Below are 126,309 nucleotides of genomic sequence, written 5' to 3' on the forward strand. Positions count from 1 at the left end.
AGACAGATTTTGATATCGATGTATTTGAGATAAGCCCAATCCTAATCGCGTGTGTTCAATGTCTCAATTCTTACTTGGACGAAGTATAGACCATTCTCGAGTTGCGCTTGTTGATTTTGCTATAATTGACATTATCAACCATACAAGGGTTATGACGAACTTAATATTTCCATTGAAGTTAACATAGACAATACTTAATAACTTGAGAAGAGTTCATCGATGTGATTGAGATTGTGGATTTATGACCGTGCACACGTGGTAGAGGTCGAGATTTTATTGTATAACAACTTCGATTTTTATTTTATTTTGTATTCAAGTTATTGGTTTGTATATCTAAATATGATATATTAATTTTCGTTTTCTCTCTCAAAAGTGGTTAATCTTAATAGGTTGGAATTACCCATTGACCTTAAGTTTCTTTTGAGCTGCTTTGAAGTCTGGTTCTCCTCTCAAAAACTGTTTTTGAGTTTTTGAGTTGAAAAAATTGAAAACAAAAATTGAAAACATGTTTGGTTTAAGTTTTTGGAAAAAAATTTCAAAAATTTTTGAAGTTGTTTTGGAAAAAAGTAAAGAAAACTGAAAACAAATAAAATGTGTTTTTGAAAAAAAAAAAAAATTCTCTTCTCTCCTCTTTCTCCTCATCTTCTCTTTTCATTCTTTCAAAAACAAAAATGAAAACTATACCAAACACTTTTTTCAGTTTTTTCACTTTCTCAAAAACAAAAATGAAAACTGTACCAAACAGCTTTTTGAAAACAACTACAAAACAGTTTTTCAGTACACCTATAAAAATTAGAAAACAGAAAACAAAAACTTTTTGAGTTAACTACCAAACACATATATTTTTTTTATGTTGTTAATAGAACCATGTTTTTTATTACATTAAAAAATATATAGCACAAAATATATGGAATTCTTATATCTCTCCCTTTTCCTCTCTATTGAACCCTAAAAAAATTTCTTTTGCCGCCTCTCCCCGTAGAGACCTTTACTTCTCAAACTTTGGGAGAGGGGGGGCTAAAGTTTATTTTTTTTAAATAAGCATTTTTTGGATTTTTTTTCTCTTGTTGCATGAATTTTTTCTTCGGCCTTTTCTTCACCACCATCATTATGGGAGTGCGATTTCGTTCCCAAAATTGCTTTCTTCACTGACCCGAGGCGCCATCGATTACGAAGCTTAGGTCTCACAAGTAGAATATTTATGTTTTTGTTTTTTGATATTTTTTTCTTTAATTTTTTTAGGTCCATTAGGTGTATAGCCATATTTACACTTTCCATTGCTATATAGTCAACCTTTCGTAAATACTAGGTAAATGACCGCGTCCATGTATTTAGATACGTTAATTGATGTAAATACCCCACATTTTTTTATTTCAATGAAACGACAAATCAGGAGTGTCACGTCATGTTTGTGGTTATTTACCTAGTATTTACGAAAGAGTGGCTATATAGCAATATGAAATTGCAAATATAGGTAGTTACTTAATTTTTTTTTATGTTGTTGTTTGGATTTTGATTTTGTATCTTCGCATTTCAATTGTGAGCTAATTTTTTCATAGAAGTATTTGGCGTCTTTCAAATTTTCTACTCGAAATTTGATCGTACAAGTACTCAGACACTCTTTCTCGTGGTGGGTGGTCCTCGGGTGTTTGGATTCATCCATTAACCTTGCAGAATAAACCAGAAATTTTATCTAAATATAGTCTGTTATCTAATAAAAAAAAAGGAAAATATCACATTTATACCCTGTGTTTTAGTGAAATGTCGAGTTTAACCCTCGGTTTTCAAAAATGTCGAGTTCATACCCTCTGTTTAACTAAAATGACGAAATTATACCCTGAAATGAATAACAGCGTCACAGATCTCCCTTTCATTGATATTAACTCTTATATAAGAAAAACCAAATCAAATCTAAATCAGTGCCCTAACTTTCAAATTCTCAATTTTGAAATAAAAATAGCCTTAAATTGAAATTAAATAAAAAAACTCATATCTCCTAAGAAATGACTTCATTCCGTGTTCGAATTGTAACTCTAAATTCTGGATTCTCTGTTCGAATATGCGATTTTGATGACTATCAACTATCGATGTTTACCCCTTTGCCTCTTTCTGTGTTCTTCACGATTAAGACACTGTTGTTTATTTTTTAGTTTTTAAATAAATTACATATATGGCGCGAATGAATAAAGATAATTGGTGTTTATATATACATATTATAGTCAACGTCAATGAAAAATCAATAAAAAGAATATTCGTGACACTGTTGTCTATTTCATGGTATAATTTCATCATTTTAGTTAAACTTGGGGTATAATTTCGTCATTTTAGTTAAACAGAGGGTATGAACTCGACATTTTTGAAAACCGAGGGTTAAACTCGACATTTCACTAAAACACAGGGTATAAATGTGTTATTTTCCCTCAAAAAAATTCTTATTTGTTTTTATAAAAACAATATTTAAAAAAACGTGTTTTACAACCCATATTTAAGTGACTTTTTTAAACGACTCACTCAAGCATCTACATGAGAGTTTATAACTTTTGAAACTGAAGATTATTCGTCAGCTACATCGAATAGTTTGAATTGTCTTTCTTTCTACCATGGATCTCGCCATTATTTTATGTAATTTCTCCTTTGATTTTTTTTTTTAAACTAAAAATATAAACCTTATCATCTAGAGAATAATATAAGAGTTTATTTTTGCTAAATGTCTTTTTTCTCTATATCTATCTGTTATGCGTGCTTCTGAATGTGATAATGTGACAATGTGGACACACCATTAACAAATGCCTTATTAATGTGCATTGCTAAAACATTCACTTTATTTGTGCTATGCCATAAGTCGAGACGTCACAATCCAGTTGTCTTTTTATTTGCGGAAAAAAGAAGAGAAAGGGAATACCCAAAATTATCTGACTTTCATATCCCGTAGACACAATTGCTTTGTAATAGAATTATAAACAGAGAAATTGTATCAATTATTATCCTTAAGTTTTTTTTTTTTTCTATTTTTCATCAAAAACTTAATTTGGCAAAAAAAAATACTACTAACTCACCTGTACAAATACAATTTTACTCTCAACAGTTGATATCAACAATTTATGTCAATTGTTAACATAGATGTCGATTGTTGACATTTATATCAGCAAACATAGAACTCAAAACTTACAGATGTCAACAATAGATGTCAATTATTGACATCATGTTGAGGGTAAAATTGTATTATACAAGTAATTTACTAGTATTTTTGGTCAAATTAATATTTTGGTGAAAAAATTGGAAAAAAGTTATCAAATGATAATAATTGATGCAATTTCTTAAATAAATACTAAATTCGGCTCCAAAGCATAGATTTCAGGAAGTAAAAAAAAAGTTGATTTTCGCAAGTGAACGAATTTACTGGTGTTGGCTATAGTAATGAAATTTTCATTTTTTTTTTAAATATGAAATACTTCATTTTTTTTAAATATGACATTCAAATTCTTTCTTTCTTTTTTTTAGAAACAAAGTGTACATACGAATATAAGGCTTAGTTGGTTAGCGTAGTCCTTTATTTATCATAATGCATTGGATATATGTTTTAAGCTTATTTGCATTCGTGGATTTGGAACTTTGTGAGTTCTGACATTAATTTTTAAAATTTGGATCTTTTTGTCAATTTTTTATAAAATCAATTTTCCTTGCTGTAGCCAAATCAATTTTTAAACGCAATCTCAAGTGAATGACATGCGAATTTTGTTGTTTAAACTTGAATATAGTTTATTTGATGGTGATTTTTCATATAAGCTTACTATATTCTGCTAAAATTAAGTTCATGGAAGTCACACACTTGACGAAGTTAGGGAAACTTAATTTAAAATTTAGGGACAAAAAGAAAAGAAAGTCAGACCCGTCTGCAAAAAATTATAAAATTGACAGCCCACATGCAAATAATCCTTTATTTTTCTTCTAGAATCAAGTATCAGGAAAACGGTTTCTAATTAACAATCCAAAATAGGTTAAGTTACACTTCGTCCCAAACAGTCATACAAATGATGAGTTAAATACTCCATACTTTGCTATGTAGGTATTCCTGCGATGAGGTCTCGTGACTCTCGTCACAGTGAGATTAATTATCATGGCTGCCTAATAAAGGTTATAAATTATATTGGCCCTTTATTAGAGCATCATCAAGAAAGAAACAACCTAACTATTAAGGTTAAATAATATTATTCCCTCAATAGATAAGATAATTCCGTTAAAATTGGTTAAGATTCACCCTAGCTAACCAAAAATTCTATCATTGCAAGTTATATAATCTTTGTTCAAGATAGATACAAAGGAATTAACGACAAGTTTTGCAAGTACCAATTTTTTTATGGTCCTTCAGAATAACGATTTCCAAAAACATCCAAAAATGTCAGCGTGATTTGACTAAATAATCGATTTAAAGTTATAGATTTTCAAAATAGTCAAGGTTTGCCTAAAATTAAAAAAATAGTCAAAATATGTATTAATTAAATTTCAAAAACAAAATTAATCTTAAGATTAATATTTTTGAAAATGATAAATTGCTTATAATAATTGTCAAAAAATTATTTTTTGACGACAACGTAATTTTGATTACTTTGCTGAAATTTTGACTATTTTACTAGTTAATTAGTTTCAAATGGCTATTTTGTACATTTTTTCTTAAATTAAAAGTGTAAACAACTCTTACTATAAATGAAGCTGTAAAAAATAGGAAAAATGGCATGAACTAGCCAATTCAAACTATGGCTTTTGCAAAATAGCCATAGTTTCATTAGGTTAACCAAAATAGCCATTACTCTCATCCCTGGACTAAATTAATCCTGCCTGGATTAAATTTAATCCCGATATTTTGTGTGGATTAAATTTAATCCTGCCTGGATTAATAATCGCAGCTTGGCTATTTTGCTTATACTTGATAAACTTTGGCTATTTTGCAAATCCTTAAGTTCTATTTGGCCATTTAGCCGCTTGACCCTAAAAAATAGAAAGCAAGAAAAAAAAACACTAAATGCAACTGTGAACTAGGGAAAAAAACTAAACATTAAAGAATATTACGGCCTACAGTTTGGAAAAAAAAAACAAAAAAAGGTAGACAATAGATATTTTATGGAATAAAAAACAATTTACTGCTAGATGTGAAATACATTTTTAAAAGACCAGTACAATAAATAATTTATTTGTGAAGCAATATGTTTACAAACTATGAAACGTTAGGTAGAAGAGGACACTAAGATCTTATCTTGCAAAACCATTGACACACATCCACATTATGGCTTTATTTTTAGAAGCTGATTGACAAGTCCAAAGTCTAAACAAAGAGAGAGGTACAAATATTCATTTCCGAATATCACTTGTTTTTAAATGTAATCCACTTTCCATTTGGATACACATATATTGGGCGGTCTTAGTGGTATCTTCGTCATAAATCAATCCCTTGCTTTTTCTTTTTCTTTTCTCATTTTACTTTCTAAGATGACTAATGTATTGCCTTCCTTTCCCAACCTAATTATCTGGAAGGTCAAGAAAATCAACCAAGAAAATTCTGTAAGCAAAGTGAAGGCACTAGTCAATTTCATGATTTCATGGAGAGTCACTTTCCCAACACACAACCATATAATGACAATATAAGAAGAATAGGTGACGAGATGAGCTAGTTCACTGAGAGAACAAATATAATAATATTAAAAAAAAAAAAAAAAAAAAAAAAAAAAAAAAGGACTTTGAAAAAAATATTATTTTTTTAGAAAAAGGGAAGCCCGCTGTTAATAGTAGACCATACCAAAATAATATGCAAGAGTTTTTTTAACGCGAGTTGTGGCTTTTTAGTAAAATTAATTATATGTTCCTTGTAGTAACACTTTTCTTAAATTTAACTCTACGTATAACACTCGACTAGTTTATCTCTGATAATACTCACTCATTTTGGAATGTGCATTTCCTTTTCTTTTCCCTTCTATATTAATTACAGTTTTTGAATTATTTGAAAAAATATATATAATAGGCAAAATATCTATTTAATATTTTTTGCCAAAATTATTTACATCGACTATTTTTTGAGAAAAAGTCTTATGAAAAGTTTTATTCTATGGAGGAACTCTCTTCATCTAACCGAGTTAAAGTCCATGGAGTTATGGAGTTACAGACTATTTGAAATGTATTTTGAGAAATTATACCTTTGATTTTACTATAATTCTTTTTTTTTTTTAACTATAACTGGCAAAGCCCCTGGATCCAAAAGGCAAGGCAGACTCGAAACTCCAAAACAAAAACAGGACTTGACTATAAGTCTATAATAGCTCAAGTAGCATATTCTTACAGAACGTCTCTTTTATTTTCTTTTTTTATCATTGAAGAATGACAGTTTTGATGTTTAATACTCTCATCTAAATTTTTTAGTCGAAAGCTAAAACAGTCATCTAGTCTTTTTTTTAAAAAAAACTAAAAAACTACAATTGCCATCTAGTAGACTTTTTTTTTTACCTATCAAATAAACGTCGTCTATAGTTAAATTTATTTTTTGCTACTATTATGTACCGAACCATAACAAATTCTCTATATTAACTCAGAGAAAAATACAATACTCATACCAGATATAGTCATCAAACGCAATATGTTTTTCCTAATAAAATTAGCATCAGTGATACCAAAAATGTCAAAGCACAATGGTAAATAAGATCAGTAATTCGAGATCTAATCACACCTAATTCCAACTTATGTACGGTTGAAGGAATGTAGCCCAATCACTTCTCACCACATCTATGTCCTCTGCACTGTAGATTTTTGCTCCAAACTACAAGTAGAAAATATATGAGATATCATTAGCTTAAAATGTACAATCACAAACTGAAAACATAAATAAAGTGTTGAATTAAATGAGTCAATGATTTACTTTTGGAGGAATTCCGTCAAACCATTGATTATATATTATGTCCATCATATAGCGCATTACCAAGAATCCACTCCCCACATCTCCAATCTGTGCTATAGGCGCCTAAAAAAACAGTTGGGCTTATAATTTGTAACTTATTATATATACATACATCATAATATATATATATATATATATATATATATATATATATATATATATATATTTAAAAGGGAAGCTACCTTCATTCTTTTCCATCGTAGTGATCCATATTTGCTATTACTCTTCTCACCTTGTTGGCATTTTTTGTAATTATCAAGTGCCCTGAAAACAAAATAATGAGTTCAGGGAAAGCAGAGAGAAGCTAACTGAGAGTAATAACAAACTCACACACATTCATCTACATATACACATGTGTACCCTCACAAGTAGAACAGAATCTTTGTACAAAATGGTACGTATTATTGATAAACTTACAAATTAACTAAGTTTTTGAAATCTGTAGGGGGATTTTGAGCATTAGGGTCAAGCCAATATACCACATCCCTCCATGGATCAATTACACCCAACATCCACTGTTGCCTATAAATATAAAAATTTAACTTTGGTTACAATTACATCACAAAAGAATCCAGCAGTGAAATGTACGGTACGTGATTCTCTATACATGGAATAGTTACCTTGCACTATAAGGAACAAGAACAATTTGCCCCTTTGAAGTTTTATTTATCGCGTCATGTATGCTTTTTGCCCTGCTTCCTAATTGATTCGGATCAGTGTCCACGTGAGAAGGACATCGGAATCTGAACTTAGACTGAACTCCTTCGCTTACACACTTGGAGTACAAGAACCTATCACCAATGATTGACGAGTTTTAAATTTAAAAAATACAAGTAACAATATTAGTAGTATACTAAAATTTGAAAAACACTAAAACAAATTGGAAAATTGATAAATATGACCTCTCAGCTCTGACATAATGCCACGAGCCTCCCATCAGTTTTACACCACATTTGTCGCCTTTCTTACTAAAAACAAAACTGCCTATATGTTCATATTTGTGTAAAATCCTCCAATTATAAATGACTTTTTCGTACTTTTTATGGATTTTTTACAAGCAAAATGGAAAAATAGAGTCTTATGTGGGTATTTTTGCCATTTGTTTTGAGAAAAATTCGATGAAACAATCGTAGAGGAGATAAATCTTACACGAATACGGAAACATAAGGGGTTTTACTAATAAAAAGATAATTCATGGGAGGTTTTGTGGCTTTTAAGGGGATATATAAGCAATTTTCTGGAAAGAAATTGATCTTACTTGTTGTAAAGTGATATACAGGGTGCAGTGATCTCTTCCATGTCTGCAAATTGAAGAATGTCGTCTCGGTAAAGATGGATCGTGTTTTCATATCCCACTATTTCTTTGGGCACCTCAATACTAGCTAACTCTTCAGCATTCAGTTTGCTTTTCGCGTAAAATACAATTGGGCGTAGAGGCATAGGCATGTTACACAATGGTTTGGCATCCTTAGACTTTATCATTGCCTCGCTCGAAACTTCTTGCACTTCATTTCTTTTCTCTCCTTTCTTATTTTGCGGTTGCAAATCTTCGACAGGATTACTTAGCATTGTTCTATCTGGAACGATTCGAGAAGAGGAGTCCTGCAAACGAAATAATAACAATGCATCCGAAACTGTTTGAAGCTCCTCACCCGGGACAGGTAACTCTGCGTTCCCTTCTACCACATTTTCAATTGGAACCCTCGACATATTGTCTCCAAATTCTCTCCAATTCGGGTGCACTTCTCGGTTTAGTAATGACGACTCACAAGGAGTTCCCTGAGCCCAAAACAATAATACTAATTCATCAACAACAGAAGTAGATAATGACCATCAAAGCTTATGATAATTACTTGATACCTGTTGTATACTATCTTCTGTCAGTTTATCGAACTTCTCTGCTGGTGCATTCAAACTTCGGTCAATCCACTTTTGGAAATCAGCTTTTAAGGCATCAATTTCTTTTTTTAGATTATTCAATTGAACGTCTTCGGGTCTAATAGGAACAAAGACATCTTTCCAGCGCGTGAATTGGGATTGTCCCCGAACACGCCCAGGATGTTCCGGGGTCTCCAACGCTTTAGTTAGTTCATCATTTGTTCCTTCAGCTACAAACTCTTTCTGATCGGCTTGCTTGAAATAATGGTCCTTCAAAACATTATTTTTATGTCATTTTAGGAACTATATACTAATAGTAATCAAGATAGTAATGAAATTAATATAAAGCTTACAATCCTCTCTGCTACTTTTTGGGTAGACTTATTCTTGTACAATCCATTTTTATCTTGGCGGGCACGCTTCCACAATAGGGCTCTCTTGACCCTTTCAGATGTCCCCATCTCTAGTCTCTGAACAAACAAACATGAACTCAGAAAAATTATCTCATGTAACGAAATCGATTTACTGTTCACGATAATATTATAAATGCCATTACCATTTCGTTCTCCAGTTTTGCATACCCTTTTCGGGATAAACGGTGGCTGTGTTCATACAACTTTCTTCTCTTTCTTTGTCTATTTGATAGCTCTAAAAACTCAGGTGTGCTACGCATTTCCACAAACTCTTTCCATTGTTCCAGCTGAATATGAGGATACAACCTTCTAACCTTGGGATGTATGACATCACAATTTTCCATCGTTTTGACATACTTTGTATAAAGCTGACATCTGAAATTTCTGAATTTATCTCCAGCACTAATAATCAGTACGTTCTTCATGTTACTATCAATATTGAAGTGTGCCTGTATGATTGAAAACAAAACAAAGATAAATGTGAAGCATAGATCTACTAACAAGCATGAAACGTGAACAAACAAAAGCTACGCTATATATAATATACACTTACTTCAACATCTGCCCAGATTTCATCTTTTACTGCTTTGGGGACAGCTTTCCAACTTTTATATGTAATATTAACCTTTTGCCTCACAAGAGCTCCAATGAAACTATGCAAATTAGATCCTTCTTCTCCTAAAGCCGCTGAAGTGTGTTCGTCGAATTCTACATTGACTTTCAGTCCTTTCTCACATAATTTCACGAGGCTTAGCATTCTTGTTGCGTTTCTAGTATTTCTCGGCACTTTTTCACTTGCAGTAGAAACATTTTCAGAATCACCTGAATCTTCTTTATCAGTCATTGTTCTACAGGAGCCAAATTAAAAATGTGACTACCTATCTATTAAACTTAATTGGCGCGGTAATAGTATTTTATTCACTAAATCTATAGCAGAGCATCAAGATAAACATGATCAGCAATTACTTCATTGCAGAAATAACATTTGACTCAAATAATATATCAGTCATTATAAAGAACGAAATAGACTCCTCTGCATTCAAATTTATTTAATCCAAGTTTTTTTTTTAAATAATAATAAAAAAAAAGAAGAAGTAATATCCAAGGATATCGAATACAGTCGCAAAACAAAGCAAAAAAAGTCATTTTTCCTATGAAAAACCGTTGTCTATACAAGCGCACATCAGTTGAATGTATATTCTAACAACACAGCCAATAATCAATAAAATGTAGGCCGTGAAACATTTTAAATTTCTTCAATAAACCAATTTATCAAGAATAAGAAGAAACCTCCTGACCTTTCGCTACCTTCAAGGTCCGAAACGTTCTCTCCAATCGAAGCCTCTTCGACGGTTCCTTCGGCCTCCCCGACGGCCAAATCTTCCATCTCCGGCGGCGTTTCCACGGCGGGCCTGGGATTCGGCGAGCACGACGGCTTGAGCTCCAGGCATCGGCTCCGGAGTTGGCGGTAGGAGGCGCCGGAGAACGGCGTCGGCGGCGAAAGAGACGGCGGAGAACTTCGGAGACAGCGCTTGTGAGCTAGGGCTTCGGCTCTGGTTCGGATTACGGAGGGGGACTGTGAGACCTCCATCGCGGCCTCGTCGCCTGTGGCATTGGCTTTCCTTTTGTACTTTCCCATTTCATCAATGGAGAGAGAGAGATAGATTAGGGTTTATTGCTTAGTTTAGAAAGGTTAAAAGAAAGAACGGTTTTGACTCTTGTTCGCACTCCGAGGGAGAATTGGGAGAACTCATCGACGGCCAAGTAGCTTGAGGGCTTTCTTTCTCCGTCGTGTAGACAGAGAAAAACTACATTTATTGAACAAGTGATTATTAAACGAGAAAATGAAACTAAACATGATTATTAGACTTTTTGAAAGTGAAAATGAAGATTATAGGCGATAAAACGAGCGGGAAGAAAAAGAAATTGAATCTAAAAATTGAAGTTGAGAATGAGAAAAATGATATTTTAAAGCGTTGGAATTAAGTAAATAAATAATATTTATGTATTCACATGTGGATGGCTGATTTGTGTCAACAATTTGAGCAGTTTCCACTCATCGGATTTAAATAATTCCAAGTGATACGGATTCCTCGTAACGAGAGGTATAAAATGGAATATTTGTTTGCCAAAATCGGACCTAGGATGAATGAGAAATTGATGCTCAAAGTAGGCTAAAGAAACACATTTATGTTGTGTTATGGAAGTGAAATATCAAGAGTCCCACATTGTATAGGGATGTGTGTTGTGGTAGTGTTTAAATACTATCCTCTTTAATTAGTGGATATCCAAGTGCAACAGAGGAGAGTGTGTGTGGGTTAACCATTAACCCCTCACGCGCACACACACGCGCTGCCGCCGAGCCGGGCTTCGGGCCTCGGGAATTGTTTTTGTCTCGGGCTTTCTTTTTATTGCAAAGTTCACTTCCAAAATTGTTTTAATTCCATAAATAACTCTTTGGTTACGTTGGGAATTAAACTTTTACTCACAAGGGGTTAATGTACCACTTTACTCGTGGCCATAAAGGCTGGAAAACGTTGAATGACCGGGTGTAATAGCCTCATTAGGAGCGTTGAATGCCTTTAAGGCTGGGCGGCTGGTTCAAATTCGTAACCTCACTCTTCCTTGGCCGCCTATATACAGGAGGCTTAGCCCTCTCATTCGAACACACCGTATCCAAGAATCTCCCACTGTTCCCGAGCTCCCTTCTTCCCCAGAAATTCTTTTCTTTTGTTTTGTCGTGGTGATACTTTCTCACACGTCCTAGTTCACTGAGAGTCAAGCCTATTGGTGCTAAGTTTGCCTCTGTAGTCGTTGTATCCTGGGAGGCTTTCGCTCACGTTTTCCAGCATCCGTGGGAGGACGATAAAAAGCTTCAAGGAAACCATCCAACGGGTCTCGACTGTTTCTTTCCATCTTCTCCGATTTATTTTTCCGGTTCTAAGGTTTAACCGGTTTTTATTTGTATTTTGTTATTTCCGTTTAATTTCCTTTCATGCAAATTGTCTTGTACTTCCGTCAATATTAATATAATATTGCTAACATAAAGCTCAATCACTACTTCAAATAGGCGCCCGAACCCGTAGCACGAAAATTTTTATATGTCGTGGATAGTCTCGATTTTTGAACTTTCTACAACGAAAATATACTTTCGTCGTGGAAAATAGTCTTTTCACATCGAAATTTATTTATATCATAAATAGTCTCGATTTTTTTACTTTCTACGACGGAAATATAATTCCATCATGGAAAACAGTGTTTTCAGAACGGTTTTGACTTCCATCATAGAAGATTAATACTTTTGCGAGCTCTCGCCATAACGAAGAACCATCTCATCGCGGCGAGAGCTACGTTTTACTACCAAAATTGCTTATATATACACATATATATATTTATAAGATTTACTATAGACCTCGTCGCGAAGATTATATTGCTCGCCACAATGAGAAATGATTCCATTACGCTAAAAGTTTCTATCCCGCAATTCTAGATCTTTCCATAGTGATAGTATTTTGCATCGCAACAAGACGGTGATAAAAACAAGGGATCCCATATGTCGTTGCGACGAGAATATTTTGGATCACGACAAGATGGCGATAAAATTAAGAGATTTCATTTAAAAATCTAGTTTTGTATTTCATATATATTTTTTTCCTTCATCTTCATCTTTCATGCCACGACCCAATTTTCATCGCGTTGCATATCGTTGCTCTCTCTCTCTCTCTCTCTCTCTCTCTCTCTCTCTCTCTCTATATATATATATATATATATATATATATATATATCGCGTGATCTCGTCCTCTCGCCCACCTTTTATGTGCCTTCATCTCTCCTTGCCATGGTTCATATCACTTTGCCTAAAGCTTCAACACTCGGGGTAAGTTTTTTAATGCTAATTTATTTTTTTATGAGATTTATTTTGTGAATTGATTATTTGTGATTTGGTTTGGTAGAAACTTATTTGCCGTGCATATCATTACCTTGGTCGCGCTCTTCCCCGCCTACATCTCTCATCGCCGGGCTCCATCTCTCCTTACTGAAAACTTCAACACTCCGAGCAAGTTTTTTGTTACGCTAATTTGCTTCTTTATGATGTTGATTTTGAGAATCGATGGTACGAGAAAAAAAACCAAGAAACAATTAGACTTTTATTACACAACGAATTGAGTTGTTGTACGATATAATAGAGGCATCAAAGAGGAGACTGTAAAGAGGATATAAAAATGTAATTAATGTAATTTTTATAGAGAATCTACATAACAAGAACATAAAGTCTTTCAGAACTTTAAGCCACAAATCTACGATGGAAAACAAATAACTATAATTATTTACACAATAAATCAAGAAACTGCTTCATCTCCTTCCCTTCTATTCTTTTCTTCTTGTTCCCTAGGTTATTGGGTTCTCAAATTCTAATACAACTTAGAAGTTAGAACTCGTTCAGGTACATTGACACTTCAATTTTGTTCTGTTTGTTGATTTACTTTTTAGCATGAGCGTAGTTTTAGTAAAATAAATGAAATTTTATTTATAATATTGATTTATCTTTTTTATTTTTTTAACTTTAATTCCACGTATACCCACTTAACTCATTTAACCTAAAAAAACTCGTCATTTTCTAATGTGCTTTTTTTTTTTTTTTTTTTTTCTTTTATACTTCTTTTTTATTTACAAGTTTTATTTAATTATTTAAAAAATAAATAAAACAAAATATTTTAAAAATGTGAAAATATCCAAAAAGTAAATGACACTCAATGTAATTATTAGACTTTTGAAAGGAAAAATGGAGATTGTAAGATAGAAATGAGATGGATGATAAAAAATTATATATATTAGATATTGAGAGGTGATAAACGATTGTGCTTTTGCTTGAATAAAAATAAATTATCTAGAAAAATATACCTCAGCTTTATCACTAGGAATTCGTCGGAAAAATCTTGATTCTCGCCTAGAATGAAACTTGTTTTGAATTGTGGGACGGTTGTACGCGATGCCCCAGGCGCAAGACTCATGATTTCCACCATAAATTTGGTATCCCGAATTTGGTTTTGGACAAGATTAAACATCGCTATAATTTGTTTTTGGGTCCATGGAATGACACGATTAAAGGTTCTTTTGTGCACAATTAAAGTTAAAATGACAAGATACAAAAATTATTATTATTATTATTATTATTTTTTTTTAAAAGCTAGTGCAACTAAAACTTGATTTTAGTAAGGCAAATTAAGGAAATGAAATGAAATTCCTCCCATACAAACGTTACAAAATAAAGAAGAATGAAAAAGAAACACGAAGAAATGCAAGAAAAATTAAGAATCAATTCAATTAATACTATCATTTCATTTGTAAATGGAATTAACCATAAACTTACATCATCACATAAAAATTATTTTAAATTTTAAATTTTAAATTTTACAACCGGCTTATCTTTTCTACTATTATAATAAGTACCAAAAAAAAAAAATTGTCGCATGTAAACCCTCTTTCGCCGTCCAATGGTTGGGCAACTCCAACCCTAACACTAAATTTTGTGTTAAAATTGCACTTTTTTTTTGTGTTTTTAGCACCAATTTTTTTTTCAACTTTAATCACAATACTAAATTTCACACTAAAAATACTATTCTTCATTACTATATCATTAAAATCAATAAAATAATATAGTAAGTTGATTTGATAGTGGAATTGGTAATCAACTAAAGCTAAAATAATATAAAACTCTTTTTTTTCTTCACTAAAGTATAGTATTGTATTTGTAGTGTGGTTGGAGAAGATTTTATACTATATTTGATAATATATCGTGGGTAGGAGTTGGCCTCGGACCCAATTTTGACTAGATTTTTGGACATTTCATATACTTGGTGTGATGCTAAGAATGAAATATTCCTTCCAAAAAAAAATAATAATAAGAATGAAATAGTAATAAAATAATGTAAAAAAGTAGTTAAAAAAAAAAGTGAAACCTTGATAGGTTGCAAATAAATTTTTTTGGCATGAATGATTTTTCACGAATGGTATACAAGTTTTCAAATGTTTTTCACGAAATGTGAAACCTTTTTGGCGCGAAACCGTAAAACTTCTCAGATCTCACTCTTCCACTGAACTTTTCATCGTAGACCAAAGCGACCCAATTTTTTTTTTTTTTTCCTTTTTAGGAAAATCGAAACTCTGAAGATATGAAGTCGAAGCAAATCTCTTTCAGAACAGTTGGTCAGAGAACCATCGACTCTTCGTTCCTCAATTCCTCTTCAAATCCGTAAGGGAAAAATATTACCCCTTGTTCTAAATATATTCATTTATTCACGTGTTTTGTGTCGATTTAGTTTCAGGGTTTCGAAGGAAGATTCTGGGAACAAAGACTCGGCGAAGAATTCACGATTGTCGCTCTCGGATTTCCTCAGAGACGAGCTCAAAGATAGCCGTGAATTTCCCGCGACCGTGAAAGTACTTTTCCTTCGTATTTAGGGCTTTATTATCCTTCGTATCTTATGAAACTCAGGAGCTTAATAATCTCTAAGATTTTGAATTGTTCCTTTTTTGGTTGGTACAAAATCCTAGATAGAACATAAGTTGGCTCGAATTCTAGTTTTACTTATTTTTCCTGTAAATGCTTCAATGAATATGATAAGAGTCAAATTGGTGTAGTTTTCAATGCAATTAGACCGAGTTAAGCCGAAAGTGGGTGCTTAATAGTGTGATTGCCTACTATTATTTTAGGGTTTTTATTGGATAATTTCAGGGGAAAACGAAGCCCTTTTCTTCTCTGGTGGGGCCGAGAGAGGCTGAGAAAGGCGGGGAATCGCTGGGCTTGGCTTCTGTTGTCGAGAAAGTTGTTCTTGAGCAGTTTAAGCCCAGTGGCTTTGCAGTGAAAGAAAAAGATTCCGTGGGCGATGAAGCAGGAAGTTCCTCTAATATACCGGTCGCTGAAGGGTCAAGAAAACGAAAAGCCGAAGGTTTTTGTTGTTTTCTTGAATTTTTTATATTTTTATATTTTATATTTTATTGCCATTTTGATTCGGTCTTTTATGTTGAGGAATATAGAAAATAGAGTAAATGTATTAAGGCTTACTAGTTAACAACAGCTATTAGGAGCTAGAAATGGTTTAGTTTAGTGTATTAAATATTGATGACTTGTAATTCTGAGTTGGCAAGGTTGCTATAATCGTTTTTGTTGATTGATTGAGCTCATCTTTGTTACAACGCTGGGTTCGTTTGTGAGCCAAGAAGCAAGGATTACTCTATTATTATTACATTCCCGATTTGGTTACAGGGAAAAGAAGTATTTTGGTCTCTCTATAGATCTCGTTTTTATGTGTAAAACAACGGCGAGCTTATGAAAGTAGTCACTTTGTCTTGAAAAAAAATTACTAAATCTGAATACTCGACTTTGTGCTTAGAAAGGGTCTCAGTGTATATTATTTCGCTTGGTGTAAATCTCTCTGCAGATGATCTTAAAACTAACCAATTAGTAAAGCATGGTAAGACAAGTGAAAATGCATGATCTATGGAATTTGCTCTGTAATTCTGTTAAATTGAAGTCCAAACTATTATAACTCTCTTACCGTTGATATGAATTCATATATAGGTGTACAAATTCCTCGAAAGCATTTTGGGGTCCTCGGCGGTGACCCGAAACGGAGGCGACAACGCAGAAGGAACGAGACTGCCGGGAAAGAAGAACAAGTTCCCACATATAATCACTGTCAGTCATATTATCAAACCCAGCCGAAATTACTCTATAAGATAATTCATTTTTTTTTTTTTTACTATCTTGTGGTTATTTTGATAGATGCGAACGGTGGTGGATTTTGGGACTCGGATATGGAAGGCGTGGACGGTGAGGCAGTTGGGTTCAGCGAGGTATGGGAAGGAGTGGGGTCCACTACTTTCGGAGGCGCTGTTGACTGGCATTGACCGTTGTGTAAAAAAAAAAAAAAAAACTCGTTCAATCTGCAACACCATTTTGTTCATTCCCAACGGCTAGTTTTTTTTTGGGTAAGGTCTAGTGTGTTAAATACTATTAAAAAAAAATGCTTTTGTGAAAATATATATATGTAGTGAGTTCTCAGGTGTTAGCAAGTTGTGGAATCTGGGTGTGTATCGTTTTTTTTATGTAATTATGCAGATTATGTATAAAACAAACAATTTAGGCATTACCTTTTTCTTCTGTGTAATTATTCCCATTACCACTAATTTGAGCAAATTTATGAAAGAAAATCCTCTTAAACATGAGGCTGAAATTATAGTGGTGGACGATGATTCAATAATCTTCAATTAAGCCATAGAAAGATGATTCAATTAAGGAAGAAATACATTATGTGGAGATCACCTAGTTCCATTATCAGAAGATACAAAAATCATAAACTGTAAATGAATATATATGTACATTTATATTTTTACCAAAAGAGACGTGAAAAAAGTACAAAACTTGTGTCGTTGCAATTGATTCCATACAGTGAAAAAAGAACACATTCGTTATGAAGATAATTTTTCTGTGGTTCCTCTGTCAGGATTTACTAACGGTCAATATTTTACTGCTACAATAATACTGTTATGAAACAAGAACACGACAAGAATATCATGACGCCAAAATTATTACGAACTCAAGAACGATTCCGAAAGAAGCAAAAAACGCTATTTACTAATAAACAAAATAAATACTATCAATCTTCCAATAGACCATCCCCGAGTTCGATTTTCACCTCAGTAATCTTCTTCACTCAATCGTCAAGCCACGTCACTCCAAATCCCCGGTCTCTTTGCCATCTTTTTCGTCGATGGCATCGAGAACGTTGGCGAGGGGTTTGAACTTGGGTACGTCTCGGACGAAGTCCCTGACGTACTCCCTCGCCAGCTGGCGGTGGCGGGCCCGGAAGATATCACCGGTGACGATCCGGTGGAGAGACCTCTCGTCGGAGATCTCGCCGTCCACGAACAAGCTCAGGATTTCGAGGAACAAGGAGCGGAGAGATTCGTCATTTTCGAAGCGGCGCTCGACTTTCTCGAGGAAGGCCGTGGATTTCTCGAACGCGGCCTCGATTCGCTCCTCTAGATGATCGTCTCGGGTTTCTTCTCCGGCGTGGTGCGAGAGCGAGCGAGAGAGGAAAGCCGATAGATTATCCATATTTTGAATGTTTTGACGAGACTTGCTAGCTGATGATCTGCTTCTTCTTCTTCTTTTCTTCTTTTGGTAACGAGATCTATAGGTCAAGAAATGGTTTCTTGAAACCCAAGTTACGTACCAAGATTGAACTAAAAAACGCAGTAGAAGAAGGGATACTTGAGACCCAAGACTCATTTGACGGAAGATCTATCACCGTTTTACTGAGTGAAGCGAAGGTTAGGAGGAGTATATATATGTGCATATATATATATGGGCCTAGCCCACTTCAGGATTGAGCTACTTGGTTTTTACTTCATTTGCGTGTTTATTTATTTATTATTTTTTTTTAAGCGAAACTAACAATTAAGTTTCTAACTACAATGCCAAGATTAAAAAAAATACCTTTTGAAATATGATTTTTTTAGTCAATGTGATGTATAATATAGAACGTATGGAATAAATACTAAATTGTGGTAAAATTACGTACCAAGATCGAACTAAAAAGCGCAGTAGAAGAAGGGATACTTGAGACCCAAGACTCATTTGACGGAAGATCTATCACCGTTTTACTGAGCGAAGCGAAGGTTAGGAGTACATATATGTGTATGTATATATATGGGCCCAGCCCACTTCATGATTGAGCTACTTGGTTTTTACTTCATATGCGTGTTTACTTATTTTATTTTTAATTTTTTAAGCGAAACTAACAATTAAGTTTCTAATCTCAATGCCAAGATTAAAAATATACCTTTTGAAATATGATTTTTTTAGTCAATGTGTATGTATAACATAGAACGTATGGAATAAATAATACTAAATTGTGATAAAATTACTAAACTTGATGAATTTTGTATTTTGTGTATGATTTTGTCATTGTCGTAGAGATGGTAGATGGATACGAAAGTCTAAATGGAAATGTTTATTCAGCTTAAAGTATACCGGAAAAAATTATACAAAATAATCATTTGAAACTAGCTGATTAATAAATTATTCAAAAATTTTAAATCTGTGATAAAATAGTTAAAATTATGTAAAAAAAATTTACATCAATTACAAATTTTAGATTTATATAAGCAATTTATAATTTTTAAAAGAATTATACGATCAAAATCATTATTGAAACTTAATACTTGTACATTTTGACTATTGCAATAATTTTAAACAAATTTTTATTGACTAATAAGCTATAATATTATATATATATATATATATATATATATATATATATATATATATATATATATATATTAAGCTTAAAAGCATTCACTACTACAAATATGGGCATCAGGTGCGACAAAAATCGCACCTGATGCCCAAAAAGTCGCACCCGATAGTACTATCGGGTGCGACTTTAGGTGTGACTAAGTCGCACCTAAAAGTCCGCAGCTAATACTATTGGGTGCGACATGTCGCACCCAATAGTATATACTAGTAGGTGCGACACTATTGGGTGCGACTTATCGCACCTGAAGTCGGACCTATTTTTCCGTGAGAACTCAAGAATAAGGCGAGAATTTGACTTTTGGGTGCGACATGTCGCACCCAATAGTCTTCCCACAAAAACACCAAACAGTGGTTTAGACGTCGCTTTTTAAAAAAGCGACGTCAAATCTTTTAAAAGAGCAGTTTTTTGAATGTCAGTTTATTTAAAAGTGACTTCATTTCTTATTTCGTTTTTTTTAAAAAAAATCAGCCAAGATTTAATCAAAACTTTTCCTTATAAATCTAGATTTCAGAAATTGAATTCACAAAAGAAGATAGAGTACATGCAACTTATGATAAATTAAAAAATTCACACGGGTCTATTTACATCTTGCTGTCTGACGGAAATTCTCCAACCTCTCACTCAGAGAAAGCAGTCCACTCATACGGAAATTACATCCCTTAGCGCCTCATAGCATTCCACTATTGCTGTGCACATATATTCAATATTCGTCATTTGCCATGTCTACTGCTATAGGAATCTGTAGTATGAAGAAAAAAAAGGATTCAAGAATTATCGCTGCCAATAAACCATGCAAAGAAATCTCTTTTCCTTTTCATGTTCAAGATAAACAAATACCTTGCTAGCGAGCAGGAAGGGTGGCCACTGGATAACAGAAACGTTATTTGAATAATATGGAACAAGCAACAAGTCTCTATCTCTGAAAATTTACCAATAAGAAGATATACTCAGAAACTAAAAAAAGCTCATTTACAATAGCAAATTTACTTTGAGGAAGAAGAAAACAGAACCTATTGCTGATAAGGTCTTCTAATCTCATAGTGTGTATGACTTTATTCCACACTTGAGAGAAATTGGCAATATTCTTCCGTACTACCTCTGGATCCAGTTATAACCGAGTGTTCTTATCATTGGCACAGATGTACACGCAATAAATTTTATTTCTTTCACGTAGTTCAAAAGTAGTTTTACTTGAAATAATATCCATTAAAATACAAAATGATAAAGACGACTCTATAGAACACTAACTATAAGATGCCATTACCAAATTTTTCTTTCTGGTATAACCATCTGCTACTGGCATGAGATTGACACTGAAAGCATAAGGAACAGCTGCAAATCTAGACCGCAACATCCCAAGCGTTCTTATTATCTAGAAGAAAAAAACAAATTGAGAGATAAGTATTTAACATAGTTTAGTTGTTTTAACCAAATGACTAATAACGAGCCGTTCGAATTTCAAAGTTGAAAGGGAACTTGTATGTTTCCCTGAATAATAATAATAAAGTTCCCCTCTGATGGACATTCCAATTCGATGCTGATTTCTCTACATTTAAACAGCAAACTAGGAGAACTACATAAAAAAATAAAAGGTGGGTTAAAGTGTCACCATGTGGAAAGAATTCGTGCCACTGATAATCATTGATTTTCATTTCCATTATCACTTTTGTTGGCTCCACTAGAGGTAATATCTGTCAATAAACCACATGAAAACCCCTCATAACTCAACATGAAAACCAAACAATCAACAACAAAAAAATTAAAACAGAGAGAGAAGCCTCAAATCCGAATTGGAACCCTAATTTTCGGAATAGAAATTGGGGAAAACATCTCAGATCCTTACCTGACCACGCGAATCAGCAAACACGGACCCTTACTCCTTCTTCCTCCTCGGATTTTGCGGCGTCGGTCTCACAAGAATCGAACGCTCGACAAACATAAACAAGTCAAAAGAATTCCCGACAGCCTGACCCACTAGCGCTTAAGCCATCATAACTCGAGCTACAAAACTTGAAATCGATTGATTCTAGCGGCAAATAAAATTAGACTCATGTAGCTTTCTAACGAGATATTACAAGCATATATACGACAAGAATAGCTATCTCAAAAACAGCCCGTAATTCACTGTTACAATTCTGGAAATCCCGTTTTACTGATGCGAAACACAAACTTTGGAAATTCATAACTAATTCAATACTCAATGGATTTACATGTTCTTGGTCATTTTAGAAAGCTCATACAGTCTACTATCCATGAAAAATATCCAAAAATAAGAACTCAGATCATATCGGTCTGTCCACGTCGATTTACAGAGGCAGTTCAAACAATTTTTCTTTTTCAAAAATTCGGCCAAATTCAAACCACAACCAAGAAATCCGCTACCAATCACCAATTTCAAGTCCTCAACATCAATAATCGGGTCCAAAGATCAACTAAACACAATCAATTGCTTACAAATCATCCCAGAATCAAAATCCCCAAATTATGAGCTATAAACCCTAGCTCGAAAATCCATCCGAGAAAGAGACTTCCTCACCTTATTTTCGTGGAATTAGATTCTCCGGCAACCACTCACTCCTTCCTCGGTGGTCGCTCTTGCTCCGGCGTCCTCGCGACTCCCGGCGACGTCTCTTTTCCTCGGCCTGAAGCGCGCGGTGGAGGATGGGTCACGGCTGGTGATGGCGCGCCGAATCCTCTCTCTTCTCGGGTTCCTGGTTCGTGAGGCTTCTCAGTCGTTCGTGTGTTCCTGGCGGCGGAGGAGAACAGTGGACCACGGCGGCGGAGGAAAAGACCGACGAAGGAGGAGAAGACCGGTCTGAGAAGAGCGGCGCGCGCCGCGCGGACTTGGACGTCGGAGAAGGCGCATGGACTTGGACGTCGGAGAAGACTCGGAGAAGAGAGAGGGAGAGAGGGAGGGAGAGTCGCAGAGGGATGAGGGCTGTTGTGAAGAAGATGAAGAAGACGAAGGTGTTTAAAAACTAACCCTAGTAATCAGGTGCGACTTTGTCGCACCTGATACTCGAATAGGTGCGACTAGTCGCACCTAAAAAAGATAATAGGTGCGACTAGTCGCACCTGAAAGTAAAAAAAATAAAAAATAAATACCACGTCAGACAAATGAAAAAAGTGAGGGGGAGAAGTTGAGCGCTTATTTTTTAAGACTTTCAGGTGCGACTAGTCGCACCTGAAAGTTTTCAAAACTATTGGGTGCGACTAGTCGCACCCAATACCACTTAAAATCAGCGAATTTTTTTTCATTTTTGGAGTTCTTTGGGTGCGACAAGTCGCACCTGATGCCCATTTAGGTGCGATTTTTAGGTGCGACAAGTCGCACTTAATGCCCTTCCGCACCAGAAAGGCTTATTTGTAGTAGTGATTAATATGAGCAAGAGCATAGTCAATAGTTAATTAGTAACTATATTTTTTTAACTTATATTTTTTAGGCTGTCATGCTTGTGACTATGCCAAACGGCAGTGATATTTTTTAATGATGTTTATGATTTTTTTTATAAAGAGAGATTTTGATTTTTTTAATAAAATATTAATTTAATAAAATATTAAATAAATATTTATTTTATTAAAGATATTTTGGATTGTTTAAATTATTTTTTTGTAAAAAATAAATGAAAATAATGATATTTATAATATAATATTTTTTAGGAGACATATATGTCATTTATATTAAACTGAAAGTATATGTCTGATATTTTTGTAAATCGATGGGATAAATATCGCATTTTGATTAAACACGAAAAATACTCTTGATAATTTCCCTAGAAAAATACGCATAATTCAATATCTTCAATAACAAGCAGAATTATTCCTCTCATTCGAGTCTCTCTCTATTATCGTCTCTCTCAATATTCTACTAGAAATTCTGTTGTCTTTTGGTTCATTCTTTTCTCTCTTTTTTCCTAATTTTATTTAATGTGTTTTCCTGCTAGAAACTACCGCATTATAAGCCTTCCGGTCATTCTTGTCTCAACGCTCAGCAATCTTTCAGTGTTCTTCAAACAAACCCCAAAATGCCATTCTGTTATACATACTAGATTTGTTATTTTCCATATCATTTATTTCTAGAATGAATTTACTCTAAAATTATGGTTGACCTCGGACTCTTTGAAGTTTCATTGTAATTTGTAAATACACCACTTTTTTGTTTTGGACCCAAAAAAAAAAGCCCCAAATATGAAGAACAATAACTGTGAAGTTTTTATTTCACATGTACCATAAATCTAACAGATGATACCTTTCGTTAAAAAAAAAAATACCAGATTATAATAATATACACATTGGAAGCACAAATTAATCCTTTTTCTCAAAGAAATCAAGATATTTACACCAAAATTGGGTATCAACTAAAAAAAGCTCAAGAAACTTATCTGAACTTCATATTTTTCCGAAACTTCTGGCAATAGTCTTTCTTTTCCTTCAAAACCGGAATCAAGATCGGCAAAGCCTGCCTCGGATCGGTCCGGACCGCCTCGATCACCGACCCGCCTCGGGTCGGGAACAACTTTCTGATGCAGTTCAGAGAGAAGATCGTGAGATGGTCTTCGACTCGGATCGGGACCTCGAAATTAGGGTTCTCCTCCAACAGTCTCAGAAGCTTCTCGGCGCTCTCGAGGGCCGATTCGGTCCGGTGAAAGTGCATGTCCAATGGGTAACACTTATCCTCGAAAGCGATCATCTTGTTCTCCTCTTTGCTCATAGCCCTCGGAGCCGACCCTTTCTCCGGGATCTTGATCTCGAAGTCGTGATTCAGAACCTCGCTTTTCCGGTCTTTTCTTGACGGGGAATCTTCGGGGATTCGCCGGTAGCTTGGGCCGCAAGTTTCCGTTTCGCTTAAATCGACCCTGGCGCTCCTTGATATTCTCTTCTCGTCCTTGCGATAACTATTATCAGGGCTTTCTTCGGGGATTGGTGGGAAGCTTGGGACGAAAGCAACCTTATTGTTTCTGGAAACCCTAACGCCCTTGTGAGCGATCTGACGATTGTTGTTATTAGGGCTTTCTTCGGGGATCGGTCGGTTGCTTCGCGTGCAAGTAAACCGGGGTTTCTTGATTTTTTTCTCAACTTCTTCTTTTTCTTTTTTGAAGTCGTTCTTCTGATTATTAGTGTTGGGGTCGGCGTAAAAGGCTTCGAATTCTCGGAGCAATTCCGGCGAATCTGCGAAGATTTTCTTGCCCATTCTGAGAACCGTTCGCTTGTCTTTGATCAAGCCTCCTTCATAAGACTCGACGACTTCCCAGAACGACTCGAAGATTTGATAATCGCCGGTGGATATTGAGAAGCGCTTTACTTTCTCTACGAGTTCGGTTGCTTTGTTGTACCTCGCTTTTTCTTTTCTGTCGAGCTCAACGGCTCTTCTTTTCGCAGGGCTTGACATGGCTATTAATTAGAGCAGAGAAGAATCATACGGAGAAAGAAAGAAAAATCTGTGAGGAGGGAAGAGAGAGAGAGAGAGAGATGATAAATATGTGAATGTGATACGAATGTTTCTGTTTTCAATGTATATACGGCTTCTATCGCACTGTCAATTTTTTTTTTTTAAAAAAAGGAAATCAAATAATTATCGTATCACCAACTTCTATCTAAAAAGTAAAACAGAAGCTCTGTTTTCTTTTTCATTTGGGCGTAAACCCTAATTGGGTTTTCAAAAGAGCCGATAACTAAATTTATTAATTTGTAAAATAGTCAAGATTTATCTTAATTTAGTCAAATAGTCAAAATGTGCAGCAATCTAATTTCAATTTTTTTTTACCTCAAGATTAATTTTTTTGAAAGTGATAAAATTGTTTCAAATGACTATTTTGCTAATCAATAAGTTTCAAATAGCTATTTTGTACAATTTTTTTTAAAAAAAATAAACCTAACTAGTTTGTCCAAGAAAAAAAAAACATAACTTTTTTTTTTTATATATAATTTTTTTTGTACATTTATAAGCTTATTTTTAGTATAATTTTTTATTCTCGTATTGACTTGCTAAATTATACTTAAGAAGTTAACATGAGTGTGCACTCTAAATTTCTATTAAATTTGTGCTCTAGGTAATCCAATATTTTTTTTAGCAAACTGTTTTTGCGATGATTTGAATCATTCTTAATTTAAAAGGGTGGGTGCTATACCAACTGAACTAAAATAATTGGTATTTTGTGATGATCCCACATGGTAATCATAGAAAATCGCATGATCGAAATTGGATCTCAAATGTGATTGCACTTTAAAAAACTTCTGTTAGTGTGAGAAAACAAATTTTTGTATTTATACAAGTTTTTGAGAATCATCATACTCGTTAATAATCAGACAGAGAATCCACATAAATACTATTAACAATACAAGGACATTCCATCATATTGAAAATATTCCCCTCACAAGACACTCTGCAGTAAATGGGTAACTCGGGTATCAAAATAGACACAAGATTGAAGAAGGGAAATGTTGTTTTTTCCGAAATTTTCTCACCGTCGGGCAAAAGAACAAAGCGTGGCTGGATGTTTCATAACCACCACAAAAGAAACACAAACTCGCCTTTAAAATTTCGTGTCAATGAAGCCAACAAAAGACGAAAGTGCTCGTATTTTAACAGCGCAGTTTTCATTGAATCTAAGCCAAACCGCAATCATAAACCTATTAATATTCGTACAAGTTAACTCCAATTTCATAACTCACATGGTTTTCTTAACAAGTAAAATATTTCAGTATGATACCTAATTCCATGTTCATTGAAGAACATCTTACCATATTCGTTTCTCAGTTACATTAAATCAACTATTATGTATGGTAAAGAAAATGCTAGTCTATAATTATGAGAAAATTTGAATACTCATAATACATTGCATCTATACCCCGCTTTTATCATTGCAGACATCGCAGATTGTGTATCCGAGGCCTTCACAATATGGACAGGTTGTGCCTTCATCTACCCATTCCATGAACTGCAAAAATTCAACAGAAAATTAAGAGTTCAATACACTGAAAAAACATTCACGGCGACACACAAAGTGAACATAATTTTCACCTGGGGTTCAATGTTCGGCTCTCCTGTGCCATCACATTCTGCCAAATAAACCGTCAGAGCGTAAGAGTTCTGATTCGAAAATAGCATAATCTTCAATTTAATTATTTAATTATTTTTAATATCTCTGCTAAGAAGTTTGCAAAGCAGTACCTGTGCACAATAATCTACCCTCGCCACGGCAAGTAATGCATTTGTTTGCGGATTGCTTTGGTTTATTGTTACCGACACCAAGTCTAGAAGAATCTTCCCATCGATTTTCTCCAAGAAGAAAAACGCGAGGCTGAGTTAGTTTTTGTCCCGATACCTCTTTACCTTCTTTTACCGCGCTCTGTTGAGTTTTGGAAATCAGTCTCGCTGATGATGAAGCTGCAGCTCCATTTGCATCTTCCTATAAGCCACTTAAACGTGAGAACTTTGGTGCTGTAGTTTCGCACTATTTTGCTTAGCATATTAGACCAAGGTTTAAGTTTTGTAACGCAATACTCCAGAGCGTAGAGCCTCAAAAATAGAACGAGATAATGAACACGAAAAAAAAAAGCGAGCATAAAAACATGCTTTCCTAAAAAAGAAGCCCAAGCTTCTTAGTTTGTTTGCTCGTTCATATAATATTTTGGTATGTTTTAACAAGGAAACAAAATAGGGGAATTCCTTTTTTCATTCTACTCAAGCCTGATAAAAGGGCGTTGAAATTAGGCATACTTTGGAAATATTCAGGCCAGCCTCGATTTATAAGGCCCGGCCTCTGCTAAAGAGGCACAGGCCTTAGCAGCCAAAAAAAAAAACGCTCTTTTAGGTGACCCTGTCATATTTAGGGACTTCATTAAACTTTAGATGATAAAAAGAACCAAGAAACCAAAAAATAAGGCCAGATATTAGCCTAATTTATTTTGTGAAATACAGGTCATAGATCAACACAGTACAGGCAGTGTACTTAACTAAAGATATAGACTCGAAATATTGAAACCAAAACCTCTTAACATACCTGATCACTAAAGTACAACATAGGTAGAGCTAACATATTTTTGCGATCAGACCTTTGGTTTAGGAGTTAAATTTGCCTTTTCTTCCATGTCTGTGCTAGAGCCAGAACCATCTGCTTCTCCCGTGAACAATCTCTCAAGAAGCTCTTCCGTCATAATTCCATCTTCACGAGCACCTAAACTCGACTATAACAGAAAATAATGAATCTTTTAATGAATCATTACTATGTAACCACGAAATGACGAGATACGTGAACTTGTAACTTACTTGCCAAGTCTTCACAGCACGCTCAGTCCCAGTTGAAAAGCATGAATACTCAATATCTTCCTCGCCGGAGTAAAATCCCAATTTCTGCAGTGCTTCCTGTAATAGTTACACAGCAAATACACTAAGAAAAGAGTCTTATCACGGGACAATATATTGAATGGCTCTCCAATTCTTGTCAACTCAATCGAGATTGGCAAATTATTTCATCAATTCTACACAAAATCGCAGAAAGAAATTTAGTTTCTTTGGTTCTTTCTGTATTTCTAGAATCCGCTATCAGCAAGTGATTTCTAAACCGTAAAGGGTTCTATTAGCAAGACTCTTACAATGATTCTTGTTACGATTTCTAACAACTTTAATTTCTAAAAAGTTACTAATTTTCACCATTTAACTTTAAACATGATCTGATTATGAACAAAAACAATTTGAAAATAAATCTAGAAAAAAAAAACTCGCCTCTTTTTGGAAAATTGAATCAGATTCGCAAAGAGCAGACCTGCAAAGCTCGAACCTCGTCGCCTTCCGATCCTTGCTTCAGAGAACGCCTCTTTTTCTTCTCCATCTTCTTCGGCCTCGATTCCAAATTTGACTCCGATTTCTTGGCTGCCTCTTCGTCCACCACAACCCTAACCACTCGCTCCACCACAACCTCATCTTCAACTTCTTCGTCTTTCTTCTCTTCCAATAACATAGGGCTCGCGCTCGAACTCGCCTCCGCGATCATACTCTTTTCCTTCAGGACCTCGATCAGACCTGATATCGCATCGGTGACATCAGCGGCGGTATCGACGGAGCTCCGGCGATCCATGGCCTGAATCTGAAGCTCGAGCTCGGCAACACGGCGGAGAAGTGCGTCGCGCTCCCTCGCCCAGCGCTGCTCTTCTCGGAGCCACCGCTGTTCTTCCCGGAGCCATCGCTGCTCTTCCCGGAGCCAGAGAGACTCGTCGCGGTCGAATTGGGCGGCGAAGCAAACAAGGGTTCTGATCCCCGGGGACTTCGAAGACGAAGAGAAAGGGAATGCTGAGGTGAAGAGAGTGGTTCGAGATTTGTGGAGAATCGGGGGGTTTGGGAAGATCGGAAGAGTAGGAGAAGAAGAGAAAGACATTTTTTTTGGGGGGGTTTGAGAGATCGATTAGTAGATGCAAAAGAGTGTGGAAGAAGAAGATTGACTGGTACATGTGGCGGGAATGTAATCTAGTGGTCCAGGGAAATTATGGATTGACAAATTTGATAAAATAGGACAAATTATCTCGAAATTGTAAAAAAAAAAAAAAAAAAAAAAAAAAAAAAAAAAAAAAACAACGGCAGGTCAGCGTTAGACCATAAATACTGGGAGAATTGTGACAATAATAATAATGTTCGGTCAACATACTACTTATATACTTGTAGTTTTTTTCTTTGGTAAAAATACCACATGTTAAGTTCAAACAGAAATTTTAACGACGAAGTATTTACGTGTGATTAAATTTGAACTTTGAGTATTTTTGTCAAAGAAAAAAAGAATGAGTATATAAATAGTGTTTTGTCTAAAAATTGATTATTTTTTTTACCACTTTTTCCACTATTTAGAGCATCTCCAATGCAAGCAACTAAAGTTACTTTATTGCTTATTTGGCAATACCATGTCATTTTCATTTTTGCATATTAATCTTATGAGTTGTAATGATTATGGCAAAATAGCCAATTCTTGCACCAATGCCAACTATTTTTTAATATAAAAAAATAATAAAATATTAAGCACACCAATCTCTTGAATAGAGTGGGACCCACTTTTAGCAACTTTTGGTGCTATCACCATTGGAGTATTTTTATGTAAGATACCACAAATGTTGATGTGAATAAAAATAAATACACAATATTATTTTTTATGATGTGTAAAGCAACTTTAGTTGCTTGCATTAGAGATGCTCTTAGGATGAATGACGCTGATTCCCTTGAATTTTTAGGCTTGTGATGTCATGGTCCTTGATTAAATTTTGTCAAACGTTTGTCTTAAATTAATGACCGTGTTCAAATTTGCTCCGTCCGTTAAATATTTAACAAAATTTGTACACTTGTCATATTTTAATTGCTCGGGAGAATTAAATCACAAAAATACTCCTAAATATAAAAAGGGAAAGTATCAAATTTTATGGGTCATTTTGTCGAGCACCTTATTATGAAAAATGTTGTGCTTAAATTGGGACTACTATTCTTCCCCAATATATCATTAGTCACTTAACATATACTATGTCGAAATATTTCATTTGAGTATTATTTAATTGTTTTGTGTGTTGGAGAAGCACAGAGCAACGAAGAAGAAAGTGAAGAGAAAGGAACGGGTGATGAGGAGGAAGAAAGTGATGAGAGGCCAATAAACATGATAATAGCATACTATTTCACCATAATTGATAGCATAATGGATAAAATACAACATCATACAGAAACTTTTGTTTTCAACATGTTGCTCGTATAATTTGCACAGTCCGAACATGAGTTCGGAGGCACCAAGAACGGAAGGAATTCAACACCGAATCCAAGTCAAATAGGCCCGAGGGCACACTAAGGATAAGAAACGACGAGTTCAAAAGTTAAGAACAAATCCTATCAAGCAAGACTTCGAAAAGAAGAGAAGATGATAGGTCAAAGACTTGTCAAACCAAATATAAACACGTGTAAACAAATTTAAACTTAAGTAAACGCTCACCTCGGCGGTTGAGAGATGAAGAAATAACCACCTACTACGCACGTTAAGAGAGCGGTTACTTGATAACCGCCAGAGACGTGAGACTGATCACCCCACAACTAGACCCCAAGGCCTATAAATACAAGGCCTATAAAACTCTCTAACTTTGTGCTTTCATTGAGCGATGCCTACCTAAGGTCAACTCGTTGAAGACCCAAGCTCGTCAAGAGCTTAAGTTCTTTGGTAGCCGTTTAACAAGCTACTAGAATTTTGGAAATAAAAAAAAAAGTCGTTTGTCTCTTTCTCAACCGTCTCGCTCATTTAGGATAGAGAAAGTACGCATGTCGTGAAATTAATAGATTAGACAAATTCAATGCAATGTCTCCACCACAATACACGGAGCCTAGATGTCAAGATTCAGGTTATTTATCCGCATGACGCTTTCGGTGTTGATCTAAAATCGATATTAACATTTTGACACTATAAAGAGGAGATTCGAAAAATCTCGACAAGTTCCCACATTGAATTTTTACGTGGATATTTGGCGCTCACCTTCGACACGATGCCTTGAAGCCATATTTCCATCGTGTTTGAAAAAGGTGCAAATCCGAGCATTTGAGACCTCAGCCGCAACAACCCAGGGCATCAATAGGAGCATCAGTAGGCATGTAAACCAGCACGGGCCAAAAGGCCACACTGCCGTCTCGCAAAATTCACGCTCTTGCTCAAGAGCGCGAATGGATAAACTCCGTACTTCCTCCCTTGACCGTACATGGGCACGATGAGACCACCACAGATTGTGAGTTTGGTTTGATAATCTAAAAGGGTTGGAGATTTTTGGAAGGAAAACAAGGGGAAAGCGGTAAAATATTTAGAAAAAAATTAAGCTGAGGGTACAAACGTAATTATAAATTTGGTTGATCTCGATAAAATCTAGGCAAATTAGGTTTATGCCCTTAAAAGTTGCAACATTTTGTTCCATACCCTTAAAAGTTTCAATTTTAAGTGAATCTCTTAAACAAATAATATGTCATCTCTCAAATATACCATTCTCTTTTTCATTTATTTAAAAAAAAACAGTCTACCCATCTCACCGTGTTTGGGTTCTCACCATACCAACCATCGAAATGAAGCTTCATTCAGGCGGGAGTTGAGGCTGTACTTGAACGGTATTGACGACATTCCAACGGCGACGATGAGTTCCGGCGTCGGCGAGTTTCAGCGACGGTTAGACTGTACTTGAATGGTATTGACGGTGCAAAAACTCAAGCCCTAAACAAACTAGGGCTTTGTGTTTAGGTAAATCCATCAATTAAATTTTTATATTTCGAGTTTGATACTTATTTTATTGTGTTAGATTGAAAACTTTGTTAGATTTGAACCAGAAGAATATGTATCTAACTCAATGAAACTTTGATTGGAAAATATTTTTGAATGTTGAGGATGATTGTCGAACTCTACTGATACTGGTTAATTTGCAGTAGAGCAGTAGAGTTTGATTTAAGCAGTAGAGTTCCAGGGGTAGATCAGTAGAGTTTGATTTAAGCAGTAGAGTTCCATAGTTAGATCAGTAGAGTGGCATAGTTATATCAGTAGAACAAAGTATATTTATATAGTAAATTTCTATATTAAATTTATCATTAGTAATCTAATTTTTAATTTTCATATTGTATATTAAATTTATCATTAGTATTCTAATTTTTATTTATCATTTTGTAGATAATGATGGAGACTACGATAACAGTTTATTACAATGAATAGATGTTCAAAATGCAATCAATTTGGACATAGCATATCTATTTGCCCTTTGAATGGAGGAGAAGCTCGGTCCACACCAACAAAAAAAAATCCAAGAAGCGATAAAAAAAGATGCTTATATGTATTATTTTGAATTGGCTTATTTATTGTATGTCCATGGATGTTTATTTAGCGTATATTATTGCTTTCATTTTCTTAAATTGTAGTGACATAAAATTGTGTTTTTGTTATCACTACTATCAATTACGCGGCTATATTGACGAGTAGAAAAACTCTAATGATCAGTAGAGTATTCAGCTCTAACGGTCATTAGAGCAAACCTACTCTGCAGTAGGTCATATAAAACTTAAAAAATATTATAGATGAATCTAATTCTAATTAATATTTCACTAATTTACTTAAATATATCATACGACACATAGTATAGATGAAGTTCATTAATTTTAAATTATTCATATGACTTTGTTATTCTACATGAAACTAACTAATTCTAATAAATTTGTCATTAATGTTATAGATGAATCTAATTCTAATTAATTGTTCACTAATTTTTATTACATATATCATAAGACACATATTATAGATGAAACTTATTAATTTTTATTAATTTTAAATTATTCATATGACTTTGTTATAGTACATGAAACTAACTAATTGTAATAAATTTGTCATTAATATTATAGATGAATCTAATTTTAATTAATTGTTCACTAATTTTAATTATTCATATCATACGACACATATTATAGATGAGGCTTATTAATTTTAAATTATTTCTAATAAATTTGTCATTAATGTTATAGATGAATCTAATTCTAATTAATTGTTCGTTAATTTTAATTAAATATATTATACCACTCATATTAATTTTAAATATTGATCTACTGACTAGTAGATTAGCTCTAATGCTCAGTAGAACCACTAGTAATATTGATTTACTGACAAGTAGATTAGCTCTAATGCTCAGTAGAACCACTAGTAATATTGATCTACTGTTCAGTAGATTAGATCTACTGCTCAGTAGAACCTTGCATTTCTATAGAAACGTTAATGCCTTCAAAATTCATTCTCAATGACTTGTTCATCATATTAGTTTCTAATCGGGAAATGATCGTCCTATTTCAAAATTGGCTTCAATGCTTCTATATCCTATTATATGAAAAATGTAACAAACAAGTTATAGTTATTATTTTTTAATAAATATTGTTTACTCTACCTGTTAGTAGAATAGTCTACCAAGCAGTAGATCTGAGCACAATTCTAATCTACTGACCGGTAAATTTTACTCTACTCGCAAGTAGTGAATAAATTAATTTCAAAAAGAACTTTTTTTACCTGAACGATTTGATCAGTTGACGACTCTTCATCGTCGTCACTTTCATGTTCTTCTTCCGATGCATTAAAACCATCATCATTTCCATTCTCTTCTTCGTCTGTGAACTCCACACTCTCTTCGTCCATGGACTCCACACTCTCTTCGTCCGTGGACTCTTCATCATTCTCTTCATTTTGTTCTTGTTGTTTTTCCGCTTCTATAATGGATCGGCGAAAACTCGAACTCATTGGAGTACCTAAAAAAACAACCAAGAGTTAAAGCACTTTACATTCTTGAATATCAAAAATAAAATTGTTTTGCTCTAATAACCGTTACAGCTGAATGGTCTACTGATCATTAGAGTTTCTCTACTCGTCAGTAGGTTTTTTCAAATGACGAGTAGAGAAACTCTAATGATCAGTAGAGTATTCAACTCTAATGGTCATTAGAGCAAATCTACTATGCAGTAGAAAACCACGCATAGAATTTTCAAAAGAGTCAGGACTGCCTCTCTATTGGATGAATTGAAAATGCACAAACAGCCAATTCATAATTTTCATGAATATATAAATAACATGTAGACCATTATAATTACCTAGACTAACCAAACAACCCAATGCTCAAATAAATAATTAATATAAAGAAGAGAATAGAGATCGCGACGTACAGAGGGGGAGAAGAAAACGGAGAGGAAGACGAAACGAGAATTCTGACGCAGCGAGGTCTTTTGGAATCGTCGGAGAGTCGCCCGGAGTCGAATGGAGTGAATTGGACGAAATGAATAGGGCGGGCATGTTCGGAGACTCGCCGTAGTTTAAAATGGAATTGAGTTTGTTTTTGTTTTTGTTTTGTTTTGTTTTTTTTTTTTTTGGCGTGGGGTTCTCCAAAGAGATGGGTTAAATGAGGGTCTCATGGATAATGATGAGTGTAGATAGGTATTTTCCAATTTTTGGGCTAAAAAAATAAATACAAAAAAATGAATAATAGATGAGGGTACAAAGTTAAAAGTAACTTTTTATAAATGCAATCAGCTAAATTTATCGTAAAAATCTTCCCAACTACTAATATTCTTGTCCAAACTCCTAAAATAAAACAAAATATGTGTGAATCATCCACAATTCATTACACGTTTTAGATACTATTTTGAGTAGTTAGATTTCCGGTGATCAAAATAGAAGGTCGAATGATTATAAAAGCAGCATACAAATTAATTGATGCAAACAGGAAAAGAATGAAAAGTACTCGAAACGCGTTTTCCATTATTTAGAACTCAGGGAAATACATAATTATGGAAAATGTAATGAACAAATAATAACAAAAAAAAAAAAAAGCATTAAATCCCCTCAACGGCCATTTATTTCCTGCTTGGGCACACAATTGCTTCCTCCCACCAACGGTGCCTAATTTCACACTTTACATTCGAAATTAAAAAATTGTGGCAACAATTCTGTTTGATCTACCAACCACTGCCAGGGAAGGATCACCTAAAGAGCTACCGGTGTTTAATACCCACAAAAATAATAAGCAGTTTCTGTATAAACAACATGGCATAGAATATAAATAATCCAAAGTCAAACCCGGCCCGTTCGTTGACTGGTCAAACCACTCATCGTGCAGCTTTTCGAACCAAAAAAAAAATTAATCGAGCTTGACATTTGAATACAAAAGAGTGTCCTTTGTGACTTGCATATACATCAGGAAGTATATCTGCCAAAAAGGTGAAGACAATTATAATGAAATTTATCATTTGTGTTGTTTTATGTAAAGGCAAAAATAACAAAAAGTGGCAATTCTTACCCCTAAGAGAGTGGATATAAGAAATATGATTCCTGTTAGCCAAGCGAGGACCCGCCTAACCAACGCCACTCTTATAGCTTCATCGATCGAAGCGGCTTCTGTTTCTGCCAGCCAACGCGCAGATCGCTGAGGAGCGAACGCAACCGACAATTTGATCGATCCCGAAGAGGCTTCACTGAGGCAAACAACCACTCCAACAATTTGACCTGGTATTTCGTGGATCATCATATGTAAGTTCATCATCGATTGTGAATATAAAAATCTATCTAAGGGTCGCGAAAGGAAAGGGTGTGATACTGACCCTTGTAAGCAACTTGCAATTCTTCATACATCTTTGACAGTGTAGCACGAAGAACCTGCTTTCCATGTTGAGTGATGCTATCTGATCCATAGTGCTTTTGCAGAACCTGTTATACGGTAGACTTTCTTGAGACGCTGATTAAGTAAACGTGACATTTTTCATTGATTGGTTATTATATTATTCGTCCACAAAGTCGAACTCTTCAATCTTCGAGAGGAGGCACCTCAATTAGGAATTGAACCCCAGACCTCATACCACGGGTCTTTCCTTAGATTGTTATCATAGTATAATTTAAGTATTCCATCTAATAAATTCATGTGACTTTGCTATAGAAATCCAAAAACTACTCTGGTCGCTCTTTGCCTTGCTTCATAGAGCTTAGAATTTCGCAAGATACGCAAAAAGTCACAACAAAGGACTCGTGATCAGGCTACTGTTCTACAGAACTTCAATATATCATCATGATGCCTCGAGTGTGATTCTAGCAAAGCATTTATAAAACTTCATTGAAATGTAATCCTAGTTAGCCATTCTATCTGTACAGACATGAGTCACATGACAAATCCGCAAACCACATGAAATATTTGGTTTACCATCATAATTCACACCAACAAATGGAGCAACGAGAATAATCGATGTTTACTCACAAAAAACCAGCGGTTATATTTTTTTCATTTAAAAAGGCGTCTCAAATTACAGTCCGAGTTTGAAACTGAAAAGAATGGAATGTAGGAAAAATGATAATTACCTTGATTCCATCGAAAGAACCAGTCAGCAGCTCAGCCGGACTTTGAATTTCATGGGATAAATCTTGGTGCAGCTCTATTGCATTCCTCAAATTGTTGACAAGATTGATAATATTCGATAAAAATTCCCTGTCCGCGGTCTGTCAAAAGAAGAAGACGAGCCTTCTTTCATTAAAACTCTCAAACATCAATGGAAGAAAGACACCACCACTTAACACTATTGCCGTCAAAACACTAAAGAGAGGAAAAATACCTTTGACAGATAAAGCTTCACAGTATCACCGTTGGTCAAGGGGATGGTCAGCTCCCCATTTAGCTCCGCCTCAACCTCAAAGGTATAGGTTCCGCCAATCCAAGATGCCTATGAAAACATTGAGACAAAGACACCAATGCACTGTCATGCATATGAAAACAGGAAAAGGAAAAAGAAAAGGTACAACTGTAATGCGACGAGAGCACTCACAAAGTTGGAAATTGATTTGCTAGTAAAGTCTGACATTTCATCCAAAGAGAGTACAAGCACTTCTTCAGCAGCTGTGATGAACCGAAAAAATGACCGAGAAAAAATATGTTATGCAAGAAATGAAAGCAACTCAAAGAAACTTATTCTTATTTCCATAATTGCTAATCCTCTCAAGTGTATGCCTACAAACAATGAACTACCTGGAAGTTGAATCTCAGCATTCTGCGAACCAAAAACAATGCGACTAGTAAGTGCACTGCTGAAGATATCATTATCTTTTGCCGATATATCATTCTCTGCACGTCCAAGACATTTACATCAATACTAGAACATAAAGTGGGGAAAAATTTCAAGTCACATTAGAATCAAACTAAGAGACCATCAACTCCGCTGACTTTCAGCAAAAAAACTGCACGAGGCCTCTGGAAAGGATTCGGCACAAGAATTTGATTCAACTGTGGAATAAGAAAAGGGAAATTATCACTAACCAAGCCTTAGAAATATAACAAACAGTGTATGGCTAAAATCGTATTTTGCAAAGCATAAAAAACCTTCGATGAGCCATCTGCTGTAAGTGTAGAAGGCGGGGCAAAGCCAAGCAAGACTGAGACAGCAGAAGCAGCTTCTGTGTCTGAAATAGAGTCGGGCTGTAAAAGAAATCGGAACTAAATTATAAATCATGTTGATCCATGGAAGCAAGTTGTATAAGCTTAAAGAACTTAAGCTAACTAAGAAACAACTTCCCACTAGCTAGGCCTGATTTAAATGATCCCTCACTGCTTCTATTCATTCAATTAGGAAAAAAAAAATCATCATGTTGTATAAATCATGTTGATCCATAGAAGCAAGTTGTATAAGCTTAAAGAACTTAAGATTACTAAGAAACAACTTCCCACTAGCTAGGCCTAATTTAAATGATCCCTCGCTACTTCTATTCATTCAATTAGGGGGAAAAAAATCATCAATCAAAGACAGAATCGAGCAAGATGTGTTACTTAAAAGCTGAAACAATGCGCTCAATCAAGTTAAAGCATTGTTTACACATGGAAAAGTAACTACAAAAAATCAAACAACATTGTTATAGTTACTTGCTCTTACTAAAAATTACTACAAATGACTATAGCCTATTCAATAAATCACAATCCTCTTGGTATGAAGCGTACAATCAATCAATTATTTTTCTCGCTCAAACTAAATTATGAATATGAATCATCCACAACAATAACCTCTCACATAAACTTCCCATCTGTTCTGATCAAATTTTACTTCTATCTATCTTCCACTCCAAATATAACTATTTGGAAGAATAAAAAAATTAAAATCGGAACAATTAGATTGTATTCAGCAAGAGTTTCACAGGAAAACGCAATAAATCGTGAAAATCGAAACCCCTAAAATTAATCATCCTCAAAATCTGAATTTTTCATGATCGAAGATAGCAATCAACACGATATTACCTTGGCCGCATGGTCTGAGGACGATTTTCTGAAAAATTGGTTAGACGAGCTGTCGATGAAGAGCACAGATCCAGAGCTCTCAGCCTGAATCAAACCCAAATTGAAACCGAGATAATCAGATCGAATTCACCCATAATCTAAACACACCGAACATGAGAAAGTTTAATAATCTAATACAGAGCGAGAAGGAGAGAACAAACCCTAGAGTGCAAGCAGAGAAGTGACAAGACGAAGAGGAGGTAAGATTTGCGAAACTCCATTACAGAGAGAAATAGGGAGAGAGAGAGAGACTGATCTTTTGGCTCTGTGACTTCGAGGGAGAAAGAGAGAGAAGGGGATTTCTTAAGCCCCCATTCGCAAGAAACGATGCCGTTTAAAGGTAGGCAAAGAAACGACATGACGTTGCTGAGCAAGACGACGTAGATCTTATAGAAAGGAAAGCGACGTCATTTTGTCTCAGGGAACACTTAGTACGTTTTTAATTGGATCCTCTGATACATTTATCCTCAATTGCAAAGGTGTAACGTTTTTTTTTGTTTTTTGTTTTTTTTTTTTTTTTTGTAACTAGATCTCTATTTTTTTAAGAATGATATTCAATTGTAATACTTAATTTTTCTTTTCTACATTACCTTTTTATCTCCAATGGTCAGTTTTTTAAGACTAGATTTTTCATTTAAAAAATGAATATAATATCCACAGATATAGACATTAAATATATATTTACACGAAAATATAGGACTTCGAGTCGTAAGAGATTAAAAACTAAAATCGATTGATAGCACTCAGGTCTAGGCTTCTTAACAACCAAAGACAATTTTGTACACACTATCTTTACAACAATACTCTGTTCAATAATGAATTCACCGTTTGTTGATAGATCTTAAGAAGTGGCTCAATAACCTGTCAGACAAGCTAACTCATCTTATTGATAACAACCATTTTAATTCAAACAACATTGTCTTATAACTCTAACTCATCTTCTAGACCCGGTTCTATATGCGTGTTGCTAATGGCAAGAAATAGCCCTGTACTACGGCTGGCAGATGCAATGCTAGTTTAGTTCTTGTTATCGTTAATACCATACTCCTTATTATCATGAAGCTCGTTTGAAAATCCCTCAAACAATAATAGATAAATTCAAACACCAAGGGGTAACCCACCATGGGAAAAGGTTTCTAAGTGAGTAGTTATACGGCCAACCCTCAAGTAAAAAAACATAAAAGATGTCAAAATTGACACAAAACCACAATTCAAATATGGAATCATAATACCAAAATTCAATCATAACGATGTATAATATATAAGATTGAAGAGATAAAATACAAACAACTTATTTTAAATATAAAAAAAAATTATATTCCCTCCGATACAAACAACTCATTCTCTTTAAGTTTTTGTTATTATTAAATAATGTTTGTTCAGAAACAACTCCCAACATCTGAAGAGTCCAATAGAAATTTGCATAACACTTTTTATCATGGTCGTTTAAAAGTAATAATCACAATCTTAGCAACAAATAGACAATTGATTTCGATGGATGATTATTAGGAAAATTTGTGATGTTTGGTTATGAAATATAGAGAGCTCAAAATTTTTTGTAAATCTTTCAAGATATCTAATGAAGATATTTAATATGAAACGTGTACATTCTAAAACTTAAAGCCCAAACTATTTAATTCTTATAGTCGTAAAATAAATACACTCAAGTTTACCTAAATCTTGAAATGAGACATAATCACTTATTGCTAGTCATCTTCATTTGATGAGCCAATGATCAAGGTTCTTCATTGAGAACTTATGATTAAGGAGTTGAGTCATAAAATGGAATTCAATAACAAGATTGTTGAAATGCAGCGTATATCACACTATGCTTTGTTCCTTGATAGCAGAGCCGGCTCAAAGAAATTGGGGGCCTTGGGCGAGAAGAAAAATGAGGATCTTTTATAATTATATTTAAATTATTTCAAAAATGTAATATATTTTAAATTTATCAGTAAACAAAACATTAAATATGAAATTATAAGACAATTCAATTTAATTAAAAAAAAAAGTCATATGACAAAATAGAAAGCAAGAAAATTACACAAAATCCACTTTTCTTACTTTTTTAGATGCAAATTTAGAAATTAAATTCTTATACTCAAGTTTGTTTAACAACTCCACAAAATCCACTTTTCTTGCTTTTTTAGATGCAAATTCTGAAATTAAATTTTTATACTCAAGTTTGTCCAACAACTCTTTTTCAACTGACAAAATAGCAAGCACACTGAGTCTTTCTTGAAACATAGATGACATCAAATAAGACTTTATCAACTTCAACTTGGAAAAACTTCTCTCTGAGGAAGCAACGGAAACATGAATAGTCAACATTATTCTATAAGCAACATAAGCATTAGGAAAAGAATCAATGTGCATAATATAATTAAGTATTTCCATCGGATTGCTATCATCCTTTTAAAACTTCCCATAAAACATTTAATTCAGAAAGTAAATCCAAACCATCTAAATCAGAATTTCCATCATACCTTAAAAAAACATTCAAGATTCAAACAACATTTTATCAAAGTATCTTCATCTAATAGCTTAAGTTTTTTAAAGTTGAACAAAAAAACCAAATAGATTTTCAAATACTTTAAATTGTTCAAATTTAGTTCTAAGAGAAGTTATTACTTGATCAACCATAAAAAGAAAATACTCAATCCCAAATAACTTCTCGGGACATCATATGTTATCATCAACATCATTTTCTTCAAAATATTTTTTTTCTACGAATAACTCTTTTTTCACGAAATTTAGGATCTATCTTCATCTCATTTGCAATTTCTTTTGCGGAAATCATAGCAGATACAAATCCATTTTCATGGTAATTTTCAAAAAAAGAAACATAGGCTTTTTAGTTGATATATAGCATCGTCGATATGAATATCTTCACTTTGAAAGTTTTTGCTAATCGAATTGACAATAAACAAAATATCATACCAAATAGTCATACCTAGCAAAAATTCAAAATCCTCCAATTCATATATCGCTAGACATTTAGCTTCACTCTTTATTTTGGGATCTTCACTTGTTTCTTCTAACTCGAATAAAGCATCTCGAATTTTAGGAGCTTGAAATTTAATTGCCTTAACACATTCAATACAACTTTCCCAACGAGTTTGTGATAGTGACTTGACTGTAAGATTATATATATTGTTTTTCAAAAATTTTCATCGTTTGAGAGAAGAAAAAAATACTGAATAAATTTGTTGAAGGACTCCAAAAAAAGATACAGCCCTAACACAAGATTTTGCAACATAACAAATTACTAGATTAAGACTATGACAACCACAAGGAATATATAATGCTCTAGGATTTACATATAATAATCTTTTTTGCACACCTTGATTTTTTCCTTTCATGTTAGATCTATAATCATATCTTTGACCTCTTGCATATTGTATATCAAGCCCTAAACATTTAAGTTCTTCCACAAGCTCATCAAAAAGTCTTTTTTCCGGAAGTGTCGCCTGCATTTAGAAATCCTAAAAAATATTCTTGAATCATAATAGGATTTCTAGAAATATCTACGCACTTAAAGATCATAATCATTTGTTCTTGATGGCTTACATCCGGAGTACAATCAAGAACAATAGGGTAGTATTTAGCTTCTTTTATTTTATTTTTCAAAATTGTATTTTTCACCTCTTTTGCTAATATTTGAATCAAATCATTTTGAATATTATGCCCTAAGTAATGATTGTGAATTTCACCATTTTGAATACGATGAATATGCTCTTTCATGATTGGGTCAAATTCACTAATCATTTCAATTAACCTAAAAAAATTCCCATTGTTCTCTTGAAATATTTTATCATTACTTCCACGAAATGCCAAATTATTTTTTGCTAGACTTTTCACAATGGCTATGATTCTTATTAAACCTTTTTTTCAATGTTCCTTCTCTTTATTAATTTCTTTGTCAGTTGTTTTATTCTTAGATAACCCCACTTCAAAATCAAACCAAACACTCATTTTAATCAAATGTTCATTGATTGTCTCGTGACTCTTCAACTTGTTACTGAGATGGTTCCAATCTCCAGTTTCTTCATTTCCTAGTGGACTCGTACATTGTTTAACACCAAATAATTTGCAACAAAAACAATATACTTTGTCGAAATCTTTAGAATGAACCAACCATCTCCTATCATGTTTCTCTCCATTTGATAAATTTCTTACATAATGAGAAATTACAAAGTGTCTAGGATTTTCATCTTTGGGAAAATTTATATCACTTTCTCGTTTGAGACCTTTCTCTGTTACTATATTTTTTTACTTGTTATCTACATTTTTCCATCTTCCCAGATCATAAATACGACTCAAGTCATCATTGGTTTCTTGATTTTCATTATCATCTAGTGCATTCTCTATTTCATGTGTATTCTCTACAATTAAGTCATTGCTATCGCCTAATACTTTTTCATTTATTTCTTCATTCGATTCCTTGCTTGAATTTGCTTGATCTTTTTTATTGCATAAAACAATTTTTTTCAATTGTTCCTTTTTGTGATTTAACAAAGTTTTTTTTTTGAATTTTTTCATATCCCGATTGGTATTTCCTATTAGACATATCTAACACTAATTACAAATATGTTGGAAAAAAAACACAACACACACAAACAAAACTGATAAAATAAAAAAATAACAAAACAAATAGAAAGCAAAATAATATTAAAAATAAAAAGTTAAAGAAAGATAAAACCCGAAAATATCTTCATGGAAATAGCTTGATCTTTTTTTCTCTTAATAAACCTGAAAATATAGTATTAAAATAAGTTAATAACAATACGATATAACAATATTGCAGTTGAAGAATAATAAGCTTAATCACAATTCACAAAAAAATGCACTTACTGAAAAATAAATAGCAACCTATTGTCAGTAATATGTTTCAGCCAGCAACAATTTTGAAGATTTTTTTTTCCTCTCTTGAGATTCTTATTTTTTTCACTTTGATTGAATGTAATTGATTGAAATTTGACCATTTATACAGGAGAAAAAATACACCTTCAAGTCTATAACGGTTAAAAAAATGTTTGGGTTCTCAATAATAATCCATTTTATTTTATTAATGTTAAAAATCAATTTTTAGCCTTGAAAATGCAGTTTTTATTGCCTTCAGCAAGAAAAAAAATCGCATATGGGCTATTAGTTGTTGGTATTTGATTCAGAGCAGCCAAAAAATGGGTTTTATGGCTCAAATGGAGATAACTAATTGAATAAAGTATTGTGACATGTTAACCAAATCTCACTAAGAATGCATGTGCTTCTTCACGAAAAATGAGTTGAATAAAATATGGGTCCATTAGGTATATAGCCATATTTACAGTTTTATATTGCTATATAGCCAACATTTCGTAAATTTTAGGTAAATAGCCATGTCCATGTATTTAAACTCGTAAATTGACGTAAATACCCCACCATTTTATTTCAATGAAAATGCAAACCAGGGATGCCACGTCATGTTTATGACTATTTACCTAAGATTTACGAAACTTTGGCAATCACAAACGTTTTAGTTGGCTAATTACCTAATTTTTTTTTATAAAATATTAATTAGAAGAGTAAAATAGTAATTTTCTGTTTCTCATCTAGTTAATATTATTCATGAATGATAAACCTTGAAATATATTTAATGCATCTCATTTATTAAAGTAGTAGTGCAAAGAGTAGAACATTAGAACATATGAACCGAAAGACTTCCAACGTCAATTCTTTAGCAGAGGAATGAACATTGGAAAAAATTTGCAGACTTTCGAGTCTAATGATTCAATCTTAAGCATTGTTCATATGGGTTTATAAGGTCTCTCCAACTAGAAAAAAAATTTGGATACAATAAATATGCAAATTGGAATAAAATTAAAATGTTGAATATAATTCATTTTATATTTATCCTCTCTCTCCAACTACATTTGTACACCATAAGCAAAGATTCTCCAACACCATTACAGTTCACATCTATCTATCTATCTATCTATCTCCCTCTCTCTCTCTCTCTCTCTCTCTCACTTCTAACTCCCAAAGCATCTCTCACTCTAAAGTGTGAAGGCAACTTGCATGAGCGGCATTCGTAGCGGAGCAAATCCCCGACAAACAGATCTCCAACATTGATCCAAAATGCCCTTCACTCCGGAAACTAAATAGAAAAAACTCATAAAATTATGAAGAATATATATATATATATATATATATAGAGAGAGAGAGAGAGAGAGAGAGAGAGATTTTATATGTAAATGATATTTTTTGTGAATTTGTTGGGTAATACATTCGGAGTTTAGTACATGTGCAAAAATGCTAACATTCTTAATAAATAATAACTTACATAAAGATTATTGTTGAAAAATTGAAGATGATCAAGGATGTTGATGAAAGTTCTAAATAGTTATAGGGTGAGTTATCCACCGTACAGTCATTCGAGGAGCATCTATATAATTTATTCTAAAAAATAAGAATATTATTACAAATTGTGGATTATATAACGGACGTTTTACAACGATATAAATAAGTGCTGTAAAAAGCCTACTTTTTAAATAGTACAAAATAACTGTTGTGAAAAATAACTTTTCACAATGGTTATTTTGTACCTTGTAGAATATTGGACCTTTTGCAATGGTATAGTTGTCCCGTTGTAAAAAATTACACAATCCGGACATTAAGCAATGGTACCGTTGTACAATCTCGCCAAGGTGACATGTACTTCTCGCTTTCGTTGTATAAACTCGCTGCGGCGATGTGTACTTCCAGCTGCACCGAGACAAAATAAACACAGTATGAATAACATTATAAAAAGTGTAAATACAAATAATAATAATAACCACGATCAATGTTGGGACTTCCTCTGCGTTCTCCGCGTTCTCCACGTAATCCGCGTCTTCTAGCTGGTCCATATTTGGGCTCATCAAGGTCGGGGCCACGAAGTCTTCTACTAGCTTGAGCTGATAAAGAGACAGATCCTCGGGTGATCGTCGCTGTGGTGACCAGGGTCGGGGCTGAAGCGTCGAGCTACAAACAGAGAGTGAGAGAGAGAGAGAGAGAGTTAGAGAACGAGAGCGACGGACGGAGAACGGGAGAGCAAAGGACGAGAAATATAGAAAGTGACAGAGATTTTATCGGGACTGAGGCACGAGAGGCGGGGCTTTGACAGGTTTGACATGGGAGACGGGGCTGACGCATGGGAGACGAGGCATCAACAACGACGGGGCTGAGGCAAGGCTTCAATGACGATGGGGCTAAGGCGAGGCTTCGACGACAACAAGGCTTCGACGACGACAGAGCTGAGACGGGGTTGATCGTGGTCGAAGACATGTGGAGAGTCGTGGTCGTGGTAAGAGAGTGAATGAGAGAGAGAGAGAGAGAGACTGAGGTGGTAGTGGTGTGGTCGAGCGGTGGTGATGGTGGTGGTGAGGGTGGCTGAGTTGGTGTTGATGGCTATGGTGAGTACTGCGGCGGTGGTGGTGATGAGGGCGGCGGTGATGGTGGGGAAGAGGCGGCGGGAATATGGTGGTGGTGAGGGTAGTGGATATGAGAAAGAGAGAGAGAGCAGTCGAAGGTGGCGGTGGTGGCGGTGATGGTGAGGGCGGCGGAGGTAGTGGTGGTGTGGTCTAAGAGAAGAGAGAGAGAGAGAGAGGGAGAGAGAGAGAGAAAGAGTAAAAATGAGAGAGAGTGAGAAAAAAGTTGTAGAGGAAGAAGAAGAGAAGAAATCGGTCGAGGAAGAAAAAGAAAAGAAAGTCGCGTTTTATATTGTTTGACCTAGATTAGAAGCGACATTAGAAGCAAGAAGTCACTTCTAATTTTTAGATTAGACAAAACGGCGTCATTTTTTAAAAAACTGACAAAATTGGCAGCGAAAACAAAGAGCCAAAAATTTCAGGAGCTTAGAAGCGACTGTTGTCAATGGTGCCCACAAGAAGAGTAGTAGTCTTTACTTATGTACATTTTATGTAATAAAGTCTCACGAAGACTCTTGCTTGTAACTGCTGAATCATTAATAAAAGTTGAAATGTTCATTCATTCTTCCTTGTCTGTTTGAAGCTTTATGACAAACTATAGTCTTTAGTCCTTGAACAAACCTAACAACATATGAAGAGACAAATGTAGATTTGCATGAACAAACTCTTCATGGTTTGTTTAAATCAATATATTCGTAATCTAATGATCAAAGGACTATTGATCTCAGTACGATTGTTAGGAGAATCTATGATGTGTGGTTATGGGACATTGAGAGTTGGAGACTCTATAGTTCTTCTGGGTATCTTCTGAAAGTAATGAATTGACCAGTGCACTTCTAGAGACAGAATAAGAACAAACCATTTAACATCTTATGTCTCGAAGTCACTACGTATGAGTTGCATCATGCTTACCTCAATCCTGAAATGAGACATGTCATTTCATAGCTTACGTATTCTCATTTGAGAAGGTCAGAGTTCGGACTCACTATGTGATTCTGGACAGGACCTATTGGTGAAGTACTAAGTTATGAAGATGTCATGAGTAACTTTGTGAAGATTTCATAGATATGGAATTCATGTACAAGATTGCTGAAATGCAATGTATATCACCTCATGCTTTGTTCCTTGAAATGTGAATAAATGAACTGGCCAGTGGCCAAATTGAGTAATGACTTTTTTGGATGAATCAATGTGACTTGTTAGCTCCTCGTCAATACATTGTTTCTAACTTATTCACAAGCGACAAAGGAGTTGAGGAAATAATATCTAGAAGGGTAAAATGGTAATTTTGTAATCCCATCTAGCTGATGATATTCATGAAGGGTAAATATGGATAATATTCAGTGGATTCACTGATCATAATTAAGTTGAATTCTTGAGTAGAAAATAAATTCATTTGAACCGAGAGATTCTCAATGTCAACTCTTTAGTGGAGTCAGTTGACATTAACTAAACTTGGAAAAGGTTTGTGAACTTTTGAGTCCAAGAATGTTAGCTCAAGCTTTGTTCATTTGGATCCATGAGGTCACTATCACAAGTCATTTCGAGTAGGATTGGTTAAACTAGAAGCTAAGTCAAAACAAGAACTAGACAAGTTTTACGAAAATTGTCTAAAGGGTATTTTTGTCTTTTTGGACATACGATGAAATGAATGTCAATAAATAAGTTTTTGGCATTGTCATATGATGACAAGGAATTTAAACCACATGCCAAGTTTATGAATTTGGGCATTGAGGATTAATTTCATTTCATGGAATTTTACTTGAAATTCTTAATGGGCTTTTCTCATGTTGTCATGAACAAATGAAGAAACATCTAGAAGGTCCTTCTAGAAGCCTTCTACTCGTCCAACCTAAGCAAGAGAAGAAGAATTATTTTGTGCATTGATGTATGTAGATATTTGCCAAAAGAAAAAGAGGAAACAAATTTCCTATACAAGGAAACATGATGGGCGGCCAACTAAGGAGAAAACAAATCCAAGGACTTGCATGGTATAGCTTGCACATCCAAATGGAAGAAGGGGAGGCGGAATATTTGCTCATGAATATGTTATATTCTATGGAAAAAGAGGAAACTACCTTTTGAAGGTAATCCTTCTCCTTTAAATAGAGCCCTCATTCTCATTGTTTCTCATCCCAAAATTTTAGAGATTGAGAGCTTCTCTCTCTAGAGTTGGTTGCCCACTTCTCTCTTTCACTCTCTTCCCTTTTTGTTTTTGTTTTGGCACCTAGGTCAACATTTGACCTAGCCTTTGTTTTAGCTCTTCAACTCTAAGACTTGTTCTTGATTCGTTGTGTTTAAAAGTACCCACACACTAATTCCTTCTTACCTCGAGTGATTTATGTGATAGAAACTTTCGTGGTTACTCGAAGTCCCGAAGAACGAAGAAAGACGAGCTGCGTGGGGAGACGAGCGATTCAACCTCCACAAGCTTCTCAACGATCAAGCTTCATAAAGGTTAGTAAACGTGTAATCGCTTTTAGATAGTTTTAATTTAAAAATAATATGTGCTTGCTCTTTGTCTAAGTTAGTAAAAATCGTTTTACTTATTGTTTAAAGAAAATTTTTATTTTCCGCCGCTTGCTAGAAGCGTTAAATCTTTTCTTAATCATATATCTATTCCAACAGCGACAGGTCGCTTCTAAATGGCAAGAAAAATTTAGAACTGATTTGTCGCTTCTAATTTCCAAAATTTGACTTTTCCCAGTACATAATACTCGGAATTTTGTTGACTACTCTAGAAGCTAGGGGGTTTATCCCGTGGCCAATGATATTGATAGAAGTGGACACAACGAAAGGGAATCGAGGTATGATAGTCAAACAAGTCCCAAAATTCAGTTATGATAGTGAACCTAGCGTTAGCGCGACGGTAAGAAGATTTCATACAAGTTGATCAATCCAAAGTTTCGATTACTCGTTCAACATGCCAACAAAGCGTTGTTACTGTTAGGAATTCTTGCCCACGAGAAGATTCATTTGTAATTTTCGCTGAAATTATCGATAACATTAAGTTATGACATTTTATCTATATGAATTGAAAACGTTGTTTATGTTTAAAGATTTATGAAACATTCATCAAATCCTTAGTCTCCGTATTAAACTGAATTACACGTTGGGCATCCAAGTTCAGGCAGTGAACTATAAAAATGGTCAATGATTGATTCATGCCTGGATAGGTGAATCTAAAATCATATATGTGGAACACAAGTGAAGGTTGATCACTTGGTGGAAGTATTCTACACTTTTGGTAAGGGTACGATTAGGACAGACTTTGGTTGTTGATGTGTCGTTTAAGTACCATTACGACACACTAACCAGGGTCGCTGTGATGGTCATAGTGACACTTAATCTAAATTCTGAAGTGATCATGGACTTCTAGGTCATATTACCGAATTCTTTTACTCATTCGTTAAAGGTTACTATTATGCTAGAATACTTATGTCTTGGGAGTTCGGGATATGATCTGAGCGAAATATGATTTTCACAAATACGGAATCCAGCCTTCCCGAAAGAATGTCAAAGTTCACTCACTTAAGGGTTGATTCCAAAACCAATAGATTGCATGCACTTTTGTAGTAAGTAAATACGAAAGAATCTTTTGCTGGGGAAGCAACGGTGCTTAGGGAATATATGCATCAAGAAAGGTATAACAGAATAATTGACCTTTCTCGATGCGGGTTGAACCTGGAAGATTTTGATCACGAACTGACTATATCAGTGGACGCTCTAACGATGAGTAAAATATAATTCTTATAATAATAAGAGTTGAGTCTTGGATTATTTTATGGAGTATCTCCAAGATTGACGAATCGATTGAAAAAGAAAAATGACTGTTTCATTTTTTTAATCGGATTTGTATGAGCTTCTGTTACTAAGTTCATAGTCTTCGATTCGGCTCAGATAAAGATGGATAAAACTCTCTAGTAATAATGAAGATTATTTATTATTACAATCTCACAGTTGTAAAAGGTATTAGCAACATTCATTCATAAATTAGTCTATTTGCTGAATTAACTATTTATTGTGGAAATTATTTATTATTGGATCAAGTAAATAATTAATTCAATTTTAAGTTGGGCCTTATGGATACTATACAATTCGAAAATTCATTGGCCCATGACCTTATGATAGGCGCCGATTATGGGTTTAAATACTCAATATTCTCTCTTTAATTAGTTGCTAGATTTATGAGAAATAAATCAGGTAACTAAATAAATAAGAGAGAAAGTAATAATGGTTTAGATATTCACTCTCCATTAAATAAGGAAATAAGATATTGTCATCATTATTCTCAAATATCTAGATTCCTTAAATATATGAGAAAAATAAGGAAATATAATATCCTAGATTCTGATATGATGAATGAGAGAAAAAGTAGGATTTGTAGTCAAGACCAGTGGTTCATGCTTAACTACAAAATATGAAAGAATATAGGAGAATAAGGAAACCTTAATGGCTTCCTAAAATATCTTCATTCTGCCACAATAAATAGGGTTCAAGGAGAACACAATAGACACACAAGAAAAGTGAAAAAATTTGCACATCACATCTCAGTCTGGAGCGCCGAATTGAAGAAGTTGTTATGGGCCAGAGAAAGCAACTCCGAGGAGAGGATACCCACCTCAAGGGTGTTAGAACACCTCCCTCACCATGGTTTTAAGATGTTAAGCATCCCTCTATATGACAGAAAGTCCGATCTGGGAGACTATCTTGACACCTACAAATCCTGGATGGTCCTGCAAGGAGCCAGTTCACAAGTGATATGCCGCATTCTCCATTACTCTGACCGATACTGCTAAGAAGTGTTATAAAAAATTGAGGCCAAATCCAACTGGTTCATGGAAATTGATGTGTGACATCTTCATTGATCAATTTGTGGGATCTCGGGCAGGAAAAACACCGAAGGGAAGATTGCTGGCCATCAAAAAACGTTTAGATGAATCCTTAATTAAAGGATTACATCAATCGCTACTCGAAACAGGCAATTCTTATGGACGATTTAAATGAAGATTTCAGGTTGTCTGGAATTATGTCGAGGCTGCGAACCGACTCCGCTTTTTGGTGGTCTTTACAAAAGACTAGGCCTCGGGACTTCAACGAATTCCCTATATCAATGCCGAAGAGGCAAGACAGGCTGCAGATTCAATTAACAATCCGATGAACAATTCGGATGACGATCGCAGAAGTCATCAATCCGATTGACGGCACGATGATCGGTACCAAGATGATCAGCGCAAGGATGATCGGCGCCCACCGAAAAAAATTCGATCAGATCATGTGCCGAGGCCGAATTATTTTGCTCTACCTCTCCCTCAGAATTTCATGATTCCAATCTCATAACCACGATATGACTTGAATCTCTAAATCAAGTCGTAGTGAGATAACAAGAGAGCCAACACTTTCTTCTTATTCCATCCGGAGATTACGTTTCGGAAGATTATGGTATCATCTCTAGAGATCCAAACGATGATAGTCTTGTCGTCGTTCTCAAAGATTAAAAGCTTGAAGATCGAGTTATTGGAGCTCAGAACGGGGTCTTGAAGAACTAGATTCAAAGAGTCAGTAGCAAATTGTCAAACATGTAAGTAATATGAAAACTCGTCTTTTAATCGGTTGGTTGAATCGCTCTCTAGTTTATTCTATTCAAATCTGCAAATCTAGATCATGTTTTTATAATCGTATTAATAATTAGCATGTTAGCATAATTATTTATTTTTCACACGGTTATAGGGATGTTCAATTCCCAACAATTACCACAAACGGGTGTAATCAATATCAACGTTTGTGCGAATCTCGCCACGATGCCGTTCCAGTGACATTTGAAGATATTTCAGATTTTTTGCAATATGAGCAAATAAGCGCGGGGTGCTTAGAGGTTTACATGGAGTATGTGTTTCTTTCATATGATATTTCTAATATTTTTATTCAATATATAATGTTTTGATCAATTCAATACTTGTTTGTCATAGTACAATCCAAGCTAGAAAAAGGGAGGCGGACTCGAGACATATGTTTTGTAGAACCGAGCATGAGCTATTAGCTCAAAAGCAACAACGACGATGCTCATTTGTCCAAACGAGTAAAGGAAATATGCAAAGTGGTACGACAATGCAAAGTGAGACAATTAGGTTTGATGTCGTACAATTTAAACGAGCATTGAATGCTCGTTGTCCTCGACCTTTGGAAAGATAACGCGATGTTCTTTGTCCCGTTGAAAAAAAAAATGTCCATCCGATCTAAATAAATTGATAAAAGGGTAAACAAATTTTCTTTTAACTACTTTTATTATCATTGTAATGTTTGTTTTCTCATGTGTTGAGTGTTATAGAATTTTTGCGGTCTTCAAGGTTGAGCACCAAGAAGACTGAAGTTATAACGGCCAATCAACTTACATAAAATCTTCCTCAGCTCCTAAACAAATCGGAGACACGGAGTGTGGGTATATTTTATAGCTTACATGCGCGACATTATTAGCATAAGTGTAGAGAAATCACAAGCTAAGAAAACATATACACCAGATGATATAGAGAAAGTAAGAGAAGAGAATATGTAACTTACATACAAACATTTACTATGAATTAGAAAACCCAAAAGGCGAGGGCGTATTTTTTAAAATTAAATACCAATTTCTACAACGTTTTCTGGTACCGTTGTAGAAGCTAAGACCTCGATGCAGCAAGAATGCCAGCTCGCCGCAGCAAAAAAAATTCAGCTCACTGCGGCGAGATTTTTAAAAATTATGTTTTATACATTACACAACGGTACAAGTGCCATTGTGTAATATCTCGTCGTAGCGAGTATTGTACGTCGCATCGGCGAGATCAGACAATAGAGCTCTGCTTGATCTCGCCAGAGCGACATAAATTATCGCTGCGGCAAGATTTAAATTTTTTTTTTTTTTTGCAACTTTACGCAAGGACACGAGTACCCACTACAACATTTACAACATTTACCGACGATTTTTTTCGTCGGTAATAACCCTAAAATCGTCGCTAAATGTATTTAGCGACGATATTAGCGACGATAAAAATCGTCGCTAATTCGCCGTGCCTAAATATATTTAGCGACGATTTAATCGTCGGTAAATATTTAGCGACGATATTAGCGACGATAAAATCGTCCGTAAATGTTGTGACGAGAAGTTTTTTTTCATTTTGAAACAGACAATTAGCGACGAATTTGTCGTCGCTAATTACCGCGGGAAAAAATCCCGCGTCAATTAGCGACGACAAAGTCGTCGCTAAATGTTGTGACGAGAAGTTTTTTTCGTTGTGAAACAGAGTTTTAGCGACGACTTTGTCGTCGCTAATTCACGCGGGAATTTTTCCCGCGCCAATTAGCGACGACAAAGTCGTCGCTAAAACGTTGTGTGAATGATATTTAGCGACGATTTTATCGTCGCTAATTATTATTATTATAATTTTTTTTTCGTCGTTAATTATTTATTTTTTACGGTTTTTTTGTTGTGAAATTCTAAAATGAAAAATCATATAAAAACTAAATTATATTATCCAAATCAACAACTATATAAAATCCGGTTACGTACGTTTTCGGTTATCGAGAAATATGTAAATAATAAATACACAAAACAACTAATAAACCACTAGTCGCGACGTTTGCTTTGTCGTCCCGCCACTCGTTTTCCCCCTCCTCGACGAGAAACGCTCTTCTGCTGGCGCTGAAGTTCTGCAGGCTGCGGCGTCGGAGTAGACTGACTTGGTCCGCCGGGCGTCGTCTGCTGGCTGGCGTCGGGAGTCCTTTGCTAGCCGCCCGTCGGAGTGCGGACGTCGGGCGTCGGAGTGTGGACGTCGGCCGTCGGAGTCTGCTGGCTGTGGGATGACGGAGCCTGCTGCGAACTCTGCGGAAATTGGGACATGAACGAGCTAAGGTTGAGGCCGGGCACCTGACTCTGTATTGTCTCGGCGAACGCGGCGAGGGTCGATGCCAACACCTCCTGCGAGACATATCCTGGTTGCGACGTCCCAGCCTCCGAACCGTAGACTTCGGCGACTTCAGCCGCCATCCGTGCTCCCTGTGGCACCAAACGTCCGACGCCGGTCAAGTGATCAGTCCGCGAACCCATAATATCGTGGATCGCCTGCTGCTCTAGAACGGAAATATCAACGTCCGCTCCTTGGTGCTCAGCCTCCGCTCGTAACGTGTTGAACCTAGCGACCAGTCGATCCTGATATAATTAACTAGTTAGTATATATTAATCGAAAAATAAGAAAAATAAATGTAAACTTACATAACGTGCGGAGGCTTCAGGAGTCAGCCATTCAGACTTGTCGGACTGATGTTGGCGCTTGTAGTTCGCAAACAAGCTCTCGAATGCGCCTGTCTCGACGCTCTTCTGCATGTAAACAAAACTTCAAGTGTTAGATAATTTTAACGATTTGATGTATCATATAAACATAAAACTTACGTTTTTCATGCGGTGGGTCGAGAACCCAATCGTCCCCTGTCGAGTCTTCGTCTTCTTCTTCGCGCGATTCGCCTTATTCTTCGCTTGTATAGCCTATTGTAATATAAGTAAACGTACACGTAAATAACAAATCGTTTAATAAACATTCGAGTAACGTAAATGATTCGATATTACCTTAAATTCATCGCTCGTATATCGTTGTATCAGCGTCTCCCATTCGGTGTCGAGCTTAACGGTCTTCGGTTTCAGCGACCGCGCCACCTGTACGCTGCTCTTGCAGTCGATGTCGAACCACGACCGCAATGTATGCCTCCAATCGCGAAGACGAGTCTTCGCGTCTCGAATGATTGCCGCATCGACAATCGCCTTCTTCTTCCCGGTTGCATCACCATCGACTCGAATGTCGTACTTGTCTCGAATCGCTGCTCGGATCTCGGCCTCCTTCGCCGGCCCCACGTTCGCATTCGTCCACCTTGGGACCGTAGGCGAGATCTTGTCTCGGACGACCAACCCGAGCGTGTTCGCGAACGTCGCGAGATCCGGATCCATCTCGCGCTCTGGCTGCAAGAACGACTGAAAGTCCTCGTTATAAATAACGACTTCCTTCACCCCGGGGCGCCGTGCACGCTCAGATCGAAGCCCGACCGTCGGCCCACGCACGGCCGGTTCGATATCCTCGTCTTCTTCTTCGACGCCATCACGTACGGGCGCCGACTGGCAATAATTCGGGAGACGGGCTAAGAAGTCATCCCCGCCTCCGCTGCCTCCAGCTCCTGTAGCCGCAGCCATCTGAAATTCAAAAAAAAAATTATTTAGTTATGCATTCTTAATGATTTAAATCAGTTAATTTAGTAAGTAAATGAAAAACGTTATATACTATCAATCATCGTCGTCTGACAAATCATCTTCTTTCATCAAATCTTCGTCCTCAGTTTCTTCATCATCGATAAACTCTTCTTCTTCAATATTTTCCAACAAGTTCACTGCGTCGTTGCTCACGGGCTCTGGTATCGCAGACTGATGACGCGTTGACAGTGAATCTAAATCTAACGGTTCTACTGACAACTGAACTGAAGACGAAGATTGACCAAGAATGAGGTCAATATCAGGAAGATCCCACACATTTCGATGATTACACTCTTCGACGATTCGCCAATCAAGACCATTCAAGTTATCTTCCAAGTAGAAAACTTGTTTCGCTTGAGTTGCCAAAATAAATGGCTCGTCTTTGTACCATTCTTTTGCCACATACACGCTTGTCAAGTTATTGTCGTTGCGTGTCCTTTTCCTCGGATCTTGATCACCGAACCAACAACATTGAAATAAGACGACGCGACAATTGTTCTGATACGTCAAGACAATGACGTTTTCTACTTGACCGTAGAAGTCGTGACCTCCTTCACTTGGTACACATACCCCGCTATTCTGAGTCGTTCTTCTGCTATCACGTTGACGAGAGATAAATTTAACCCCGTTCACTACACAACACGGATACGTCTGTGGTGCGAAATGTGGTCCCAATGCCAATGCATATAATTCGGAGGTAACGGATAATCCGTCTTGGCTCATGCGAAATACCTACATACAACCATTAACGAGTCGGTTAGTAATTATCTCATATTCTTTGAGTTTGGTAGTGAAATACCTTTTCCCAAAACCACTTTGGGAACTCAAGTCGATGTGCTTCTTCAACATCTGGCCGACCTTCTAATTCCATGAGATCTATGTGTTCACTGAAATAAAATTCCCCGCGGTAACATTCTTCTTCAAATTCCCCGCAAAACCATCGGGAAATCTGACAGATCTCAAGAACTCAGTAAATCGCTTCTGTTCTGAAGGTGTCAGAGTGTATGACGAAGGCGGTTTCATCCATCTATCTCCTTCTTGGTATAAATGAAGCTCGTGCCTTATGTTCCAGTCCGCCAAAGTCAACCGCGCCTTATCTGTGTCTTTCATCTTCCCCTCGATGTTCAGCAAGGTACCCAGAAGATTGTCGCATACATTCTTTTCTATATGCATTACATCGAGGTTATGCTTCAGCGTAAGACTCGACCAATACGGCAACTCGAAGAAAATACTTTTCTTTGTCCAATTCAGCTCACTCGCATCGCGCTTTCGTTTCTTCCCGCCGAAGTCAGGGTGCTTCCCCGGGGTTGCATCTCCCACTAATCGCAATTGTCGAAGTATATCGCTCGCTGATTTTCTCACTGGTGGTGGTCGTTTCTCATTTCGTACCTTGTACAGTTTGCTCTTCCTCATCGGGTGTAACAACGGCAAGAATCGACGATGATCGCAGTAAACAATCTTGTTTCGAGCCTTGAAAGATGGTGTGTCGTTGTTACACGTCGGACAAGCAAGGTACCCTTGACCACTCCATCCCGACAAACTGCTTCTCGCTGGAAAATCATTCACCGTCCATAGAAGTACGGAAAACAACCTGAATAGCTCACCGGTCGAACCATCTCTCAACACAACACCGGTTTCCCACAATTCCTTCAGCTCATCAATCAGCGGTCGTAAGAAAACATCCATGTCTTTACCCGGCGCACTACGACCTGGTATAAGCAATGTTAACATCAAGTACGATGTTTTCATGCACAACCACGGCGGTAAATTGTACGCAGTCAAGACTACCGGCCACATACTGTACGATAAACTCATGTCACCAAATGGGTTGAAACCATCGGCGGCAAGTCCAAGCCGGACGTTCCTCGGTTCTGCCGCAAACATGGGATATTTTCGGTCGATCTCCTTCCACGTTGCTCCGTCAGCAGGATGTCGCAGTACACCATCCTCTTTAATGCGTTCATTCTCGTGCCACTGCATCTCTAGAGCTGTGTGCCGACTCGCGTACAGTCGCTTAAGTCGATCTTTCACTGGAAAGTAGCGCAACACTTTATGCGCTACTTTTTTTCCACCGTCTTTCATCAGCCACCGACTCTCATTACAAACTGGACACTCGTCTAGATTGGCGTTGTCCTTCCAAAACAACGCGCAATCGTGTTTGCAAACGTGAATCGACTCGTAACCCATACCAAATCGATGCAATTTCGCCTTTGCTTCATAATGTGACTCTGGAATCGTGTTGTCGATCGGATGAGATTTTTTCAGTACTTTCAGAAGCTGATCAAACGACTTATTCGTCCACTTGTTCATCACTTTCAAATGCATCAACGTGACAACAAATGAGAGTGACGAATACTCCGTACAACCCGGCCATAATTCTGTGTTCAGGTCGCTGAAAAGGTCATCGAACTGTCCACTCTGGTATTCTGCATTCGGGTCAATACTGTCATCGTCACCGTCTACGTCGTTGTGATCTAAGATATCGTGTACATCATCAAACATCCCTCCTCCTCTGTACTCCGTCTGATACTGCATTACATCATCTTCTTCCTCCCCGTGAAAGTTCCACCTCGTGTAATTCCTCTTAAATCATCTGATAAAGAGATGATTCTCTATATCAGGAATTTTTTGCATCAACACGTTGTTACACCTCTTGCATGGACACTTAACTCGTCCTTCGACATTTACGTGTTGTCGGGCCATTGCCATGAACTCTGTCATGCCAGCCGCAAACTCAACGCTTAAACGTTGGTCCTTGATTATCCAATTCCTATTTGGATAACTCATTTTACCTATAGATTGAACATTTCAAAATTTAGTAGTTTTCGGATTTTATTTTATAATTTCACGATCGATCCTACCGAAATTTCGACAGAACCTCCCCTATAAACTTAACAACCCGGCATCAAGCGTTTAACTAAAACCTGCATAGAAACATCCTAAAACTAACAATAAATCCAACCTCAGTGGTTCGATTATTAAAATTCATAATCCATCACATTTTTAATCATTTCTAACAACAATTAAATACAATTCCATTTAATTTACATAAACTAACTAATTGTTTTTACATAATTTTACCAAATATAAAATTTATAACAAATATATAATTCATTTATAATTTATAAAATTTATAACAAATATTTATAATTCATTTATAATTTATAAAATTTATATTTGGTATAACAAATATATAATTCTAAAAATATAAATTATAACAAATTTCTAAACTAAAAATATATAATTCATTTATAACTAATTTATACTTATATAATTCATTTATAACTAAAATTATAACTAAAAAATATATAACAAACATTTATAACTAAAATTATATAATTCATTTATAACTAATTTATAACAAATATATAACTAAAGTTTATAACTAATTTATACTTATATAATTCATTTATAACTAAAATTATAACTAAAAAATATATAACAAACATTTATAACTAAAATTATATAATTCATTTATAACTAATTTATAACAAATATATAACTAAAGTTTATAATCCTATAACTAATTAAAATAAATTTATAACTAAAGTTTATAATCCTATATATATTAATCATATACAACTAATATATAACTAATATATACATAAATTTATAACTAATATATATTAATCTTATAACTAACTAACTAATATATATATATATATATATATATATAGTTTTTTAAAAAAAAAACTTACCGATCGGACAAAAAGAAGAAGAGCGCGCGTGGCCAGAGAAGGGGAGCGGCGTCGGCGTCGGTGGTGGAGCGGCGTCGGTGGTGGAGCGGCGTCGGCGTCGGCGGTGGAGCGGCGGAGGAGCGGCGGAGGATGAGCTGTAATGGGAGAGAGAGGGACTTTAGGAGAGAGATGTGAGGAGAGAGAGAGAAGTAGTGAGGAGAGAGACTTACCGGCGAGGCACACGGCGGAGGAGCGTCGGCGACACACGGCGGACGAGGCACACAGCGGAGGAGGGAGAAAGTAGAGAGAGAAATGGAAGTTAGGGTTTCTGAGCGAATGGGGAAGCTGGGTCGCGTTTCTGGTATTTAAAGACATTTACCGACGATTTTTTCGTCGCTAAATGATTTCGGTTCGTCGCTAAATGAACTTACGTTAACCAGACATTTAGCGACGATGAAATCGTCGCTATTAGTAAATTTCATACATTTAGCGACGATTTTATCGTCGCTAAATCATTTCGTTTAATTTAATGGGAGGGATTTTTCCCTCTTTAAAATTCGTCAAAATTGGATGACATTTAGCGACGATTATTTCGTCGCTAATTGTATAGCGACGATAAAACAATCTTTAGCGACGATTTTATCGTCGCTAAATGTTTTCGTCTTAATTAAATTGGAGGGATTTTTCCCTCTTTAAAATTCGAAATTAATTCAACATTTTTAGCGACGAAATTTTCGTCGCTAAATGAATTCAGAAATAATTAGCGACGAATTTATCGTCGCTAATTATTTTCCCGCGAACTTAGCGACGACAAAAAAGAATTAGCGACGATTAAGTCGTCACTAATTATCTTTGCCGCCAAACTTCAATATTTTTCGCACCAAAGAATTAGCAACGATTTTATCGTCGCTAAAAGGGTGATTAGCGACGATTTATTAGCGACGATTAAGTCGTCGCTAATAGGTTCGTCGCTAAATGTGTTATTTCTTGTAGTGACCGTTGTAGAAACTCTCGCTGCGACGAGAATTGTACATTTTCGCGGCAAAAAATACACTTTTTCATTATCTGATCTCACCACAGTGACGTACAATTTTCGTTGCAGTGAGACCTTCTACAATAGTACTCATAACAGTCGTAGAAGATCTCGCCGCGAAAAAATTTGTCGCCGTGGCGAGAATTTTAAATTTTGTGTATTTTTACAATGCCATGCGTACTCGTAATTATATGTGTTTTTACTTAAGAACGTATATCTCAAGGAAAGTTAGATAATATATCACAATACTCGAATGTCGTCAAAAATCTCACTCTCCACCCGCAACACTCCAAAACTCTTGCTATAATTTATTGCAGTGATAGCAAATAGTCACATCAAATATGTTTTTAATGTTGCAAAAATGCATGTATTATATTTTGTTGTGTCGTAGGGTTCTTTTATCTAAATATTTTGTTTATTTACATTCGGTGGAGAGAAAACATTCCAAATAATTATGGAAACAAGTATTTGTAGCCAACTGGATGGGTTAATTAACTAGTTCTTATTTAACATGGCCTTGTCAGCCAAACTTGGATACGCTATTAATCGTTCGTATCGTAAAGTCAATTGGTTAGATATAGTAAGCTGGAGATTTAGAACATCTCCAACTTATATTTTTTAAAATAGTATAATTTTTTACACTCTAAAATATATTTTATTCTAGTTTGCCCTCGTTTATGTATTTTGTTCATTTACATAATAGTGACGTTCGGTGGAGAGATGACATTTCAAATAATTATGGAAACAAATATTTGTAGTCAGCTAGATGGATTGACTCAGTTATTATGTAACATGGCCATGTCAGCCAAACTAGGGTAGGCTATTAATTGTTCGTATCATAAAGTCAATTGGTTAGATATGAAGAAGCAAATACAATCTCAAATGTAAAATTCTAAAAATGCACTTCTTACATTCTAAAATGCACTTTTTTCATCGCAATGTTTCATTTCTAATCTAGCTAGTATTTTATTTTTAACATAAAAAGTATATTATTTTAATGATTTAAACTATATATAACACTATAGTCCATATTTATTTAACTTTTATATATTATATAAAGAAATTTTATATTTAATGTTTTATAAAATAAAATGGAGTACATTTATATACTTCACACAAATTTTTAAATTAGCATCATACAAAATACTAATTAATTATAGGATCAAGCGACTATATAGCCAAATAGAACTTAAACTTTTGCAAAATAGTCATAGTTTGTCAACTATAAACAAACTAGCCCAAGTGAGATTAATCTAGGCTGGATTAAATTTAATCCCAACGAACTATAAACACAAAATATAAGTTTTATGAAGATTGGATTAAAATTAACCGAGACATGATTAAAAGTCATAGTACTCTCAATTGGCTATTTTGCTATACCTAATGAAACTATGGCTATTTTGCAAAAGTCATAATTTGAATTGGCTACTTCGTACCATTTTTCCTTAATTATATTTATATATGCGTGCGTGCGTGTGTTATTTTCTAGTTTGTTTGCAACGAAAATTGATGATATTAACGAATTTTTTTAGTGTACTTATTATCCACACATATCTAAATTAATTATCATATAAAATTAAAATAAACTAAGGGTCCAGTGGTTATCTAGCCATATGAAACGTTAGAAATTTGCAAATAGTCAACGTTTCGTTAATATTTTGTAAATAGTCACGTAAATCTATTTACGCTATCTAAATGATAAAAAAATGCAGAGTAAGTTTCTAGTAAATATGTGTAAATAACGTTGGCTACGTCATATTTTATGCTATTTATGAAACATTTTGGTTATTTACGAAAAATTTACAAAACGTTGGCTAAAACGCAAACGTTTATGTTTATGTGACTTATATCGCTAAATAATTGATAAACTAATATATTTTGGGGTCCAGCGGCTATATAACCCAATAGAACTTAAGTTTTTGCAAAATAGCCATAGTTTGTCAACTATAAGCAAACTAGCACAAGTAAGATTAATTTAGGCTGGATTAAATTTAATCACAACTAACTATAAAAACAGAATGTAAGCTTTATGAAAGCTAGATTAAAATTAATCGAGGCAGGATTAAAAGTCATAATACTCTCAATTGGATATTTTGCTATACGTAATGATACTATGTCTATTTTGCAAAAGTCATAGTTTGAATTGGTTACTTCATACAATTTTTCCATATTTTGATACTTAATTTTGTGATAAATTAATATACATAAATTTATAAATGTAATAAGCAGTTAATTTGTAATTAGATAAATTATTTTTATATTATTAAAATGCGCAGATAATATTAGGTGTCAATTTTTTTGTATATGTAATATGTATATACATTTCTATACATGGTAAATATTAAGATGTCAATATTTTATTGAAAGTGCCGATATATTTATATATATATATTTTTTAAATATTTATAGACAATGATTTTGACTAGTTTCTTAAATATTTAAGCACTTGAACCTTCGTTTATTTTTATTTTTTTTTACCTTTTCGGATTGAGTTCTAAATCAACTTAGAAGAAAAGACTAATAATTAGATACAAATGTTCCAGACCCATCAATTCATTAGCTGAGTTAGGGTTTACACTTTTAAAACATTCATGTCATCTGCAATACATATTTCCCCACATTGCCAGCCCTAAACCAGCAATGTGACACGAGAGAGGAAAAAGTCATCATAAATTAATAAATATTAAAAAGTTCATTTAAAAGGGCCCTAATATTTGTTTCTTGGCTCCTATAGGTAGCCGAGTTTTCACTGTCACTCGTTTATATCTTCGCACGTTGGTTGTTGGATAGCTTTTATTTCTACAATAATTCTACTACAAAAATTTCTCTTTTATATATATTCTGATTAACCCTATATATTAAAGGACAACAGTAATTTCTTTATTGGTGGATGAATCATCAATGCTAGGCTATAATAGTTGTCCTCTCTCCGCATTGGACAGTCAGAACTGCAGGGTTAATTCATTGGACACGAAGTGATAAAAATAAGTGAAGAAAAACGAGTAGCAGCTAATTTTTTTTTTTTTTTAGAAGAAAGATAAATTTTCTTGGAGTGAAGGAAAAGTGATAAAATTACTGATATAATTATATAGTATACATATAACAATCAAATTACATATATCACTTCTTTAATACAGATAATAATAAATAAATTTTCAGTTTGAAGAAGTAGTCTAATCAACTTCTCAAGGCTTCTCAAAGAAGACTAGCGTCAGTGCATCGAGATAACCTTATTTTGAGCATCAAATAAATAACCAAAACTTATTCAATTATGCTCACTCACCACTAGTCAACAGTCACATGTTAATTTGACTATTATTTTTTCTTTAGACAAGTCACATATCTATACACATAAAGAATCACAATATTTGACTATTAAGTGAAAGGATTAATATGTCCCATATCATAATGAAAATTCTCACTATCCAATTCCATCATAATAATAATCATATAAAGACGAAACAAGTCCCCTCACAGATTACTCATAGTCATATATATTATTTGTTACACGTTCCCAATCATAATACTAATTCAATAATTATAAAGACAAAAAAACAAAAAGAAACAAATATATATAAACAAATTGTTCATAATTCCACACACACACACACACACACATAACTTATATAATAATAACTAGGAACTGCATGGAAATACAACACTATATAGTAATTTTATAAAAGGTACACGTCGGTCACTCATGAGAAAATGAATAATAGTAGACGTTATATATATATATTTAGTGGCCACCTCCAAATCCGCCACCACCACCAAACCCTCCGCCGCCGCCGCCTCCGAGCCCTCCTCCGATCCCTCCTCCCTTTCCGAACCCGCCCCCGAAGCCTCCTCCGGACCCGCCTCCCAAACCGCCTCCGCCGCCAAACCCTCCTCCTCCTCCGGCCCCGCCGCCGCCTCCAAGCCCTCCTCCGGACCCACCTCCGAACCCTCCTCCGGCCCCGCTCCCGCCACCTAATCCTCCACCGCCTCCAAGCCCTCCACCTCCTCCGGCCCCACCACCGCCTCCGAGCCCACCGCCTCCTCCGAGCCCATGACCACCCCCAAGTCCACCGCCACCGCCGAGACCACTTCCGCCTCCGAGACCACCGCCACCACCGAGTCCGCCACCGCCGCCGAGTCCGCCACCGCCGCCGAGTCCACTTCCGCCTCCGAGACCACCGCCACCACCGAGGCCATGACCACCACCGAGTCCGCCACCGCCGCCGAGACCACCACCGCCGCCGAGTCCACCACCACCGCCGAGTCCACCGCCGTGCCTGAAACCTTTTTTGTAAATCCCATGACCTAAACCATCCGGTTGGTAAACCGTGGCTTCTTTCAAATGCGGCTTCACAACGTGAGGATGGTCGACCACTTTTTTACTAACCCTAGCCGCAGCCAAACCACACACGAGAAACGCAAACAGAAAATAGTAACTTCCACTCGAAACACCCCTCGTCATTTTTTTTTTTTTTTTTTCTGCTAGTGAGTTATGAGTGAATGGATGATAGAACTAAAGAGAAAGCGAGGTCTTTATAGAGTGACGGACGACCCAACTGTCACGCTTGGGACGTAGTAAATGATCTTCACCTGTCATTTGCAGACAATTTATTCGTTCCCAACTGCCCTTAAGCTTCCATGTTCTGACTGTACGCGTTTAAAGGATTTATGGCTTCTTTTTTTTTTTTCTTTTTTTGTGGCATTAGATTAGGGTTTTGACTTTTAGTGCCCTTTTTTTTTAATAGCTATCGAAGTGGGTCAAGTTGGTCTCCTTTCCCGAGCTGAGATTATTATTATCGCATTTGATAAAAAAAAATTGCGTTGAAAGCTCAGCATTGGTTGAGGAGCAATGTGATATCATTTAATGAACGCTAAATATACGTCCCCATTGCAACGCACCTTTATAAAAAAAAAAGTTGAAATATCGGTGTGTGATAAAACTCGATTCAAGCAATTACAAGATATACATATCTAAGTGTGACCCACTCAACTAAATACGATCAAGCCTAATAGCTTTCATGTGATCTTTATTTAACCAAATATATACATCATAAATTCATAATCATAATTATGTATCCTTCGATTTGTGGAAGCAGGAAGAAATTAAAAGGGCGTAGATGTGGTCATGATTCGATATTATCATGACAACTTGCATATTTATACTATATACATAGATATACTTGTATATGTAGCTACTATAAAGACGCGTAGGCATGTCACGTACCTGAGTAATTATCATGTTTTCATGATTTTATACATTTAAGCATATAGGTTTTCTAATTTCTTTATTAATGCAATTTTTTTATGCTAAAATTAATGCAATTTATAGCGTGTATCAATAATTAGCTTATTAGCTTCGAATTCCGGGTGCGATTGTAGCCAATTGGCATTTATACGGCACTGATTATTTACAGTCGTACCTATACGTTATCTACGTTTTGCCAACAAAGAGAGACACTAGCTTTTGACTAAAAATAATAATACCCTATCGATTTTTTTAACATACTGATAAAATCCCATACAATAAATTCATTTACGTCGCTACTTAATCTACACTGTTATACGCGGCTTTAGTTTCTTTTAGTAAAGAATACGATTGACCACTACTAAATGAAGTCATAAAAACCCAATATGGTTGTTGGGTGAGAGACTCGAGTTTCATGCTTGCAGATCGACTTCGTGCTGTAACTGATGTTCTCTAATTTCCTCGAAATACACTAAAGGGTTCAAGTTTGCTTACTAATATATATATATGCCTCAGTTTATTAACATTCATGTAACTAGAGAGATGGTGTATATATATATATATATATATATATATATATATATATATATATATATATATATATTCATGTATTTATTCTCCGACCATAAAATCCACCGGATTCAACACCGGCCGGTTTTGTCCACCCAATAGTATTGAGATCAAGCTCCATTAGAGAACGAGACCAGAGAATTGAGATGCGTGGGTTTGGATATGAAGATTTTCTTATTAACAAAGATGACTTGATTTATATACAAAGCGATGCAAGCCAGCTAAAACCAAAAAAACAGTTTTCTAACTTCGAAACTGACGTGTAACTGAAGCAACACTTTCTTACTAATTAGAGCCGTCTCAAGGCGATAACAAAAATATGGGCAATTAATAGTACAGATAATTAGCTGCATAGCCATCTTAAACACTAGTAATTTGGTTTAGCCAACCTTTCGTTAATTTCCTGTAAATAGCCATATTGCTTACGTGACAGTTTATTAATTGAATTAGTTTTACATTTTTGCCCTTACGCTATTTTAATTAGGCATTTTTTTTTTTAATTTCGAATTAAATATTGAAACCGAATAGAGAAGTTTTCAAATTTGAAATTTGAATTTTCCAGCAGATTTTGAAAGTTTCTCAGCCCATTTATTGTTATTTATTTGGAAGTTTTCAACGTTGACTTTAGGTAATTAGTTTCTATTTTCGTGGCAATTCATTATGGATAAAATCTGTAAATATATTCTTCATTTATTGATATTATTTTGTCTTCCATATATTCATAATTTCCAGAATTTTTTTCAGTTTATTTTACACGAATATACTGTAAATATGCTTTGTATTTACAGTGAATATACTGTAAATATGCTTTGTATTGACAATGAATATACTGTAAATATGTTTCGTATTTACACGAATATACTGTAAATATGTTTTCTATTTACACGAACATACTATTAATGTGAGCAATAAAAACAAATGTTCTTCGCGGAGTCCATGATTCCGATCGAGACCTTTGGACGTAGATCGCGGAGAGGAGGACGAAGTGAGAGGCGCCGGAGTTTTTCCCGACGACGAGGCTGTTCTTCGTGGCAGATCTGCCTCTCAGCGTGGACGACGGGCGGGCCGATCGATCGAGATCAGTCCCAGGTGGTGGGAATCCAAGGAGATCCGAGAATATCCTGGTCCTCCGATCATCGAAGTACACGAAACCCACATGCAAAACGCACTGAAACGCGTACCCAGAGACCCAAGCCCGAGAGGCGTCGAGGGTTTCTCGTGGAACGTCGAGAAGAGGAAGAAGAACGAGAATATGAATGTTTAAATAAAAACGAAAATGTTGAGCATGCAAGGAAATAGACCATGCATACCTGTTTTTTTGGGTATTTCGCCGTCGGTGTTGATTTCTGTCTTAGATCTTCAAACGCGCGATAGATCCTCTGGTTAATGTCGAATCGCTGCTTAGGGTTTCTGCAAATTTTTTTTTCCTTTTGGATTGTGTTTCGTTCGGTTACTTGTGGTGGTTTTAATTTGGTTTAAATGAATACCTCGAAATCCGCGCGAGTAGTTAATGTCGAAATCTGATTTATTTTTTTAATTAAATGAATATATTTCTTGGGCGGGAAACTGCTGGACATATGCGTCATTTCGTCTGCTGTAAATAAATGACACTGACTATTTACAGCATATTAACGAAAGGAGGGCTAAAAAAAATTGCTTATTTTCGGGAGGTCATTTAACTTAATTACCCTTAATAGTATTTAAAAAAATATAAACTAATAGTATATATATAACATTTAAATTATTTTTCTATACTTTAGAGTTCAAATATAGGAAGTATTAAGCATAATTTATACAGATTATATTGTATAATAGTCATCAAAAGCATATTCATAATTATGATGATACATTTTACTTTTTTTTAAGAAATAATATATTTTACTTTAAGTGTGCGTAATATTCAATACCTTATCAAATATATGTTATATATTAAAACGAAAAAAAATGGGAAATACAATATAGAAATTAATTTACAATAGAAAACCATTCAAATTACTATCTTTTTCCTATAAAGTAATTAAGATTTACATGTATTTATTTTTGAGGAAAATAAACTAACTTTTATATTAGAAAGGGCCTTTTTGGAGTGAGGGCCTTTGCCAATTGCCCCATTTACCTTCCCCTCTAGCCGGGCATGTTACTAAGCTATGCTAACATCCGTATTACACCCCTCAAGATGAGCTTCAAGGAGGTTGAAAAACATTCTTGAAAGCCATCTTGCAAAGGATAGGTAGAAGCTTGGATCCGGCTAAAGGCTTGGTGAATATATCATCAAGCTTTGTTGATTGCTAATAATGGGAAGGAGCTTCAACCGACTGGATTGAAAGTGTTCATGCACAAAATGACCATCGACCTCAATGTGCTTGGTGCGCTTATGGAAAGCGGAATTAGACACAATGTGAATTACAACTTGGTTATCGCAAGACACCTATATGAGTAGTGCATAAGACACTGAAGTCACGAATGAGTTGTTGAAGCCATTAAATTTCGCTTGTGAAAGTTGTGAGAGACCGATATTCAGCTTCAACATAGGATTATTAATCAATAAAAATATCTCTATGAGATGCACGCAAGGAAATCTTTGAATCCGTATGTGTATTGGCAGACTTATGATCTATGAAGTCGTAATCCACAAGCAACTGAAGAGCATATTGTCGTTCAGACACAACAAGTACCAAAGAAGAACGAGAAATTTCAAGACCAAAGAAATAGTACTTTAGCTCACCTGCGCTTATGTTTGTTGATTTTATTTTAAATATTCGATAAAAATCTCATAAAACAATTTAATACGTTTGAACGTAGAAAAGATGAATAAATAAAAAATTAATTCAAAAATATGTTTGCTGGTCCCAGGCCATTGACCTTCTATTTTAGATGAGAAAAAGTGTGGCTTAGTAAACAAAACGACCATAAGACAAATTGGGATTTGAAAATAACTTATATTAAATCACATTATTTGAATTTCCGGCCCATATGTAATATTGTATACGTTACCAGAAATCTCATTAGGCCTTGTGAGCGGATGTAAATGGTCCTTATAAGCTCATTTAAATTAAAGTGATATTTTAATAACTTTTTTTTTTTGTAAAAACTCTTTTTTCGCATGCGAAAGATGTTGCAGTCTAAATGCAATTGTGAGCCTTGTATAGTAAAATTCTCAAATGTACTACAAGAGTATTTTAACTCATTTTACCATAGTCGACTCGGGGAATATATATGGACAAAATAACTCAAAACTAAGACAAACATAAACGAGAACATAGACACTGTTACATCTCTTACTTTCATTTCACTACAATCCCTATACTGAACCTCTCTAAGTTATCAAAATTATATTTAATTGATCCTTAAAATAAAGTGTGAATTAATATAGTCAATACATAATTATTTACCCTCTAGGATCAGCTCATAGCTCGAAGGGTGTGTATAATCGTTATAGTCATCTAGCTACACGAGTTCCACCGATTAATTCCCTTGCAAAAGATATATTTACCACTTATATCGCAAAGGCGTCAAAACCCACCATCGACCAAGGCCATGGCGTCAAAACCCACTCTGGGACTCCAGATGCATGCATCGATGGGGAAGATTTTTTTCTGAGTGTTTGATGAGTATCGGGTTTAGAACGTTTTTTTAGGGTTTGTGGGTCGTTTGGAAGGGGGATTGGACTTAGTCTTCATTTCGTGGATTTCAAAGCGAAGAAGAAATGAGATAGTAGAAGAAGAGAATGGGTCGGCGAAGAAAATGGAAGTTCGACAAAGGAATGTGAGGGTTTTTTTGGGTTTGAAATCGTGAAGGAATTAGAGGTGGAGAGATGAAACGTCAGTAGAGAGAGAGAGAGAGAGAGAGAGAGAGAGAGAGAGAAAGAGAGAGAGAAAGTGACTATGTGAGTGAAAGAGAGAGCGAATCTGAGTGTGTAAGTGGGAAGTTATTAAGAAAGTTAATTATGAAAGTTAATTTGTGTGTATTAGAAAATATTAGGTATTTTTTTTCCAAATCTTGTATTAAAATTAATAGATTTAAATCACGATAAACCGTCATTTTAAGTCTCAAAGTAAAGGTGAAATGGCCAAAAAAAATATTTTCTCTCATGCTTAAGTCATATTTTAGTTTTTTTAGACTTTTTCAACAAAATCGGAAATGCCACTTTTTTTTAATTCATAGAATAGGCGATTTCCCAAATTATGGGATTATTCCTATTCTATGACCTTCGCACTAATTTTGGACCCAAATCAAATAAGCCCAAATTAATCATAAACTATGACTACATGAATTAAGCTATTACATTTATATCATTGATATTTTTTTATTAGATAAATTTTAGCACCTTTTATTTTGTTTTATGTTGCATTTTCTCGGGATTTATTTTGGTTTCTCCAACACCTTTATCGGTTTCTTATTTTGAAACCAAATCAAACAATTCTTCACCGTCTTCTTCGTCTCTCTCTTCTTCTCCATTACTTCGAGTTCTTCCTCTTTGTCTTCTTGTCCATTCCTTCGTCTGCTTCTCTATCTCTCTCTCTCTCTCTCTATCTCTCTCTCTCTTTCTCTCTCTTCTTCTCCATTTCTTCGTCTTCTTCATATCTCTCTTCTTCTCAATTTCTTTGTTTTCTTCCCCTCTCTCTCTCTCTCTATCTCTCTCTCTCTCTCTCGGTTTCTCTGTCGCGCCTTTCTTTTCGTCTTTTTCTTCATTTCTTTGTCTTCTTCCGCTCTCTCTCTCGGTATCGACCGAAGACCCAAAATGATGAAGACCCAAACCCAAAAACCTAACCTAAACCCAAACCCTAAAATGAAATCGGTGACCAATAAATCGAAACCCTCGCCGGAGAAAACCAAAACCCCGGTGCGTAGAAGTCCTCGCGTCGTGAATCCCAGACCCGATGGGTCAAATCCGACCACTGTTGTGAAGAAGAAGAGGAAGACTCCAATATTGAAGTCGCCGAAGTCTGCAGCCAAGCGACCGAAGATAGATACGAATGGCGAATCCGAAAGCGATTCCATGGACGATTTCGTCCCCAATCCTAAAAAGTCCCCGGTAAAAAACAAAAGGTTAGTGATTGATTTTGGTTTTATATCTCGGTTGAAGAATCTGTTGATTTTGGTGTTGAAGATTTTGTTGATGTTGATGTTAGTTTTATATATCGGTTGTTGTTGAAGAATCTGTTGATTTTGGTGTTGAAGAATTTGTTGATGTTGATGTTAGTTTTATATTTAGGTTGTTGTTGAAGAATTTGTTGATTTTGGTGTTGAAGAATTTGTTGATGTTGAAGTTAGTTTTATATCTCAGTGTTGATTTTGTTGTTGAAGAATCTGTTGATTTGTTATTGAAGAATCTGTTGATTTTTATGAGTGAAGTATATGTTGATGCTGATGTTGATTATGGATTTGGTGCTGTTGTCTAACTGGGATTTTTGTAATCACTCGGGGTGATTTAGAATTGTGGGGCTCATTACTAGAATAAAACTGTTGTTTTGCTAGATTATGGGTTTGGTGTTGTTTTGCTAGGCGGGATTTTAAGTTTATTTTTTCTTTTACCTACATTCGATCAAAAATGGAATTGGATTTATGTCTATCTATAAACATATGAATAAATGAGCTACTTTATTGACATTGATGTGAATAAACTAGCAGGTTTGACATTGTTACTTCAACGTTATTGACGTTATAAGGTTTTTTTTTTGTCATGTAGGGATGGACAAAATCTTGAACGAAGACCAAATTGTCGAGACTATATTCAACTTTTTGGGCAGTATTCAGAAGTTTAACGAGAGCATCAAGAAATCAACGTCTAAGGAAGAGGAACATATATTCAGGCAGTCTTATTTTGGGCATTTCCTTGACGTTCTCCAGATGGCCAATTCTTTAGCGATAGTCAACCGCATTATATCGCGGGCTGAACAATACAAGGACTCATCTTCTGACGCGTTGTTTTTTGAAATTGGTGGTGAACCTCGGTTATTCAGTAAGGAAAATTTTGCGGAGATCACCGGGTTGCGGTTTGTTGACGACCACACAAAATGTTCTTATTCGGAAGTTGTTAAGGATGGCCTCTACGAAACTGCTTTCCACAAGGGTGCCTTAAATAAGAGGGATGTCGTGCAGTCCTTGGTCTCCGAGAGCGAAGAATGGCACACTGAGAAGAAGGCAAAGTTTAAAATACTATATTTTTAGTTGAACTTGCTCATCCCCTACAACTCGAATTGTTTGGTAATGTTCGATAGTAATTATGGGTATTGCATGTCGATAAAATTTTGTAACTTTCTGAATTGATTGTGTTTTTTTAGGTACCGAACATGTGTTGGTGATTAATGCACCTTAAATAACCAATTAAATGCGGAAAAGAATAATTACGCTAACAAGAGCTAATTATTAACATGGTTATTAAACAAGTCTAGATTACTTAATTAATTAATCATAAGAAACTTCATCAAGCAACCATATCAGATAAAAGACGAGTTTAAGAAAACTTACAGTTTTTGGCTCACGAACCGAAAGCTTTCACAATCCGTCATCGTCTTGAACGTACAAGCCACCACATGATCAGATCTGGAACTCCTCCTTCAAGGACTCGATATGTGATGACACCAAAGTCTTCCGAAACGTAATCTTCGAGGAAGATAAGACAAAAGAGTGGGCTTCGTTATATCTCACTAGATTTTGAAACGGGCTATTTCCGATCTTTCTATCTTATTTCTAGGAATGGAATTGAAGCAATTCTGAGGGGAAGAAGATGAGGAAGAATTGACCAATTAAAGGTGAGAGAGAGGCCACGAAATTCCTTGGCTAATTAGGTTAAATTTTACTTCACATCAGCCCTCTATTTATAGCAGTTTAAAAGGTATCTTTATAGAATATTCCAGAATATTCTTAAAGATATCATTTCCTTTTATTGTGTTCACACTAGTGGATTAAATCTCAGCCCTTGGATCTCAACAAGTGAATCCTATTTTTTCTCTCATCCGTCAGATCAGTATCTAAGATTTTATTTTATACAACAGTATAAAATATTTTGTTGTTGAGAAAATCCAGGAAAGTATATTCTCCTAGATTTTCTCCTAAATATCCTCCTAATATTTAGCCCTAAATATTATGAGAGAATATAGGAAAATATATCTCCTATTTATTTTCCTATATTTTAGGAACAAAAAAACAAAAAAAATACTGCTTACCACATCAGTGCAAAAAAACGTCCAACACCGTAAGGGGGTAGGCGATTTTTTGTTTGATTTTCAAGACCCAATAGATTTAAGCCCATTAAACACTTATTTACTTGTCCAACAATAAATAATAAGTTTATTTACTTGATCTAGCAATAAATAAACAGCTTTACTATAAATATTTTTATAATTCTCAAAATACCCTTTTTGGAATTTAATGTTGTCAATCACTATTACAGCAAGTGAGATTGTAATGATAATACATACTATTATATTAACGTTCTTATCCGCCTTTATCGAAGTCAAATCGGGGACGATGGACCTAGTAGTAGAAGCTTAACAAATCCGATCAAAAAAGACGAAATAATCATTTCTCTTTTTCGATCGATTTGTCTAATCTTAGTCAATACTCTACCGTGTAAGCTAAGACTGCACTCTCATTTAATATTAGAATTATATTTACTCATCGTGACGAGTGTCCACTGATATAGTCAGTACGTGATCATGACCCTCCACGTGTAAGCTAAGACTGCACTCTCATTTAATATTAGAATTATATTTACTCATCGTGACGAGTGTCCACTGATATAGTCAGTACGTGATCATGACCCTCCACGTTCTGTCCGTATCGAGATAGGTCAATTTGTTCTGTTATACCTTTCTCGTTACATATAAGCCCTAAGCATCGTTGCTTCCCCCAACGAAAGATTCAGTCGAACGTAAGTCAACTTCGGAAGTGTGCACAATCAATCGGTTCTGGAATCAATCCTTAGGTGAGAGAATATTAACCTTCTTCCAGGAAGGCTGGATTCCGTATCTGTAAAACACTTCCCTTCTACGATCATGTCCCGAGTTCCCAAAACATCCATTTATTCAACATTCATTGGCATTTATCGTGATGAATCAAAGAACGCGGTAACATGACCTAGAAGTCCATGATCACTTCAGGATATTAGATCAAGTGTCACTGTGACCATCATAAGCGACCTCGGCTAGTGCATCGTAACGGTCCTTAAACGACGCATCTATCCAAACCAAAGTCTGTCTAGGTCGCACACCTTCTGCAAGTGTATAATGCTCCCACTGAGTGATCAACCCTCACTCATGTTCCATATATATGACTTTAGATAAGGCTTACTAGGCGCATATCAGTCATCGACCAAGGTTTAGTTCACCGCCCGATCTCGGATGCCGGCATGCGATTCGGTTTGATACGAAGACTATGGATGATAGTTGTTATTGTTGGGAATATTGCCCACTTGAAGATAATGAGTAAATGATTACTAAATTCGATAATAAGATTACTTTATTAGCATTATATGATTAGTGGGTTGATTTCTAAACAAGTAGAATCAATAACAACTATCTTCCATAGCCTCCGTATTAAACTGAGTCACGTGCTGGGTACCTGAGTTCGGTCGGTGAGCTAAAATGAGGTCGATGACTGATATACGCCTAGAAAGCTATATCTAAAGTCATATATGTGGAACACATAGGTGAAGGCTGGTCACTATGTGGGAGCACTCTACACTTGTGGTAAGTGTACGACTTGGACAAGTCTTGGTTGTAGATGTGTTGTTTAAGGACCGTTATGACACACTAACCGAGGCCGCTATGATGGTCACAGTGAGACTTGATCTGAATCCTGAAGTGATCTTGGACACTGGGTCATGTTACTGAGCTCTTTGACTCATTCGCTAAAAGGCTATCCATGCTAATCACAGCTTATGTCTTGGGAGTCGCTCAGAGCATGATTCGAGTGGGAAGTGATTTACAAATACGGAATCCAGCCTTCCTGAAAGAAGGTTAATGTTCATCACCTAAGGGTTGATTCCTGAAATCGATAGATTTCTAGCACTTTCGAAGTAAGTAACGTTCGAAAGAATCTTTCGCTTGGGAAACAACAATGCTTAGGGCTGATATGTATCAAGAGAAGTATAACGGAAAAATTGACTTCTCTTGACACGGGTTGAACCTGGAGGATCTTGATCACGAACTGACTATATCAGTGGACACTCGTCACGATGAGTAAATATAATTCTAGTATTAAATGAGAGTTCATTCTTGGATTACAAAGTGGAGTATTTGACCAAGATTAGACGAATCGATGGAAAAAGGGAAATGACTATTTCGTCTTTTTCATCGGATTTGTTAAGCTTCTATTACTAGGTCTATAGTCCCCGATTCGGCTCTGATAAAGGCGGATAAGAACTTTCGTATAATAATGTTTATAATTATTAATCTCACTTGCTGTAATTGTGATTGACAGCATTAATTCTGGAAAAAGGATATTCGCAGAATTAAATAAATATTTATGGTAGAATTATTTATTTATTGTTGGATCAAGTGAATAATCAATTATTAATTATTTGTTTGTTGTTGGACCAAGTAAATAAATAATTGATTGGGTTTTAAGCAATTGGGCCTTGCACAAAATATGAAAATCGGATTTGGGAATTTTGGCATGGGAGTTGCGCAAATTTTCCTTGGCCGTGTGCCTAAAATCCAACTTTTATGATATTGGTATTTACCAATATTTTCTCTTTAGTTGTTTAAATAAAGGAGAGAGAATAATATAAGATATTGTCTTTTATTCTCTCCTTATTTAAAATAAAGTATTTAGGAGAATATATGAGAATATATTTAAAGGGAAATAATATATTCTCATTTATTATCTCACTAAATAAAATATTCTCTATTTAAGTAGAGAATAATATCTCATAGATATTGATATGATGGATGAGAGAAAAAGTAGGATTCACTTGTTGAGATCCAAAGTCCTAGATTAAATTCTCTAGTGTGAACACAATAAATGGAAATAATATATTCTGGAAGGTTCCATGAATATCTCATTTTACTACTATAAATAGGGGTTCATGAGAAGGCAAAAATAAGAAGGATTTTTGACCTAATAATTTCGTGGCTCTCCCTCTTGGCCGTGCAAAATTATCTGCCTCTCCCCCTCGGAAATTCGTTTCCATTCTTAGTAAAATAAGAGCGAGATTTGAAACACCATGTTTCTCATCTAGTGAGATAAAGACCGTGCCCACTCATATTTCTTATTCGTCTCGGAGATTACGTTTCGGAAGACTAATGTGTCATCCTCGAGTCCTTCATCAAGATGACGTAAAGAGTACGCGATTGGTTTAGGAGCGTTCCGTAGCTGAACCGAAAATCAATGTAAGTATTCGTTTTTTTAATCGGTTGCTTGATAAATATGCTCTCGTGAATTAAATTAATTAAACATAACTAGATCTTGTTAATTATAACCATAATTTAATTAGCTTATGATCAGCGTAATTAATTATTTTTCCGCATTAATATGGTTATATGGGAGAATCATCTTCAACGAGTGGTATCAGAGCGATTGTTCCTGTCTGATACGCACTTGATTCCCCAACAGTTATTGATTCTGAATGTTATTAGACCTCAACCCACTAATCATATGATGCTAATAAAGTAACTTTTTATCTTATTTAGTAATCATCATCTTCTAGTGGCAATATTCCAAACAATCTCCCACTTTGACCAGAAAAGATAAGTTACCATGATCCAATTTATTCCTAGCCATCGTAAAGATAGTTTCAGAAGTTTTGACACAGGATTGAGATTCCCATGGATTCTCAATTTTATCATACTCCACAAGTTATGTCGATTCGACTTATATCCTAAATATATATCCACAGTCCATACTAACATGCAAGTATTCTTGACTTACCTCTTAAGGTCAAGTCATTTTGTTCTTAGTAAATCAATTAACTTTAGAACATTCTAACACTTTGCATCTTTCAAACTATACACCAGACTTCATATCTAAAGATACGAAGTTACCCTATTCGTTGGTGTACATCTATTGGTGCATTCAACAATTTGCACCGTTGCATGCTCAGATCTCATCACCACCAACCCCAGTGTGATTAAATATGTCTCAATAAGAACTTTATTGAATTCTTCCATTACTTAGTTATTTATTGTGCATCCTTATTGGTCAATTCATATTCAATATACATGACTTTAAGGATTTACAATTAAATAATTAAGTATCTCACTATTTCCCGAATATTACAATGTTTTAAAACACTCGTTAGTATTCTCGAAAATTTGACATTGTCAAAAGGGTTAATTTAGAGTCCACTTATTGACAATGTCTTTAGCCTCAATTTTGAGCTCATACCTTATCACAATAAGTATGTTTGAGATATTTATGGAACGAGCTTGTCGTTTCTAAACCTCAAGTTTCATAAATTGTTTTAGCTCAGTCAATCGTGTCATCATTAAGTCTATTACTCAACGTTAATAACTTTCTCAATGACACGTATATAATAATAACACATATCGATCATTCCAAGAATATCGATTATAACAAAAAACCAAGAGTCATCATGATTATTTGTTCGTTTTTAAAGATCTACCTTTTAATAAAAGGTTCAGTAGTATCTAACTACTTAGATCCAAAGTCAACAGAACATGTTCCTCAAAGGACAATTCATCTTATTTTAAATAAGATCCCAAATGAACTGGTTCGTGGTATCAGAGAGAAGAGCAACATCGTTGCCAATGTCTATTCTCAAGGGTTCAATCCCTTAAGTACCAATCCGCTTGTTCGAACACATTCATTGTTCAATTTATAGATCTCTAAAATCCTTCAAGCTAATAGCTTGACAGGTTGATCTACTAAATAAGGGTTTATTGACTTAAAAACAAGTTACCTTGATCTTCATTATTAAAGATCAATACTTTCATTTAATGAAAGATTTTGTTGATGATTAAAGACAATGATCCATTAATGGATGCTTTCTACTTAATGGCAAGTAATGCATACTTCCATTTATTGTACGATTTAATAGCTTATTAGATTCATTTAAGAATCTCATCATAAATTATGCATAAAATCATGTGAAGGATTAAGATATTTTAAATTCGTTCAATAGCGATAAGATTCTAATTAAAGATGCTACCACTTATTAATTGATTATTTACGGCAAGTCAATAATTAATTACACTTCCATTCATATTATTGTCATGATAGCAATATTAATCCATATTAAAGGATTCCATCATAAATGATGGTCACAGTTCTGTGAAGAAGGACATTGCTTTCATTATATTGTTTAATAATGGCGAGATTCTTATAAAGATGCTCCCATTAAATTCAATGAACAATCGTGGCTAGAATCCTTTAAAGGATGCTCCCACTCAATAATATGATTCTAGTGACTAGGATCCAATAAAGGATGCTCCCACTTAATCAATTTTAGTGATTAGGTCCCATTCAAGGAAGCTCTCTCTTAGTTATTGAACTAGAGTGTCTAGGTTCTTATAAAGATCCTCCCACTGAATCAATGTATCATCAACACTAACTTTAAAGTTGTGGTATCTCATTATCTCTTAATCACACAAATCATTTGTCGATATGAGATAATTATTTAGACACTACCAGAGTTCTAAATAGTTCTTATTATTTCATAAAACACATTTATAATAACAATTTTAATAAAGCAATAAAAGCTAATTTAAATTCTAACAGAGATTATTAACTCGGATAATATAATATTGTGCACCTATATAGTTAGTGAACGGAAACACGGTCCTTCATATTCTATATTTAATTAAGGCTTAAGCATTTATGCATATTCAAATATCATAAAGGCAATTTAAGGCAATTCATAAATGAGTAGAGAAATATTTAATGACACATTCATATGTTCATAAATAATGTAATAAAACATAAAGAAAGAAAAGATTCATCCTATATGGTCTAGTCATAAAAGACTACAGTCCAGAAAACCTCGGATTATTTGTGACACAACTCTTATGTTCGAAAATAAATCCCAAAACGAAAGTAATAAAACTAGCGGGAAATTTTATCTTGAGCTGGAGCATGAGCTTCTCAATAATTCAGGCTTGAATCCGACATTGCTCAGCAAGCTCACCAACACCATCGTGTTCTTCTAGACCTATTTTGCAACAAGAATTGAAGTATGCTCATGAATGATTATCCTCAAAAATAATTTTAGGATATCATGAATTCTTCGGTACATTACCAGAATTCTTCTTGTTCTTTTCAAGCTCGGCTATGTACAAAGGACAGTTCCTCTTCCAATGGCCTTTAGTGTTACAGTGGTGGCATTTTCCCACCAATCCACGCTTCTTCTCTTTTCCTTTTCCACTTCTCTTGAAGTTTCTCCTTTCTTTGTCAGCGGGAGCTTTCCCCTTCGAAGTAGTAGGACATGCCTTTGATGACCTAGCTCCAGAAGACATGTTCTTCTTGGATTTCGGCAAAGAACTTTTGTCAGCATACAGAGCTGATCCTTTGTTCCTTCCTTGATGAGTGATAGACTTGAAATTCTGTAACTCATTCAATAGCAGAGGCAGTCCATACGTGAATTTATTCATGATATAGTTCGACGTGAACTGTATGAAGTCACTCGAAAGGAAATTCAGGATAATTCCTACCTGAGTGACCTCATCCATCAAAGCCCCGTGGAGTTCAGCTTCTGTGAAGTAATTAGTCATTTTCATGACATGATCCCTCACATGAGTTCCCACAATCATCCTAGTGCTAGTGTACTTACGGGTGAGTTCAATACGGGCTTGCTCGCTCTGCATCCCAAACATTTCTTACAGCGAGTCAAAGATCTCCACAACAGTCTCCTTACCTTCCAACTTTGTTCGCAAAGCATCAGATATGCTTGCGTGCATGTAGGCTATGACTTTGTTGTTAGCCATGTTCCACTTGTCAAAATCATCATTCTGCGAGCGGGATGAATTTGATGTCGGAAAAGGAGGTCTCTCTTCAGTGAGGATAAAGCAAATGCTTTCACTCACTAGCACAATATTCAGGTTAGACTTCCATTTCCGGAAGTTCTCACCAGTCATGACGTCTTTTGACAATAACGCCATAATAGGGTTCGACATGATTACTAAAATATAAAAGCACATATATATTAGCAATATGAAAAAGAAACAAGCTATCAATAAGATTTAGGAAAATAAAAACATAATGCAACCAAGCACGAGATAAAATACTAAAGAAAAGAACCCAGTTTTTATATTCCACGGTAATCCACCAATAGCCACAGTCCATCCCACTATGGTGGCGTAACAGAGTGCACCTAGTGAAAATCGAGAACCATCTCAGATTAGTGAACAATCGTGGTTCATGACACTTCATAACTATGTTCACTAACTACCAATTAATTAGAAATCTTTGACCACGTGAGCAACCACCGGTTGGATTCACGCATGAGTCAACCCAACATTTCAGCAGAAAGAGTACCACCCGAACGCACTGACTTAGCCAGTACACGCCAAATTCAACTCCCCCTCCTATCGATAGAGACACAACCTTGTTATTGGAATCAGAAAAGCCTGTCCTTAGGAACAGATCACCATGTCTAAAAGACCGCCGATCAAGCAGGGATCTTTCATCCTCACGGTGTTGTGACAATGTTGGAGGTCTACGACTCAATATACTTTCAGTATTATTTTTTTTATCTCATAGCATTAACTTTAATCTAGGTGATCCACTCGAATTATCTAATCATATTAGGAGAATCGTGACATCTAGTCTTGATTATCCTAATAGCATTCCTTCACAAAAAAAACTTCCAGCGAGGAGGGAAGACATAGTCTTTTATTAACCCCCAAGCTTAGCCTTTTATCGGCTTAGTGACAAAGCTTCTCTGATCCGTTCAACTCATTAATTAAAAACTATCCTAATCATATTAGATAAGTTACATATAATAAATGAAAGCCCATGATAAACCCACAAAACAATTTTTCAAGATACATCATACAAGGCAAAGCAATTAATTAAACAAGCATGACAAAAACATATATGGTTTTGGTTCGGATTGATCGTATCATAATTGATTCTTATAAATCTAACTTGATGACCTCAATCATATTGGTTCATGGATTCTTGTTGAGCACATTTTATGTCTAAAGTGAAAAATAAATCAATGTCAAAGATTATTTATTTTTCCATAGTTGTCAAAAAATAATTTAATGATTAAGGCCCAATACAATTGGCCTTTTAAAAAATAAATCGATGTCCTTGATCATTTATTTTTCATGTTTTAAATAAAATTTATTAGGGCCCAGCCTATATAATTAATTTAAATAAAACATCAAAAAATTAAATTTTTTTATATAAAAATCGGTTTGGGCCTTTTGGGCCCAACCGGGCTAACGGGCTTTGACCCGGTAGAATCCTTGAGCCCAATTGCCAAGATAGAGCTCAACAAGGTAGCTCGGATCAAGAGCCAAGAGGGCAAAAAATCCGAGAGTCCTATCTAAGGGGTAGGCGGAATTTTGTGACAAGGATGTCACAAAATTCGTCTTCTTAGTCAAAGGTGGATCTCTGTAACTCCGATGGGGCTGTGCTTTGGACCATCATCTCATCTCGCAGTGGGCAGTCAGCCCTTCGAATTTCACGACTATAGGATAACAGCAATTATTTAAAATAAAATTACAAAAATCATATACCCTTTGAATTAATTCGGGTTTAACAACAATTCTAGAAAAGTGAGAATAAAAAATCTACGATCAACCACGAATCACAATTCACATATCATATCATAATGAATTGAATGAATAACATATCATAATATAAATTCATAAAAACCATATTAAAATTAATTACTAGAACGAATCGATTAATTAAGTAATCAACTAGCTCTGATACCACTTGTTGGTGATTAATGCTCCTTAAATAACCAATTAAATACGGAAAAGAATAATTACGCTAACAAGAGCTAATTATTAACATGGTTATTAAACAAGATCTAGATTACTTAATTAATTAATCATAAGAAACTTCATCAAACAACCATATCAGTTAAAAGACGAGTGTAAGAAAACTTACAGTTTTTGGCTCACGAATCGAAAGTTTTCACAATCCGTCTTCGTCTTGAACGTACAAGCCTCCACATGATCAGATTTGGAACTCCTCCTTCAAGGACTTGATATGTGATGACACCAAAGTCTTCCGAAACTTAATCTTCGAGGAAGATAAGAAAAAAGAGTGGGCTTCGTTATATCTCACTAGATCTGGAAACGGGCTGTTTCCGACATATATGGCTTTAGATAAGGCTTTCCAGGCGCATATCACTCATCGACCAAGTTTTAGTTCACCGCCCGATCTCGGATGCCCAGCATGCGATTTAGTTTGATACAAAGACTATGGATGATAGTTGTTATTGATTCTGAATGTTATCAGACCTCATTTCACTAATTATATGAAGATAATAAAGTAACTTTTTTATCTTATTTAGTAATCATCATCTTCTAGTGGGCAATATTCCTAAAAACATGAACCATATCAAGTTGGTGGATAACTTGGACGAGTTCAACCGACACCCTTGGGGAAATGTGGCTTGAAATTTCCTTCATGAAAAGATTACAACCTTCATTGAGAAGTCAAGGTCGAGGGACACGAGTAAGGTGAGACTGCCAGGTTTCTTTTTGCCTCTTCAAAATTGGGCATTCGAGTCGTTTCCCATCCTCTCAGAGCAAAAAATCTGCCACAAAGTCTCCGATACTGTCATTCCTCTCATGCTCCGATGGAAATCTACATTTAAGGTTTATGCGCTAAAGATGCTAGAAATCGATTTCTCAAGCTCGCCGGTAAATTACCAGATTGTTTAGTAATATGTCATTCAATTAATGTACCAGATTGTTTAGCAACATGTCCTTCAATTAATGTATCGGATTGTTTACACTCCACTTGGCTCATCCATTGTGGCGGCGAAAGGAAGAGTTGTTGAAAGTCAGGAAAAAAAGTCAATGAAATCATAAAAGAAGTGTCTAAGATGCCAGTGACGAGTACTGATAAGCATTCCCGGGTAAACTTAAGAAAAAAAAATATTTATGTCAATAAACACATGTATTTATTGACATAAATGTCAATAACTGCATGTGTTTATTGACATGAATGCATGTGTTTATTGACATAAATGTCAATAACTGTATGTATTTATTGACAAAAATGTTAAGAATTGTCTATATTGAAATGTTTTTTTTCATTATATTATGAGCAGTTGCATGCTTTGGAGAATCAGATGGCTACTAGCTGATCTCAAGGACATATATGGCAAAATTCACGAGCTAAGCCAATATGTGAAGGGCCTTGATGAGAAGATCTAATTGATCTTTCCGAAGAATAAAGACCCACGACATAATGAAGAGAAAGAAAGAGAGACACATGATGACGAGAAAGAAGGACAGTCACATGATGACGAGAAAGAAGGATAGATGTTATGAAGAGAAAGAAGGAGAGCAACATGATAAAGATGAAGACACACAAGCCAGCGACGTAGACAATGAGAAAAAAGAGAAGCGAGTATATGGAGAGAACAAAATTTTTACTCAAATCTCAGGTAGTCATTTTTACTCAAACATTCCATACTTATTTATTTATTTTTGTTTATTCAATCACAAGTAGTCGTTTATGGAGAATGAGGTTTTTTGAACCATACGTCACAAGAATTGAGAGATATTGAAGTGGAAGAACAGTCTGGCATTATGGTGACGAGGTAGTCGTTACCTAAGATATTGTAGAAGGGGTCAAAGAGCAAGCTATCATCATTTCGGATTCGCCTGAAAAACATCAGACCAGGAGACCCCCGACAACATATACTCCTACATCGAAGTCGCAACCATATGTTCTTTTCATAACCGGCCCCAAGAAAATACCCTCACCTATCCACTCTCGGATCCAACGGCACTGCCTTCCGTAAATGATGTTAATGTCATGAAAAAGTGGCTGGAAGTTGGTCTCAAACTTGGATACAAAAAGACGAATGTCAAGACCAAATACAATGACTTGAAGAGTTGTTGTCTCCGTCTTGGGACTTTCGGGACATATGCATTAACTCGAAGACCTGGATTTACACCTTGTGGACGCAGACGAATGGCTAATCGATGAGGTACCTAACATAAGTTCATTTATTGGTATTCTTGTCAATAATTCATCTGATTTATTGCTATCCATGTCAATAATTCATCTAATTTATTGCTATCCATGTCAAATTCATGTCAATCATTCATATAATTTATTGCTATCCATGTCAATAAACATGTGTGATGTATTGGTATTCATGTCAATAATGTGAACTACTTGTTTGCAGCACATGAGTGTACTATTCTACTACCTTAGGAAGAAGATGAAGTACACGGAAGTCAGCCATGCATATGCGACCACCAGCACAAATTTCACCCAATATTTCAAAGAACTACACAACGAATGGAAATCTTTTGGGAATCCCGACAAGTTTGACCGGTCCAAACAACCAACTTCTCAGAAGATCGTTTTGGGGATGAAATCATGAGGGAATTGCGTCTGTCCATGGGTAGACGTGGGTAATATTTACGTCATATTTCACTCTAAAGATCATTGGATTCTTTTGGTTATCTCCCTCCCCGCCAAGTCAATCTCTGTTTATGACTCATTGAGCTATCGAAAGGGAACGAGAGAGAGTATAACCAGTTTGGTTGAATTCCTTCCCATCTTGCTAGACTCAATTAGTGTATTTGCAAGCTTGAAGATTGATGATCAGACTTCTGAGCCTTTCAAAATTATATTCGCCGATGATATACCTCAACAGCATAACAGGTATGGATTATAAATGTACACTTTTTCGATAGTTATTATTTTTAAATTTAATATTGATGTTTTTCATTAAGACCGCAGAGTTCTTAATGCACGGGCTTCCATTGACGGAATTGAAGCAAGAACACACAACGATGTATCGCCTGAAGCTAGTCATCGATCTTTGTAGGCACGACACTTTGAAGCAAGAGAACAATAGTTGTCTGTCCGACAATGATGTGTGATGTGTTGTATTAGACACATTGATATGTATTTATGTTATTTTGCTATCCCACGCCTAAGATATTGGATAGGATTTGACTAATTTTCAGGTACGCTAAGATATGGATTTATGTGTGATGTGTTGTATTAGCCACAATGGTGTGTGATGTGTACTACTATGTGATGTTCAGGTTGTTTTGTTATGTTTTGACATGGTTATCTTTTGATTATTGTAATTTATGTCTTGTTCTTTTTCTCTGTTCATGTAATTGATTCATTGTTGTTAATTGTCAATAAAACTAGGATTTTATTGGCATCATTGTCTATAAAACTAATTGGGTTTTATTGACATCATTGTCAATAAAAATGGAGTTTTATTGGCATCATTGTCAATAACATTGGGATTTTATTGACATCATTGTCAATAAAACTGTTGATTTTTAGAATCTATGACAAAGAGAAGTAGACAAATTTCATATTCGCAAAAGTTGACATCCATGATTATAAAGTATTACATCATATTTAGAATTACAAAATTAAAACTTTTTCAACAACTGCTTCTCTGAGACAAAGGAACAGGATCGTCACATGTCTTCCCTTTGTGTCCTTCTTTGCCGCACCTGCTACATTTACGCCCACTAGGTACTTCACCTTGAGATAGTATCCTTCTCTTCTTAGGTCTACCTGCCGGACGACTGTTGAAGTGAGGAGGAAGTAACACCCATGCTTTAGCACTGCCATGCGGGTGGATGACACCTAAATAACACCATTTCCAGTACTCGGTGGTATAATAGGCAGAACAAAAGTCCATAGGTGGAAGGTTACGAATATGACATGCCGCAATCGCATGAGCTCATACAAAACAATTTGTATAAAATTCTAAGCATGATCATGTTTTATGCTGCAAATTCACAACTCATCTCTCTCCATCTTTATCTAAAACCTCAAACTCGAAAATAGAAGAAGGTCTCACCTACAATAAACAAGTATTCACAGTGAGTTCTGGAACAATAATGTGACGTTAATGTTAATAAACACTGGAACTTATTGCTATTAATGTCAATAAAAAGTCACAGTTAGTTCTCGAAAAATAATTAATTCCTGTTATTTTTTTATTCATATTAATGTCAATAAATATTGGAACTTATTGCTATTAATGTCAATAAAAAGTCACAATGAGTTCTTGAAAAATAATTAATTCCTGTTATTTTTTTTATTTATATTAATGTCAATAAACATTGAAACTTATTGTTATTAATGTCAATAAAAAGTCACAGTGAATTCATGAAAAATAATTTATTTATTCATATTAAATTAGTATAGAACTTATCGGCATTAAAGTAGAAAGAGCATGAGAGTCATTCATTTGCTTTTGAAATTTTGGACTAAGAACCTTCGTTGATGTCGTTGCTAATTCTCTTCGGTCGTAGAACCACTTTTGCATTCTCTCTCTCAACCAATCAATCAACTTCGAAATTGGAAAATCTCTAGCTTTGGAGTCCATGGAATTCATAGACTCGGCATTGTTTGAGGTCATGATTGAGTACCTTGTATTGGTAATGTAGCAACGACCCCATTTTTCATGTCCCACTTCATTCGCAAGGTATTGTCGAATTTCAATATTTTCCCGGTCGATCATGCGTATATACTTTTCAAATTCCATACGATTATATGCCTTTGCTGCACCATAAAACTTCCAGTTGAAACTCTTGGGGAGACCCTTGAAATTTTTCTTCATGTTGCCAAGAAGATGATACGCGCAATACCCATGTGCCGAAATTTGGAAAAACCTTTGCCACAACATTACATATTCCATTGTTCATGTTGGATACGTTGACTTGACGTGGCATCTCCCCTATCGTTGGCTTTAACGTGCTCAAAAAATTTAACCATGAGTCATTCGATTCAGAGTCTCCAACACTGAAGGCGAGGGGAAAACATTGTTCATTTGTATCCACCGCTACCGCTGTAAACAAAGTTTCACGATGATAGTTCTTCAAGAACGTAGCGTCGCTAATGATGATAGGCCAACAAAACTTCCATCCTCTTATGAAGGGACTAAGAGACGTAATTTTTTTTTTAATAAATTTGTGTTCATGGTCAGCAGTAAGCTCCAGGACAGACCCTGGATTTTTTTTGTCTCAGTTGTTGTCGCTGTTTTTCGGACAACCATTTAGGAGCCAAAGACGGTTAGACCCAAGGCCGGACCAAGTGGTCTCGTCTTGACTCGAGCGTGTCAGACCCGGTATCCCGAGTCGTCCCTTAGCTGTGGATGTCCCTTGAGTTCGTCAGAGTACCTGAAAAGGAATAGAGAACATGTGAACTACAAAGGGGAAACAGGGGGGGTGCCCCTGTTTACCTCTCCGACGCCCAACATTAGTGTGATTGAGGTGGAGTATAGAGGTTTTAGGGGTGTTTAGAGGCCAAAGCTTGAGAGAAACGAGCGAGGTACGAGTTCGGCAGCGTTTCAGTACTCAAGAATGGATTACCTGGACCAAGGGGGGTGCCTTGGTATTTATAGGCAGCCAAGGGGTGGTTTGAAGACCCCTTGGCCGAGTGAGAGTGCTTGGGTCGGCCTTGGAGGAGGCTGGGTCGGCCAATGGCCGAGTGAACATGGTGGTGAGGTTCACTCGGCCATTGGCCGAGTGAAGGTCTTGGGCCGGCTGAGGTTCACTCGGCCAATGGCCGAGTGAATTGCTGAGGCAGCAGAGAGGTTCACTCGGCCATTGGCCGAGTGAACTGCTGGAAGGTTCACTCGGCCAATGGCCGAGTGAACTGTCTCGGCGGCCGGAAGGTTCACTCGGCCATTGGCCGAGTGAACTGCTGGAAGGTTCACTCGGCCAATGGCCGAGTGAACTGTCTCGGCGGCCGGAAGGTTCACTCGGCCATTGGCCGAGTGAACTGCTGGAAGGTTCACTCGGCCAATGGCCGAGTGAACTGCCTTGGTGGCTGAAGGGTTCACTCGGCCATTGGCCGAGTGAACTGTCCAATGGCCGAGTGAGCCATTTGACCCAGCCAATGGCCGGGTGAGCCATTGACTCGGCCCATGGCTGGGTTTTGACTTGGCCATTGGTTTGGGCCGGCTCCTGGTTGAGTCAGGGTTTCGCCGCCCAAGATCTCGTACCAGCCATGTGGGTCGAAGAGATGACCTTGTTCCCGTTGGCCCTAGACGGGCCAACAACATTAGCCCCCCGAGTTTCCGGTCGAGCGTAGATCGAGTGGAAACTCAAAATCTACGCCTTTATACGGATGCGGGATGAACGCTCTCGGGTCCGTGCCATGAGGAATGGCCTTCGCGCGTCGCGAGGGACGGCCTTTGTGCGTCGCGAGGGACGACTTTTTGTTTCGGGTTGATCGTGCGTGGCTCATTTTCTCGATCTACCAATGAGGGCGTGATCGGTTAGCACGGCTTTATTGTGTTGTGCGCGTCTTGTTTTCTCGACTTGCCAATGAGGGCATAATCGATTTGCACGTCTTTGTTGTATTGTGCGCGTCTTACTTTTCTCGACTTGCCAACAAAGGCATAATCGATTAGCACGTCTTTTTTGTTATGTGCGCGTCTTGTTTTCTCGATTTGCCAACGAAGGCATAATCGATTTGCGCGTCTTTTTTGTATTGTGCGCGTCTTACTTTTCTCGACTTGCCAACGAAGGCATAATCGATTAGCACGTCTTTTTTGTTATGTGCGCGTCTTGTTTTCTCGATTTGCCAACGAAGGCATAATCGATTTGCGCGTCTTTTTTGTATTGTGCGCGTCTTACTTTTCTCGACTTGCCAACGAAGGCATAATCGATTAGCACGTCTTTTTTGTTATGTGCGCGTCTTGTTTTTCTCGACTTGCCAACGAATGCATAATCGATTAGCACGTCTTTTTTGTTATGTGCGCGTCTTGTTTTCTCGATTTGCCAACGAAGGCATAATCGATTTGCGCGTCTTTTTTGTATTGTGCGCGTCTTATGTTCTCGATTTGCCAACGAAGGCATAATCGATTAGCACGTCTTTTTTGTTATGTGCGCGTCTTGTTTTCTCGATTTGCCAACGAAGGCATAATCGATTTGCGCGTCTTTGTCGTTTTGTGCGCGTCTTACTTTTCTCGATTTGCCAACGAAGGCATAATCGATTTGCACGTCTTTTTTGTTTTGTGCGCGTCTTATGTTCTCGATTTGCCAACGAAGGCATAATCGATTAGCACGTCTTTTTTGTTATGTGCGCGTCTTGTTTTCTCGATTTGCCAACGAAGGCATAATCGATTTGCGCGTCTTTGTTGCTTTTTGTTTTTTGTTTTTTTTTTTTTTTAGCATTGTTTCCCATTAGCCCCCCGAGTTTCTCGTGTGCTCGTAGAGGAGACTAGAAATTTTAATGCAGCAAGATAAAGACTTCGAGGTGAAATGTGATGCAATTATCATGCACAAATAGTCAAAAATTACATCCCTGGGCCATTGGCCTTATTGAAATTCGAGATTGTCTTAAAACTGGAAATAAAATGACATAATGAGAAGAGGGGACGGGCTTAGCCCACGACATGCAGCTGTGAGCTCTCCGGTTGTTCAATCGCTGCCTGGTTCATGTCAGTCACCGTCGCCGGACCCTTCCTTCCCCGCCGTGGACGGCCTTCGTGCACCGTGGCCGCCCCGACCGTTCTTAGGACATACTCTTTTAATTTCCCGACTTGAATCAGGGCCTCGATCTGACGCCTAAGATGATAGCACTCGGACGTCAGATGCCCGTGATCCTGGTGGTACTCACAGAACTTGTTCCGATCCCTCTTCGCGGGATCCTTTGCTAGAGGAGCCGGACTTCCTAGCTTGTCGCGGTGCAGAGCCAGGATCCGCTCTTGCGGAGTGTTCAGCGGGGTGTACGTTGATAACGCTTGGAAGTTATCAACGTGCGACGATCTTGGACCGGAGAGGGGGCGACCGTTAGGGGCCCGGCCTCCCTTGCTCCTCTTGCTTTGAGGTTCGGGGCGATCTTCGTCCCGTTCTTCGCGGTGGTGACCACCTTGTCCTCCTGACTTCCGGCCATCGCGGCCATCGAGATAGTCCTTGATTCCCATATGTGTGCGGGCTCTCGTCATCAGCTCCGCCATGTCTCGCGGGACTTGCCCGACAATGGACTTGAGGAAGTCGCTCGTGCGAACTCCCTCGGTAATCGCCGTGATGGCGTCCCTGTCGTCGAAGCCCTCGACTTTGTGAGACTCCTCGGTGAAGCGGGCGAGGTATTGTCTCAACGTCTCATCTCTCCCCTGTCGAATGGAGAGGAGGTGGGTCTTCGATTTCTTTTGTGCCACAAGCGTGGCAAAGCGAGCAAGGAAAGCCTCTCGCAAGGCCCGGAAGGACGGGATGCTTCCAGGCCTCAAACTTTGGAACCACTCAAAGCCCGACCCTGTGAGGGTCAGGCTGAAGGCTTGGCAGAGGGTGGCGTCCGTCTGCCCTTGCATCGTCATCCACGTCTCATAGTGTTGGACGTGGAAGTGGGGGTCCGTACGTCCATCATAGGGGGGAATGGACGGTAACTTAAAGTTTCTCACGCATGGCTGCGCGAGGACTTGTGCGGCGAAGGGAGAGTATGATTCCTCGATCCCTCCGTACGGCCTTTGCCTCCCTGATTCCCTCATCTCGATGATTTGGTTTTGGAGGCTCTGGATCATTGTGACCATATCAAGCCCGTTGGCAGGGCCAATCGTCGGGGCCACGGGGGTCACTGGTTGGCGTTCATTGGACGCTTGGTCCACGACATTGGCCTGAGGCCGGCCAAGAGTTGCGGCGGGGAGCGCGTCCCTCCGAGAATTTAGCCTTTGGCGGAGATCCTCCCCTCGGGAGTTTCTCTGCGCCGTCAAGCGCTCTCTAAGGTCCACGCTTGGTGCGTGACGAGGCGAGGTCGCCCTTGGCCGGGTCGTCCGGCGAGCGCTTCGGCTATCGGCTCCATCGTCGACCAGAGTCGCTCTCTCCTCGGCGAGGGGCCGTGTCCGGCCACCTCTTGAAACCGAGGGGGCGAGTCCCCGGGACTGTGACCGTGCCTGTTGTCGCGCCGGGCACAAAGGATCGGCCAACGCACCGTTGGCCCTCTCGGATCGCGTTTGAGCGAGGCTAGGGGTGGCCTCGTCGGTCCTCGATTCCTCCACGTACTCGGGGTCGGAGTAATCTTGAGCAGATCGATCCTCGACGTCGTAGCCGAGGAGACCGGCGATGAGGGAGCTGTCAACGCCGGGACGGTCAAGGAGCTCCGCGAGCCGCCGGGCCGTGTCCTCTCGGAGCTCGGCCTCGGGGTCGTTCACCGGGTCTTGGGGCTGGCTCTCGCTATCGCGAGGTTGCCCTTCAAGACGGTGCGCGAGGTTTCGGAGAGCGTACCTCGAGCTCGTCGCTCGGGTACCCGCGGAGGTAGTGGGTAGATGACTCATCTCTCGAGAGCCGTGATTACAAAGGGAGAAAACTGGTAGAGGGAAAGCGTCGTCAAGGTCGAGAGATCCCCTCCTTCTAGCGCCAAAATGTTGTCGCTGTTTTTCGGACAACCATTTAGGAGCCAAAGACGGTTAGACCCAAGGCCGGACCAAGTGGTCTCGTCTTGACTCGAGCGTGTCAGACCCGGTATCCCGAGTCGTCCCTTAGCTGTGGATGTCCCTTGAGTTCGTCAGAGTACCTGAAAAGGAATAGAGAACATGTGAACTACAAAGGGGAAACAGGGGGGGTGCCCCTGTTTACCTCTCCGACGCCCAACATTAGTGTGATTGAGGTGGAGTATAGAGGTTTTAGGGGTGTTTAGAGGCCAAAGCTTGAGAGAAACGAGCGAGGTACGAGTTCGGCAGCGTTTCAGTACTCAAGAATGGATTACCTGGACCAAGGGGGGTGCCTTGGTATTTATAGGCAGCCAAGGGGTGGTTTGAAGACCCCTTGGCCGAGTGAGAGTGCTTGGGTCGGCCTTGGAGGAGGCTGGGTCGGCCAATGGCCGAGTGAACATGGTGGTGAGGTTCACTCGGCCATTGGCCGAGTGAAGGTCTTGGGCCGGCTGAGGTTCACTCGGCCAATGGCCGAGTGAATTGCTGAGGCAGCAGGGAGGTTCACTCGGCCATTGGCCGAGTGAACTGCTGGAAGGTTCACTCGGCCAATGGCCGAGTGAACTGTCTCGGCGGCTGGAAGGTTCACTCGGCCATTGGCCGAGTGAACTGCTGGAAGGTTCACTCGGCCAATGGCCGAGTGAACTGTCTCGGCGGCCGGAAGGTTCACTCGGCCATTGGCCGAGTGAACTGCTGGAAGGTTCACTCGGCCAATGGCCGAGTGAACTGTCTCGGCGGCCGGAAGGTTCACTCGGCCATTGGCCGAGTGAACTGCTGGAAGGTTCACTCGGCCAATGGCCGAGTGAACTGCCTTGGTGGCTGAAGGGTTCACTCGGCCATTGGCCGAGTGAACTGTCCAATGGCCGAGTGAGCCATTTGACCCAGCCAATGGCCGGGTGAGCCATTGACTCGGCCCATGGCTGGGTTTTGACTTGGCCATTGGTTTGGGCCGGCTCCTGGTTGAGTCAGGGTTTCGCCGCCCAAGATCTCGTACCAGCCATGTGGGTCGAAGAGATGACCTTGTTCCCGTTGGCCCTAGACGGGCCAACAACATCAGTCATATACTTTAAGGTAGGCAGAAATGCGTAGACACAATGTCAGTTCTGTACAACAACCCAATGGCCTTTTCTTTTGCTCTTCAAGCCTTCTTATACGTCATGCAAACTCTATAATCTGTCTCCATGTAATCGGATTTCTTTCGATTTACAATTCATTTGACGAGGATCCGCAAACTTGTGTTTCACAACATCTCCTGTAAATAACGTCGTGGCTTTTGGATTCTTTCTAGACTCCACGAAACATGTATGCTCAGAATCAAATCTATATTAAGAAGGAATGAATTTCATACAATAAGATTATTAATAGATCACAATGTTTATTGATACCGATGTCAATAAATCATAGTATTTATTGAAATTAAAGTCAATAAATCACAATGTTTATTGAAATTAATGTCAATAAATAGTGTGATTTTAGATTTTTTAATATAACTAAAATATGATGTAAAAAAAAGAAATGTTGGGAGAAACACATACATCCTGATTTGAAAAACTTCGGTCTCCCTTAATCTAACCGCACGAACATCCCACTCACAATTGTCACCCGGACAAACGACGTAGAGATACTTCTTACAAGAACTCTTTGTCATGAATGCCAAGTGTTTACTTATCGCATACATGGTCAAATGCTTCTTCAAGACGTGTTTGGTAGCGTATAGAGGGTCCCTGTGTAGAGGAAGGTGGTTGTGGAGGTTGATGTATCGAGGGAGTTGGCCGTGACGGTCTTTGTGGCGGAGAAGGGGGCTGTGATGCCAATGCACACAGTTGTTCAAATGTGTATTCTTCCAATCCAAGAGTGGAATGAGATGCAAACTCTTCAAATCTAGACTCCCTCTTCATTGGACTTGATTCTAGGCGATACGTGGACGGCTGATTTACTGCGTCATCGGGCGTTAACATAACTTTATCTCAATAACAAGATGAAAAGTTGACATGGAATGGTCTCGGCTCCTCAAATACAAGTAACTTTTGACGTGGCTAGCGTTTCTAATCTTTATTGGCAATGCTGAAAAGGGTGTCTCATATTTGACCACAATAGAATGAGCGGACGGTAAGAGCCCCATATCAGCGTACAATGAGTCCATGAGATGGTGGTGGTCAAAACCATCCGGAAGCACAAGTACAAACAATGCACCCTCCTTGTATACACATGATTTAACCCATATACCACTATTCTTGACATATACTAATATATAACCTATTACTGCATAAAAAGAGTGTAATCGGGATGTTAATTTCCTATTTTAAACGTTTAAAATTCATTTATAAAGATTTAAAATCATAACAATTTTTTTTAAAAAAATATCAAGATTTATTGACATTGTTGCATTTTTATTGACATCAATGTCAATATATCTTCAAAGGATTTTCCCAGAATCGTTCTTTCATTGTTTTTTAACTTCAAAAACAACAGAAATTCAACGACTAAAACGCTAGTAGAACGAAAAAACTTTTTCATGAAATCTTCTAAACCTAAAGTGAAAATGAACTTTCTCCATAATCAAAGTGAACGAAAATGAAGGAAAATGAGAACAAACCTTCTTTCTTTGAGCATGAAGCCACTGAAAAACGAGTTGAAGACGAGATAGAGAGAGAGAGAGAGAGAGACGAGTTGAAGTTGTTAAACACGAGAGAGAAAAAGGAAGAGAGAGAGAGAGAGAAGAATAGGAGAAAACGAAGAGAGAGAGAGAGAGAGAGAGAGAGAGAGAGAGAAGAATATGAGAAAATGAAGAGAGAGAGAGAGAAGAATACGATAAAAGTGTAATACAAAATTAAAATTGAAAAGTAATACAAAATTCCATTTGACTTGGGTTGAAATCAAATACTAAAATAAAAACGGAGAAAAGAAAAATGTTAGTAAAATTGAGGGTATTTTGTACTTATAAAAAGAGGTAGTCATAATTTAGGATTAATTTGGACTTATTTGATTTTGGTTAAAAACTGGTGTGGAGGTCATAAAATATGAATAATCTCAAGGGATTATTCCTATTCTATGACCCCCACAATGATTTTGGACCAAAATCAAATAAGTCTAATTTAATCCTATTCTATGACTACCTATTTTTTTAAGTACAAAAATACCCTTAATTTTATTAACATTTTGTTTTTTTATTTTATTTTAGTATTTGAATTTCCTGGTCTCTCTCTTCTTCTCTCTCTCCCTCTCTCTCGGGTTCATCCCGATTTTTTTTTCTGCTCAACCCATCTCTCTCTCTCTCTCTCTCTCTCTCTCTCTAGTTCTTCTCCATTTCTTCGACAAAAACCACCCAAAATGACAAATACCCCGACCACTATCGATGAACACCCTTTTCTCTTCTTCTTCTTTCCTTCACCTTCGCGCACCATCTTCACCAGCCGGGCTCCTCCATTCACGCGCGCTCCAAGCTGAGGAAAACGAGTCTCGCCGCGAGCCACGGCGGCGCCGGAGCGTGGGAAAACGTCGGGGAAGAAGTGAGAACTCACCAAGGAAGGTTAATTTCGTGGATTGAGGTAAGAATTCCTCTTTCTCGGATTGAATTCCAAATTTAGGGTTTATGCTCAAATTTGGGGATTTTTCAATTCCGTGAGGATTCTGTGAAATTGGCTGGTGATATTTGGTCTTTGGACTCCATTAGTGAGGATTATGTTTAGAATTTGAGGATTGCTTTCGGATTTCTTTCAACTCATCTCTCTCTCTCTCTCTCAAAAAAAAAGTTTATTGTTGTACTAGCGTTTTAGTCGTTGAATTCCTGTGGTCTTTGAAGTTAAAAAACAACGAAAGAACGATTATTTGAAGCATGGAAAACCTGTAAAAATTTCTGAAAATTTCTGGAAATTCGTTGAAGATTTATTGACATTGTTGCATTTTTATTGACATCAATGTCAATAAATCTTCAACGGTTCTGGGAAATCCTTTGAAGATTTATTGACATCAATGTCAATAAAAATGCAATTTTATTGACATCAATGTCAATAAATCTTCACAGTTTTTTAATTTTTTTTGTTATGATTTTAAATGTTTATAAAGGAATTTTAAACGTTTAAAATATGAAATTAACATCCCGATTAGACTCTTTTATGCAGTAATGGGTGATATTTTAGTGTATGTCAAGCATAGTGGTACATGGGTTAAACCTTCATGCTCTTTCTACTTTAATGTTGGTAAGATCTATACTAATGTGATATGTTCTTTCTCACAATTATTTTTCAATAACTCACTGTGACTTTTTATTGACATTAATACTAATAAGTTCCAATGTTTATTGACATTAATATGAATAAAAAAAAAGAACATGAATTAATTATTTTTCTATAACTCACAGTGACTTTTTATTGACATTAATACCAATAAGTTCCAATGTTTATTGACATTAATATGAATAAAAAAAAGAACATGAATTAATTATTTTTCAATAACTCACTATGCCTTTTTATTGACATTAATATCAATAAGTTCCAATGTTTATTGACATTAATATGAATAAAAAAAACATGAACTAATTATTTTTCTATAACTCAGTGACTTTTTAATGACATTAATACCAATAAGTTCCAATGTTTATTGACATTATTATGAATAAAAAAAGAACAAAATTACTTATTGTTCCAGAACTAACTATAAATACTTGTTCATTGTAGGTGAGACCTTTTTCTGTTGAAGTTATTATTAGGTGTCATTCACCCCCATGACAGTGCTAAAGCATGGGACATTCCTGTTGAAGTTGAGCAAAGAAGCACACAATAGAAAGACATGTGACGATCTTGTTCTTTTGTCTCAGAGAAGTAGTCGTTGAATAAGTTTTAATTTTGTAACCATTTTGTAATTCTGAAGATGATGTAATACTTTATAATTATGGATGTTGACTTTTGTGAATATGAAATTCTTCTACTTCTCTTAAAACCAACAGGTTTATTGATAAGAAATGTCAATAACGTTGAAGTAACAATGTCAAACCTCTCGGTTTATTGACATTGATGTCAATAAACTATCAGGTTTATTGACATTGATGTCAATAAACTGTCTGGTTTATTGACATCAATGTAAATAAACCAGACAGTTTATTGACATTGATATCAATAAACTAGCTACTGTCAATACAAAACACATGTTATCAAAATTGGGAAACAACATTCTCTCCAGTTTGCTATTTCATCTGAAATAAGAAAATTACAACATATGAATAAGGAAAAAAACTGAGTAACATTACTCTCCTCTGGGCAGGATCTCGGCACTCTATTCCATAGTTGTGTAACAAACTGTACATCATTCCAACATTCATGATACTACTAATAATTACAAGGTAATAATAATTAGATAACTCGTTGAATTTTTAAAACGGACGTTCTGCGAGTCTCCGAGCCTAAACCGAAACGCCGTTATTCACCCGGTCTCGACTTCGCCTCGTCGATGCTCGAGCGTAGCTCCGTCATTTCCCGGCCTCATCCTCGCCGCCCCGAACAGTCGCTGTGGGCTCTGCGTAGCCCGCCTATATCGAGTCTAGACCCTCGACAAGTAAAACTCACAACAAAGCGACAAAACACGTTAACATGTCACAATTCTAATCATCAATGCGAATCCGTGCTAACAAACCATACTTAATCATTCTCAAATCATTAATCACCCAAACATCATAATTTCAAAACAAACATCACACGGCCAAGAAATACACTCACGGCCAAGTCCAAAAATTCAAATCAAACCGTCCAAAATTCAAGAATAAATTCAAACCATCAATCTCAATCTCTCAAATTCATATGATAATCATCACCAACAGAGTCTAATCATGATCCAAAACCAGCCAATTTCACGAAATCAAACCAAGAAATCAAAATCCCAATTTGAGCTACAAACCCTAGAATCACACAAATCCATTTCGGGTTTGATTCCTTACCTAATTTTCGTGGATTTGGACTCTCCGGGGTGTGTTCTCTCTCTCTCGGCGCTCGCTTCCCGGTCGGCCGGCCACGGCGGCTCGCGGCGATTTCCTTTCCCTCGGTCACGGCGTGCACGCGATGACTCGATGTTGAGACTGGCGGCCGAGCGCAAGGAAGAAGATGACGAGAAGAAGATGGAGAAGAAGAGGAAGGGACGGTGATGGTCGATGATCTTGATTGTTGCTGTTTTTTTTATAGAGAGAGAGAGACGAAGAGAGAGAGAGCGAAATGGAGAGAGAGACGAAGAGAGAGAGAGAGATTTTGATTTTGGACGAAGATGAAGGTTTTAATTATCTAATAAAAAGAAACTAAATAGGAAGGATATAAATGTAATAACTCATTTTAGGTAGTCATATTTTAGGATAAAATTGGACTTATTTGATTTTGGTCCAAAATCATTGTGGAGGTCATAGAATAGGAATAATCCCTAATCTCAATTACAATTATGGATGTGCATGGCTCACTTTTGTCTGGGCCCAGCGCAATCAATATGACCCACTGGTCCACCTTCTGCGAAACTGAATTCTTGGCCCACATATGAAAATGTTAGGTCCAAGCTGGTGAATGTGAGTCACTACTCACTGGGCTTAGCCCAACCAAAATCTCAAAACTATATGTGCTTGAAAAAAAAAAAAAAAAGGTGTGATTCACCTGCAAGACTATATCTACTTGCAACGCCTTGAGGGTCACAAAGTGATCAAGACATGGTCTCCACTAACAAATCGTTTTAAAAACAATTGTAATAAGCATTTGCTATGTGTTTGACTATGACAATAAGTTCGTTCGTACTATATTGCATGCACGTGAAGCAATCAATAAGCCTTGGAACTTTTTTTGAGAAGAAATAAATTCTGGTATATTATTTTTGACAAAAATCCCCAGCCCTTGGTTTCCATTGAGATATTTCTAACGATAGAAAGATGGATATATATTCGTACCAGTATCAATTTGCGTGTAAATGTCACATTGGTCCCGAATAGATTAAAAAAAAGACCTAAAAACTTTAAGAACAATAAAAATATAGTGTGGATATGTTTTGATTTAACGTAGTTGTGAAATAAGATATGTATAGTCATGACAAAAAATGCGTGAAGTATAATTGTTAACCATATTTCATGCATACGAAAGAAAAAAAAAACTAAAAAAAAAACACGTTTAAAATAATGGGAGTGACTTAAAATAAGTGACCACAAAATTCATCTTAAAATCTCACGAAAAAGTATAAGTAAATTGAACAAAATTTATATGAGCATAATTAATCATGGCCGGCTAGGTATCTAGCCCAAATTGACTACCACTTTTAAAATTCTGGCCCAACTATCACAAAATTTAAGTAACTAGCCCAATTCACAACCAAACATTATAATATTCCAATACTACCCTTCGTTCAAATAATACACCGCCAAAATTTCAATCCTTTCACCAAACAATCCAACGAAGCCTGTAGTCATAGAGCAAACTCAAACCTCCTTTGAATTCGCTCCATTGAATTTCTCGTCCAATCAATCTCACCAAACAAGTAACGATTTCACGCAAGCTTCACCACCACCGCCGCCAAAGCGAAATACGGTGCCGATTCTGGTGTGGCCGATCGCGGCGGAGCAGCCGCTGAACGCTCGGAATGTGACAGAGGAGCTGAAGATCGGAGCCAGGGTTGTGGAAGCAGAACAGGGGAGGATCGCGTTAATCCATTACGACCACGACGACGGGGATCGGAGCCTCGATGCCAGCGATCTAGGTCTCGATCAGCCTCGCCGTGGACCACCGCACCACGGCCTCGACCGAGCCTTTCCCCGGGAGGATCGCCTCCCCGAGCCTCCTCTCCGCCGGGCCCCGACCCACTCCACCACCTCCTTCTTCGCCGGCCCAAACATCAAACTCTCCGGGAACTCCACCCGATCGGACTCCCCCGCGCGCCTCTGCAGCTCCGACGCCGCCGCCAGCCTCCGCATCGCCGCCGCGGACCTCGCAGACGGAGAACAGACCGGGGAACTCCTAGACGTCATCTCCGAACGATTTTGGGTTAGATTATTCATAAAAATGATAAGTAAATATTATTTACAAATCGCCGTTCGATAGTAAATAATATTTACAAATCGCCGTTCGATAGTAAATAATATTTACAAATCGTCGTTCGATAGTAAATAATATTTACCATTTGAAAAAACCAACATACCTGTCTCAGATTTGGCCAATTTCATGATTCAAATATAGACACACAGAATTAACTGAACCCTAGACGTCATCTCCGAACGATTTTGGGTTAGATTATTCATAAAAATGATAAGTAAATATTATTTACAAATCGCCGTTCGATAGTAAATAATATTTACCATTTGAAAAAACCAACATACCTGTCTCAGATTTGGCCAATTCCATGATTCAAATATAGACACACAGAATATATATTCCAACGAAGTCGATTCTTAACAATATAAGAAAAATATATGAAAATCTACAAATCGATGATCCTAAAAAATATATTCCAACAAAGCCAAATCGATGATCCTAGTTGTATAATCATGGAATCAATTAAAAAAAAGCTAATTCAAACCTGTAGAAGAAATAGGAAACGCAAATCCGAAGAATCTAGAAATCGCTGTCATGAGATGCAAATCGCCTATTCTCTTCTCGTGCCGTGCTCTGGAAGAAAAAATCGCCGTGAAATTGATCGAAGGAACGAAATGAGGAAGAGAGTCAGTTAAAACAGTTTAAATGAAGGGTAATTTTGGAAGAATGAAAAATATGTGCTATTTGCCTAAATAAATAGATAGTTGAGCTATAATTTAAAAGCCACCTCTATAAGAAGGCTAATTGTTTACAAATCTCATTAATCATCTCATTCTTTATTAATTTTGTGATTAACAAATGTTATTTCATAAGTTGGAGTTGATTTCCGAAATCCAAACACAATACAATTAATAAAGTTAAACTCTAACCCAATGGAGATATAAACAGACATGGACGGAGCTACATTATAGTGATCTTAATAATTTCTGAGATTTATTTTAGAAAAATTATACGAACTAGCCCAAGTGAAACGTTAGAATTTCAAATTAGTCAATATTTCAAATTTTTTGTTTAAATAGTCAATTTTGATGATATGACAATTAAATCAAAATTTTACTATCGATTTTACCTTTTTTTATTTAAATTTTCAAAATAAAAAATTATTAAATGACAAATCAATTACTAATTGATATTGATAGTCGTTAAAACCTTATAAATGTAGAATCGATCAAAATTGGATCAAATCTCTCTCTCTCTCTCTCTCTCTCTCAATATGGTGCTGATAAAAAACCTAACGGCGATTCATCATATCCACCACCGTGATTCACCATTTCCACCGCTCCACCCAAACCCCCATCACCCTCTTTTCTCACCACAACCGCGAGAGAGTTAAAAATCAACACGCGAATCACCACCCAAAATAATCAGAGGGTTGCGAATAATCACCCAAAAACCACCGCGATGTTTGCTTGATTCAGATTCCATTCTCTTTCTCTCTTTCGTTGATTTTCCTATATAATTTTGTCACTCACGAATGCTCTCTTCTCCTCTATCTCTCTCTCTCAATTGGGTGCAGATCAAATCCTAAGGGCAGAGACGGTCGTCGATACAATCCTCCGCCTATGTCATTCTGCACGACTCGTCGACAACGGGGATACCAAGTGCGCGATGGAGATCTACCGAGCAGTGATGGCCTCTAGTTCTCAGGTTGAATTTTTTGGTTAATGTGTATATTTATTTTATTTGTGTTAGTTCGTGTTAATGTTTTAGAATATTTTTGATTGATTGTATATTTTACTCTCTCTCTCTCTCTCTATTTATGTTTATATCAGTTTATTCGTATTAATTTAAAGGTTTATATTGTTAATATCATTATTCATACGTAATTTCGGTTAATTCGGTGTTAAGTCTTGTTAATGCAGTGTTAATTCTTGTTAATTGTGTATTAATTCTTTTAATTCAGTGTTAATTCATTTTTAAACTTAAGTGTTAATCTTTGTTAATTCGGAGGCGGTGAAAGCGAGAGAGACTCTGCGTTTTCGGTCAGAAAATCGGTGGCTCAAGTAAAAAACAATGAGCCTGCGCGTTCTATGGAGACACTTCTTCGGATAGAGTGGGCCGATGTGGAGGCGGTGAAAGTGAGAGAGACTCTGTGACTCCGGTCGGAGAATCGGCGTCTGTGGCAAGTTGACTTGAAGGTTGAGATTGGTGGTGAAGATCGACGTTGAAGATCGAATAATATTTGTAGATAATTTTTTAATCGATTAATGGAAAGATTTATTTATTGTAATGTTCTCTATTTATTTATTTAATTTTTGGTAATTAATTTATACTTAGTAACCCTTGATTTTAATAGAGAGTATTTTTGTCTGATCAAGTTGGCTAATGTGGTTTATTGACTATTTCGCAAAATAAACCAAACATTGACTATTTTAAAAATTTTAATTGGCTAGTCTACTCAAACTCCTTTTATTTTAAAATATTATATAGTTATAGCTTATTTAGTGATCTAGCCTTTTTTTTTATAAAAAAAAACTCATTTAAAATCATGTAACACTTTTTTTTAATAACAAAATTTGTATAATTATAGCTTATTTAGTGATCTTAGTCCTATTTTTTTTTAACTATAGCTAATTTAAAATCATGTAACACTTTTATTTTTATTTTTTAATTACAAAAAATTATTATTTCATATTGCATAGCATCTCAAAAAAATTAATTTAAATCCGTCTCAAATAGATTTCTAGCTTCTGCACATCAATAAAATTTTGGCTACATAGTAGCTCTAATTTGCAAAATAATATTACCAGAAGGTATTTCTCAAAAAAGAAAAAAAAAAGAAATTACCAGAAGGTAACATAATTTTCAATTCGAACATTTGAGTTCTGACACATTTACTTTCTTTTGCTAAAAATTAAAAACATCACATTTACTTTGTTGATACTTTTTATTTTTTTAAATATACTAATAAATTAAATTGGCACTGAAAAAATTACGGTTAAGACAACAATACTACTACTAGTAGTACCAGCACTACTTATAAACAACTCATCGAAGTTGGGGAACCCGAACCAAGATCCAAGCCTGGGCTTCCAGCTTCGGTAATTACTGTTCATTATACAGTTCTCTCACTCCGTTAAACTCAGAAACTCCATAACTTTTCTGGTTCTTTGTCTTCGTGCTCTGATCACAAACCCTAACGGTTTCGAAGAAGACCAGGCCGTTCCGATTTCGCCGATCAATTCGGCTCTTTGCGTAATTGTCAGTGCCTTCGTTTCATTTCTCGCGGCAACGAGTTTTTACGCGCTAACGCCTGTGAATTCTGTCCTTTTTTTTTGCAGAAGATATGCTTTATAATTGACGGGATCGTGATTGATTTTGAGTTTGGATCCGAGTCTTTTCTTTCTCCGAGGTTTTTTTTTTTCCTTTTTTTTTCAATGTATCTTTAATTTGAGTATTCGACTATTCCTGTTTTTTTTTTTCACAATTAATTTTTTTTTCCTGCGTGTTGGTCGATTAATTGTGATTGCGAATTCCAAGTATGATAATTTGCGTATGGTCCTAATTTCATTTGCTGTGCGAGATTGTGATGAGCAATTGAAATTGATGTAGAGATTGACATTTTTTTTTTGGCAGTTTGATTTGGCAGTCTGAGCAATAACGATGGCATTGAGTAATTGGGAAGCAGATAAGATGTATGTACATTGATTCACATCTCATGAGGACTGGATATTTTGTTTTTAGAACCTTTATTAGTATTTTCGATCATATCTCTTATTCTTTGCACAGGCATAATTGTCTTCAATATTTTATTTTTATTTTTACTTTTTTACAGGCTTGATGTGTATATATATGACTATTTGGTGAAGAAGAAATTGCATGCTACTGCAAAGTCGTTCATGACCGAAGGGAAAGTCGCCCCAGATCCAGTAGGTAATGTACTTTATCAGAGTTAGTGCTGGCGTGTGTACTTGTTATATAGAATATAATTTTTATGTTGGATTCAGTTAATTTTGATTGTCAATTTATCGAAGAATATACGCAATTTGTCGAGTTTCTTACTCAAAGGAGTAGAAAATACACGTTTACAATAGGAGTTACCAATGTATGCAATAACCAAGTCATATTTATTTGCATAGCCATTGACGCTCCGGGAGGGTTTCTTTTCGAATGGTGGTCTGTATTCTGGGACATTTTTATCGCTAGGACAAACGATAAGCATTCCGAGGCTGCCGCAGCGTATATAGAGGTGAATTTTTAGTTCCTAGTTTGAGTTTGTGACATTTTTAGCTTCTTTGCGAGTTTCTTTGCGTTTAATTTGGAAATTTCAATAAGGCGCAGCAAATCAAGTCAAAAGAGCAGCAACAGATGCAAATGCAGCAGTTACAGATGATGCGTCAAGCTCAGCTGCAGCGTAGAGATCCTAATCATTCTCCGCTCGGGAGTCCGCTCAATGCGATCAACTCTGAAGGGATGCTCGGGCAGTCAACTGCCACTGCGTTGGCAGCGAAGATGTACGAAGAACGTATGAAGCACCCGAATCCGATGGATTCAGAGTCGTCTCAGCCGCTCCTTGATGCCAGGATGGCCCTTCTCAAATCAGCCACGAACCACCCCGGGTAAATTCATTTGCCCCAATTTTGTTCAGTTTATATCAGTGGATTCTTGATTTACCGAAGCTTCTGTTGTTGATACAGTCAGTTGGTCCAAGGAGGCCCTGGTGGTGTCAATGCTGCGCTGCAGCAAATACAGGCACGATCGCAGCAGAACCCCGTGAGTACTTTAGTGGTGTTAATCTCTCTCTCTCTCTCTCTCTCTCTCTCTCTCTCTCTCTCTCTCTCTCTCTCTCTCCTTCGGTCGATTGTGCTAAGGTTTCAGTAACTGTATAATAGGAAATTAAAAGTGAAGTTAACATGGGAACTGGTCAGAGATCGATGGACCCTGCTTCAATCTATGCACATGGTATGATGCAGTCAAAGCCTGGAATGGGGAATCCAGGTAAGAATATTGTTTTAGCCTCAGCTCCAGCCGAACAAATATATAGATTTTGTAGGCAGTAGATTGTAAGGAGAAAAATTGTATTATGAAGTACAAAAATGAAAATCTTCGAGGAAAATAAGCCTACTTTTTCTATTCCTTTCATTTTTTCAATCTCGAATCACGAGCTTATTCAATACGTTGTTAGGTTTTTACTCCGTAATATACTATTAGTAATGGGACATCATTTATTAGTGTGAGATCAGCGTGTCCAAAAGTAATTCGGTAATGGAAGAGTGTACTATGCGTATGTAATATCACTATCAAGCAAACGAGCCTATTAAATCTTTCTAATAAGCAGTTAACAAGAGAAATAAAAAAGGAAACATCTTTGGTTTCTCTGGAGATAGACATATATTCCACATCATATGTTGTTGAATTGATCAATACATATCGATTGCTTATAAATTTTACATGTTTTTATTTCATGTACAGTTTTAAATATGAAAAAAGCTATATCTGGAGATAATTTTTTGGTGCCATGTAAAGCAACCTGTCACAAGAGAACAAGGAATGGGAGATTAGAAATTTTGCAAATTGTAGTCCCTAATACTATAGTGCTAAGATTTTTTTCCACCCAAGAACGATGACAGGGGCACATCGAATTTGGATAACTATGTTAATAATTTATTCCAGCCTAATGTTTCTTAAATTTTGTTCTTATTTTTTATCATCAGGTTTGAATGCGGGAGTCAGTGGTCTTCCTTTAAAGGGATGGCCTTTAACTGTAAGTTCAATATTGTACAAAATCTTATTGAATATAATACATATATATATATATATATATATATGTATATATATCATCCAACAATGTGGTTACATGCTTTCATTTTTCCAGCCTATAGACCAAATTCGACCAGGTATGGGTGCACAAGTTCAAAAGCCTTTCATGCAAAACAGCAGTCAGTTTCAGCTTCTGCCACAGCAACAACAACAGCAACAGCAACAGCAACAACAACATCAACAGCAACAGCAACAGCATCAGCAACAGCAACAGCAAATCTTATCGCAGGTGGGGCAGAGTAATCTTAGCGGATCAAATATGTATAGTGATATGGATGCTCAAAGATTTAGAGGATTGCCAAGGGGGCCTTTAAATGCAAAAGATGGTCAACCAGCTGTGAATGACGGGTCTATAGGTTCTCCAATGCAATCCAGTTCATCTAAGGTAAGAATTCACAGTTATTTACTTTTCCTTGCTCAAGAGGCCACATACTGCTATAACAATCATCCTATCTAAGGAACACGTACTTGCAAGAAACCATCTCTTGTTGTGTCTCTCAGCCTGCAAATTTTGTTATCTATTCTTTTCACGTTTGAATAGTTAAATCCTCTCTTTTTTGGGATTCTTTTGGTTTAGCTTACACATCAAAAAGGAAGGCATGAATGCACTCTTCCACAGCAGGAAGTTTTCATGTTCTGCTTTATCAGCCTTATATGAGAACATTTTCTATGGTTTATTTTAACTTATTAGATTACTTGACGTAAATGCTGTTTGCTTATTTCCATTAGAAGCCTGTAACGGTTTTCCGTTCTGAAACAGGTTAGCATGCAACAGATGCAACACTCTTCATCTCAACAACAACAGCAACAACAGCAGGAGCCAATGCAGTCTCAACAAGTTCAACAGGTAGTTCTATCTCCGTCAACTTCATTATTTTATTTTTTAGGCCTTAATGTTTCTTTCTCCGATAGTGGTAGAAATAGTTTGTACTCAGGAGGGTGCATATCCAAATTTTGGGGGAATTTCTTTCTTTTTAAAATTTGTAGTTTTTATATATGAAAGGAAAGATGATTATTTTGTCTGTTTTGTTAATAGAATAACAGGAAAAGGAAAGGGCCTACATCTTCTGGACCAGCTAACAGTACTGGTACTGGAACAACAGTCGGTCCTTCTCCCAACTCTCAACCATCCACTCCGTCAACTCATACCCCCGGTGATGGAGTTGCTATGCCAAGTAATTTGCAGAATGTGAATAATATGCCGAAAAATATGCTGCTGTATGGTGCAGAGGGAACAGGCGGTCTTGCATCATCGAGAAATCAGCTTGTAAGAAAACTTTTCCAAATCTTTACACTAGATAGAAGCTCAAATTGCAAATTCCATTGTCCCCTTTTTGGACATCAATATTGTATTAAGCTAATACTCAAATTTATAAAATATTTCAAACTGGAACAAATGTTATCACCCAATTTGATATGGCGACAACTCTGTAAATGAAAAGTTCAGAACAATTTGATCATAATTTTTCTTGTACTAAAGAAATGTATGCCTTGCAAGTTGAAAAGTATGAGTGGGATTTTTGATTTTGGGATGTTGGCACTTGTAGGATGATTTGGATCAGTTTGGGGATGTTGGTTCCTTAGAGGACAATGTAGAGTCTTTTTTATCACAAGATGACGGAGATGGAAGAGATATGTTTGGCACATTGAAACGTAACCCAGAACACGCAGCTGAAGCCACCAAAGGTAATCTACAGTCTACTGATGCGGAACATTATGAAGTAAAAAAAATATCAAAAAAATAATCCTCGAGTTTTATTAGGATTTTGGTTACTTTCACTCTAATAACAAGTCTGTTTGATCTCTTATTTGGAATCCCTGATAGAATCTCGTATAGTTCATTTTCATATAAATCAATTATATGTGTCTTGCAATGATATCTGGAGATTAGTGTAAAAGATATTTTGAGATATCATAGTGAAATATAATTGTAGAATGACATAGTTTCACCCCATCTCAGGTTTTTCCTTCAGTGAAGTTAGCTCAATACGTAAAAGCAACAGTAAAGTTGTGTGCTGCCATTTCTCTTCGGATGGGAAAATATTAGCCAGTGCTGGACATGACAAAAAGGTAAAGTTCTTTGTTTAATCATATAGAGTGTACTTCTGGATTTTCACACGTGTTTTATTGCAAATCCACTTCTACACGTTGGAAAAGGAACTAATATGGTAATTCTACACAAGGATTTTCTTAGTGAACTACTTGCTAAACGTGTATTTCATTAGTGTGTAATTTGACCCATTTTTAGATGCTGCTGGTCAACAAATCTGTTAGAAAAAAATAGGCTACAAAGAGATACCCATTATTGTGTATTTCACCCGTGTTTGGCCATGTATTCAGACTCTCCAAAGTATATGTTTGTTTATCCCTTTGTTGTCCTTTTTTGTAGGTTGTTCTTTGGAACATGGAGACTCTGCAAACTGAGAGCACTCCAGAGGAACACAGTCTTATTATAACTGATGTTCGATTTAGACCAAATTCCACACAGCTCGCTACGTCTTCATTTGATAAATCAGTGCGACTTTGGGACGCTGCTGATGTAATAACTCTTCTTCTGCGTGATGCTTTACATACATAAATATAGAGATATGTATATCTCTACACACATGCATACACATTATAATCTTTTTCATCATTTTGTGTTTCTCTGCTGGTAGTGCAGATTTTGTTATCTATCATCTTATGCATAATTATTTGCCATTGCACAGTTAGTTGTTGCTTTATACTCTTAACTAAACATTTCCTTCATTTGTTTAACACACCTTGTGACCTACCTTTGGCTTTTCAGTGATTTATTTTACCATAATGGACTGCAAGCAGCTATTGATTTCATGCTTGATCATAATTTCATACATGTCAAGCTTTGCTTTAAGGACTCTTAGTATTATTATTATTATTTTAATTTCTAAATTAGTGAACTTCTATTTGTGCAGCCAAACTATTGCCAACGTTCATTTTCAGGGCACAACTCGCACGTCCTGTCACTGGATTTCCACCCAAAGAAGACCGACCTAATGTGCTCTTCTGATGATAATAACGAAATTCGCTATTGGAATATTAACCATTATAACTGCACCCGTGTTTCTAAGGCTAGTATCGAACACCCTCTGCCCCGTATTTTCTTAGACTATTTGATGTTTTATTCTTTATGCTCAACCTTTATTCTAAATCGTTATATTTGATGTCACAGGGAGGTTCAGCACAGGTGAGATTTCAGCCGAGAATCGGTCAAGCTATGGCTGCAGCGGCAGGGAATATTGTTTCCTTGTTCGATGTTGAGACAGACCGGCAAACACATTCGTTACAGGTGTGTGAAATGAGGATTGATAGTATCTATGATTTAAATTAATTATGACGAATTATGGCAATGGTTTTAAGTAGAAACTATTTGAAATAGCTTAATGGCTACCCTCAATTAAAATGATAGCCCAAGTATTCAAATATTAAAAATATAGCCCAAAGTCATACCTAGCACTCTCATGGTATTGTGCATACTTGTTGTCCTAGCTTGAGCCACTATCTTAAGGGCTCTCTAGATGCCTAGCCATATGAAAACTTAGGTTTTGCCATATAGATAACCTTTGGTAAATTTTAAGTAAATAGTCACGATATTTTATTAGCAAAGCCAAAATGACATTAATAGTTGTAAATATTTGTTAATTTAAATAACCATCAGACTCTAAGGGCATAAATGGAATGCTAAAAACGTCCAAAGAATGTCACATCACCGTAATTACTATTTACTTAAAATTTATAAAAGGTTTGCTATTTAGCAAATCTCCAAAAAAAAATTTAGCTTAGTTACTCAATTAATTGTTATCTTAAATATCAGATAGTTAAGCTATAATTTTAACATACAGGAGTCCAAATGGGGACTATATGCCTAGTTCTTTATGGTTTTCCAAATAGAACTTAAAACATATATATCTATAATTTATTTGATTTCACGAGTCCTACACCCCAATAAACCTTGAGGTTTATGCCTTGTCTCGGTTACGGAAATCGTCCCGATTCCAGTTTAAGCATATTTTAAAATCTTGATTTGAACATATGGTACCACGGCGAGGTAGAACTGAATAATCGAATATGACATGAATATTCAGGGTCACTCAACGGAGGTGCATTCCCTGTGTTGGGATACAAACGGTGATCTTTTGGCATCTGTGAGTCAAGACGCGGTCAAAGTCTGGTCATTGGCGTCCGGAGAGTGCATTCACGAACTCTGCTCGAGTGGGAACATGTTTCAGTCTTGTGTTTTCCATCCAGGCTACTCGACCCTTTTGGTCATCGGAGGCTACCAGGTGAACATTTGCTGAAATAATGAGTTTCTTCGTTATATCACTTTTAGAAGCAGTGTCTATTCTCTTTAGCACAACATAAAATTAATCCCGTTTTCCAATCGAGACTCGGGAAAAAAAATAAATTTATTTTGTTTAAACATTTCTGCAAAATTTTCATTTTTCATGTGCATCTTGGTTTGCTTTTTCATTCCACAACACAAAATAATCTCGGTTTCCGAGTTGGAAAAAATGTTTATATATATATATATATTTTTTTAATAATCTCTGCAAATTTTTTCATTTTTAATGTGCATCTTGGTTTGCTGTTTCGTCCCACAACCTGGTAATGCCAAGTTGGTATTAACTTAATTTAGTACCCAATCAGTAATTTCTTATATTTTTTGCAGTCCTTGGAGCTGTGGAACTTGGCGGAGAATAAATGTATGACGATTCAGGCTCACGAAGGCGTGATATCGGCCTTGGCACAATCCCCGGTCACGGGAATGGTGGCCTCGGCCAGTCACGACAAATCGGTCAAAATTTGGAAATAAACCGACCCCTTCCATTCTCAACCTCGAGAGTTCAGAATAAAGGATTTAAGATAGGGAAGATCAATATTTGCTTTATTTTCTTTTACCATATAATATTCGTTTTTTGTTTTAAATTTTATTTTGGTTTGTTTTTTTTTTTTTTCTTTTTTTTTTCACTATTTTGTTTCTCCATATAGGTAATAAGAGGAAGTGTGTCTTAGTTTTTTTTATTTTTTTTGTTTTGTTTTGTTTTTTTTTTAATTTTACTGGTTCAGACTTCAGACTGTGTCGACCTTCGAGAATGATTCGTCTCTGCTATTACAAAGTTATGAAATGTAACATCACATTCATGTGTGTCCCTTTGTTGTTTGTAGCTAATTAAAAATATTAGGGATTTTATACTAACTACCCACTTAATTATTCCATTTATAATTCCGTTGTTAAGTTTATATACAAAAGGATATGTGTTTATACGTGGATAAAACCGACATCAATTGATATTTATTTATTTATTTATGAGAATTCGAGTCTTTTAGTTCTGCACGAATGATAAATTCTTAAATGCCATGGCGATTTCAATTGGAATATAGACTTGAGTATAAAAATCCGTGGTATTTGCATCTTATGTCACAAATTGGCAATCCAATTGCAAATAAGTCACGCAAAAATTTTAGAAAGTTTTAGAGGAAGACGAAGTGATTTTTAATGAGCTATTGTAAAAATTCAAAAGATATGGAGTAACTAATAAAAAGATTAAATGATGAGAGATAATAATTTGAAATTTGCACATGTGACACTAATGTAAATACGTTACACAAATGCAATTTTGACAACTTTGTGACACAAATGCAAAAATCCGACGAATTTGTGACATTGACGCAAATCTCCCTAAAAATCCAGCCATGCAAAAACGTTGTGACCCTTATTTTTCTATTATAACAGCGTTTCTGTAGTGATTGATCTGGCATTCTTTAAATATTCCATTAATTAAATTTACAAAAAATTAGAAAAATAGTCAACTTAAACGTTTGATATTGCTAAATAGCCAAGGTTTGGTAAATATTAGGTAAATAGCCATAAATGATGACGTGGCTTAGTATGACATTGAATATTTACTTAATATTTACATTTGTAAATATATAAAATTGGCTATTTACCTAATATTTACCAAACCTTGGCTATTTAGCAATTGCCAACGTTTAAAAAAATATTTAAATCACATTAAACCAAACCGGACCAGTTTAAAGTAGAATAAACAGTCCGGTCCGGCCTCAAACTTTTCCAAACCGTTTCAAACTGTCTGGTACGGTTTAGAGATAAATTATTGATCAAACTGGACCGAGCACACCTTGAGCTCGGATTTTGTTATGGGATTCTTTCTCTCTTGATGTGAAGCTGGTTATAGTAACTATGAAGAGTTGCTGTGGCTTAAAATTGTAGTCTCTTTAGTATTGGGTTGATTGAGTTTTTGTATCAATCCGTGTCGTTTTGCTGAATATATTTGAGTTGTGTGCTCAAAGTTTATTACACTGTTAAATATTAAACTGAATAAATTTAAAATATTTAGTCACAATAACTTAAACGAACGTTGGTCTAAAATTAGGATATGAACATAAGCTCAATGGCATGACGAGTATAAATATACTTAAACAAAGTTTATAAGGTCTCGTAATTACGTGTATTATTGATTTATTTTCTGTTGTCGTTCGTTTTGGACAACGATTGAGGAACTCGAGTGGTTAGATTCAAGGCAGACCCGGCCTAAAAGGAGGAGGGGCAAAAGCCCAAGGCCCCTCCAAATTAAGGCTCCAGATTTTCAGAAAAACAACGATCTTAGATACCTTTTTTCGTAGCTGTTTTCTGATAATACATGGATAATTATTCTTATTCCAACGATACCTTATTTAATTCTTAAAATACCTTATTTAATATTTTTTCTCTTGTTTAAACAACATGTTTAAATAATGCTGAGGCAATATCTATATTTTCATTCTTTTTCAAATATTTATTATCTTATTTCAAGAATATCTCATTTTAATGTTTTTTTTCTCTTATTTATCCTCATTTCAAATAATTTTACCATATTCAAACTAAAAAAAAAACAGTGAATAGAAACCTATAAGACAAAAAAGGCCAAAAGACATAAAATATACTATCAGGTAGAAAAAAGATGTAAAAAAGATGATTTTTTTTTTTTAATGTATTTTCATTTTTTTATTATTAATTTTGATATAATTATAGGCCCTTTTCTTGCCTCTCGCCCAAGGCTTCGAGTTTTGTCGAGCCGCCTTTGATTCAAGGCCGGACCAAGTAACCGCACTCAATAGTTTGAGTGTGTTCAACTTGAAATCTTGGGTATAGTTTCTTCATCCTAAGATCGTTCTTCGTACGTTGTGGCGATCTGAAAATAAGAAGAATAAAAAACGTTAGAAAGGTACATAGGAATTGAGAGACTCCCGGAATAAAAACGAGGTGTATTTAATATAGAATAAAAATGATTTCATAATAAAATTGAATACTAAAATTATATATAATAAAACTTTAGAAAGTCTGAGTGATTTGATTAAATTGTGAAGTTAAAGTAAGGAAATGAGATTTATTTGATTTAGAAATATTTGAGGATATTATATATATTATTTTTCTCCTTCAACCAGACACGAAGCCATAAAATTTCTTCGGGTCTAAATATAAATTTGTTATAAGTCATCCTGGGCATTCGGACGGGAGAAACACGGAATGATGGAATTCCGTGCCTCCATTGCGCCTCGTGGGAGTACTGCTTTCCGTGAGCTGGCAGACGGAAGTGTTCCTTCCGAACAGGTGACGGAAGTGTTCCTGCCGATAAAGGTTTGTTTGTTTATTTGTTTGTTTGTTTGTTTTTTTTTTTTTTTTTTTAAATCTGGACCGTTGGATGTAAATCCAACGGCCCATATCTCTTCTGACATGAACGATCTTGGTTCAGAGGTTGGAAGCTCGTCCTTCCGATAAGCTCAACCTCGGCTGACGGAAATCCGAGTTCCGTAAGCACGGAAGTACCGTCTTGAAGGCTCGGAAATTTTCCGGCCGTTTTGCCTCGGAAAGGTTTGCTGTCGGACACGGTTGTGCCGATACCATCCGATAGCGAGGATGACTTATAAGAAGTTAGAAAATTTGAGTTATAATATATAATTAATTTTTACAATTAGTTATGGAAGAGAACTATTTTTTAGAACAAGTCAGGGGACTTTAGACCCGTCTATCCGTGGTTCCAACCTCTTCCGATTACTGATGGAACTAGAATTTCTTTTAATCTTTAAGCTTGGAATATATTTCCAGTGGGCATTCAGAATCCGATGGAACAACTTTTTTATTTTATTTTATTTATTTATTGGGTATATTCTTCCGGTGCTAAATGCACAGGTTGGAGAGATGCTAGAAGAAGAAGGCATGAAAGTAAAATAAATAATAAAATGTGAGCAAACTGACAATACAGAGACTAACGTGACGATGGCAGCTATGATTGACTAATTAATATTCAGAACGGTCTCTAGGTGTAGTATTCCCTAATCTGACAGCAAAATTAGTTTGGGATTAGTGCATGGCTAAGAGAGAAACAAATACACGTGCTTGTTCACGTGGGATTATGAGCACTCGAAAATACAACCTTAGCATTGGAAATGCACACGTAATAAGACAAGACAATTCTTTTGCTTTTTACCATAAGTAATAAGACCGATTTGAGCAGCTCTCTTTTCAATATACTAATTTTACGTGTAGCGTTTCTTGCTCGGAAACAATTTCAAACTCTAGGTTTCTTCGGTTTCAAGCAATCCAGAATCGCGATAAAACCAACCAAATCAAACGCGGAAAAATAACACGACACGAAAATTATCCTGATTTGGCAATATGTCTACATCAAACCATGAAGATCAAGATCACTATCGAGTTTTGTTACACACTCTCTCACGCACAATTTCCCTCTTTGTGTTTACCCTTACAAAGATCACTCAATTGTATTTCTCAAGTGTTTTTCCAACTAAGAGCATCTTTAATGGTGCAAAAAGAGAGACTTGGTAACAATTATGAAAAGTTTAAGCTATTAATTTAACCATTGTTGCACATTTTAGCTATTTGCTTGGTAGAACAAATTAGTTCTATAGAGCAAATTGGCTCTAAACTAAGCTAATGGATCTCACTTTTTTTTCAACCAATGAGAATGCAACAAAATATAAAAAAAAAATATGATTAATGTTTAAGCAACAAGATGGAGATTGACTTACCACTAAAGAGCAATGTTACTTAAAAAAAAATTGTAGCTTAAAAAATTGATTTGACAAATTAAGCTAATGTATCATTGAAGATGCTCCAATTGAGGTAGAATGAAGTTACAACAGACCTCTCTTCATTCTCCTCTATATATACAACACGAAAGCAGCTTAAAAACTCGCGATCCAACGGCTCTGCTGCTCCAGCTGATGTACAAACAAGCCTGTGATGAAGTTACAAGACTAATCTTCAACACTATGCATGCCCTTGATTATACGCCTCGTGCGTTGTAACAAAATAATTAAAATATTTTAATATAAAAAATATATGAAGACATGTTAAAAAATATCTAAATTTGAAAAACTAAACCTAAAAATTTTTTGGAGACATTTTTTTTTCTAATAAAAAAAATCGGTACGAATGAACAATATTTATATCCAGGGGTCCAACCTCTATTTTTATGATTAAACAAAAAATATAAATTCTATTGTATAATGAACAGTATTTTGTGTCCAGGGATCCAACCTCTTCTTTATATATATATATATATATATATATATATATATATATATATATAGATATATAATATGTTTAATTTATATGAATATTGCATAGAGTATTATATAAATTGAATTGTAAAATATTAAAGATTATATAATTTTTTTCTCTTTTCATATTCATTAACTTTCACACTCATGAATAAATTATTTTTTAAGTTTATAACAAATTTTTTTGTCCTATTGTTATTTTTATCTTATTTTTTTTTTTTTGTAAAATAATATATTATAATTGATCAATTTAATATCCTCTTTTATTAGATCTTAAATAGTAATATTTGGTTTTGAATGTTTTGGATATTTCATTTTTCAACTACTTTAAGATGACTATTTTGTGTATTTTTTTTTTCAATGGAATTTTAAATATGTTTTTTCAAATACTATGTAGTAGTTGAAATCATATTAAAAAACAATAATAGTGTAAGTTATTAATAAGTGTGTTTCATGCCACTCATCATGTGCTTTTAAGCTAGAATCAAAATGAGTTTTTGAGTGTTTTTTTTTTATATTTTGTAATTTTCTTTAATTATATAGGTTTACAATGCAGAAAATTAAGAAAATAGCCAATTTAAATGTTTGACATCATTAAATAGCCAACGTTTGATAAATCTTAGATAAATAGCCGTAAATAATGACGTGACCTAATATATAGAAGTGACTATTTATCTAAAATTTACGTCTGTAAATATATGAAAGTGACTATATACCTAAGATTTACGAGCGTTGGCTGTTTAGAAATGTCAAACATTTGAATTGGTTATTTTCCTAATAGACCCTTTATAATGAGCGACGTGTTTGAGGGAATGAAGTAATATAGGGGTTATTCGAATTTACACTTTAAAAATCACATATTCTCCTTATTTTGATTGTTGTTTGGCTTGTTGGAGAGGTTTGAAGCTTCTTCTTCCTCTTCAATTAGTTTCTTCTTTTCTAATTCCCCTAAATCTTAAATTATGTCCTTGTTTATTTATTTTTCTTTCATGTTTTCTATTATGCACTAGGTGTTATTTGAACTACAATGTAGCCCAGATCGATGTAAAATAATTTGATGATGTTTTAGTTAATTTATTCGTAAGCGTTTGCTTGATTTTAGCCATGCAAATTTTTATGTTCATTTGAATTGTTATCTAGAAATGTTTAGAGACAAAGAGGTATTAAATTATTGTTCTTTTTCTATAATCAACACTGGTGATATCTTTGTTAGTAGAAATCGCTAGACGTTTCGTTCAATTATTTGAAATATCGTGTTTAATACTTGTAACTGTTTTAATAGAACTTGATGCCGAGAGGTTAAAGTTCGTCAATTATTTAGGATTGGTATTTACTTGAGAGAAGTTAGCAGTTAATTTCGTGAATTTGATTGGAAACATAGGAAACGAGGCTATGGTAGATAAAATATGGATAATCATCGTAGTACGTTTGTGGTGAAGTCGTGACCCCGCATTTTCTCATCTTATAAACTCGATTTAATTACTCGTGTTGTAATTAATTAATCGTCTTTCAATTACAGTGGATTCAATTTGTGATATTTGTTAAAATAGTTTATTATTTCCTAGTCCATATACGAGATCCACACTCGTATTTAGCAAACTAAATGAACTGTGTTTCAATTTTATTTCTTTAATTATATATCTTTAATTTTATGTTTTCTAACTTTTGTGTTTACTTTATCGTTTTGATGTGCATGCGAATTAGGACGATACCACCTTGCTTTTTTCGTTCAACCTTGAGATATAAAAGACTTTCCAGAAGCACTGAAAAGAAGCCAAACGACAAGAAATGACGAAGAACAACTAAGTAAATGTGGTGTCAAAGGCTCCCTTCAAGTATGAGTTATCGACAACCAACACTCATTAATCGGCCAGTTCGTTATCGAGAGTAGGAAAATCATAATTTCGAGATCAAGATGGGGGTAGAGATATTCGAGGTTCAAATTCCACAACATCACCGATGAAGCCTTATGTCTCTGCCTCCTCTCGGTATCTGTACTTGGCCGTGCCAAAAATTGGTTACAATTGTTACCGACGAGCTCAATAATCTATTGGGAAGATTTGTCAACGAAGTTCATCTCCAAGTTCTTTCCTTTCGAAAAGTGCATTGAAAGCGTAACGAGATTTACTTGTTCGCACAATCGAAGAAGAGTTTCTCTATGAGGCAAGGGCTTACTTCAAGCAGCTCGAGCGAAAATGCCCCAACCATGACTTTCAAGGGTAGATGGTGGTCCAAACTTATACAGCGGCCTATCTCCATCATCGCACACCCTAAATATAATTAATTCATTTTTTTAAAATTGGATATTGCTCTATATGTTTGTCTAAGCATCCAAGAAATATTTTATGCAAAAAGATTGTATTTTTTGAATATGACATTTTAAAGTAATTAGTTCAAAATTGTGTTTAAACTTTAAAATGTTTTCCACCCGATTTACAAGGGGATTCTTTTGCTAAAATTTGAGTGGCAATGGAGCAATATCAAACTAAAATATTTTTCGAGACACTTTTTAAAAAAATCAAATTTTGGTTTGACAAAAATACTTTCAAAACTTTGTTATGTACGCTGGCCGGGCTACATGCGCGCATACCAGAGCACACGATGGCCTGTGTCTTGGCTCGACTATGGCGTAATTTTCTCGACCATGTGGCCAGCCGCAAAGACTATTAGCTAAATCCGTCTAAGCATAAAAACTTTGTTACTAAGGCCAGTCAAACAAATATTGTCCACATTATTAAATAAGAAATCAATTTTATTTTTAAAAAATTATTTTGCTTTTGTCTTTGCATAGAGTGAGAAGAAAATTGTCGCCTTATTGAAAAGCTTTAGGCGTCGTCGGATCTCAAATATTCTAAAGTTACAAGTCTCCAAGGGATCATATAGTCAAGTCCCTCTCAAATACTTCCATAAAAATCTAAAAGCTATCTCTATGTCATGTATTTAAGAAAACCATATCATTTCTCGTAAAGGCAGATAGACCAGTCTCCCTCATAAATTTCTACTTGAGCAAAGTGGTAACACTATTCTCCTCCCAAATTTAATTATTTCTACTTGGGAGGACGCGAGATCGAATTTCTGCGGGCGCAATGCCCACATTTAATTATTTTTTGGGTGTGTTTGTGTAGTTCTAGAAATAGATATTTATATTTGTCCAACCTCCATATTTGTAAATATCTGATCTTGTATCATTGGCTACTTATAAAGTCCTCCCTAAAAAAAAAAAAAAAAAAATTCTACTTGGTTTCATCTTTGTTGCCATGTAAATTTGTTTGTGCTCTCTTTTTAAAATGCATAATAACTTCGACAATGAAAAAAAACTGTCAAATTCCTCCATGCATGCATTGCACCATAAATTAATGTAATCGTATGACATTAATATGAAATGGTAGTGTCTTGGCAGGACATGCATATATAATTTGTCAAAATCTAATCATCCCATTACAGTAATATTAAGCAACGGTTTTTTCTGGTGGCAATATATAACAGTAATATAGCTTATGCAAGTATTGATGTTTGACAAGATCGAGGACAAGAAACTTATATGACGTAAGGTTAAATCATAATAATTTCTCTTTATTTTTTGTATTTAAGATACTATATGAAAAATAAAAGAACATTATTTCCAGTTTTCTTTTTCAATAAATATATAGTTTATAGGATGATTAAAGTTAATCGCCCTAGCCCTCCGAACAACGAACAATTTGGAAGCTAATGTTACTGGTCGTTCTTAGAAAACCCGAAACATTAAATTGAGTGCGATCCGCATCGAATTCCGAGTCCTAAGGCCTAATGGGCCGGGCCACTAAAAAGCTCATTCAACGCCCAAGAGACCCAAAGCCCACTCAAAACGGGCCAAACAACCAAACTCAAGCCTGACCGTGAGTGAAAGCATGCACGCGCGCCACACCAAGGCGCGCGCGCAAAGGCTTGGCGCGCCGCGCTTGTGAGATGAGGAAAACCCTTCATCACCCACTCCTGAAAAATCAGGCGTACGCTGCTCCTTGCGCCTGCGCTCACAAAATTATGCCGCGCACTCCATGCCAAACGGAAAAGAAGCTCTCCTCAGCCTCCCAAGCAGTTTAAAAATCTCTACTAAAAAAGGGCAAGTACACACACAATTCTCTCTCAAGATTACTTCATTCTAGAGTTCTGAAACACTGCCGAAGACCCTCCGCACTCTGTTTCCTCTGTCGAGTATACAATCTTTCTAAATATTCACTAACGAATTTCGGCACCTACCTCATATAGTAATCAGACTAATGTTGAGCGTGGGAGCGCGTGTCAGAGGCACAACATCTGCGACCCTTTAAGCTTGATCTATATTCTTCTTATTCTCAGATTTTCGCGACGAGCGAAGAACGCCTTCAAATTGGAGGAGCGACAACTCGTGACTTTCGAGTTTCCCACAGTTGACTCGGGTGCGGTCACTTGGTCCGGCCTTTGGTCGAACCGCCCGAAGCATTAAATAATTGTTCATTTTCGTGCGACAATAATTTGGCGCTAGAAGAATGGGGATCTCCCGATTTAAGCATCCCGAAATCTCTTCCAATCATCTTCTTCTTTTCTTTTGAAAACTCGATTTTCTCAGACTTGAGAAAAGATGAGCAATCAACAACCCGCGCATTTTGAGGGAGTTCAAAACCCCGATAACACCGCTGGAGGTTCAAAATATTTCTTGCGCTCCCGAGCGCATAGCGATGAAGAGTCACTCCCCAAAGAAAGCTCGACTCGCTCGCCATCTCCATCTTTTAATAATCAAGACATGCGAATCAAAAAGATGGAGGAGGATATTCACCGAATAAAGGCGACAAACATAAGGTTCTATAGTCGTCTGGTTGTGAAACAACCTATGCACAATACGGGAATCTCCAACGGTGAACCCGACAACCTCAATGTGGAAGGCCGTGAAAAAGATCTCGACTACAAAGACCTCAAAGATTATGTGGATATTGAGACTTCACCCCCAAAGGATGGGGGGGGACTCATCACCTTGAATGAAGCCAGCCCATCAAATCTTCCTCCAAAGACAAGGAAAGCACCGGAGATTTCCCAAGAAGGAAACTCCCGACGCTCAGCCCATAACAGCCTTGGTCAAAGGTAAGACGTTGCAGAAAGCCAGGGGACACGAAGAGCGAGACATCCTAGATGAAGCTCGCACCTTTGCATCGTAAACTAAGTTCTTATGGATCGTATCATCACCCATTGCACCGAGCATGGTGAAGACCCAAGAGAATGACTAAGTTCTTGACCTAACGCTCCTCATGTGGTTCCTACTAACGAGAATCGCCGCACGGATCAAGGGTCAAATGAAAGAAGACAAGTGATTCCTCCTGAACAGGGAGTTACTCTGACTACCGGTCTTGGCGTGGTCACCATGTTCCACATCCTTTGAAATGAAGTGTGTGACCTCCGAGAATACGTTGTAGGTGGAAACGCCTACGGGATCACCGATGAGAACTCATCGCGTTTCACAGCCCAAATATTGGCTGAGATCTGCACGAGAAACATCAAACTCCCGAATCTCGCACCCTACGATGTGAAAGCAGATCACCCTACCACATCCAGTACTACGAAACCTGGATGAAGATGCAAGGTGTCACTCTCGGGGCCATGTGCCAAGCAATCTGTCTCACACTCGCCGGAACGGCTTCTAGTGGTTCTGAAACTTAAGACTAGTAAGCATCTAATTGTTTAAAGACCTGAAGGACGCGTTCCTGGCACTCTTCACTACATCTATGGTCTAAATGAAGACTAAGATGCACTTGTGATCAATCAAGCAAGAGAGTGACGACAGTGACGCAATTTTCGCGATCATCAAGGGCTTGCACACCAGCGGCATTCTAAAGTCCGTCGTCGACCGTGTCCCTTCGACCATGGCCGAGTTAGTGAATCGAGCCAAGACCTTCAAAGGAGTCGAAGACTACCTCGACAGACAAAAGAGCAACAACTAAAGCTCTCGCCGCCGAGACAAGCCTAGCAATGAGCAAGGTGACTCTCAGGAGAGACGAAACAAATGAGGTCAGACTTCCAATAGTCAACCTCTCATGTCTTAGAAGTTGCTACTTGCGGAAGACTTCAGGGGATACTCCTCGTTCAGACCATTGAACAAGACGCCGAATCGAATGATAGCGCTGACACGTGACAAGTTCACCTCTCGGCTCCAATAAATAAAGAACCCCGCAACTCGCGACCGGTCCAAGTATTGCGAAATCCATCGAGATCGTGGTCATCTAACTTCTGAATGCTTTCAACTAAAGAGGCAAATCGAAAATCTAATCCAACGGTGTGAGCTCAAAGAGTTTTGTTGCAGACCCCACCTCACCACAACCTAGCAAGAGAGGAGGAACAACCGCCATAACCAACCAAACCATAGTTGTAGCCACCATCAATCCACAGCTCCACGTCGTGACCACCATTCTAGGTGGTTCAGAATGTGGTGATTCGGCCCGACAACAGAAGAAATTCCTATGGGCCGTGTCTCAAGAAGGCACCGCTGAGCACATCAACCTCACCTACGAGGAACGTCTGTGCCCCACGAGACAATGTACTTCACCAATGAAGAGGCAATGTGAGTTGTGCACCATCACAATGACGCGATCGTTCTCAAAGCCCAGATGGCTAAAAACTTGGTGAATAGAATTCTCATCGACAACGGTAGCTCAGCCAACGTGATATATGCAAGACCACCTTGGAGTGCATGAAGCTCGGGAGACTACGTTCGACTCCGATCCAAACACCCATATTCGGGTTCACTGGAGAGAGAGTCATGACCAAAAGCACCATCAACTTACCAGTCACACATCGAAATTGTCCACATGGTCCCCTTACGAGTAGTTGACCAGCCCGGTTCCATACAATGTCATCATCGGGCGGCCCACGCTCAACAGACTAAAGGAGATTACGTCCACCTATCACCTACTGGTGAAATTCCCTAGTGAAAAGAGAATCGGGACCATGGCCGACGATCAGGCCCATGCTAGGATATGCTACATTCAGGGAGTCGACGGCAAGAATGTTGGAAAAATGGTTAACACAATCTTCTAAATGGAACACGATTATCTATTCGACGTGAAAGAAGCAATGAGTTCGGGGAACTAGACCCTCACGACGAAATCGAGAGACTCAAAATGGAAATCTCCGATGATCTCACTCCAATCATCCTCGACGAATCCAAACCTAAACATGTTGTGAAGATCGGCGCCCAACTACTGCTCGCCATCAAAACTCAACTCGCTGTCTTGTTCCGGGAGGTCAAGGATGTCTTCGCATGCACTCATGCCGACATGCCTGAAATCGACCCTGAGGTCATAATGCACCGGTTGAATGACGACCAAATTATCACTGGAAAAAAGTGTAAGCTAGACGAACGTTCAACCCTGAACAATACCTAACCATAAATGAAGAAGTTGAGAAAATTCTCACCGAAGACTTCATTCGAGAAGGTAAGTACCCCAAATGGGAGCCAACGTTGTACTGGTGAAAAAAATCTAATGGGAAGTGGCGTATTTGCATAGATTACAAAGGTCTTAATAAAGTCTTCCCTGAGGGCTGCTTCCTACTCCCGCGCATCGAACAACTGGTCGAAGCCATGGTTGGCCATGAACTACTTAGTTTCATGGAGCATATTCAAGCTACAATCAAATTCACATGCATGAGCCCAAACAAATCAAGACGACCTTCGTCATTGATCGACGCCTCTACTGTTACAAGGTCATGCCTTTTTGCCTTAAAACGCAATAGCTACATATCAAGACTGGTCAATCGAATCTTCACCGACCAAATCGGTAAAACAATAGAAGTGTATGTGGACGACATGCTCGTCAAAAGCCTATAGGCTACCAACAACGTACATAACCTAATGGAGATGTTCACAATTCTCTGTCGCTATAAAATGAAGCTCAACCTCAATAAGTGCATTTTTTGGGTCGAGTCGGGGAAATTCCTCGGTTACATCGTCAACCGGCGCGGGATCGAAGCAAACCCCAAAAAAATCAAGGTAGTCCTTGATATGAAGTGTCCAAAACGAGTCAAAGAGGTACAAAGTCTAACCGATCGGATTACTGCTCTAACACGCTTCGTGTCAAAAGAACCAAAAGGTGTCAACTGTTTTTCAAAGCTCTAAAGAACACGGATGGTTTCGAGTTTACCAAAGATTGCAAAAAAGCCTTCCAAGATATGAAGGATTATTTCGGATCACCACCATTCCTCTCAAACCAAAAGAAGGCAAAATGGTCTACATCTACCTGCTATCTCCAAAAGAGCTGTAAGCGCCGTTCGAATCCATGAGAAAGATAAGGTCCGGTGGTCGACCTACTACCTGAGCAAGGCCTTATTTGATGTTGAAGCACGCTACACCGAAATCGAGAAGCTATCTCTGGCACTCGTAACGGCAGCCAAGAAGGTGCGTCCTTACTTTCAAGCTCACTATATTGCGGTCCGAACTGAGCACCCAATCGGTAAAGCTCTTCAAAAGGGAAAGTCGTCTCCTATGGCAATTTCGTCCCAATAATTGAGCGAGTACGAGACTGACAATTCTCCTACAGCCTAACATGGAAAGAGTGGAAGACAGCACAACCAACGAGTTGTTGGTTCAAAAAAGAAAGGTCGATCGATGGTACCCATTTGGAAATTGCACGTAGACGGAGCATCCAATGCTTGGGGGGCTGGCATCGGCATCATACTAACTAATCCTGACTAGGAAAAGTTGCGTTATGCCCCCCACTGCAGATTCCACGCCTCCAACAATGAGGCTGAATATAAAGCCCTTATCATCGAGTTGGAGTTAGCACGAAAACTCAAAGCCAAAAACCTGTGGATACACTGCGACTCGTAGTTGATCGTAAACCAGGTTAAAGAAGACTATGTGGACAAGGAGCCTGGCATGATCGCCTACTTGGCAAAGCCAAATTCAAAATTCGGTGTCTTTCTTGGTTTGAGATATTCCAGATGCTGAGAGAAAAGGCTAACGCTCTTGCTCACTTGGGTCCAACATCGACAAAGAAGGGTTGGGGACTGTCCTGATCGAATCGTGATCTCTACCGTTTGTCTCTCGATACAAAGTCAGAGTAATCGAAGATACGCCTCAGCTAACTTATATTAGACCAATAAGGAATTCCTGCGAAGTGGGGCACTCCCCGAAGACCACAAGGAAGCCGAAAAATTGGGAGCCTTAGCATCCAAGTACATACTTAGAGATGGCGTACTTTACAAGCACAATTATTCAATGATGCTGCTCCGAGCCTCAATAAAGCCGAGTCGACCAAGGTCCTTCACGAAATCAACACCAAGGCGTGCACGCAAAAGGCTTGGCGCGCTGCACCTCTTGCTAGGCGTGCCGCACATGTGAGATGAGGAAACCCCATCATCATGCGCTCCTGAAATATCAGCCGCACATGCCTAAAGAATTAGGCGTGCGCGGCGCGCCAGTGCACAGACGTGCGTGCAGCTCCTTGAAATCTCGCTCACCAAATTACGTTGCGCGCTCCATGCCAAACGACCAAGAAGATCTCCTCAGCCTCCCAAACAATATAAATACCCCTACTCAAAGAGAGCGGGTACACACACAATTCTCTCTCAAGATTACTCGATTCTAGAGTTCTGAAACACTGCCGAGGACTCTCCGCACTCCGTTTCCTCTGTCGAGCATACAATTTCCCAAATATTCACTAACGAACATCGGCCCCCATCTCACATAGCAATCAGACCAACGCCTCTATTCTTCTTGTTCTCAAATCTCTGCGATGAGCGAAGAACACCTTCAAGCTAGAAGAGCGACAACTCGTGACTTTCGAGTTTTCTCCAATTGACTCGGGTGCGGCCACTTGGTCCAACCCTGGGTCGAACCGCTCAAAGCATTAAATAGTTGTTCATTTTCATGCGACAACACTTATAATAATTTCTTGTTTAAAAATTCTAATGATTAGAATACTATTATATTCTAAACCGGTCTCGAGCAGTATAAAATTGTTTACATTAGTCGGTCTGAACTTTCCAAAATTGTATGATTTCAAATGAAATCAGACGTAACCAAACTAAACCAACTTTAAACACTTAAATCCATAAATCAGACCTAACCGGATCATTGTAAATGCCTTGGTTTGGTCTAGTCCATTTTTTGCAATGTCTTGATTTGTAGTGAACTTGTAAATATCCACCCATGTTCTGATTGTAATTTATATATAATTAGGTGGTCAATCTCAAAGCATTTTCAAAGCTTGAGAACAACTCGGAGGCTCAGAAAAGAGAATGTTTATCGCTTAAACAAAGCAAATATTACATAAGACATTAACGTCGCACTACGATAAAGCGACGTCTAAACTACTATTTTTACTACCAACTAAAAGTGACATGTTGCTTCTAAACGAAGTACCGCGTTAAGGCACATATTCATAGAAGCGATTAGCCGCTTCTAATTTTTAGAACCGACTGACTTTTATAAGCGGAAATGTCGCTTTTAAAATATATTTTAAAAACGAAAATGTCGCTTTTAAAATATATTTTATAAGCGACTTTTTGGTCATTAGAAGCGACGTTTGTCGCCTTTATATGTGATTTTTTCTCCTTGTGTAGCTATTTTTCATGTTTTAACGTCGATTTTTTTTTTTTTTTTTTTTAATAATTTGTCCATTAACTTCCGAGTCTTTTTGAATGAGCCATGTAGTTGGTCTAAATTTAATGTGTTGGTTACGTCTTTCTTAACTTGAAAGTTTACAAACATTGTGCTACCATCTGATTCTAGTGCTGAATAATTATGACGTGAGGTCTTTTGAAAGGGTGCTTAGTGTTTGTAATCGTGGGAATTCTACCCATTATATAATGATAAGCCTCATAATGTTCTAAAAAAAAGTTTGGTTTTGACAAAATTGAATATTCTCAAAACTCATAAACAAATTGGTTTCTTAACTGAACCAAATTTATAAATTAATGACACAACACCAAATTTTCAGTTTGGATTGATTAGGTTATCGATTTGGTTAATTTTTGTACAACCCCGTGCTTTGCACGACATTGTGGATAATGACGACACGCCGCCTAATCTTGTGGACTTGAGTAAATAGTACACCAAAGAGCAACATCAATAATCTTTGGGATTGTAATTTGGTCCGGACACAAAACGCAAAACGGTTACGACACAATCTAAAGCGGATTTGGATCTCAATAAATAGATCGGTTGTTAATTGGGTCGAACACACTAACACGATTAATAATGGGTCAAAATGATACAATTACAGTAACATGATTAAAATCCAATTAATACGATTATTAAATGGTCGACACGAAACACAATTACGATCCGTACAAATACGACCCAACTAAAACGATTACGAGTAATAGCACGATAATGATCCAATTCGAACACGATTGATATTATATACGGCATTATATATATATATATATATGTATATGTAAAATTATTACTATATATAAATAGTTTTAAAAATAGTTAAACTCAATTGTTCCAACAATTAGTTTTTCAATCAATCAAATTATAAAGAACTATTAGATACAATCACAATTTAAATAGGAATAATCTTTTAATTGTATAGTTGTTTTGTTAATCATCAATATTAGTTTTGAAATAGAAATATCATAACCAAGATTGTCAATTAGGTTTGACATTCATACGTTTTTATCTATTATTAATGCATAATTATACATCAAATGTAAATGTTATATAGTTTTAGCATAAAATGTTATATAACTTCAAAATTTTTAATGAATTTAATTAAATTTTAAAGAATGGTATTCAATTTTATTTAAATTAAAGACTCATAA

General features: G+C 36.5%; 8 protein-coding genes and 1 long non-coding RNA gene across 15 annotated transcripts; 2 read left to right on the forward strand and 7 right to left on the reverse strand.

Annotated features, from left to right (window-relative positions):
- Window positions 1-5,352: 5,352 nt before the first annotated feature.
- LOC149393895 (uncharacterized) lies at window positions 5,353-11,081 on the reverse strand. Of its 2 annotated transcripts, XM_089617742.1 has the most exons (12): window positions 10,530-11,081; window positions 9,785-10,079; window positions 9,375-9,680; window positions 9,172-9,288; window positions 8,801-9,088; window positions 8,199-8,719; window positions 7,561-7,731; window positions 7,358-7,462; window positions 7,123-7,204; window positions 6,902-7,003; window positions 6,713-6,802; window positions 5,353-5,522 (listed from the first exon to the last, which is right to left on the reverse strand). In XM_089617742.1, exons 1-11 carry the CDS (start codon window positions 10,868-10,870, stop codon window positions 6,713-6,715), a joined length of 2,418 nt encoding a protein of 805 aa, XP_089473868.1. In that variant the 5' UTR covers window positions 10,871-11,081; the 3' UTR covers window positions 5,353-5,522. The 2 variants fall into 2 exon arrangements, with proteins under 2 accessions (XP_089473868.1, XP_089473869.1); XM_089617743.1 differs by lacking the exon at window positions 5,353-5,522 and having other exon boundaries at window positions 6,550-6,802; window positions 9,785-10,053; window positions 10,530-10,762.
- Window positions 11,082-15,342: 4,261 nt separating this feature from the next.
- Window positions 15,343-17,421, forward strand: LOC149393896 (RNA-binding protein). 2 transcript variants are annotated; one of them, XM_089617726.1, is made up of 5 exons: window positions 15,343-15,484; window positions 15,552-15,672; window positions 15,968-16,181; window positions 16,814-16,930; window positions 17,018-17,421. In XM_089617726.1, exons 1-5 carry the CDS (start codon window positions 15,405-15,407, stop codon window positions 17,140-17,142), a joined length of 657 nt encoding a protein of 218 aa, XP_089473852.1. In that variant the 5' UTR covers window positions 15,343-15,404; the 3' UTR covers window positions 17,143-17,421. The 2 variants fall into 2 exon arrangements, with proteins under 2 accessions (XP_089473852.1, XP_089473853.1); XM_089617727.1 differs by having other exon boundaries at window positions 15,558-15,672.
- Window positions 17,422-20,151: 2,730 nt separating this feature from the next.
- LOC149393897 (uncharacterized) lies at window positions 20,152-20,919 on the reverse strand. Its single transcript, XR_016299639.1, has 3 exons — window positions 20,567-20,919; window positions 20,394-20,475; window positions 20,152-20,295 (listed from the first exon to the last, which is right to left on the reverse strand). It is a non-coding gene; the product is annotated as an uncharacterized LOC149393897 (long non-coding RNA).
- Window positions 20,920-26,232: 5,313 nt separating this feature from the next.
- PTAC5 (plastid transcriptionally active 5) lies at window positions 26,233-29,019 on the reverse strand. Its single transcript, XM_089618360.1, has 6 exons — window positions 28,322-29,019; window positions 27,826-27,921; window positions 27,612-27,743; window positions 26,728-26,965; window positions 26,578-26,615; window positions 26,233-26,494 (listed from the first exon to the last, which is right to left on the reverse strand). Exons 1-6 carry the CDS (start codon window positions 28,928-28,930, stop codon window positions 26,399-26,401), a joined length of 1,209 nt encoding a protein of 402 aa, XP_089474486.1. The 5' UTR covers window positions 28,931-29,019; the 3' UTR covers window positions 26,233-26,398.
- Window positions 29,020-34,792: 5,773 nt separating this feature from the next.
- On the reverse strand, window positions 34,793-38,675 carry PMP (putative type 1 membrane protein). Its single transcript, XM_089617563.1, has 11 exons — window positions 38,528-38,675; window positions 38,328-38,411; window positions 37,422-37,517; window positions 37,250-37,325; window positions 37,071-37,166; window positions 36,871-36,941; window positions 36,661-36,768; window positions 36,410-36,547; window positions 35,662-35,767; window positions 35,361-35,566; window positions 34,793-35,270 (listed from the first exon to the last, which is right to left on the reverse strand). The coding sequence occupies exons 1-11, from the start codon at window positions 38,585-38,587 to the stop codon at window positions 35,202-35,204; spliced, it is 1,110 nt and encodes a 369-aa protein (XP_089473689.1). The 5' UTR covers window positions 38,588-38,675; the 3' UTR covers window positions 34,793-35,201.
- A 14,901-nt stretch (window positions 38,676-53,576) lies between these two features.
- LOC149393900 (uncharacterized) lies at window positions 53,577-55,028 on the reverse strand. The gene is made up of 4 exons (XM_089618206.1): window positions 54,414-55,028; window positions 54,240-54,332; window positions 54,063-54,167; window positions 53,577-53,999 (listed from the first exon to the last, which is right to left on the reverse strand). The coding sequence occupies exons 1-4, from the start codon at window positions 55,026-55,028 to the stop codon at window positions 53,577-53,579; spliced, it is 1,236 nt and encodes a 411-aa protein (XP_089474332.1).
- An 8,173-nt stretch (window positions 55,029-63,201) lies between these two features.
- Window positions 63,202-64,315, reverse strand: LOC149393901 (uncharacterized). The gene has a single exon (XM_089616577.1). It carries the CDS (start codon window positions 64,252-64,254, stop codon window positions 63,535-63,537), a length of 720 nt encoding a protein of 239 aa, XP_089472703.1. The 5' UTR covers window positions 64,255-64,315; the 3' UTR covers window positions 63,202-63,534.
- Window positions 64,316-78,785: 14,470 nt separating this feature from the next.
- LOC149393902 (uncharacterized) lies at window positions 78,786-79,382 on the reverse strand. The gene has a single exon (XM_089618207.1). The coding sequence runs from the start codon at window positions 79,380-79,382 to the stop codon at window positions 78,786-78,788; it is 597 nt and encodes a 198-aa protein (XP_089474333.1).
- Window positions 79,383-102,137: 22,755 nt separating this feature from the next.
- LUH (LEUNIG-like protein) lies at window positions 102,138-110,146 on the forward strand. 5 transcript variants are annotated; one of them, XM_089616849.1, is made up of 19 exons: window positions 102,138-102,212; window positions 102,453-102,523; window positions 102,748-102,806; window positions 102,947-103,044; window positions 103,251-103,360; window positions 103,447-103,730; window positions 103,809-103,884; window positions 104,004-104,109; window positions 104,826-104,875; window positions 104,987-105,316; window positions 105,692-105,778; window positions 105,968-106,198; window positions 106,479-106,617; window positions 106,892-107,001; window positions 107,321-107,470; window positions 107,865-108,024; window positions 108,126-108,238; window positions 109,035-109,232; window positions 109,619-110,146. In XM_089616849.1, the coding sequence occupies exons 3-19, from the start codon at window positions 102,775-102,777 to the stop codon at window positions 109,760-109,762; spliced, it is 2,418 nt and encodes an 805-aa protein (XP_089472975.1). In that variant the 5' UTR covers window positions 102,138-102,212; window positions 102,453-102,523; window positions 102,748-102,774; the 3' UTR covers window positions 109,763-110,146. The 5 variants fall into 5 exon arrangements, with proteins under 5 accessions (XP_089472975.1, XP_089472973.1, XP_089472978.1 ...); XM_089616847.1 differs by lacking the exon at window positions 102,138-102,212 and adding an exon at window positions 102,229-102,372; XM_089616852.1 differs by lacking the exon at window positions 102,138-102,212 and adding an exon at window positions 102,229-102,372 and having other exon boundaries at window positions 103,453-103,730.
- The last annotated feature ends 16,163 nt before the right edge of the window (window positions 110,147-126,309 follow it).

The sequence above is a fragment of the Urtica dioica genome, chromosome 6, assembly GCF_054948205.1.
Source record: "Urtica dioica subsp. dioica isolate 48M chromosome 6, U.dioica_male_clone48M_v1_H2, whole genome shotgun sequence".
Classification (NCBI taxonomy): domain Eukaryota; kingdom Viridiplantae; phylum Streptophyta; class Magnoliopsida; order Rosales; family Urticaceae; genus Urtica; species Urtica dioica.

What these genes read in the sequence shown, in the direction of transcription:
- LOC149393895 (XM_089617742.1), bottom strand. Translation starts at nt 10,870, where the DNA reads ATGGGAAAGTACAAAAGGAAAGCCAATGCCACAGGCGACGAGGCCGCG. An exon ending in CAAAACTGGAGAACGAAATG is followed by an intron (nt 9,289 to 9,374) that starts GTAATGGCATTT and finishes TTGTTTGTTCAG; the next exon opens with AGACTAGAGATGGGGACATC. An exon ending in TACGATGGAAAAGAATGAAG is followed by an intron (nt 7,004 to 7,122) that starts GTAGCTTCCCTT and finishes CTGTTTTTTTAG; the next exon opens with GCGCCTATAGCACAGATTGG.
- LOC149393896 (XM_089617726.1), top strand. Translation starts at nt 15,405, where the DNA reads ATGAAGTCGAAGCAAATCTCTTTCAGAACAGTTGGTCAGAGAACCATC. An exon ending in AATTTCCCGCGACCGTGAAA is followed by an intron (nt 15,673 to 15,967) that starts GTACTTTTCCTT and finishes GGATAATTTCAG; the next exon opens with GGGAAAACGAAGCCCTTTTC. An exon ending in AGTTCCCACATATAATCACT is followed by an intron (nt 16,931 to 17,017) that starts GTCAGTCATATT and finishes TTATTTTGATAG; the next exon opens with ATGCGAACGGTGGTGGATTT.
- PTAC5 (XM_089618360.1), bottom strand. Translation starts at nt 28,930, where the DNA reads ATGTCTTTCTCTTCTTCTCCTACTCTTCCGATCTTCCCAAACCCCCCG. An exon ending in ACGAGGTTCGAGCTTTGCAG is followed by an intron (nt 27,922 to 28,321) that starts GTCTGCTCTTTG and finishes TAACTATTACAG; the next exon opens with GAAGCACTGCAGAAATTGGG. An exon ending in GGGTAGATTATTGTGCACAG is followed by an intron (nt 26,616 to 26,727) that starts GTACTGCTTTGC and finishes TTTATTTGGCAG; the next exon opens with AATGTGATGGCACAGGAGAG.
- PMP (XM_089617563.1), bottom strand. Translation starts at nt 38,587, where the DNA reads ATGGAGTTTCGCAAATCTTACCTCCTCTTCGTCTTGTCACTTCTCTGC. An exon ending in CCTCAGACCATGCGGCCAAG is followed by an intron (nt 37,518 to 38,327) that starts GTAATATCGTGT and finishes TTTCTTTTACAG; the next exon opens with CCCGACTCTATTTCAGACAC. An exon ending in ATTGCAAGTTGCTTACAAGG is followed by an intron (nt 35,567 to 35,661) that starts GTCAGTATCACA and finishes ACGAAATACCAG; the next exon opens with GTCAAATTGTTGGAGTGGTT.
- LOC149393900 (XM_089618206.1), bottom strand. Translation starts at nt 55,028, where the DNA reads ATGGCTGCGGCTACAGGAGCTGGAGGCAGCGGAGGCGGGGATGACTTC. An exon ending in ATACGAGCGATGAATTTAAG is followed by an intron (nt 54,333 to 54,413) that starts GTAATATCGAAT and finishes ATATTACAATAG; the next exon opens with GCTATACAAGCGAAGAATAA. An exon ending in CGACCCACCGCATGAAAAAC is followed by an intron (nt 54,168 to 54,239) that starts GTAAGTTTTATG and finishes GTTTACATGCAG; the next exon opens with AAGAGCGTCGAGACAGGCGC.
- LOC149393901 (XM_089616577.1), bottom strand. Translation starts at nt 64,254, where the DNA reads ATGACGAGGGGTGTTTCGAGTGGAAGTTACTATTTTCTGTTTGCGTTT.
- LOC149393902 (XM_089618207.1), bottom strand. Translation starts at nt 79,382, where the DNA reads ATGTTTGGGATGCAGAGCGAGCAAGCCCGTATTGAACTCACCCGTAAG.
- LUH (XM_089616849.1), top strand. Translation starts at nt 102,775, where the DNA reads ATGGCATTGAGTAATTGGGAAGCAGATAAGAT. An exon ending in TCAGCCACGAACCACCCCGG is followed by an intron (nt 103,731 to 103,808) that starts GTAAATTCATTT and finishes TTGTTGATACAG; the next exon opens with TCAGTTGGTCCAAGGAGGCC. An exon ending in TGCAATCCAGTTCATCTAAG is followed by an intron (nt 105,317 to 105,691) that starts GTAAGAATTCAC and finishes GTTCTGAAACAG; the next exon opens with GTTAGCATGCAACAGATGCA.